Source organism: Leptosomus discolor, chromosome 5, assembly GCF_034619465.1.
Source record: "Leptosomus discolor isolate bLepDis1 chromosome 5, bLepDis1.hap2, whole genome shotgun sequence".
Classification (NCBI taxonomy): domain Eukaryota; kingdom Metazoa; phylum Chordata; class Aves; order Leptosomiformes; family Leptosomidae; genus Leptosomus; species Leptosomus discolor.
The window spans coordinates 23,814,627-23,958,805 of NC_141395.1; the positions used below are offsets into that span (position 1 = coordinate 23,814,627).

Here is a 144,179-nt window from a genome sequence, read left to right on the forward strand (position 1 = left end):
AAAGGAACTAATGTTTTCTTTTCAGTTCAAACCAACTCCCTGTCAATGTTGGCCAAACTTTTCGTTATTCCAGTGGCTGCCTTTACTTTCCAAGAAAGGTAAACATACTAAATAGTCAGATACTAATTAGTTTTAATAAAGAAAAAAGCATATGATGCTTTAAACCAGCTGTTGACTGTTCTGTGTTGTCTTCCTTTGGTGGTCCTCAGACATGGAATTGGGCCTGCCTCTCCCCAGACTCCCGACGACCGAGCAACCTATTGGAAAAAAATTACGAGGAAATGAAGGGACTGTTGCTTCAGTGGAGCTCGCAGCAGTGCGGATTAGAAAACACAAATGGGCGCAGCAACAATAAATTCAGCACAGCTTTAAAACAAAGAAAACAGTGTTAAGCCATATTACATTTTAGAGAAAAAATGTGCCAAAATTAGAACGACAAATTAAGTCTATTGGACCACAAAATGTAATATAGGAAGGAGTATGAGATATATATATATATATATATATATATATATATATAATTAAAAGTATGTAATGAAATGGTAACTGAGCAGAGTATTAGTGAGTGGATTACAGCTGAGTATAATTATCGGCTAAAAATTGTGGTGCCAGTAAAAGATAAGAAAACCATTCTTGGAAAACAATCGAGAAATTTATTTCTTGTTAATATTTTGCCATTTCATTGCTATCTCATTGTTAATTATATTGACATTTTTTTAGAAGTTATAAATGCTTTTATACTGCACACATGCCTGATCAAAAGACAGTGTACAAGATGCAGCCTGCCAGTTCTGAAAACTATTATGCACAAAGCATGTATTTGATCCACATGTGATACAGCCTCTGCACACAAGCCTCCTCTGCCACAAGAATGCATGTATTTTATTCTAGTCTGTATTTAATAATTCTATGCTTAATAATGTCATAATTAATAATTAATATTTTAAATAATATTTATACTTATATGTTAAATATACAATATAGACACTTTCACAAATTCCTTATTTTTCTCTCCAATACAAAAAACAGATGAGAAAACAACAGCAGAGAAAAAGAGCAGTTATGTGGGTCTGAGAGATGTACGAGGGTTCGTACAGTCTCTATCTTCATTCCCCACGGAAATCAAGAACTAGCCGTTACCCACAGCACACCAAAGACTGGGCTGCTGAAGCAAACAGGAATCACAGCCCTGCTTGTGCGGGCATGGGGCTGCACGTCCATCAGGTTGGTGTTTGTGGGTGCACACTCACCGTGTCATTACAGCAGGAAAGGCAGGACTGCCTTTGAGCCAGATCCAAAGGCAACTCCTTAGATTTTCCACTTGCCGTCTCTCAGAAAGACTAAATGCAGCTTGTTTTGGCTCGCAGTACCACGCAAGTTCTCTTTTAGTCACAAAACCAACCCTGCTAGTTCTGTTTTGGGGCGTAACTGCAGAGGTGTGTGATTGCAGCACATCTGGACATACCTGCATGAATTTCAGTCTGGACAGCGCAAGCAAAAATAATGATGCAGAGAGGGTTTTCAGGCGAGCCACGCGTGCACCTCTTCCACGTCACAAACCTGACGGTGCAAATGGCATAAAATGAATGCTACCATACTGTTACTGCTTCTATTGCTCAAACTGGATAGATTAACACTAGCGTACGCTAGCGCTATGTCTTCTACGGCAATGTGTGTTCAACCCTCCGTCCTAGCAGATCCCAGGCGTGACCCACACTATGCTTTCTGGCCAATTTTTAAGCTAGAAACAGAGGCAAGCCGTATTAGCCAGAGAAGCAGAACTGCTTCAGGGAAACCCCAGTACTAAGCCTGAGCTGAACTCTGAGCCAGCAGGAGCTGAAGGAGAATTGAAAAACACGGAGCAGGTGTCCACCTCCAAATTGTCCGTGTCTAGAGTTTCACATACATTTTAACCTGACACAAACCTTCACTGCTGCTAAAAAAGCACTTCCACACTCTGTTCCCTCTCAGCTGCTCATACCAGCCCTTGCTCCTCTCCCGTCTTTGCACTGACACGAGCCTTTGTGCAATTGCCCGATGACCTGCATTCAGACCTGGGTGAAAACTGATTGGTTTTCCCTGCAGTAGCTTCACCTCTACAGCCCAGTTCACTGCACAGCCACGCAAAAACTGTGCTGGCAGAAGGTGAGGTGGGCAGCACAGCGGCAGGAACGGGGCTTGCCAGGCAGGGGAGGGGTGTGACTGCTGCTTTTGGCACGCAGAATTATTTAAACCACCTGGACATACACATGAAACTATATTTTCCATGTTGAAAGGCGGTGAGACGTCATTGCACACCCAGTGTGGCAATGAGATGTAAAGAGACAATTCACACGAATCCTTTCAACTCTAAAATTGAGTTAAAAGTTGCTAGAGCTGCCTTTATCCTTTGCCAATTGTTGTGGCTTTAAAATAACTTTTGTTAGCTTTTAAATATTTTTTTTTTCTGCCTGTTCCATATAAACTGAAGAAGCCTGAGATTAGGATCGAGTTCTCCAGAGCTAACTTAGATTTTCTCACTTTGAATTTGCTGCCTCAAAAAGTGAGGGAAAACCATACCGCCATGTGTTGGCTCATTGTTTTATATGGTATTATGACCACCCAAGAAACTCCGATGACTCCAGTATTTGATATTTTCTAGCTAATTTTTTAGTTTTCACAATAATGGAAAAAAACTTGAAAATACCTGAAGACTCATTCGCCAGACAGCAGAAAGAATACCCCCCCCCCCCCCAAAATTGCACACTTAACACCTTGTTGTCATAATTCCAGCTTCGCGATCATCCCGCTGGGGTTGGACAGTCCTTGGGCAGGCTCCTTTGCTTTCGCTCTCTTGTCCTCTAATACACCAAGCACGATTACGTGTTTTAAACAGTGGCATGTTAACAGTGCCTGATGCAGACTCTGCACTCCTACTCCTGGAGTAGGAAATATTAACCACCCCCTCGTTTCTCATGCGCTACTGGAATAGTTTATTTCTTTCTGCATCCAGGGACTAAAGTCAGACATGATAAATCCCAGCTCTGCAGATACACAGCCCTGGACAAAATGCCTGGACAAAGTGTCCTAGGCCAGAGACATCTGAATGCAAGTGTTCTGCTCTCTGAAGCAAATGCCTATGAATTGAGTGATTTAACATTTAAATAGATTTTTAAATCATTTGACTAATTGGCAATTGCCTCAGACAGGAAGGATAAACATGTTAGTCACAGCATTTAAGAGACTTAAGTATGTGCCACCTCTCCTCCTCCAGAGCATGAGCTTCATGTGATTTGCATTTGATATTTGTGCTTTCTTTTAAAATGCGGCACCTTTGATTGACTTTGTCTGGAGACTTCTCCAGGCTCACCAGCAGATCAGTTCATAATAAAGCACAAGCGCTCTCAGATCAGACAGAAAGTGCCTGAAAGTGCTGTATCCCAGGGAAGCCAGAGCACGCCGACCTCCTCCACTGCTTGTCTGGGCAATACTGAACCTGCCAGGTGGGTGGAAGGGGGTCACCAGCATCTGCTTTTTGACTTTCTTAGCATCTTCATGTACTTGCTGCACGGAGCGCTTAAGATCTTGCTGCTTTACTTCAGTTAGTTATTATGGCTCAGTGAAATACTATGTCTTATTTTATGCCTAGAAATGCATACTTGTGCTCCACTGTTTTAACTGTTTTTACCCTCCCTCATGCCAAAATAACACACCTTGGGGAAAAGCCTCTGATGTTCGTGAAACAATTGTATTTGATTCATCAGTAAAGTGTTCTTCCATGATTCACCTCGATACCATACATCTTTGTGATGTACAATTAAGGTATATGATTCAGTGTGATGCTGCACACCTCTTTGTGATTCATTGTGCTACTCAGCTGATTTTTATATGGCAGATGTACACATATATATAACAATAGTCAAATATGAGAGATAACGAGGAGCCAAGATTCTCCAGTGAATGCAACACCACAGTATGCAGACACCAGCAGACAAGCCAGGGAGCGCAGTGTAAATCAGTGACAGGCACTGAATCTTGCACGATACTGATACAAAAAAATGTACTGTCACAGCCACATGATGTGTTTGCCTCAGCAGAAAAATTGTTTGCCCCTGAGTCTTTGGAGTCACTTCCTTTAAGCGTGACAGCTTATTTTCAATTTGCAAAAAGTTTTCCACAACAGCCATGAAATCGTGTGGATAAGGAAGCGTCCGTGTGGCTTCAGAGGGTGGAGCTGGGTTGTCTCGCTGTTTTCTTCCTGACCTGGGGTGACTGCCCTGAGGGCAGCCGGGGAATATGGGCAGGTGATGTGGGGGTTGCACTTGCCAGTCAGGTCCTCCTCTTCTTCCACATTCCTAAAAGGACTGGCATTTGTGGCACAACCTTCTCCATTCTTACTCCTGGGGACCTCCAGACCCTCTCACCAACCCACACCCACAGCAGCTTGGCAATCCCAGGTGACACTCAGCACTCAAAAGATGCTGCTGCTTGTGGTAACATCATCCCAGCTCTGGTGGCACAAGAACAATGAAGCAGAGTGTTTAAAAATTACCATCACCTGGGCATTTTGGTAATTTAGATACATGTAGCTATATTGCCTGTCGCTGAATCACAGCATGGCAGGGGTTGGAAGGGACCCCTGGAGATCATCTGGTCCAACCCCCCTCCTAAAGCAGGTTCACCTACAGCAGGTTGCACAGGATCGCATCCAGGTGGGTTTTGATTATCTCCGGGGAAGGAGACTCCACAACCTCCCTGGGCAGCCTGTTCCAGTGCTCTGCCACCCTCAGAGTACAGAAGATTTTCCTCATGTTCAGGAAGGAAGGAGCTTGTGCTTCCAAAGCTGTGCCTGAGGCAGCACAGCAGCGTGCCAGGATCCCCTCCATTTCCAACGGCAGGGCCACGCTTGCGAACAGAAACCACCTAAGCTGACAGGCCCTGCTCGGTTCAGAAGGCTCTTCCTAAATTTGGCACAGTTAACCCACAAGCAGACACCCTGCCTCAGCCCAAGGCCACTCTCTCTGGTCAGCCCAAGCCGTCCACGGAGCCAACACTCCATCCAGCTCGCCTCCCGCCAGCCCCGCTGCGGCGGCCGAGGCTGTGGGCGAGGGGTGCGCAGGCCGCGAGGGCCAGTCGCCCCGCTACTCGCCAAGGCGTCAGGGACGAGGGCGCTGGGCACGCAGCCCTCCTCACCCGCCCCCTCAGCCTGAGCAGAGTCTCTGGCGTGGGACGCGGGCCCGCCCGCCCGTCCGCAGGCCTGGAGCCTCGCCGCCCGCCTAGCCCCGGTACCTCGCCCCCTATAGGCGGGGCGGCCGCCCTACCCGCTGCCCTCAGGCGGCGGCGGTGGCCGTCTCGCCTCCCCCGCGGGGCTCGGCGCAGAGCGCGGGGTGGCGCCGCTGCGAGGCGGCGCGGGGGCGGCGGCGCCGGCTCCGGCTCCCCGGCACCAACCGGAAGCGCGGGGGACGAAGCGGGAGACGCGGTCGCTCCGGTTCCAGCCTCCCTCGGCGGCTCCGGGATCGGCGCCACTCGGGTCCCGCCAACCAGAAGTCCCTCGGGGAAGGTGAGGAGGGCGAGGCGCCCCCCGCCACGCCCGGGCGGGGGGCAGCGCTGGGGGGTGGCGGAGCGGTCGGTGCGTGTTTCGCTGGGCGGAGGGAGGCGGCGGGCGGGCGGGCGGCGGGGCGCAGCGCAGCGGGGCCGGGCCCGGCCGGGCCGGGTCGTGGGTGTCCCCGCCGCGTTTGACGTTTCCCACCCGCTGAAGCAACTTTGAGAGTCCTTGGAGGGGAGGCGCTCGGCCTGCCCGGTGCACGGCCTGACCTTGCGTCGACCCGGGGAGCAGCCGCCGGCCGGCCCCGCGGCGCCGGCCAACCCCCCCACCCCCCCGCTCCCACCGGAGGCAGCGGCGCCCACGCCGTGGGGCGGGGGTCCAGCGGGCGCCGCTGGGGTCCGGGAGACGGGCCGTGCCTCGCTGGGCAGGGCACGGCGGTGCCCGCCGAGGGGCACCCGGCGGGCGGGGAGCGGCCCCGCGCGGGAACGGTGCTGCCGGCTGTTGTCCCCCGTGGGGTGGCCGCGAGACGTGGACAGCCGGCGTCCGGCCGTGGCCGCTACCCTCGCCCGCCCCTCCGCTCCTCAGAGGGTGCTTCAAAGATGTTCGTTTTATGTGCACCTGCTGCATTTTTCTGTGGTTTGGGCATAAAATCCCTCAGGTTCGGCTTTGAGGTGTGACTTTCCTTCCCCTCCGTTTTTTCGTTTCCCCCCTCATTTTTTAAGTAAACTGTCTTTTTTTTTTTTTTTTTTTTTGTTGTTGTTGTTGTTGTTGTGTTTGCTCTATTTAGTTCCTTTCCACCAGTATGCCCGTTTTTGGTTTTTTGGTTCTGTTTTTTGGTTTTTTTTTTTTGTTTTTTTTTTAGCACGTGTGTGTGTGAGCCGTCTATTACCCCTCTATCCAGCTTGCTTTGCTGTGAGTTTTAGCGACAGAGCCATCGGGAAAGCCATGGATCATTACTTTTTCTAAATTCCAGAAGCAGAAATAATTTGAAAGCACTGGATTAACTGGGTCACTGCCTGAAAACATCATAGCTTTCCTCTGGAGGCATGCGGTTAGATGTTTTCAGGACTTTGCCCTGAAATTGTAAGTCCTCAGAAGCCTACTTGTTTTATCTATCAGTAATGTACTTTGCATACCGGTGGCATTGTGTGAATAATGGTAACCCTGGAGAGCCCGGCTCACTGACGGAGAAGGCAGAAACACTGACAAAACCAAGGCCCGGATCCTGCAATCAGTTGTGCCTGTGCAAGGACCGAGCAGCTCTGTGGGCCAGGGTGCAGGTTTATCTGCCTTCTCTTTCTTGTGACTTGTGTGTGTATTACTGGCAGACATCACTGGTGAGGTGTAATGTAAGCAAAGTGAGCAGTTTAGGGTTTCTCCGAGATAAAATGCTTTCTATTTAAAGTGGAGCCTTTAAACCCTTCAGTCTCTGCCATTCACGCAGCTCAGGTTGAAAATAGTTCTTTTCCTGAAGTACTCAAACTGTTTAGGCTGAGTTGAGCTCTTTTCCCGTAGCATTGATGGTTATATAAATTCATATAAAATTAGGAATGTTGTTAATGGAAATTATGCAGAATTCTTAGGTTCTGACAAAGGACAGGCTCAAATGTTGTTGCTTCTGTAACTAAGGTAGGCAGAGCCATGCCTCCGGTCTCACCATTTGCAGGGCTGCTGCTCAGTCTGATTAAGAAAGTTTAAGAATTGTAGGGGTTGTTGACTTTATTTTAACTTATTGGGAGATTAGAAGATTAGGATATATTTAATTTGGAGTTGTGCTTGGAGTTTGTTTGCGTCTTATCCATTAGCAGTTCATGATACAATTAAAACATCTTTTATTTATAAAAACTTCTTTCTGCATTATCTCTTGTAGCTTGATTTCACTGTAACTCTTTCTGTTTTCTGTTTAGACAAGACAGCAGTTAACCGTGTTTTAGTGTTTGAGGGGGTTTTTTATTGGGCTTTTTTTTTTTTTTTTTAAAGGCTACTGAATATGCTGCTGCAAAAGTCCAGGTCGATATGCTCAAGGACTGTAGGCCGTGTTGGATACAAAGGATGATTTCGGTCTAAAAATGGATGGTCAAAGATCCTGAAAGCAAATGGTCTGTTTTGCCAAATAAGGAAACTTGGCACATTCTCCTGTGTATTTTAAGATAGCACAAGTGTAGTGTGCTACTACTTTATTGGCAATATGTTGGCAGCGTGCCTTCCTGAAAGAAGCACTGAATCCTGCTTTGTGGAACCACACAGTGAAGTGAGGGCAGTGAGTTGCATGGTTGTTCCCTTTAATAAATTACAAAGGATTTTCCTGAAGTAATTGAATGTTTAAGCAGTGTCAGGGGCACATGCAAGGTTAGGGATACAATTTTCAATGTTGCAGCCGCGCACTAAGCAAAATATGAGTTACAGTTACTGTGCAATTTGTGCTAAATTCTTTCCTGTCTCCTGTCTCTAACTTGTAAGTCCCTCAGTGGAAGCTCTCAATGCTCCAGGAGCAGTAGCTGAATGACAAATAGTAGTGTCTTCTGGCTTGTACATGGAATAAAGCAGAGAGTTGGGCAGGGCAGCACTTCTTCTACAGTGCAGGCTGGTTTTGGAGAGCTGGGAGGTACAAGTGAACGTGTTGGGTTTTTCCAGTGTTGCTGTGCTAGGATGCAAGGCAGCCTGAAGCAGGGTTGGTTTGCAACCCATCTGCCTGGGTGCTTGGGCGTTGCCTCACCTTTGGGGGGGTCTGGGGGGAGCAGCAGGTGTGGGACCTCAGCAGGGTCCTGGGAAGGGACCCCCGTGCAGGTTACACCCCTAAAGTGCTGTAATCTCAACGAGCTGGTGATGGCGGATGGTTTCCTACACTGAGAGCTTAATTACTGTACTGAACTGAGTTTGTTGTGGTTTCATAGCTTGCTGCAAAGTGATTCTGCATAACAGAGCCCTGACATGTTAAATACTCATGTTAAAGAATGTTAAATAATAACTTGACATGTTAAATACTGCTAAACACAGTTCAGATCTGTTTCTATTTGGTGTGAAATGAGCAGCTTCTGACAACATGTTCAAATAAGTTACTATGAGAGGAAAAAAAAGGACACAGAAGATGGAGATGTTGTGGCAAGATTACAAGCTCATGTTAACCATTAGAGATGAAATAGAAAAAGGAGAAAGTTCTACACACCCCCCCCCCCCCCCCAATCCTACAGGAATAATTGAAATAACCAGCAGTTTAATTATTTCCCAAAATACCTGTCATTCACTGTTTCTGAAATGTCACATTTTCATTTTTTTGACAACAAGCAACAAAGTCAGTCACATAGCATTCCCCCCTGCTACATAACCATACTCGTGAAACACTGGGAACTGTGTCAGCGAGGAAGGATGGTGCTGACACCGAACCTTCATTACACTGCGTGCTTGCGCATGGGGAAATTACCATAATGCCCCTGGCCCCAAGCCTGGAGACCCTGTTGCAGAGAACTGCTCTCCTGACTGCAGAAGTGTAAGGTGCAAAGAAGTGCCGCAGGTTGTTGGAATGATGCACTTGTTTCGGATGCAAATGTAAGACTATGGAGTTTAATGAAATACCTGATTTTTTTTTTTTTTCTTAACCAATGGTGTAAACTCAGATTGTTAAGCATCTTTTAAAACAGGGTGACAAGTTAATAACTGTGTGTGGATTTGTCGCACGCAGTTGTTACTCTAAACAGTTGTTTTCTCAAACATAACAAAGAGATTGATCTGTCTAATTGAGGATTAACTACCTTGCATCTGAAAACATGGAGTAATACTTAAACAGGTCTGTTCTTTCATCTAGAAGGAGAAAAACGTATACCCAACTTATGCTGTCATTAATTACAGATCTCTAAATAAAGTGTCCCATGTAAATCTCCTCTACTTTCTCTGGAAAAAAGCATCTGAAGAACCTGATAAAAAACAATGAATCATTCTTTAAATTATATTTCTTTATTGTGTGCTGGTGCCAATAGCATCTGTAGCTGATGGACTGCTGTAGATAAATATGAAATCAGGAAGGCGTTAAAAGAATGAACAGTAGCTTCTGCAAACGCTTATGTGCTGGGCACTGCCATTGCCATTGTGTAAATGTTTAGGTAAAGTTTTAAGCAACAAGGAGAACCCATCAGAAGTACTCGCTTGTAGTTATCAAGTGTCTGGTGTGCGTGTTGTACCATCTCGAGGTCTGTTTTCTATGAAATCTTGGAATAACATCTTGTTCTATGCTAGTGTAACTTTCAGAAGTCAAATAATTTACTTGTTTATACAGATGATTTGGTTCTCCTGGGTGAGCAACAGTTTAAATTAATTTGACAGCTCTTCAGAACTATTGAATTCAGATAGTGAAGGCCAGAAATGTTTGTCTCCTGTGATGTATTTTTCTTTTCACTTGGTTTTCTGTTCCTTCTGCCATCCCAAATGCAAGCATCTGTTATCAGCTGTTCACACTTCCGTGTTAAATTTATGGTCCAGTCGGTGCGTGTGCTTTTGTCTGAGTAACATTACTCTTCTGAATAATTGTTGTCAGTAAGGAGATTATTCACTGGAGCATAGTTATCCACGTGCATAAATGTGTGCAGGGCTGCGGCCTTCAATTATGAGGTCTCTGGGTTGGGAAGCTGACCTGTTTTATTTGTCTATGAAGTGTCACATATGCTTGAGACACCACGTATACAACCTTAACTTGGAGCAACTGCTGGAGTACATGAGGCAAATGAGATTTTGTTTCTGAAGACCTGCTAATTAAGCAGCACTGGCAAAGAAGCAAAAAGTTAAAATTGGCTTTGGTCCCCTCCTGATTTTCAGGAGTGACCAATTTCCTTTCCCTTGAGCTTTCTCTAAAGAAAATGTGTGCAGGGTGGTGCAGAAGATGACTCTGGGATGGCAGGAAATCTAACAGCAGCAGCAACAAGGTTAAAACAAGAACAAAAGGTCAGCAAAAGAGTTCAGGCACTTGGATTGGGGAAGGAGCCAGCAGGGTACTGGAAGAATGGACTTTATTTTGCATCCCATGGGCAACCCCCCCTCTGACTCACAGAGCTGGGGAAAGAGTGTTTTGTGTTCCCTCACAGAGAGCTTTGCAGGCTCGCTGTCAGCAAAAGGTGTGCTTGCTGCTGCCTCCTAAATGTAATGTCTTCTGTGACTATACTGAAGTTGTCGTGGTCTGGTCTGCACTTGCCTTTGCCCTTATGAGTGGTGAAGAGATGTAAAACGAAGCAGGCAGTTTCAGAAAACTATGTTATCTTATGCAATATCTAGAAAAATGTTGGTATCTTCATCTCACATTTGGAGAACAGCTGCAACCAAATAGTGCCAGAAATTTCTGGTCAAATGATATCTCAAAATTTAATCAGATTAGCTGCACAATCAAGAGAGCTGGGGGGAAATTTATGTCTGTCTTTGTTACAGAAGGGACTAGGATGAAGGGGTTTTGGCAGTCAGCAGTGCTAGGTGTATTACAGATGCATTTCTGAGCCCCCGGCAACACATAATGTATGGCTTCCATCTCATAAAGCCCTATGGATTGGAAGCTCCCAGAAGACCTGGTGTGTTTGGTACTATAGTTAGACAAGTATTATTGGACATGTAACTGTCACCAGCAACCCAAAATCTCTGTCCTTTTTTTGGCTTGTTTTAGTCAAACCCGTCTCTTTCATTTTATGCTGGTAAGTTTACTTTGATTAATTGCAAGTATAGTAACGTCTGCTAGTAATTAAAGCTGGCTAAACTGGTGCATCTGAAATGATCACGCAGCAGGCTAGCAGATCATTCTGGAGGATGCAGTGTCCTGCAGTCCCACGAAGGACCTGAGACTTCCTGATCTTACACCATTAAAAAAAGAAACCTAAAATTAGTCATTGTTCATGCCTTTAGGTAGGTGATAACGTTTCTTGAAATTCGCTATGGACATAAGCTTTATCGCTGTGAAATCTCTGAGAAGGACGTTCTGTTCCCCTGGCAGCAGACATGGGATCATCTCTTGAAACTGCCGACACCAACCTTGGCACGGGCTGCAGAATTTCACATACTGTAACCCAGATGAATTACCGTGTGCTTGAGCTTTGTTATAACATGGGAACAGAACTGAGTCACTTGGGAAGAGACGTTTGCCATGGCCAGGTTTTTCCACATCCTTGCGCGAAGCACTCCTACCTCTCCCTGAGCACCAGCAGCACGCGTGGTGTGTGCCGAGGTGTGGGTGGCTGCCTGCCGGCAGGCTGCCTGCCCAGCCAGGTCGGCGTGCACCTCGTGCATGGCCATTGCGGCGAGAGCGCCAGCGTGCCTGGCATGCCTGAACTCCTAGGCAAGCTCCGCGCGGAGAGCACGCGTCTCGTCCGTCGGTGCGCTTCGCTCGTGTTGGGGAAGGCAGCGACACGCCTGCTTTTCAGCAAGCCGCTTCCAAGGTGTTCGGGAAACGTCAGTATCACTCCGAGGAATATTCTTAGTCGTTTCTGACTCCCAGCTGCTCCTAATAGCTCCTGCAAGTTATGCAAACATTTGCACAGCAAGTTCGCAGGCTCTTTTCCTCCTGTGCCCCTTGGATTGTACTGTAGCATGTTTATGGCAACTGGTTCTGGTTTTGAGGTGTCTGAGCATAGGTAATTAAGTCCATAAATCCGTGGAGCATATGTGTTAATGGTGTTAATGAAAGCTTTTCTCTTCACAGGTTTTGCTGTGGTATATTTTGTCATTATGAGATGTCGTCTACCAGTGCTTCATTTGTGCAAATTAGATTTGATGACTTGCAGTTTTTTGAGAACTGCGGTGGAGGGAGTTTCGGGAGCGTCTACCGAGCCCGATGGATTTCTCAGGACAAGGAGGTGGCTGTAAAGAAGCTGCTCAAAATAGAAAAAGAGGTAAGAGTTCACTTTTCTTTCACTTTGTCTGCTAGGGAAACAAGAACAGAAATTCTTTTTCTAGTGTCTTCCATCCTCTAGCTAATTGAGGCAAACTAACTTGGGCTTTTTGTTTGTTTAATTACAAACCCCCATAACTGGATAATGTTACAACAAAGGCGTACTGAGGGGGCCCCAGCCGAGGGTGTCTCTGATTTAAAGCGTTGCTGTTTTACTGTTTACTGTCTTCCCCCACTTTTCTTGTTTAGCAGCTCCTCTCTGCCCTGGCACTGAGGAGGAGGAGAGCTAGCTGCACCTGTGGAGTTAGTAGTTTCCCTTTGAAACCACTGGGCATGTTGCTAGATAGGAAGAGGTAGTGCTCACTGTCTTCACCTACTTCTGTTTTCTCTTTACATCTAGTCTTCTGCTTGCTGTGGTTCACATCTGTATGTTCACTATAGGCTTAGAATGTATTGCTCGGTGTTGTCTTTTCCCTGCCTGCTTGCAGGTTTTGATCTGGGGCTCCACTAGCTCTGAGTTAGTCATAGCTGCACTTTGGCTTGGTCTCATCTTGCAGTGAGGTTTAAACCTAACTGTTCTACCAGTCACCTTTCCTCACGGCGTCCTGTGCACCTGGACAGGCAGACAGGTACTTGGCAACCCTGTGGGAAGAGGCAGAATTAACTTACTGCACCTTTGCCAGCTAAGGTTGGTTTGAGGTTTCATTTTTTAAAAAAGATTTTTAGGTTTACCTAAAAATCCTCTTGACCCTCAGGTTTGTTGGGGCTGTACAGAGACACTGTGTATGTGATCCTCACAGCGCTCCAGTCTGCCTGCTGGTCAGCACCGCTGATGCAGCCGTGAGGACACACCAGTGTAGTGATGGACAGCGCAGTTATGGACCGCTGTTCCAGCATGACTATATCTCACTTGTATACAATATCCTCAGAGTATTTTAGGAAGGCAGTTATAAGCTGGAGGACAGCAGAGCAGTGCTAAGGATAATAGGCTTAGTAAATAATCAGACACCAAAGTTCATTCACTGCTGCAGCAACCGAGTTAAGTGAGATTATGTCATGGTTAGTGATGTGATAAGCATGTTTGATTGTGATTAAGCAGGTTGCTGTCTAAAATAATGTGGAAGGATCTCATGATTTTTCCAGGATGGTGGGAGATGTACATCTTCTGTCCAATATCAGTTTGTACTGTTCTCTTTATTTTTACTATTTGTTAATATCAGGAGATACACAAAAACAAGTAAAATGAGTGCTATGCGGTATCAGTAATGCACTCCTTAAATCTCAGTAGTGGTCAGTGAAGTATCTGTATTGAATAAGTGTGTTTCTGGTGGGATTACACAGGCGTCTGTGCTAGACCTGTTGCTAGGTAATTAAAGCATTTTTGAAAGAAAATTTAAAACCACTATTACTACATTCTTGTGATGGCGCAAACCTTAGTGGAATGGGAAGTGATGGAGTTAAGTGGGACAGTTATATGTGTTGCTTGACACAGTTGGACCATTCAGCAAAAATACCTTTTGAAAACATCCAGATATATTCAAATACATACAGGTTGCATACTAGGAAAAGGAAACCATATGCTGGAATGAATTTAGTATAATTTAAGAGTTCATTTAGGGATTAATGAAGACTTGAGACTCGTTAAGAGCTCATATCATGGTACTGTTAGGCAAATTAGGTTAATGCCCTTGCATATCCAAATGAGGATCAAGTAATTTGTAAGAACTGGGTGTCCTTTGTCTTGGTATGTGACACTGGGAAAATGGGTGTTAGGCACTAGGTGCAGACCCAGTTCTGTTGTGTTTAAAAGAATGTAAATGAACTGGAGGGGCAGCCCAGGGGGATTGCAAAACACACCCAAAGAGTGGAAAGTAGAGCGGCTGTGTGTTTCAGAAAGTGGTGAGGGACATCATCCACCAGGATGAGTTGACAGAAGCGAAGCAAGTACTTTCCAGCAGAAAAATTTTATTTTCCTTCAGATTGGTCATCATTTGCAGCTTAAACTAACAAGATGGTTATAGTTTGGAGCAGCTTAGCATGGGCACCTTCTCTTGAAGGTTTTCTGGGGAGGCAGCAGAGAGGCAAGTGGTGATGCTTTAAATAAGTCTAGCAAGTTTTGCCAGAACTCGTCTGTCAAAAACCCTAGAAAATTAAAAAATAAAGAGCCTGTTTACAAAAACTGCATTTTCATATGGAGAAAATGCTGGGCTCGTTTAGTCTAGTGCAAAAAGTTACTACAAGAACTAATGGTTGGGATCTGAAGCCAGACAAATTAGGATGGGAAATAAAGCACAAATTAAAAGGAGTGAGGATGAGTAATGCTTGGAGCAGACTACAGACGGAAGGAGCGAAGATGGAGAATCCTTTCCATCTCTTCATGTCTTCATGTTGAGATGTCTTTTTGGACAATAGTTTTTGTCAAGTTGTTGAGCTCAACACAAGAGCAGCTTGCTGAAGTTCAGTTGCCCATGATGTACTGGAGACCAACCATGGTGGCCTAAAATCTCTTCTGACCCTAATAGCTGTCAGTCTGTTTACATATGCAGTGTGTTTATCTGTAGTGATGACGATAATGAACATTTGTGACTGAACTGTGCTGAAAGTCATGGTGAGTCAATAGCTTTTCTGATAGCAATAGAAGAATAACTTGCCATAACTGTATGCATCTGTGTGTAGTAGATATTTGGATGGATTGTATTTAGTCCAGGAAACTAATTATTACTCTTTCTGGTTTATTTGAAAGGAAATGTCCTTTTAACTCCATGACTGATTGTCTTGCATTTCTGTTAACTGCTGCCAATAATCCCTAACAACTGATTAAAGGGAAAACAGAGGAGAGTTGGGAAAAGCTTGCTCAGAGGAATTTCATGCTAGCCGTGTCCAAGGGCACAAGCCAAGTCAATAGAACTGTGGTATCATTCTGCAAATATGTTGTATCTGTGTTTCATTTTATTAAACAAGCCAATCAAAACCAGCAAAGATGTTGAAGGCTTTCTATTAGCCAAGTGGCTAACAAGTTGAAACGTGAAACAAGGCAATTTTTGTTCCAGTGTATAGCAGCATATCATACTAAAATATGTGCGCAGAAAAAATTGTAAATACTTGGAAGAGTGTTGCTCAGACAGATTTCTTCAAAACTTCAAAAATCTGAGAAATGGGAAGACCTCTGCAAGGCATTAAGTTTTTATAGACAGGCAGTAAAATGTGACTGTATGGGAAGAGTTTATGTGAATAAAATACAGCTAAATACAGCCAAATAGGTGTGCTGAGAAAAATAATTGTGCTGCAAGGCCTTGATTAGAGTATCACATCTGAAACTCTGGACAAGGCTTCTGCCGATTAAGTAAACCATAGGAGTGTTTATGAGTGATTAAATAACAGCAAAAACAAAGTTGAATTGCTCTTTTACTATCTAGTCCAAGCACTTTAGCAGTCTTAGGTTTTAAGCAAGGAACAGGAGTTCCTTGTGAATTGTTTTATGGAGAATCAAAGTATCGGCATGATGTTTGTGATGCATGTGGGGGGAGTAGAAATGCCTTCTGTAGTAGAATGTGCAATTGCTCCTTTTGCCCTAAGTAGTAATTATGTGCAGTCATTGAAGAAAATCACACACCTACTACTCAGGAAGTTATTTAGTGTTTTTGTGAACAATTTATATGAATTATTGAATAAGCCCATAATTTGGCTCCCACTGAAATGAATGGGAGAGATTTGGCCCAAAGGCCTTATTCTGCAAATTGCTAGCAGTTTTCTTTTGACTCCATTATCTTGAGTAGATAACCGCTGGAGTGAAATGTTACAAATGTTGTTTTATGCCTTGCCATGTTAGCTTTTCACTGAATAGCACTCACCTCCTTTGATTTTCTGTATGTCTCTGAAGTTCACCTGTTATTTGTCACTGCTTTTGAAGGCTGTACTTTTGGTGGCTGATTTTTGGCAGCTGACATCTGATCTGGAGTGTGGTTCTTCACCGGGAGATTTATTACTGCTGGAATTTTATTTGAAATTTGAATTTAATTTCAATGTCACTGCTCCTTGGAAGTACTCTGTGATCCATGAACTGTCTCCATGCTATTGATGGACAGCAGTATTGCATCTGATTTGCTTGCTTCAGCTGTTACAACTGTGGTACTTAGGTACAAGATTGTTTGGTTTCATGCAGTACAGCTGTTCCTGGATTCCTTCAAAATGCTGGTGGTGGTCTGTGCAAACTGCAGGAGAGTGGTGGAAAAAATACCAGTAAAATGTAACTGTAATCTTTTGGGAAGTACTTCTGGTAAACTAACAGAACTAACCTGTAGATAAAAGATATTAAATTGAGTAGGCTTAACTGTGCGTGCTTTGTTCAGTCATGTCTGTGCAATGCATTTGAGTTTTATGAGACTCAAAAATAAAAACATGTTTTTACTAGTTTTGATGGTGTATCGCTAGAAGTCTGACTGCCATGGAAATTAATTTTATATTGTCAGGTTTTTCTTGTATTTAATACATGTGCAGTAAGCCTTAGGGCATCTTTTAATGCTTCATAAAACTTTTCATATGGAATATAATGCAGCTTATTCACTTTTTTCATTTTGTGATCCACTTCTGGAAGGGACTGTCCAGAAAACATGGATTGTGCCTGTACCATCCGAAGGGGATGGGTTAACTATAACCACATGCATGTCGCTGGACTTACCTCATTCATGTTTGTAGTCTTAAAAGAGAGCATGTGGTAATATTAATGTGGGTCATGAGAGTAAGGACTGGGAATGACTTTCAAGAGTAACAAGAGGAAAAACAGCAGAGTAAAATAGAGCAAAACAAACCAAACCAAACTGAAGTTGATACTTATCCCTGACAGGACTAAAAATAGTAGATGTTGGTTTTGCTTGTGATTTATAGCTGGTATGGGTGCTTGGGTGCCAGCCTTGAATGACTCTTCGCACTGGGACCTGGCTGTAACAAAAGGCAATCTTCATGCTTTTTTATTATTTTATTAGCGCTCTCTAGGAGCTCCTACTCCCTTACCTCTCTCGTGTCTGAGTCAGCAAGTATTGCAAGTGATTCGAGATAGTATCTGCCAGGAAATGTCTGAATTTACCTGGTTCCTACTCAGAGTGGGGGAATGACAAATGCTGTGTTTGCAACCCATAGTCCTTTGGTGCAGGTGCTATGCTAATGAATGGTGAGAGGGGTCTTAAACTGTGTGCTATGTAAACGTACATAAGGTGTAGTAGTCAAATATAAGAACTTTCTAGAGATATCTGGGCCTATATTGGAAAATTACAGAGTTCACAAAAAAAAGAAAGTTTGTATATCCATAGAGTAAATGATTGCATGGGAACACTTCCAGCCCCGTATTCATTTAAAGAAATGCTGCTGTATCTTGTTAACAGCTAAAAAGAAATAAAACTGTATTTTTTTATATCAGAGGGGCATCTTAAAATGTCTTTGTTTCTGTTTTACAGAGTGGTTATTTTGCAGGTTTTTCTGTTTCTTTTTTGGTAAAGGAGATGGCTTAGAGCACTCCTCTCGGTGCTGACTAGGGTATTCCCAAAAGGTATCAAGAGGATACTTAGTACCCTTTATAGACTGTGGAAGTTGTCAAAATGGGGTCAGATGCTCCAGCTGTTGTATATTCTGTGTTTTGCAGAATAAATTGTTTTGGGTAGGACTGCCTTCTGCAATAAATCTCTTGACTGTTTTTGAGTTTGCCATACTCTTGGCTTTCATTCAAGGGATATTTTCTGGAGGACTGTATTTTGTAGGTGAATATCATGTTTTCAGATGTCAAGAAAGTCACTGCATTAGATTTTCTTAGTGGTTGCTTTGGATAAAACTGTATCATTAGTGTCAAGTGGCATATGTGTTGCAACCAAAATGAAATCAAAACCCCGTTGGTATTTGGGAGATACCAATATAATGAAAGATGATGTAGCGTTGCCAGAATACAATTATTCTTGGGAAGAAAAGGCTTTATTTCATTTTGCCTGTTTTAAGAAGAAACTTCATTCCTCTGTGTGTCTGCTCTCCAAAACAATCTCAGGAACATAGCAGTCCAGGCACAGAAACGTATTTGTCTGGTTTTTGCTACATTTTATTGTAATAGACTTTTTTACCTGTGTATTTAAACATTTTTATACCAAATTTTTCATTAGATGAGTAATGTCTTACAGCGTTGCTTCATGTAAATGATGAGTATTTGTAGTATGAGTTGTGTGGCTTACTGAGATTTTTTTGACCAGCTTAATTTGAGATTCCTACTTACACAAGCTTGTGTATACCAATTCGTTTAATCAAGCCAGTTTTGGCTTAATTTGATTTAGACATCAGCTTCAATGACACTAACATGTCAGGGCCCAGACTGGCAATCTGTGGCTTCAAAAGTTATTTTGGGTCAGTTGGGACGTAGTGACTGTCAGCTGACATCTTAGCTTGCAATAAATGAAAAGCAATTTCACAAGTGCTGGGAATGTCACTGTAGCCATATTTAAGAAGTTACTCTATCCTTTTGTCGGCTAAACCACCAGATTTTGTACTGAAATTGTAAAGGGTTAAGTGTACGTGTCCTGCTATTGACTGGTGGGTATCTTTGAACAGTTGCTACATAAACAAACTTGATGAACAGGTAAATTAATGAGCTAAAATGCACCAGATCTGCCTGTTGCTTCCATTTGCTTGACTCTTGAATTGCCCTAAACTTTGTCAGCATGAAGCAAAATTACCTTATGTGTGCTGCTGGTCAAGAATACATGTGCAGTTGCCATTGCTTAGTTGAGGCACAGGAAGTTGCTGTGCCTGATCCCTGGGCTAGGAATGTCTCAGTAATGCTTAGACCCTCTTACCTCACTTATCTTTAATTTTGGTTTTTTCAGAAGGTGCAACATCTGCAGGTGAACAAGCTTTTATGCCACTTTCCTACAAATTACAAATAAATGTTTAGAATAGGGAGAAAGTCTGTGTTTAGAAAGCACTCTTTTCTTGTCTTTTTTGCCCTATACAGTATGCAGCCTGTTAGGATACTATTAAATATTCTTTAGTTTCATAATTAGTTTAATTACATTGTATATTGTCTTAAAAATTATTCTGTCAATATGCTACAAATATTTGCTTGACAGTGGGTTGCTCAAGTTACCAGTAAATACTTAGTCACAGTTAAGTGTGGGGTTTGGGTTTTTTTTTTGTTTTTTTTGGTTTTTTTTGTTTGTTTACTTTGGTCTAGATATGTTTGTCCACATTTAGCCCATATGCATGGCTAAACTATTAACAGTTGCTGTGTCACCTAACAACCCCTCACCAGCCAGGAAGGGGAATCAGGGAAAAGGAGAGGAAATCCATGGGTAGAAATGAAAACAGATTTAATGAAACAGCACCAATACCAACAAAAGTACACAAAATTATACTCAGCCAAATGAACATGCAGCAGTCATGCGCAACAGGAGAGCAGTCCTCAGGAGCAGGAAGAAACCAGAGGAGGAGCAGGAGGAATCCCGCAGGAGCTCCCCTTTCTCAGCCCACCTTCCCCCTTTATAATGACCATGACACAATGGGATGGGCTACACCTGCAGCTGACTCAGGGCAGCTGCCCTGGCTGACTTGAAACTGCTAACGGCCTGCCTAGCATGGCTGGGCTGGGATTCTGTCCCAGTCAAACCAGGACAGTGTTTCTCCCTTTTCTGTTCCCTTTTTGCATGGGCTCAGTTGTTATTTATCATTTGGAGGAGAGATTGTGTTGCTTATTTCTCCATGCTAGCAACCCTTGACATCAAATGGCCGTTCTTTTGTTTCCCCTCCCACGACATTGTCTGACCCTGAGCTTCTGTTGAAGTGATCAACTGCAAAATGGTATTTTTGGATGTTTAAGCTGTCCTGAATCTTTGCCATAGAAATCTCATGGATATGAAAGAAATCCTTTTCTCTCAAAGTGGTGTTTTAGGCCGTTGCAGGCTCAAGTGATTGAGGGTTGGTTCAAGTTAGTCTTGTCTCTACGTTTATCTAGCTGTATAGTTTCCTTAGAACAAGGTTACGTACAAATCACATGGCAGATGAGAGCTAGTGGTAACTTTAGAGTATGGTAAGTGATTGCATGTTTGAGTCTCAAGTGCTTTGAGGGACAGCTGACAATTTAAATGTCCATGACCCACATTGAAATCTGTTGGTGTTGCAGTCTCTGGGAACTCTAAATAATTTACACTTACTGCAGCATACAGAATGACAAAGTATTGTTTCTGATCATACCAAAGTTGCTGTTGAGGGGTATGGAAGTATTGTTTGACTCTAACACAGTTTCTGGCTTGTTGCACACCTGTGTGATGGTTCAAATGAAGACAGGGATCTGTGATGGGGTTGACGTGATCTGAGTCTGAGACCATCGGTCTCCTGAAGGCTATTTTTCACAGGTGTACCCAAAGCTGAGCACGGGGGCCACAATCTTTGGTTGGGGACCCAAAACTATTCACCATGCACATGGTAGCAATGGAATTGTGAACTACGTGTTTTGTCCTCTTAAGAGGGCAGTAAAACACTTAATAGGAGGACTAGACATGCCCTCTTTTTTTTTTCCTTAATTTTTGACTGGCTGCACATGAATTGTATAAGAGTCTGGGACACAAGATTTCACTGAAAACAAAGTTGAGGAAAAATACATAAAAATATATATCCTAACTTTAAGGGAAGCATGAAAATCAATCTTTTTAATTGTAGCGGTGCAACTAAGACTGTAAAAGTTATTTCACATTTACCTATTGCTGGTGCTGATAGAGAAAGTTTCCTTTTTTAAGGGGACAATATAAACAAGTCACAAGGAAACATTCAGACCTGTTTATGTTAGCCGGAGTCTGCAGAGAAGCCCAGAGAACAACTACAGCATTAACTCTCTCTCGTATTCAGTTGAGCTAACCGACTGGGGAGACGAGGCCAGTAAGGGCAAATACAGAGCTGCTTTTCTGATCCAGCTGCCTCCAGACTTCCCTGTTTGTCTTTTTAAATGTATTTAATCTGTTACAGGTTATCTGCTGGAGAGGATTCCTGTTTGCAAATACATATTAATTTATTAGATTAATGTTTAGTAAACCTACATTCTACATAATTTCTATTTAAGAAAGCCAGCTCCACTGGGCAACTGGGTGGCTCAAGTAATAGTGACCATTTCTGTGTCTCCTTGGTCCCCTCTGCAGCTTGGCTGCCCGATGCCCAGACAGCGGGGCACCCTCTTGCACGCTGGAGGGGCCCCTCTACGGCCGTAGCTCCTTGGTGAAGTAGTGCCTGGCCCCTGGATGTCACTGAAAGGGGATCGTGCCACACACCTTTTCCTTTTCTTCTTCTGCCTCTGGTTGAGCGTTTATTTTACTCTAAAACTTCTGAAAATTTAGGTTCCTTATGACTAAATGTTGTAAGCAGGGGAGAGGAAAAATCATGTCGTGATACACACCTGACCAAATAGCTGTGGGTTTTGTGTATCAGGCATGTGAGTTTCCATACCATACAGTGTACATACCATAAACATGGTTTGTAAAAATGCTCAAGCTGCTGTAGGAGAAGTGAGGAAGCTGTTGGTAGACACGAGACAACATGCAGTTGCTTTGTACGAAGCTCGTCTTTGGAAGGTGGAAAAACCAAAAGGCAGGAATGCAGGCTGGGTGTGTGCCTGCTTTTCAATGAAAGCTCAGGCTCTCTGCAAAATTTTATCTGGCAGAGGCTGAATAGGAGAGGTGAGTAGGTTGTTGTTGTGGAAACTTGTTAAAGCAATCAAGTTGCTGCACCCTTGAGTGAGTGAGTGACATTTTCCAAGACATTTTCCATCTTTTCCTCTTCCTTGGAAGAATCGCAGAGCAGAGAAAACGTAGTGCGTGCCTTTGTGTAGTTAGAGGGGGAAAAGCACAGAAATCACTGTTTGTCTAATCATAAGCTTAATTTTAGAAATGTTGGATGCATTTGAGGCAATCCTATCACAGATGATGGCTTATAAGTAGTGATTGGTGGTTTTCCTTTTTGGTGAGCTATGTAAATCTCTTAAACCAGGGAAAAGGCTTTTTACTTTGCCTCTTTGTGATGTGTCTGTGTATGCTGAGGTGCTGCGTGTGATGTAAGTATGTAACAACAAAGGAATAAAATTCAGAGCTGTTAAATTGCTCTTCCTTTTGCATGTCCCCCTGCTACTACCCCCTGTAAGAGTTTGTGAGGGCCCTAAAGGCAAGCACAAGATCCAGAACCTCGCTCATTAGGACCACACATTTTGCTCTTAACTTTTGCTTTTTCAGTTGTTTATGTACAAGTCTTTATTGTAAAGTCTTCTCTTCAAGCCAGTGTCTCATCTGTCCTGTGCAGAAGTTGTCAGGAATGTGATTTCTCGCACTGTGTCCCAAGTGGTTTACTCTGTTCCCATTGCAAACTGCTTCCCTGTTAGCGCTACAATTCTGGAAGGAGTCCAGCAGTTTTTCACTGACCAGGAATAAAGCTCGGTCCTCCTGGGGTAAACAAGCATACTGCTGTTACTTAATAAATTTCGAATCTGCAGTATGAAACCTTCTGCTTTTTCATGACTGTGTTTCTGTGCTATGCTTTGAGAAGGGAGAAGACTCCCTGCCCGTTACAGCTGTTACCGAGATGAACGTGGAGTAACAGCACTAATGGGGTGCCTGGCTCAAGAAATTCAGGGCAAGTGACACTTGATTCTGTAACGACGCTGGCATCGTCTGTTAGCTCTAGTGACATGATCGTTGCCTTGAAACTGTGACCCAAGTTCCCTTTTTGGGAAAGAAGAAACCCACAGTCCCATTTCAAAGACCAGGGCAGCTGCTTTGTTTGTCTTTTAAAATGTGTATTTCTGCCTTTTTGCTTGGTCAATGTTTAGAACCATTAAAAAAATAAAGCTGACATGGGGACTGAGATCCTGCAGCTCGAGCTTCTTTATAATTACATATTCAGCCACAACCGTACAAAGGAAAATGAGAGTCCCTTTTCCTTTATGTACCGTATTTCAGTTTTCCCTTAGGTTTAAATTGGCATTTTGGACTATGTTCGCTGGAGCCACTGAAGAGCTTATCAGAAAAGGAAGGAAACAGAGGGAGGGAAAGAAAGATAGATTTCAAAATGGCAACCTTTTGAATAGTCTAAGTTCAATCCCTAAAACAAAAAGTGGAATCTTTTTTTTTTTCTAAATAATGTGCTCTACAGTCTCACCTCTCATCTTGAGAAACATGAAAGAGCAAGTAAAAGAGATGACCCAAATCACAGAGTTCCTTTGAAAGAAGAAATTCAGCTGTTTTGAACACTTACAATCAAAGGAAGTGGTTTCCCTAATTACATGAACTATGTGAAAGCTCTCAGAATAGCTCTTCCACCCCAGGATTCCTTGCACTTTAGAAGTTTGCATAAAAGCTCACATGGAGAATCAGATGCAAAGTGTTTGATTCAAATTTTATTAGGCAGAAGTGAGCATACATTCATATCTCCGGGTTTGACAGCTGGTTGGGTTTGGACCACAGTCCTGGGTTTGATGGATTTCAGTCCTATACTTTAAAATCTCACTCTTCAGGTTCTCCGGTGAGAAACCGCTTTCAAGAGAAAAGTGGAAATGAAAAAATGGAGAAGGGATAGAGGAGTCCCTTTGTGAGCTTTCAGTTGAGGATTCTTCACTCCGATTAGGCTGTTCATCATTGTGAAAATCCATCCCTGTACACAGCTTTTAAAAGAATGAGGAATTTCACTTCCTCTCATTTTACAGAAGCTCTGTATCTTAAAACAATGTATTTGGAAGAATTGGGATCTGAATTCTACAACTTCAGTGTTATTCTAGCACCACCATTTACTTCAACTCGTCAAATTCTGAATTCAATAGGGAGACTTTGAACAACAAAAGCAGTATTTTTCAGAAGGCTGTTACACTTTGTGCTTTCTTTTTGTACATACACAATAATAAAGGTATGTTAGTCTAAACTAAACAGTGAAGACATATGAAAAGATGCAGGACACTTTTAAAGGCTTAAGATCTGTGTTCCTCAAGATTTCTTTTTTTAAAAAAAAAGAGTTTTGCCTTTTTTTTGGTATTTTGGTAGTAATGGGAGCAAGCAATGGAGAACTTGAAGCAGTATGAAGATCATTTTTGATTGTAGGCACCTAAAGTTAGATGCATCATTGACCCAATTTAAATGCTCAGTTTTCTCCAAATGTTGGCAGAGTAGAATTTTACTTTTGCTCTGTAGGAAATGTCTTTATTTCTCCAACAGTTTATTAGCTAAAAACATAGTCAGGTTTTTAGCAAGATTTATGAGTATTCATCACTAACTTGTCCTGAAAATGCTAAAGATAGGAATGTAATCTTTACCTAGCTAAAACTAAAAATAATTCTTCCTTTCCAAACCATCTCTGGAACTAACAGTAAGGTGCTGTCCTGGAGGAAACAATATGGAATAATTAATGGTTGAAATATTAATAAATCATATTTGCAAGGTTTGCAATAATATGCAAGACCATCATGCTTGCTCTGTGCAACGGTAATCTCCAAATGGTCTTACATTCTCCAGCCAGAGCCAACTACGGCAGTTAATATCCAGATTTGATAAAGACAGAGATAATTGAGAAAATTGACCTTGAGGAGAAACTCGAAGCCCTCCAAACTGCAACAATTCAAACTCAAGAAGGAAAAAACGTGGAAGGGTTATGACTGCCTTCTGGATATATAGGATCAGCCAAACCCTCTTTATAGGAACACTGAACACTAATAACAAGATTCCACTAACTCTTCTTGAACAGAAGAAGAAATGTTTCTCTGGGTGCTTTTTTCCTGCCAATACTGCATCTTTCTTGTAAGAGTTAGCCTTCCTAAGCTCCATTTCTTCTTTTTTTTTTTCCAGGCAGAAGGAAGGACTTTTCCTGGAATCAGGGAATTGTCTGCTAAAAGTGAGCACCCTCAGCACACCAATGGTGCAAGTAAAGTGCACAGCACGGTAGCAGCACATGTGGAAAGGGAGGTGAAATGTCATGTAGCCATACAGCACTCTGACAGGGTGGAAAAGAGTTCTGGCTGTGCCTGCTGGAGAGATGTGTCTTGGGCAGCATTACTTTGTGATCAGTATGGCTACAGGGTGATTTTGCTTGGATGACACAGAATGCTTAAAGTCATCCCAACCTTGGTTGACCTGAAGGTGGCATGGAAAATTACATTTGCTCCTGTCTGATTATTGATGGGAGTTGATTTCTCCCTATAGGTAAATTAAAATAGTCCTCAGATGAGTTTTTGCATGCCTCTGGTGTTGGAAAACGGGAAGCTGTGGTATACGTGATGCTGTTATTCTTCCACACCAAAGGAGATGTTGCAGGTTTGAATGTGCTCTGTGGCACCGAAACAGCACGGAGCTCCTTGGCCCTGTATCCAGCTCGTGAGCTTAGTTCATTTTAGTGAACTTCACCAATACGTTCCTTGTCGTACTCAGAGCAGAAATCAAACCGTTAATAATCACACGAGGACTACAGGCATTGCTAGAATAGGAGAAGAAATGCCAGTTCTTTTTGCTGCGCTCAGATTCAGACTGGACTTGTCATTAGCTGCAGCATGTTGCCTCCTCTTTGGCTTTTCAGGTACAGTCCATGGGAAGGGGATTTCATTGGTATGCTGCACAACGTGATCCCAGACCTGAAGTTCCTGTGGGCTCATGTAATGCAGCGTTCACTCTTCCTCTTTGCTGTTTCATTTATTACAGGTCCTCGGGAAGCACAGTGCAGGGCGGTGGAGGAAGTAGCAGAAGTCAGTTGTTTTGTAATCACAAAATAGATGATGTCCATTTTCTAACTGGCCTTTTAAATGTTCTTAATCCCCAACAGGAGTATGTGTGTGGTATTCCTCATGTATTTTTCTCACGTGTCTGGGATCTTTCTAATAAAATGATGAAACAGAAAATTCAAATAAAGTCTGAAGGTGCAGATTACTGGTGTTGAAGTAGAAACAAATGGAGAAATGCCAAAGCTGAACGTGGTTGCAAGATGTTCTTTTCCTTTACGTGTTTACCCTAAAATGTACTGTGGTTAGTTACATTGTGGAGTATTATTGCAGTACTGTTATTTTTGCACTCAACTGTCTTCTGTTTTCAACTTTTTCCTGCATCTGTATTCTTTTAGAAATTTTGATCTGTTCATGTGTGAGTTTGAGCAGTTCTTAGAAACATTTTGTATATTTTGGAGAATGAGAATTAATAGCATGTGTGATGCTGTGATTTTTCCATAATTCCAACTCTCCTTAGAGTATATGCTCCTTGCTTGCAGGTGCTTTCTTCCACCAAACCATCACAAAGGAGTTGGAGTGGACCTTAGGCTTCATGTTCTTTAGTTTTGCTCATTATTCAGTTTTGCTCTTTCTGGAGCAGTTTCGAACCACAGAGCCAAGGCTGTGGTTACGGTACCTCTGGTCGTTCTGTCGTAACTTTGGGGAAGGAACTGGCTCGGGATATTGATGTTTGGTTAGAGAACGATGAGGAAGTCAGACTTTTGGTTTAATTTGGTATCCTGTAGTGGTACAAAAACTGTGCAAGTTCGCTGCTTCCTGATGGTCTGCTGTTCATGAAACTCAAAGCCACTGCTTTCATAGGATACCGTGTCACTCTGTAATTAGTCTCTATCATTGTTCTAGAGAGATTCTTCCAGATTTCCAGTTTCTACAGAGTTCAGAAATACTGGTATTTTAGTTATTGCCTTTTTAAACAGTTTATTTTGAGGCTGACCACTTGTATTCTTATATAGATATGATGTCAACATAATTTTGAAAAGAGGGTTTGCTTTTCTGAAAACAATTTTTTTTTACAAGGATTAGAAATGTAATGTTATTGACATATCCGTGTAAGCAGATAGCTATAAAGAAATCTAGATAAGATAAGGAGTTCTGTGTACAAGAAATTAATCAAAGGGAAGTGGGGGAAAAGCTGAATTTACGTGTGAGAAATACGTAGTACAGTAATACTAATAAATGTGGTTTTATGACACTAAAACCAATTTTTAAATATTGCTAGTTTTCTTCTATGGGTTTTATCTTGGACATTGTTTTATATGAATTTTTTTTGTCTTAATGGAAAAGGGTTGAGATATGGTGAAGGTAGCCTGAAGAATCCCAAGAAAAAAATAAACAGCAGATCTACTTTGCAAAAAGGTAAAAGTTTGAAATTTCAGGAATTTTGTCTAGTTTCATTTTTTGACCATCACTACCCAGTAGGGGTAGCATTTGAGCCAAGTTTCTAAGTAAAATACAATTTTCAGTCTTAGACAAAGAAGAATAACTTTTCTGAAAAGCAGGTAAGTAATTTATGTCCTGAAACTTCAGTTCTGTTGGGAATGGAGACTCTGATCCATAGTGGTCTAGGTGGTAGTGTGGTCACAGCCAGAGAGCTGCTGCGAAGTCTGTTGTTCTGGCTATTGCTTGATGGCATGGTCTTGGCTGAAGGACAGTCATAGTTGGGGAAGGTATGAGTCAAATTTTGGTGGAGTTTGGAGTCCTGTGTTCCCGGAGGCTTTTCTTGCTTATGTTGTTGCCAGTCTCAGCAAGGTGAAAGGGAGATCTGACTGTAACCTGAGGAAGGATGCCTCCTGCTTGAGTCATGATAAAAAGAAGACTTGGTAAGTCACAGAGACAGATTGCTACTCTGGATTCAGGAAGGAAGGTGATCTGTTGCGAATACATGCTAAAACCAAAACTGGAAGCAGATGCATGGTGAAGACTTCACCATGATTAATGGTGGATTATTTGGATAGTTGCACATAAAACCATGATGTGCATCATTCAGATAATGCACAACAGTCAGAGATTCAGATGGTGGTGACAACTCCTTTTCTTGAAAACCCTGGATTTTGTGAACTTGTGCTATGGCACAGGTAAATGTGGCATGAAAAATGCGTCATGTCCTTGGAAGACTCTCAAATACTTCATTTGAAGAATGCCTGTAGTTGGCAACTACTTCCTGTACTTTCTTTTATGCCAGCTGGTCACAGCCAGAATTTCTGTGCTGAAAGTTTTGTGTCTTTTTAAAGTAAGTGGTCTCTGGCTAGAGAGCTATTCTTTGCTTTTCTGCAGGGGCATGTCATTTTTGATTGATAATTGAGGAGAGCCTTCTACAGAGCTCCAATAGCCTGTGGAAAGCAAAACCCTACATTGTTCCCCAGCAGTTGCTGTTAAAATACAACAGGAAATTAATGCATCTTGGGACGTGCTGTTTTCATGAGGGTGGGCTCAGCCTGTCTGGTTGAAGAACATTTTCTGGAATTATAACAAGCACTGGGATTCCAGTAAGAGGGTTCCCTGTCAAGTGCTGTCCTTATCATTAGCTACAGTAGGTTGGGTTTACCTACTCTTAGACAGGCTTAAAGTGAGTGCTTATCAAGAATATGATTTTTTTTTTTTCCCCTTCATTAAAGTACGATTTTCATGATCAAGTTTGAGAAAATACTTCAGTGGAAAGCTCATTGCTACTTTAGAGGAGTGGCTCAGGATCCTTGAATATAGCTGCTGCTGTCTCTGTTGGAGTCTGTGCTAATTGTTCAGCAAAAGCCACTGGATAATGAGTTTGGACTTGTTCTTCTCAGTTATCTTATCCAGATTCCTTACTAATACTGTTCAGACCTCAGAAAAAATCACTGCTCTAGCTGGATATGTATAGACATGGCATTTCTCCAGATACAGTTTCTTTGACATTGTTTTCTCTTCTGTTACTCCTAACCACTGCAAGAGACCCCTTCAGAGGGGATTGGTTTTGCCATTACTGTCATACCAGAATGTCTTTCCAACAAGGCACTCATGAGACTTACAGGAACTTTGAATTCAGAAATACTTTCCTTGGATATTTTTCCATTTGTTGGGTCTGGAAAAATTCAGGTGTTGCATATTAGCCATGATACCTGCTCACCTGTGGAGCGAGTAGGGAGTCAGAAAGTTTCATGTTTTGTTACTCCCTTGTATTTTAGAGATGTCATGGGTTTTGTTGCTGTACTCTATAGTCAAAGCAGGTTTGCGTTTAAAATGATTGTGAGTAAATGGGAACATTTACCAACATTGAGAAGAGAAATGATGATTGCTGGAAATAAACTGCTCTGTGGGAGCTCAGATATTTCAAACCTGCTGTTTAGTTCACCTATTGTTTCTGTTCAATTGCTGGTATTGCTTTGCAGCTGGAGGCAGCTTCTTACTCTAAATCTGCCTGAATGAAATATTTATAATATTGCAGGACATTATTCATTTCTAAACTCTTACACCATTGCAAATATGTAGTTTATGTGTGTTTTGAAGGGTTTTACTAACTATGACTAACACTAGTGAAATCCAAACTACTCTTTTTATTTTTGGCAGATAGATCTCCCTTTATCAGGTACCTTAATATTAAATGCTGGTACAATCTCAAGCTGTACGCTCCTGTGGGATATATTTGGCCGTTGTGGATTTCTAGTTGAAATCTATGTGAAAATCAGTTATTTGTCCACGATCTTTGTGCCTTTAAACATTCCGTAAGGATTTTCTGCAGGAAGTGCCCTTGCTTAGTTTTATCCTAAATGTTGCAGCTTCTGTTAACAGCCTCTTCTCTCATTGATACAGTAAGTTTTTAACCCCCATCAAAGAAGACCGACACCATGATCCTGCAATTGCGCAGTTACTGCTGGGTGGGCTCCATGTGGTTATTGTACTCATCTGATGTATGTCAGTGGCAGGATTGAGCCAGTTGGCTTCATCTAAATCCCTCTCTCTCCATAAGGCAGGAGGTCTGCTGCCTCATCACAAGGACAGCTCTCCCAGTGATTTTTGGAGGGACCAACCTGCTTTCCATGAGCTTGAGCAAGCCTTTGCAGTGTTTTGACAGGGATGTTCTGAATTCACTAGATAGTACTCCTAGTCCTATAGACTTCAAATTATTCTTAAAACTTCCAAGTTACACGCAAAGGTTGCTATAAAAAGTTACAGGAGATAGTAAAACTCCGTTTTCTTTTCAGATGGTCGGTATCCAATATATTTTACCACTAACATGCCCTACAGTGTTCCTTACCTCCAAAAATACTCATACACGTTTGCTACTGCATGGTGCAAATGAAACACTTTGAAGTAAATTACTTAAGATGGGGTGAACCTGTAACAGCACATAATAAATTTATCTCCATTTTCCTTCAGCACAGTATGTTATGACAGTTTAACAGAACTGAGGTATCTTGGTGATGTGGTTTTCTTTTTTCTTTCAAGATTTCAACCTAAAAGTCAATACAAGGTATTCAAAGTGTGTGTTTCTACCACAGTATTTCCAAAAATGAGAATTGTGTTGTGATACAAAACAATGGGTTTAAAATAATAAGATAATTATATAGCAATGAGAATTTATTCGTTTCCTTTCCACTTTTAGTCTCTGGGACTTGTAACAGCATAGGACGTAATTTTGGATGCAAATTTGATGCTTTGAAACATTTGCTAGATCAAAATGCTCTTAAATACGTGTTTTGTACATCATTGTAGATGTACTTATGAGAATTTAATTCTGTTGTTGACAGAAGTGCTGATGGCATCAATTTGAGAATGTAATTTAACCCTTCTTTTCTGTGTGGTTTGTGAAATAGTATCCCTGTGACTCCAAATATATAGCTGTCTTCTAAGACATAGCATATGCTGGCAGAGTTTTAACTTGTTAATGGGCTATAGGAAATAGCCTGTATTTTGGGTAAGTGACTGTCTAAATGAATACTAAAACCGAACCCCAAACTCAGACAGCTTTAAGTGATACACAGCCACAGTTTTAAGAACCGTGACTGCCTTTTGAAAGGGCTGGTAATGCATTTGTGCTGAGAGGGTACCTACAGCACATCTAAGCATGTGTTAACTCTGCTTATTTGCTGTTAAAAAATCTCACTGAGGATTCTTTGGCTTTGCCATGTTCATGGGGTTTTCCTCTTGCTTTGTTAGTATCAAAGACAGTTTGATAGCTTTAATAAACATTCTCTGAACTGGATAATCAATGTGCTTTGCTTATTAATAGCGTTGTTCTTAAGGACCTCAAAGCACAAAACCTTCATATATTGTTTTCCTTACAAAATAAAAACTTAGGACTTTGCCTCCTGTTTTGTCTGTTCTCATAATTTTTTGTATCTTCTTGATTTTCTTTTTAATGTTAAAAACTGTAATAATTGCATAACATCCCTGCTGTAAAATTCTTCTTACAAGTTTTTATGTTTCTAAAATTCTTTATATATCCCTTTATTTGTTGCATATTGACAGGAACATTTGTTAGCAATGAACAGAACATTAGTTGTCTAAGACATGGCATGATAATAATCCAGAAAGAGCTAAATTACATAAACTGTTTCTGTATCCTGCTCGTTAAGAATTGTATTCAGTTTAACTTTCGAAAGGATAGAAACAATGAAGTAGTAAAAAATATCTGCTGTGGGTAATTTTTGGCTTCTATCAAAACCTTAATGTGATTTAAAAAGAATCATCAGGCTGTACAATATTTATGTTAAAGCATGTAAAACATAAATATATTTGAAAAAGTATGCATTTTTTTTTACTTAATGATTTGTCAGGATTACATTAAAAAAATCATAAACCTGTAGGATTCTAAGATGCATATTTTTCTAGTGTTTTGTAGCTGAACTGTAGCTTTAGATGCTGATTGTCTTCATGTTATGTCTGTAAAATGATGGTTTGGGCTCATTTACCTAGAGAAACTAGTGTATTATAAGAGACATCATCCCTTATGAGACGTCAGTGAATTCACAGGAGAGCGTTCTTGAGACATGGACACAGACTGAATGTATTTTTGAGCAGGAATCTGGAAATAAAGGTTTGGGATTGATTTGTGTTAGCTTTTTATATCTTTTTGTATGTGGTTGTCAGTAAATAGAATGATTTTAATAAAACATCAGCTGGCCTCTTTCAGCTCCTCTTTTATTAGACTGTAAAACCCCCTGAGAGTAGCTAAGTTGCAACTCTCCCAGGAACATAACAGAGGTCAAAGTGTTTAAAATGCTACAAGACTTAAGAAAAAATATCTTTTCTAAGCTGCCTTACGTGTGTATAAATATCTCCTTAATGAACATGGCAAACATTTCTTTGGAAAAGTAAATAACCAAACTATTGCACAATGTAATATAAATATTAGAAGGCAGTTAAGGAAGTTGTATTAATCCGATTCCATAAGCAGCTAACCATGTCTAACCCTGTAATTTTGCATGGAGTGAAGGTGCCTCTTGCTGTGCAGTGAACTGATTTATTAACAGACGAGTTGATTGGCTGCTGGCTGACCCGATGGTCTGACAAGGGGCTGCAGCTATTTCCTGTGTTAATCGTAAACCATCATGCTCGGACCAAGGTGGAAGGGTGGCTGTACTTTGTCCTTTCCAGCCAGTGGCTCCAAAGGGACCTGCAAGAAATGGTGATTAAGTTGCTGTGGGCCCAGTTTGCCTGGACCCAAGCAAAAAAGTCTTTGGATACTGAAAAAACTCTGTGGACAGATGTTCTTTTGCATGTCCATCTGTGCTGCTGGAATAGGCTGCTAGCCCAAACCCTTGGTCACTTCTTTTGACTACAAGTGCCAGTGTAACAACTTTCTAACATATTTCGAAGGAGGACCAGAGTGACTAAAATATGCTGAGTTGTTTGGTCTTTGCTAACTTTAGCTGCCTTGGGACAGGGAGCTCTAACGAGAGCAGCTGCGGCTGGTATGAGTAGCTGGCAGGCAATAACACAGCTGTAAGAAAAGTGCCTCCGTCCACATCCTTAGTGTCTTTGTGGCTGCAATTAAAGATCTGATGATGTGGCCTTGTTGGCGTTCCCAAGTAATGCCAGCTCAGCATCAGGTGGCCATTGCCCACATCTGCAGTCGGTGCTGTCCTTGAAGATCTGTCAGAGCTAAGCTGTGATTGCTGCTCTTGCTGCACTGGTGCTGGACAGAGCTAAAGCAAGCTAGGACTTGTGTCATCCCGGTGAGCTGAGGCTTGTGCTGCTTGTAATGGCACCACGCTGTCCAGGTAGCTTGCTTTGTCCCCTCATCTGCTGCTGGCCACACTCGAAATCGATGTGGTGGTTTCTGTTCAGTAATTGCTGAACACAGACAAAGCCCTAGAGGAGGACCGTGTTTTTAGCTGCTGAAAATACTGAGAATATGGGTATTCATGCATAGTTGTTTGTACTAGAAGGTTAAGAGCAGTGCTAGCAGGTCTATAGGCAGCTGTAGGGTGATGTCAGTCATAGGTGACTGATAATTTCACATATGTCAATAAGCAGAGATTAAACAGGCATAAAAATAAATTAGCTGTTAAGCACTGTGATCCATACCATGGTTCATAGGACACAATTAGTTTGTGCACTGCAGGATTACCTGAGTTCCTAAGTCTTATACTGTAGTTGTCTTATGAATTGGGTTTGATTTACAGTAACGCCACAGGAGCCAGTAAGTGAGAATTAAATTAAAATGTTTTTAGAGTAATTTGCTGTGACCTTGGATTTCATGGTAGTGGTTGAATTATGTAAAGAGTGGATTAGGTTTGTTTAGACTTCTGAATCTCTTTGACTTCAAGAAACAGCATCTAGTCTGTAATTCCCTTCATCAGGACTCAAGAGAGGGACATAATTTCACCCATACTTGTGGTGTAAGTACAGGCTGAATGGTTTTAGCGTGGTTTGATGATCACTACCAGGCTGTGACTAAGCTTATCATGGGACTAAGCATAATATTCAGCTCAACTGTAGTCGTCTTGTGTGTCTGTGTCTCTGTTATGTCCAAGGAGTTTGTATTTACTTGTTTGTATTGTACCTTTCCTTCAACTGAGCTCCTTCTAGTTCTGCTTTGATCCAACGTTTTAAAAAAAATAATCTGTCTTTCACACAAAACAGTAATATAATGAAATAACTGAAGAATTCTTAGTTGTCATCACCATGGCTTTAGGAAGGAAGTAGATGCTTAAGACAGATAACAGCTTTACCAAGGGAAGTGAGTGTATCATGCCCAAGCCAGTGAGGGCTCGCTTCTTCAGTAGCCTTTAGGCAGACAGATGCGTGGAAGGATTTTCTTCCAAGTATTTAGGCATTTTGGATTTAAGTATGAGTTTGATACTTAAATGTGATTCTAAATATTATTGTAAGTGCCTAAGAGACCATTGAAATACCAGACTTTAACCTCCACTCTGTAATTTGCTATCTGAAAGTCAGTCTTTCATTGAAATATGGCACCTTCTTGTCAAAAAAAGCTTCAGAGATGTGGATTGACTTGCATCTGGTTCTCACTGTAAGGAATAAGCATCTTTAAATTGGCTAATAGAGTTCACAGATGATCTGTAGCAACTGAAAAGACCAAAACATGAAAGGAATAGTCTAGAATCACTAGTGCTAACAACAGCAGAGTGATTAAAAGTGTTTAGAAAGAATTTCTTTCAGAAGTAATGGTCCTTAGAAAGAATTGGCAATTTTTTCTCCCCAGTTCTTATTTTGGATATCTGTGGGCAATTAGGTGCCTTTCCTTATTCTTAGATGGAAGCCTGCTTTGGTTCTGTTAAATCTCAATTTAGAGTATGAACAGCAATGTGAAGATGATGTTATTAGCCACGGTCGACACAGCATTTCTTCATACTCCTGGAATGTGATCTTAGTGTGTAATATTCTGTAAATAAGATAATCTTAGAAAATAATTTTTGACTCTCCAAATAATAAAAGCACTGTGTGTCAGTATGCCTGCAGCAGTGAAGGACTCATCTTCTTGGCCCAGTGCTTCTATCTTGCTTGTGTCCATTTCATGGTAGCACTGGGTGATTGGTAGGCCTGGATTTTGCTGGTGGTGTGGCTGCAGTGCAGTCCCTCCTGTTGTCCAGTGACTCTGGGTGGGCTTTTACTGGATCCAGCAGCATCTTATGTGAGATGGAGGACAGTCACTGGGTTCTGCACGTTGCTGCAGTGGAATAGGGAGATATGGCACTTGTGTATGTTCATCATGTGGCATATTTAATCATTCCCTAGAAAGATTCATCTAGTCTTGCTTCTGTAGCCAGGACCTAAATACATTATGCCACAGGAAAGTTAAATGTGAGACCAGTCAATTTAATTCTAATGACCTGTAAGGTACGTGCATTGTAAACATGTAAACATGAACTTGTGGGTGAGTCAGTCTGCAGTATGATTTGCTGAAAACAGTGTACATTTAAAAACTGCTTTTGTGGTATGGTGAAAAAAGATGACTCACTTCACAGTAACACTGTTTCCCTTGCTAAGCAGGCTAAGCAGCATGAAGAACTAGTGCAATCCAAGCTAAGTTCAAAGCTTTAGTTCATTATGTGTAAATGTTGGTGCATTAGCTAAAGGTCTTAATTCAAAACTGTGTTGAAGTTGCTCAGAAAAGGCTTTAAACAGCAACAACAGCAAAAAATTGAGCCATCTGATGCCTTTATCTGTAATGACACACGTATTATGGTACCAGTATAAAACACAGGCCAAAAAAAATATTGTATTGCTGTGTCTATACATTTACTACAGTAACACTAGCTGATGTACAATCGTTTTCTGCATCAAAGCTGCTATAGCCTTCCTGTCTTCAGTGAATCTATAAGGCCACAAAATAATTTAATTGGCAACTATCTAAGCAAATGTGGGAAGACTTGCAGGTAAACAGCAACACTTCTACAGCAGGTCAACAGATCTGAGAAGGGATCTGTCAGGTCAGATACTTTTGATTAAGTTTAGAGGAATTAATAGTGATTTTGTTCTTGTTAGATGGTCTTGAATGGTATGGAGTTAACATAATCTCAGTGTCTTAAAGTAATGCATTGCTGTATAGAAAAATATATAATAGTATATATCTGTATTTGCATAATACATAAATATGTGTAAAAACATATATGTAAAATCTTTTGAGTATTTAATGTACTACAGAGGGGAACCTGTTGAGAGACCTTGAAGGAGATACCTGACCTTCTTTTCGCTCTAAAAACACAGGGCCTATGTGTCTTACTGTCTGTGGATATGCTCTCGTTCTTTTACAGTCCATTTCTCAAATGTAGAAGCATTGTTCAAGTGGAATTTGAAGGTTTTGTGTATTTATTCAGAATTTCCAAACATCTGCAGTCTGCTCTGAGGAGCAGTTGCAGCTGCACTGCTGGCTATTTGGCAGTCTCAAGCATGCTTGCTGTGACTATTCAGTCAGACTCTACAGCGCATGTCTGGAAACTCCACGTTTCCAGTAAATATTGGATGGAGCTGTGTGTGCATGGTATGCTCTTAACAGCCTGAAGCGCTGGACTCTCTGAACCCATAGTACTTTGTGCATAAACACAAATTCTGGATAGGACTGCTGCAACTCTGCCAAACATCCCAGAACTTTCTTTGAACAAAGTTTTCCAAGTCCTTCAGTTTTTCCAAAGGCATAGCTTCTACATCTGTGCCTTGGCCATGAAAGAATAGTCTGAAATTTAAATTTTTTTTTTCCCAAACATACGAAGCATTCATCTGCCAAACTCTCTCATGAGGTTTTCAAATGCCAAGCATTTGTGAATAGTCTTTCCTAGATACGTCTGTGTGTGTGGTTATACGTATGTGTATATCTGCTTGGGTATAAAATAAAGTATCATAGTAAATGCACCGTTCTTAATTGACTAATTTACTTGTTTGTTTGCAACAGGCAGAAATACTCAGTGTGCTCAGTCACAAAAACATCATTCAGTTCTATGGAGCTGTCATTGAACCTCCAAATTATGGCATAGTTACAGGTAAGGATTTTTGACCTTTGTCTCAATTCTGTAAAACTCCAATGTTACAAGGTATTAGCTTTACCCAGTTTCAGTGTTTTGGTAATTGTTTTGGCCTTCTTTGAATGTTAGGGTGCTCAGTACCACCTGCCTCAGTGTAAATGGGAGTGCTGGAGGTGGGAACCAGGCTGGGAGCGTGGCTGGTAGCAGCAGAGGCAGCTGGAGCCTAGGGTGTTCTTAATGCACAAACTCAGCACTCCTTTAAATAGAAGCTTTCACTGTGTTCTCTTACTGTGTTCTGTGAATTGCTTTTCTGTTTTAACTGATGTGTGACAGAAGTCAAGGTTTTCATGATATGAAGTTCTGGCAAGTTCTGTGAGAAGGGAAGGCTGAGAGTCTGCTCAAAGCAAAGCTGCACTGTGAATTCTGCCTGCACTCAAAATAGGAGAATCTGCTTTGGGAACTTCCCAGCTATGGGAAGAGCTTGAAATGGAGTCAAGGATTTATTAGACACCATAAGACAACTCAATTCATTCACTGGAAACTAGGTTTCGTTTGTTCTGGCATTCCTAGAATTATGTGGAGGTTGGATTTTGTGGTTTTGTTCGTGGCTTGGTTTGTTGTTTTTTGGTTTTTTTCTTTCCACCACTTCAGGCTTCCTTCCCTTATCTTGGGAGTTGGTCCAGATATAAAATTACATTGCAGAATGTAATTTCTCCCTTTCCTGTATGGGAGAAACTAGGTAAGATAGTAGTAGAAAACAAACCGAAAGCAAAGAAATCTCCCATCTGCTGAAACAAATGTTTGGAGAGGTGAAAACCATGAAAGCATGGATTAGGAGGTACGTTTTGGCATGTCTGTAACACTTCAAAGAGTTTGATGTCAAGAGTAGTCTTTGCATGTGGCGCAGCCTGATATCAGTTTGAAACACTGCCATTCAGGTTTTTATTGGTTCTTAGATGGTGGACAGGACCTGTGAAAATTCAGTTATTTCTACCTGTCTCTTAGACATCCGATTATCACAGTAGATGGCAGTGTAATCCGGTGGGAGCGCATGTGAGATACAGCACTGTTCAGGGCATGGGGAGCTTTACTCACAGGAGTATGAGTCTACTGGAGGTCATGGTGTTGCAACCAGTACTCCAGAGGTGCATGAAGGTGACCCCAGTCCAAACCACTCAGAGAATGTGCTGGTGATAGCATATAGACAGGAACTTGAATACCTTCTTGAAGCATTAAAAATAACAGAAAGTAATAAATCAAGTAATGTAATTTTACTATAATTTATAACAGAAGCGTAACAAGTGTAAACTAGCAAGCGGAGTAACAAATGAGATGTGTAATCAACAACTCAGAATGATGTCTGGATCAGAAAGTCCTCAGTTTGATCTCAGAAAAGGTCAGTGTTCAGAGGACATTTGACCTGCTTGCCAGTCACAGGACAGACAGCAGCTGAAGTAGTTCATTATGTCATTGGGAATGGGGATTCTTTAACTGTCTGTGAGAAAGAGACTACACTGTGTAGTCCAACCACTTTGTTATTTGGGGAGCTCTGATTCCACCCTGGCTAAAGAAAAAGGCTTTTTTTGACAAACTGCATTGGTTCTCCCTACAACTTCCAAGGAGACTGGAGTCCTGTGGGTTGGAAGGGAAGCAAGTCTCCATTTCCCCACACCAGTTTCAAATGAGAGAATGGCTACTGAGAAAAGAAATGTTAATTGTGCTTGAAATATCTTTTAGAGGGATTTTCACTCCGTGATCTTCTGGATGGCCTTCAGTGTTGCAGACTTAATCCTGTGTTTAGTTAGAGATCCATTTCTTATGAGGGAAGATCCCAAACAAGAAGAAATCCTGAGAAACTAATGTTTCTTCAGAGTGATGGAGATGAGGGCATTTAGCCCAGCATTGGCATGTACCGAGCATTAGCTGCACATAACTTCTTATGTCAGAGTTCTCTGAGAAACACCATATCTGCAGTCAAAACACCTTTCCCTGCTGGGCTGTATATCAGTGTTGTAAGCGATCATCTCGCCTGGCAAGCTGCTACCATGTATCACATCATTCTAGATGTGGCTGACTGTCTCTGTCAACAGCGGTTTCAATGAGTAGCTTTCAGATCTGTTTTTTGGCTGCAGCTGCTTCCTCCCAAAAGGTTCTCGGAGGTTGTGCCCCCTGTCTGCACAGAAACTTAATGCGTATCCTACAGCCCATCACAGGGTGGGCCCAGTCAGGCATTCTGTCTAAAGCAAGTATCTCTCTCCCATTATTGTCAGAAAATTATCCTCACGATGTGATTTCTAAATCCATAAGCTCCTAATAAAAACCTGTGGCACAATAAATATGTAGAAGAAATACTAAAGGATCGAGCTTTGTGGTTTGAAGCTTGCCTGCCTCTGTTCACACGGAGTGGCAGAGGGCTTAGGGAGCAGAGTTGTCCCTGACCCTGGTGGATCAAATTATGCATTGTGAAGGCATGCAAAGCATGCAGCCACCCTGTTCCTGAAGAATCCATTTATAAGATGGATATGACATCATGGGTAAAAAAAGCTTATGTTTTAATTGAGGAACTGTGCAAGTCAGCAGCTTACTCCTCTTTTGGTGACATCAGAACAACACTTCTGTCTCCTGCAGAGGCTCCCTTCAGCTGGAGGTCCTGCAGTGATGATCCAAAACCAACTTGCCACTTCAGTGTTTACTTTCAAGAGACTTCCTGTTTTCTCCCTCTTTCCGTTCATTTAGCGCTGGAATCTTCTCCTATGGCCTACCATGTTCTAGGCTGCAGATTCAGTCTTGTCCCAGAGTTTCCTTCCCCACGCAGTAATCTCACAGTGCTTTTGACTTCCTTGATGAGGAGCAATGTTTTATTTTTTTATGTGTTTAGCCTATTATGCATCATTCCTTGATTAATATTATTATTAACAACAATTTGAATATATTTGATGTAGTCTTAGAGGGAATGATTTTATGGCTACTTTGAAATGGCTGAACTTAAGCATTTCAGTTGTTTGCCAGCTGGTTTGCCACATTAGGTATGAAGATTTTGGGAGTATTTTAAGTAGGTTTTAAATTCTGCCTGTGAAGCACACTGAATAGCCTTGGGAGAGGCAGGTGAAAGGCTTGAAGTTGCTTCTTGCATCCCCCTGGTCTTTGTGCTGCTTGGGCTACACTGGGTAGTATGTGCCCACTCTGTCTTGGCAACCAGATAGAAGAAAATGTGTCGGCTGCTTCAACTCGTGAACCTTGTGTTTTCAGTGAAAAATGAATGAACACATATAAGCATAAAACTTATTTAATAAATACCAAGCAGAGGAGCCAAAGCCTTTAGACTGCTGAACATGACCTGCAGCATGTGGAAATCTGCCCTGCTTACCTCTGGGTTAGACCTCCAGTTTCATCCTTTTTTATCATGAGCAAATTATTTGATCTGCTACTCTCTTCCTCCGTGGGGAACAGGAAAAGAAAATTTTAGTTTCTTTTTCTACTTTCAAACCCTTTCCTCCTAATAGAACGTTACATATTTAACATCTGGGTTTACCTTTTTTTTTTAAAAAAAAAAAAAAATTGTTTGTTATGGGACATCATTTCTATGTAGTGCTTCTCACCAGTGGGGAATATCCTCTGTCTTTGGAAACAATAAAAAGGATCTGATATCACCAAACTCATCCATTAACCACTTTTCTGATCAGGAGTGGCAGATTTACTGTTTAAATAGGTAGGAATTTCAAGTGACGCTATGGAGGTTTCTGTTGTCTCCAGTTTCACACCTAAATGTGCATAGGTGTAACTAGCTTGTTATTCTAGCTATCAGCCCCATGAGCTCTGGCAGTCGGACTGGATTCCATCTACCACGCTTGCAAACACCAATGGGCCAAAAAACCTCTTGTTTGTACCCCTATAATCCTGCTGTGGGTTTCTGTAGGTATAGTTGAGAGAAGTTAAGAAAAAGGTCTGTTGATCCTGAACAAGGAGCATCCAGAACCTTTTACTCTGGAGTTCGAATTGCTTTGCCTGAGCTTTCACGATGCCAGACCTTTCTAATGCCTTTTCATTTTAATGCCGGTTGTTATATACGATTTTACCTTTTTTTTTTTTTTTTTTTTTTAAACTCTTAGCAGTAGGTTATGTCTGTGTTGGGATATCAGAACAAACTATTACTCTCTTACTGCACTACTAAAAATACTAGCCACTGAAACCAAATTCTTTGTCATTAAGCCAGAGGTTGACTGCTTTCTGGAACTGGTGGAGTTTCCATTAGATGCAATGTTTAGATGCAATGTTTTAAAATGTCATGTGAGTTTGTTGGGTTTTTTTAACAGAATATGCTTCTGCTGGCTCACTGTTTGATTACATTAATAGCAACAAAAGTGAAGAGATGGATATGGATCATATCATGACCTGGGCAACTGACATAGCTAAAGGTAAGCAAGACGAATGGTGCATTACTATCTCACACAGCCAGCAAAGTGTACAGCTGGAGATGCTTTCCCTATGAAGTCAGGAAAGCCTTACTATACTTCCTTATTCAGATTGTAAAAAAACCAACCAACCAACCAAACAAAAACAAACCACAACAAAAAACCCCAAACAAACAAACATTAAAAAAAGCAAACTCCATTCACTGTGCTTTTTAATATGTTCCTTGGTTATTAGGAATACAAAATAATTTCTGGAGTGAAAATCGCTTCTATGAGCCATTTTTACTTCTAGTTTGCCCCTAAGTCCCAAGCGGATAATTTTGCTGATGTAGAGTGATTATGAGGTAAAGTGCATAATTATCCTTACATATGTTTTGAATTGGGATGTTTAAGGAAGCTAAGGGCTTATTCTCAGCAAGCATACTGAAATTCTTCATCTAATAATACAGAACAAGCTGTTCCATCCTGTTTCATCCTTTGTGTTCTCTGTGACCACACAAAAACTATTATAAACTAATGAACGAACCAGTAAATTCATATCTTGGCTTCCCTGTGAAGACACCACCTTAGAGAAAATAAGTAAATACGACATTAAAAAGCATTGACATACCCATATAGATGCTCTGAGAGATATATGAGCTTTGCTTAGTGTTTTTCACTAAAAGTAGATTATGGGACGCTTTGCTGCTCCTGCAGAATATCGATACGGTCTACAGGTATGCCAGCTTGTAATAAGTACAATTAATGGGAACCAGAAGACATGACTGCTGACGCGTGATGGCCACGCTCAGCCTGCCTAACTAGATTGTCCCCTTGTTTTGTTTAGGAATGCACTATTTACACATGGAAGCTCCAGTCAAAGTAATCCACAGGGATCTGAAATCAAGGAATGGTAAAGTAGCGAAACACTGAAATGCTCTGCATTTACTGTTACCTGTTAATGTAGCGTTTAAATCTATACCTGAGCTTTGTGAACATGTAGAACTAACTAATGCCTTGGCCGTCATCCAGCTGCACTTGTTGAGGCACAGAAGATCTTGTTCCTTCCTCCCCAATCTGAGCCTCTCTGGCCTTCATTACAGTCCCTAGCATCATTTAGAGCACTGTGGAGATCTCTTTCAAGCTGTGTCTTGCTGACCATGATTGCACCCATCTTATCAGCTGTCACACGTTGCCTGGACACTCTTCACTTCCTTTTTCTATTTGGAAAGGTTGAGAACCAGGAAAGGCTGGCCGACACCAGACACAATAGACTGGATAAGACCTATTATTTCTTCTCTGAAAAATCATCTTTACTGTGGCCTGTTTTGAGGTTTGACAGATACTCATGCTTTTGAGTTATATGCACTTAGTGTGGAGCTGTGCTGGTTAGTCTGTACTTAGTAGTTAACAACTATTTATGAAATTTGCTGAACATTGCCTTTTAACTGAAACTTTCACTACTAGTAGTGGGATAGGAGGGACACATTTTAATAATGCACATAGGGAAATAATAGTCAAGAAAAGTCTAGATCTCAGCTCAGTTGTAAGTTTTCTCCTTTTGTTAATGCGTCTTTCAGAGAGCTTCTTGTTAAAGCTAACTACATTGGGGAGAATGGAGTTTATCTGTATTTTAGCTGTAGTTGTGTTGCTATCTTTAAGCTCAGTAAGGCCTGAAATGTTTTGCATTTGTTCAAAGGCTTTCAGGTATTCAGCAGATGTTCTCTAAAGCTTCTCAGAGAAACCAGGACAATTATGCCTGTGTGCATGTTCAGGTGCTGGCTCACTGTAGGGTCATTTTTCTTGATAAAATGCAAAGTCTTTTACTGTGAAAATGTGTTGTGTTTATTTTTAGTACTGTTCTTGTAACCTATATTTTTTTCATTTTCAGTTGTTATAGCTGCTGATGGCGTGTTAAAGGTATGAACACTTTAATTATTTGTAGAGAGATGTTGCTGCCTGGCTCAATGTTTTGATACCTAATGATTTAGGTTGATTAATCTTTATTTTTTTATTTATTTTTGCCAGATCTGTGATTTTGGTGCCTCAAGGTTCCACTCTCATACAACACACATGTCATTAGTGGGCACTTTTCCGTGGATGGCCCCAGAAGTTATCCAGAGTCTCCCAGTGTCTGAAACATGTGACACATACTCGTACGGAGTGGTGAGTGCCTCTCATTTCCCTGTGTGTAGAAGCAGATCTCTAGTGTGACAGAATTAGTGTTATACAAGAACAACAATTCTAAGTAAGGGCAACAAAAAATACCACATTTTTTTGAAGACTGACCCATAATTTATAATTACATGCTTGGAAATGATAGGAAGAACAGTGTCTTGTGTGTTTACTAAGTTCCTTATCTGATTAGATTAGCAGCATGCCAGTGTGGGAAGCGCATGATTTACCACAACTGTTCAGCCTATGTCTGAAGGCTTGCAGGAGCCACTAAACAATCTACGGCATGAATCTCTTGCTTGAGTTTTTTAGTGGAACAGAAGAGAAGGTTGTGTTGCAATAGGTGTGTAACAGGATGAACTGATTAGGATTCCACTTTCCGTAGAATGGAGTGTCACTGATTTTATGTTAAAAAGTAAGCCACTTCTCCATGCTTAATTGTTTAAAAGACCCTGCTATCATTAGCTGTGAGAATAGAGACTATACCTCTTGTGGAGGCCCCAGCTAAAAATATAGAGAAGTCGGGCATGACTTTGCAGTTTTTCTAAAGGGGGAACAATCAGTTATAGTTTATCAGTGTGTCAGATTTGCAGGTACGGGAATGCAAATTATTTCACTCTGTCCACAGTTAAACTCTAGTTTGGTTTTGCTCTGCAATACGAAACAGGCTGGAAATAGCCCTGCTGGTCAGACCAACTGCCTGCCTAGCCCCATAGGCTTTCTCTGACAGAGAACTGTAATGAATACTTTGGGGGGAAAAGGAAAGGAGGTGGGGTTGTAGTTTCCATGCATATCTGTGTATTAACCATTTTTGATTTTAGATTCAGTGGTGGGTGACAGAATGAGATATTCTTTCAGTATCTGTCAAGTATTGCCTCTTTCTCTTTGAGGGATGGCAGGAGATAGATGTGAGGGGGGCACTATGGTTTTAAGCTAGCACCTCTGGCTATACATAGCTAAGCTGATGTCCCAATGGAAGAGGACTTAAAACTTTTTGCCAACAGTTGTTTATAGTGAAAAAAATATGAGAAATGATGTGGTGTCACTTACAAATGAAAAGTTGAAGGTGCAAGGAGGGAGAAAAGCCTATATTGGCAGATTGAAAATCCTTGCTTGCTTAACTGAATTAGGTCACAAACAGTAAGAGAACATAAGCCAACAAATGTTAATGTAAACTATTACTGGAAGCAATCACATATTATCCACCAAAGGGAAACATTCCAGTTTCAAAGCAAAGCAAAGTTGTTAGAGAAGAAATTCTGAACATGGTCTTATAGCTCAAACTGCTCACATAGTCATCTTGATGTGAATTGACTTTAAGTAACATTTTAGAAGTGGGAGAAGGTAAGAAACTGCTTAATATCTTATCATGTCAAGTATTACCAGAGCCTTGGGAACAGTATGTTGCACATAGTTTATTTTTTCTTGTCCAAAAAGTAAAGCTTCTTTGACAGTTCTGTGCTTGGAGGTAAAACTCAATTACCCTCTGTATGAAAACAGTTCAGTGTTACTTTAGAATATTTTAATGTGGTTATGAGTGTATAGTGCTACTTTAGTATGCGTAATAATATTTGACTCTCTTTTTTTAATATATTGTTTTTGAGCTAATGTGTTTTACTTTGGGTAGAAGCTTATGAATTCATAAGCACTTAGGAATGAATTCATCTTTTTATAACTCCAGTCTTGGAACACCATCATTTTCAGAGGAGATACGGAGGTAAAAACGAAGAATGGCAGTGGCCCAAGTTCTCTGTTGATGAAATTACTGACATAATGGGGTTATACCGGCAAGAAATATGTCCGAATATAACACTGAAAGTTGGAATCTCCCTATAATAAGTGTTAGACTATGAGAGAATTAGCTAGGAGACTGAAAACAAAAAATCTTAGAAACGGTATTTTTGTCTCTTCAAATGATTATCATCTATAAAAACAAAATTTTAAAGAATCTTTTCAAAGTGTAACACTTGCCAGCAGCTTTTGTGTTAGAGAGACAAATCTGCTTTTCTTCAGTTAAAGTCCTGTTAACAAAGAACAGAATCCTTTCAAATGTAAACTAGTAAGATGCTAGGAATAGATATTCTGTTTGCAATATTTGTCGCCTTCCCCATGGTTTTCTTTAATTTCTTTTCTGCTATTTTTTTTTCCTGAATGGCTTTTGTTTCTGTGAACCAGTCTGTGATTTTAAATATTCTGCTTAAGGTATGCAAGAGCTTTTATTTCCATGAAGTGTCAAAGTCTTTCTGCAGCCTTACACATCTGAGTTGCTCCCCAGCTGAAATGAAATTTCCTTTTTTGTGAACAGTTGTGTACATGTTTATAGCTAATATTCAGATTAGTTTGTCCTGCTCTTCATGGATGGTTAAACAGGTCCATGTATTCTTTTTGAGATATATAGTAAATAATTTATAATACTGCCATGGAATGCTAAAGCTAAATGTTCCAGGAGATTTATTACAACACAAAGACAGATGTTGTACTTTCCTTCAGCCATGATGTGATTCTTTTTCTACTCCATTTCCAAATCCATACTCCAAATAGATACCAAGTGATTGACTTGCATGTGTGTGTTGCTCAAAAATGATTCTGTGCTTCTCTTCCAGATGTGAAAATGTATGTGAAATTGCAATGTTTACTCTAAAAACTGTTTTGAAATCATGAAGATACATCTCAGAATATGTTATCCTGGCAAAATTGTTTGTAGTGCACTGCAGTGTGTGTTTGTGTATCAGTATAAATGTGTTTGATCATAGGAAACTTATGCGATGTAGCTGAATTATTTTAACACTTACAAGAACAAAACCATTAATTGGCTATTGGTAGCATGGAGACTGCCATTAAATGTAGCAGCTGTTAGGCTCCTAGCAATAGTTCATACATTGCTTTAGCTATGATGACATACGTTATTTATAGAGGGAATGTTAGCCAGCTTCAGGGGTTATCCCTTACTCTTTTTGGAAAGAATTATGAGATCTTTAACTTCCACTTGGATCAATGCAGAGAAGACTGACCTAAGGACCCTACCTCTAAGAATGCAACCTTCTGCTCATGCTGTACTTCTGCTAATTGTGGCTCCTGACCCTCATCTGTGGACACTTTCCTACCAAGAGAAAACATTTCTTTTTTTTTTTTTCAGTGTTTGCTTTTTTTCAAATTACTCATTTGGATGTTCCCTAACCTATATGGCACTTTCCATCTTTGTTGGCTTTGCACTGGGGTGGGGGTGTGGGTTTTTTTTGTTTTGGTTTGGGTTTTTTTTACCCCTTTTGGTTGTTTTCACATAGTTGAAAGGGTAAGAATTGAAATACATAGCTGAGCTGGCAGAAGTAAGTGTGTGAGCTTTTTCTGAAGACCGTGTAATTCTTATTCTCAGCTTCATGTATGGGATGAACATTCATACATTTGTCTCTCCTTTCTGTTTCTCTGTATGCAAAGAAAAGCCCGTCATCTTCAGAGGCCACAGATTACAAACCACTACATTAAATGATCTTGCTTTGTTTCCCATCATTGTGTCTACCTTGACTGTTTCTCTGTGAGCGCCTGCTGTCCGTCATCACAGAGATGTGATGTGACCAGGAAAGCAGGTGATCCTCACCATCAAAGATAGGAAGGGAAGTGAACCATGTCAGTCTTAATTAAATTACACCAGAAGTAGAAGGTAGATTGATTTCCATATGAGCTGAGCTGGAGAGCCAGTTCTAAAATGAGCAAAGTGTGTCTTGCAGTAAAGAAGCCAGGGTAGGTCAGGTGGAGGTGCTTTTTCTGCTGCTGAATGACTCTGAGGACAGGAAGAGACAAATGGGAATGCAGAAGATACCCATTTGCTGCTTTTTAAAAGACTGATAATGCAATCATTCACCTTAGCTGATGATTCAGGGTAGCTAGTTCATGAGATGGGGTTGAAGCTCCTATAAACCTGAAGATAGAGGCATGTCACCATTAGAAGGAAAGGCTTTGTCTACGCCATGGGCCTGAACATGAAATGTTCGTTGTTGTTAGAACGTTTTCTAAACCTGTGTAAATAAATACAAGGATTTCTGACATGCCACTTTTGTATCTTTTACTTTCTTCAACAATTAGTATAAAATAAGACATTGTGTCAGATTTGCTGGTTTTTCTCTTGAACTATGTGCAGTCAAGTGTTCTAAGCTAGCACTGTTGGTTTAGGAAGGCAGTGATCTGTACAGGCAGTGGAAATAAACGCTAAAGGTGTCACGATAAAGGAATTCAGTGGAAAATGTTCTGCACAAACTTATGTGCATGAATGAAATGAGACAACTCTTACAATTTACAGCCTTCTGACAGTAGAGTTTTCCTGATCAAGGCTTTTGGAGACATTTGACATGTATTGCATTGTGTTCTTTACTTGGACGATGTATTTGGATACTGCTTTTACCTGATGTGCTAACTAGAATTTCTTTTCTGTGGTTTCCTGGTATAATCATATAGACGAGGTGGTTCTGTAAGGCTGCTCAGCTGCATGTTTGATTTGGTCGAGGGGCTTTTGTTTTAAGCTGGCTGATTTGTACACTGCTTTTTTTTTGTCTGAAGTATATGGGACTGCTAAATTATTTCCTTCTCTCACAGTTAAATTTCCTTCCCTACAAGTAGAGAAATGATAATTGGAATTACAAATTGAGGTGCCTTTTTTTTCTCCTAAAAGGAATGAATTAAGGCAAAGAGCTTTCCCCATATATTTCTTATTCTCAGGAAAACTGTCCTTTTACTTACTTTTCCAAGATACCCATACCTTCACTAATCAGTCTTCTGACTCAAGCAGAATTATTCAAATAGGTTTATTGATGGAGTACCTTGTTCACTTGATTAAAGGCCCAACTCTGCTTAAATGCATTTTTTCTGCTTGAGCAGCATCTGCCAATATTCTCACATTTTCTTTCTAATTGCCTTCATAGCTGGCCAGAATCCATTCAAAATGAGGTAGCTGGAATAAGCCTGGGTACTAACCCAAATAGTGAGGATATAGAGACTTGCATAAGGATCTTAATGTGTTTGGTCAGATCCTACACAAATGATGCCTTTTTTTGTTGGTGTGCTAGGTATATGAGCAGAAGAAAAACTTTGTATGTAGATCTTTGTAACAAGAGATGTATATGAAGGTTCTGATTTAAGAAAAAAAAAAAAAAAGGAGAAAAAAAAAAAATAAAGACATACACAAGTGAAGGTACGAAGTGCCTGTTAATTTGGTTGAACTCCAGTATGTAGTCCCAATGGCAGAAAAGCAAGTTGGATTCATTGACTAGAAGCCTTTTTGGTGATGCCAAACTCTTTTTCTACAGAGTAGCTTAAATTCTTGGGTACCGTGCTACCAAAATGCTAAAAGCATGCGAAATTAGGAGATCTTTCTATATCTTAGGACAGTGGATCTATAAGATATTGAGGAGAACAGGGTAATTTTCTATATGCTGTATATTGTTTAGTTTAATATAATCACATACTTGGAGATAAACAATTACAGTCTTGCTTGCAAAATTATATTTAGTATTTTCATAGGCATATCATAGGAGCAAAATGCCTTTTGGATCATATTCTGACTACTGAGAAGCACTAGTTGCAATCATAGAAATATTTTTAAATGCAAAATGACTACAAAGCAAAGAAGTGTCTAGTTGGGGCTGAGAAGGAGAGGAGGAGTTCATTGTCTTCCCAGGTCTCAACTGCCAAATGTGAACTTTATAGTGTACAAAGAAAGTAAAAAGCATTTTCCGTGGCTCTCATAAAATTGCAGGCTTTAGACCCCACACAACCCAGTTTTTCATCTGGGCTTTTCTGTAGAGAAAAACCCAGAAACATTCAAATTAATTTAGTGAGAGGATCTTGCACACAAACACTGGTCCAAGTTCCTGCAAATGGAAACTGGTTGTCTGATAATTGGATACAGAATAGAGCTGTATCAAGGTTTAATAATGTATTTAAAATACAAAGTACAGAAATAAAAATTCTTTTCTTTTTTTCTGTTCCAGGTTCTCTGGGAGATGCTAACAAGGGAGGTCCCCTTTAAAGGCTTGGAAGGATTACAAGTAGCTTGGCTTGTAGTGGAAAAAAACGAGGTAAGACTACGTTTCTACATTCAGGTACATAGATCAGAAAACAGTATTGGGGTTTTGCAAAAGACTTTTTCATCTTCTTCAAATTGAAAGTAAGTTCACGCGTATGGAAAGATTAGCAGTAGGAGCTAACACAAAGGGTCAAAGTGATGTTATTCCTCATGAATGGACCCTTTACATCTAATTGTTGCAGCTTCACGTCGTGATGCTGTAGATCAAAAATTGTACAAGTACTGTACTAGTTTCTCAGTCTCAATTGTAAAACCTAGGGGTTTGTTCTTAGTGATGAAAGAAGCCATTGCGTCCAAGGTAGGGGAACAGTTTAACTCCATCTCCTGCGTTTAGGACATCTTTTTACTGGCCGGGAGTTGATATATCTGTAAGAGACCTTCAGCTACTTCAACTTAACTCTCCCAGCAGGAGTCACTATAGTACAAGAAACTGCCGCTTAGATGAAAATTTCAAAAATAAAAGAAGAAAAAATAGTTTTAAAAAAAGAGAGAAATTACAGTTTTGCCACCTACGTTCAACACTACATTGAAGATGAGCTCCTCACTGGTATCGGCAAGGCTGTGGCATAGCTGCAAGCCTCCTCATGCAGAGTCTTTCCATTTCAAAAGCACTTCAGTGGTGTAAACACCGTTTGTACAGTGTCCCCAGCCTCGCTTTTCTTCTTCTCACAAATTGAGGCTTTCAGTTAGTTGGACATGTGAGCATATATTTGAACACATAGTCCCTTGATATCAAAGACAGTAACTACATTTAAAAAACATTTAAAGTTGTGACTGTACCACACACAGACAAGCATGGAAATCCTCCACAAAGATGAAACCTCCTCTATCTAGACACAGCGGAAGCTTGGGAAACATTACAATGGCGAGGCAGTGGCTGTACAATACAGATTCCTATTATTCTACATAAACTGTTTCTCAAAATGCTTCAGAGTTAAACAGAGGGTTAGGTTTCCTCCTCTTAGTTTAGTATTTTTTGTTGGTGGGTTTTTTTCCCCTCTCTTTTTTTTTCTTCTTGTTTGAGGACTGGATTAATTCCAGTGAGTCACACTGTGATACACCGATTAGTTGGAAATGCTACACTAATAGTGTGAAGATTAAGACTGTGGTCTTCTACAGTGTTTGTCAGAGCAGGAGGCACAATGAGACTCTCCTAGTTTAGGAAAAGCCTCATACATTGGTTTGAAGGAGGAACCGTTAAGCCTTCAGTATTTCTTTCCTTTGCCTACCATGTGTAGTTTTATGTAAGGGGTAGGGAGTGGCATTGGGAATGTTGTAAAGAGATGTAGTTGTAGACCAAAAGATGTCAGAGGGTACAATACACATTTCTCTATAGTTTTCCAGAGCAAGGAACTGTGTAAAATACAGTATGAACAAAATGTAGACATGACAACTGTTTTACTCATGGCTGAAGAAACCTAAGGGGTGACATTTTCAGAGCCAGCTGTGTGTCTGCCAGGTACCACTAACCTGTTGCTACCATCTTCTTTGGAAGGGTGCTAGCGAGCTTAGAGGGCATTAACACTTGGTTACATAGTTTTTATTTTTTCTGGCCGTGACTTAGGGAACGTGCCCAGCATAAGCCTTGTAAAAGTCGGGTCGTGCTACTTTTCTTCATAGTCCCAAAGCAAGTGTGAGGGTCAGGTTCTGCTCTCAGTTCAATCTGTTGACATCAATGGGGTTGCATGATTCTGGTTCATGACAAAGTTGAATCGCTGTTGAGCCAGTCCCTCATTTTTTGCAATGCGAGTCTCTTGTTAAAATCAGCATGGGACTGAGGCCAAAGCATAATTGCGTAGGGTGAAAATTTCCCCTCTGCAAAGCCTGAGCCCAACAAATGACGTGGGTTTTAATGATTCTGTGTGGGTGTTTTTCAACTTTGCGTAATTTCACAGTGTTATTTTTATTCTGGTAGAGTTTCTATAAAATTACGTATGCTCTTAATCCAGAAAAGAAAAACATGAGAGTTCAGATTATGCTAGGCATGATCTTATAATAAATTACCACTGAGAAACGTCATCTTTATTATCACGTGACACTTTTGGAACCTGCTACCTCTATAATACATGACCGATAAAATTCTGCACAAGTGAGACCCATTTAAGTGGTGATTGCAACTGATTTTCTACCTCCTGGAACAGTGAGGGTTACAGACAAATACTGTAGCAAGACTAGCCGGTATATTTTTAGGCTAATGACTCAACCAGAGATCAAGCACCAGTACAATTTATTTATACATTGTACAAAGTTCTGTGTACTTCTTGCACAGAAAGCTTCGCACCTTAAGGTATTACATTATTTTAATAATCATACTGCTGCAGTGCCCTAGCTCTGTATCTCATGTTTCCAGTTTTCATGGTGTTCAAATGCTTGCGCAGCAGAATCTGTTAACTCTTACTTTGGCTGCTGTGGCTTGTAAGGTTTTGCAGGTCACGTTGCAGTAATATATGTAATGGTACAATTTGACACCACTTGCTCTGCTTTGCTTCTGAAATGCCAAGAGTAGGACAGATTAAAGGGTCTTCCTGGCAGGTTGGTCTGAACAGGACTGTAATACCTGGTTCAAACCCTTTAGAGGACAGGGAACCCCTTTTTCCAGCTTGATTCTGCTTATATTTGGACCCATTTTCACGGAGGAACTGTTTTGGGTTTTTTTTGTCTACATATTTTTTAATTCAGTATGAAAGATCTGAAGTCAGGTAACTGCCTTAGCGAGAGCAGTGGGATCTCCTTATATGTGTAATGTTGTTGGGATGCACATTTAATCTCAACTGGAGAGGTATCTGGGTGTGTGTATATGAGAATGCATTTGCTTTTAGACTTTACAGTGTGGAAGGCAGAGTCTTTAAACTAAAAGTCCTCTAAGACTGACTGAGGGAATCTTTTAATGGTTTAAAACTCTCAGCAAAGGAAACCAAATAAGCCTCAGACTAATTCTTTGTAGTGAATGGTCCTGGCTATAACCAGCAACTCCTTGTCTTCAGTCATCAGGAAATATTTATGAATTCACTGTGCTCTGTGAGTGCTCTCTCAGATCTGCATGTCCTCATTAATCCTTCTGACCACAGGCTCATGAAATGTCTCTTGTGTCATGTAGAGCTTCACTTAACTCTTTTTAACTCACTTAATGCAATCTATATTTCAGTCATTTGTTCTATTAGAAGTGATTATAATATTGTACAGCTGGATCATCTGTGTGGGAGAAAGGATTTAAGGCAGGCTGTATGTTATGCCTCTCTTGACAAGCATCTTAGAATACCGTGCAGTAACCTCCACAAACTATTATGTTTTAATATTAAAAGTTGTTTGCCTTGTTTTCACTTCCTTGTCTCTGAGCTTTCTTAAGCAACTTAATTTGTGCATTTGTTCCAGTCCTTCTTTATAGATCTCTTAATTACTTTGTAAGTCTTGCTAGTGTTAGTAATTTTGATTTTTTTTTTTTTAATATGTCAATCCTCAGTTTTTATATTGCATTTAAAAGAATAAAAAATGTGTTTTACTTCTTTTAATTGCATTGCTTTTATAGGAAATCTGTTAGTAGAAGCTTAAAGAGGAATGCTTCAAATAACTGGTACATTCTCTTTCCTTTAGAGATTAACCATTCCAAGCAGTTGTCCCACAAGTTTTGCAGAACTGATGCACCAATGTTGGGATGCTGATTCAAAGGTAATTTGTGTTTGATTCTACTTTGCTAAGTGTGTTAGTGTTTCCTTGGGGGTCAAGTCCCAGTTAACACCATTGCTGCATGCTAGTGGACACATTTCTTCACAAAATAGCTGAGGCATCTTTTTTTAATGTGTTTACATATTTATACCTAAATGTCTCTCTTTCCCCTTTAATCAAGAGTTATTATGCTACTAACTTACCTGACTACTCAAGTCAATGCCTGTAAATAGGGTGAGATGGCAAGAATGTAGCCATTTTGGAGCAAGTGAAAAATTGTTCTTTTCTATTTTCTTTCAGAAGTTAATAGTTAATGATGTATGTGAGCATCATGTATGAAATACCTATTTCAGGGTCCAACTTTGATGCCTTCTGTGTGTTGAAAACATGTAAATAATAAGTTAATCCATAAAATACGGGTAGGAACAGCAGCAACACATTGTAAATTAACGTTAAACTTTTCCTAATCTTTTTCCTTAAGACTTTGAATGATGAGCTTTATAATGATTATACTGTAATTATATAATAATAGAAGTAATACTGTTTAACCCTGAAAAAAGAGCAAAAATACAAGCTAAAGAGCCAAACCATTGTCAATATTAATCTTAGCCCCTGTGATAATAAACTAAAAGGGAAATTAAAGAGAGTGTTTACTCAGTAAAAGCTTTTGTAGATATGGGAGTTAGATTCTTTAAATTGACTGTACATAAAACTGGCTGGAAAGAGCCTGTGGGCATACTAGCTCTGTTACCAAGTATTAACATCCATTTCCTTTGCCTGTGAAGATATTTGGGAGAGGAAAGGATAGGTAAGGAAAGGAAATTATGCTCTCAAGTCAAGACACGAGCAAGATCTTTGTTCCTTTAAACTCAGAAGAAAGTTAGCTACTACTTCAGAGAGACTAAGATTAATCCCAAGGCAAATTATAGCATTTAGGTGCTCTAAAGCTAGAACTTGTTATCACCAGAGAGTAACCATAGAAAAAGAATGTGAGAAAGGAGATTTCCCTTCTTGGCTTTTTTTTTTAAGCAAGGAGTTACTTTCCTACAGAATGGATCTAGAAGCCTGAGATGCATCATTAGTGTGTGGTTTCCACATGAACACCCCTTTTGAATGCCATTGCCCTAAGATCTCCCTCTTTATCCTCTCCACAGAAGGGAGGGAAGAAAAATGCTTTGTCTTTGAATCTATAAGTAGACTGTTAAGTTCTAGGTCAATAATTACTGAAGAGCACTTTCCAGTGGTAACTACATATCTTTAATAACTACTCCCAAGCAGCAGCATTGCTACCAAATGCCACAGAATAAGAATTACTGGAGCTTTGTTTTTGTAATTGCAGGGTGTACTAGATCAGCTCACTCTCTGGCTTGCTTTAGCCACATGTAAGTGTTCAGAAGGCTGTTGCTGTTTTTCAAGGAGAGGGAGGGATCTGCAAGTTGTAAAAGAAGGATACCCAACCATCAGGCTGAGTTCTGTCTGCCCGAGTAATTCACCTGGGCTTGTTCCTGGGAACGTTATTCCCAGAGGCATCTCTGATGTGTGCAAAGAGTGATTCTCATGTTAGATGAGTTTTTCTGACAGTCTGCTCTTTGCTACTTTTTTCATGCGGCTTCTCTTCTATTAGGCAATTATACATGCTTTGTTCACATGACTGAAATGGAGTAATCTCTGGTCACAGTTTGGGCACGTGACCGACTTATTCAGTCACGTGTTGGGAAAGAATCGCTCCTTCAATTCTCAAAATGCCTTGATAAAAGGCTGTGTGGCCTGCATGAGCCAAAAGATGGAGCACATTCCTCTAAAATACTGCTCTGTGTATTGTTCCCTTTTCACCAGGATTAGCTTTAGAAAATCAGATGGTGGATGCATGAGCAGGTTACTGAAGGTCAAGAAGGGGTGAGCTTGAGGATGTCAGCGGCTCAAAAGCAATTGCTAACGTGCATACTTCTAGCCTGCAGAAAGCATGAGGTATCTTTAGGTGGCTTACCCCTAAGAAAGAGGAGTGTGCATTTACTGCGAGGCTAAGGAGTACACTTGGAGAGCTGCTGCAGAGCAGCTGGAGTGTCAGAGGCTGCTTACACCGTAACTTCTTCATGGGGATGGACAGAGTTATTAACTTAGCTTTGAATTCTTAAGAATTTCTTAATACATGGAGAAAAATGTCTGTAGTGCATTGCTCCACATGATATTTGTAATGGCAGTCTTTAGAGAATTTAAGCTGTGCTTGTTGAAACAAACAGTCCCTAGTGGATTCAAAGCATTTTACTAAAATGTTAATTACTAATTATTTTAAGTCGGTAATTTTCATGGAAATCAGAAATATGGGAACAGAGAAGCAGCAAGAAAGGAAAGCCATGTGGATTAAATATCCTGGTTTTATGCAGACCTGTTTAGTAAGAAATACTGAGTAGAAGGAAACAGTGAAAACGTTAGCCTGAATTATTTCTAGAGGGGCATATATTTTAAAGGTTTTTGTATGAGACATCACAGATATAAAGGGAAACAATTTTCAAAGGCAACTCATGCCTTGTTATTTTAAGAATATCTTAGAAGGAATGACTTGAGATGCCTGACTTTCTAAAAAGTGCTAAGCAGACATCCACTGAAAATAAGACTTTTTTTAAAAAAAGGATCTGAGCTTGGGCTCCAAGTTTCAACAGTCACTTCTTGCCAGTTTTAACCAAGATATCAGTGTGCACTTAGAGTGCATTTGTTAAATCTGAAACTGTCCTTGCCTAGGGGGAAGAAACCAAGGAAACCCACATGTCAGTGTAGGCTTGTGTCTTCCTGTCAGCTTCGCCTCCAGGGGAAGCTGGTATCTGTAAATCTGGCAGCTACAAAGCTGGCAGGGTAGCTGGTGGCTGTTACTGAAATTGCACAGCCAGAGGTGCACAAGCTTTGTCAGTACTGTGTGACTGCATTTGTTCCAGCTTTAGCTGCGCAACTCAACAGCTCCTTTGCCTGCAGTGTAGGTCCCAAAGTGTGTTGCTGCTTCTCCCAAATCAGTTGGTGCTTTTGCCAGCCCGTTGTAAAAGCCCTGTTCTCTGTCATTATCTCCACACCAGTTACTCCAGGCAGGCCTGATAGTAGTGTTGACTGTGCTCACTTAGCATCAGTCCTGTCCCGTACTTCCCAGTATACTGCTGAGAAAGAAGAAGCAAGCAAAACTCATGGAAGTGTTTTGTAAAAGAATCCTAAATAAGCCATGTAATATTGTAATTAGTGCAGCATGGGGATGTTTGCCCTTCATCTCTTCCTGAAAATAGAATTTTAGTAGAGGCACACTATGCATCTGCCAGTCCATTGGACAGTATGTAGCAGTAGCAGTATCCCAGTGTATTGGTGGGGAGCCAATCGATCTGTCTGGCAGCTTCCTCGCCATTTGAATTGCCTCAACAGTTCATACTCACTGGGGTGATTACAAGAGATGCAGCTGTAGCAACAGGAAGGATGTGAGGGCTGTTGGAAAGTTCCTCTGCCCCCAAACTGCACCAGAGTTGTCCGTCCTGCTTGGTGCTAGGGATGAATTTTGTGCTCTGGACCCCCGGTGCGGCACGTTCCCTGACTGGGGAGGTTTGCGCTCTTCCAGGATGTGTTCAGAGGGTCTGCTCAGCCATGGCAGGTCCAGCAGCATCATGCATGTAGGGGGAGGACTGCTGCCTCCCCCAGCCCCCCCATAAATGCAAGGTTTGGGTTTCCACAGTGGGACTAGATCAACAAGTGCAAGCAATGTGCTGCTGCATAGGCTCCTGCTGCCATGCTGCTTGGCATGCCCAGGTTGCCACTTCGTGGACGCTGGGCTGGGGGCCAAATTGCATAAGCCTATGGTGGCTGGGGCAAGCACCGTCTGTTACATAGAAACTCTGTGTGGCTCATCCAACTGCCCATTGCCTGAAAACATGGAGATGGACCAAAAAATGACAGACAAAGCCTCCTGTTACAGCTGAATAGTGCAGCATTACAGTATAAGAGAGCTTGTCTTTTTTTTTGTTACACATTTGACACTTTTTCATGCTGTTTGACATTTAAAATAAAGAAATTGTCTTTCTTTTATAATGTGGAAATCACTTGGATCTTCCTGGGAGAGACACCTCAGCATTGTTCCTAATTGTTTTTGTGCTCTCAAATTAAAATGCACGTTTTAATTGCGGCATCTGTAATTTTAGCAGAAATGGTATAATTACAGGCGTGATAGAGAGAGAATGTGCATCATCCCCTTATTATGTATCTACATTTTGTTTCAGCCTTTTGTCTCAACCTTGTCTGGGGTCTGTCAAACAGACTAACAGAGTCAGAGCTCTTTCAAGAAACACATTTAACTGTTGCTTTTTCAGTTATTATCGTACTTCACAGCTTCCTTTTGGGACTGAGGGGAAAGTAGAAAATACAGAGAAGTTTTAACTGCTCTCTGTGGCTGTTGAGCACAATGGGTGCTGGATGGAGAGCCCTGCAACAGAAAGTTCAGTAAATGAGCCCAGGACAGAAGAGCACAGACACCACTGACATGAGCTCAGCTGCCAGGAGAGACATCCTCATCCAGCCTCAGTCTTCACTTCTTCCCTGGCTGCTCCTGAGGCAGCTAAGTGGGAGGTTTCTCTGGAAAGTCTGTCCTTCTTTGCAAGAGGAGAACTGCAGCCAGAAACCCACTTTTGATGGGCAGCTAAATAGCTTGTTCAAACATTAAATATTTTGGGTTACTGCCTGTAAAAGGCCATCTGTCTAATGACCCGGTTACTAATGGGTCCAGCCTTCTCTCTTTAGCAGTATTTTCCTTCTTAGCTTGAGGAAATCTTTAGTCTTTAGAATTAAGAATGTTGATGTTTGTTGATGCTACTCAGGTTTAATGCTGTTACTGAATACCAAAAGGTCTTACTGGTAGGTGTGGGAGACTAACCTAAGACTTGAGTTCTATGAGCTTATGTGATTCATCCCAAACTGACCTTTTCTTCAATGGGAAGAACAAAGAAAACCCATTTACAAATTTACAGTCCTCTTGTAGGATGCAGTGTTTGGAAAGCAGTATCCTGATTTCTGTTGCTTGCAGTCTTTCAATTGAAAAATTCCTGCAAATAATTTTACACAGTAGTAGTCGTATATGAATGCAAATGCTGCATTTTGTTTTGTTTTTTTTTTTTAATCTTCAGAAAAGGCCGTCTTTCAAGCAGATCATTTCAATCCTGGAATCTATGTCAAATGACAGCAACCTTCCAGACCAGTGTAACTCATTCCTGCATAACAAGGCGGAGTGGAGGTAAGTTTCCTTCCTCCCAAGATGAAATGATGTGGTTTTCCTTTGAAATGGCGTGAGTCCATATGCTTTTCAGAAAGACATCAGACTCCTATGATGTATTGGTAGAAGATATCAGTGCTTGAGGTATTTTTAGAACATAATTTACCTTGTTTTTCAAGAGTGCCCAGAATGTTGTGAAACTTGTATTAGGAGCCAATACACTTAGCTGTACCCTGTATTTATTATTATAGTGGTTTAGGTATCATGATATTTATGGTTTTGTTATTCACATCTTAAAATCAGTTACACATTTTCAGTCAACAATGTGAGGGCAAAACAACTGAAGTACACGTATGTTTGATGCAGTTTTCATAGAAAGTGTATAGACATATATTTATTTAAAAAAAAAAAAAAAAGATAAAGGGCATAAAAAAAAAAATTTCAAATCAAGCCTTGGTTTGTCTTCACTTGTATGTGTTCTGCCATTTTCCAGACCTTTTATCGCTCTTTACAACTACCTGAAAGAAGGTTGTAGTGAGGTCAGGGTCGGTCTCTTCTCCGAGGTAACAAGCAATAGGACAAGATGAAATGGCCTCAGATTGCACCAGGGGAGGTTTAGATTGGACATTAGGAAAAACTTCTTCACTGAAAGGGTTGTCAAGCCTTGGAACAGGCTGCTTAGGGAAGTGGTGGAGTCACTGTCCCTGCAGGTATTTAAAAGACATGTAGATGTGGCACTTAGGGACATGGTTTGATGGTGCACTTGGCAGTGCTACGTTTGCAGTTGGACTCAATGGTCTTAAAAGTCTTTTCCAACCTAAACGATTTTATGATTCTGCTATTATTTGTGCATTCTCTGCTTTGTGTCCATGCACTCAGCATATGCCCAGGCCAGCCCTATTTTTGCATAGTGCACTAGGATTGCTTGAGCATATGATTTTACTTATTGCTGACTGTAATTCTGTTCGTGTTTATAAATGGGGTAGAAGCTTCAGCCTATACAGTAAAAGTTTCAGCCTATTTTCTATACATGCCAAAACTTCAAAAACCTGTCCCTGAAGCTTATTTGTCACTTAGAAAGCTTGCTGTCACATAGTACATCCTTCTGTTTGGGAAAGAAAATTGAAAACAGATCTGCATAGGCAGAAGATTTTTACCAGACGATCGTGCCTCGGTCTATATTAAGAAGGTTGGCCCTGCTCCAGGTAAGCTGGGAGCAGAAATATTGAGAGATTCCCGGCCTGCAGTCAGCGCAGGAATCACAGAAACCTGGAGCAGGGGTGGGCAGAGGCTGGGGAAGAGCCCGTGGAAACGGGGCTCGTATCAAAGCCAGCATCCCACACTTCCTCCGCAGACTTCCAGGGAAAAGCAAGGCGTACGGTTTTCACCGGGCGAGTGGAAAAAGTGAGCTGGCGGTGGGCCGCTCCCGCGGTCACATGTGGGAGTATAAATAGCCCGGGCCGGGGCCGGGGCCGGGGCCGCTCCCGCTCCCGCCCTGACTCAGCAGCGCGCCGGCAGCAGCCCCGCGGCCTCGGGCACCGGCGGCCCCGGCGCGCCACCTCCTGGCGGCAGCGCCGACCTGCGCCTCCCCGCCGCCGCCACGGGGACGAGCCCGGGGCCCGGGGCCCGGGGCCCGGCCCACGCTCTGCCCCGCCGCCTCGCTCCCCTGCGGACGGCGCTGCGGGACTCCCCACCTCCCCCCCCCCCGGAGGGGCCCGCTACGCTCTGTTCAGTGGTCCCTGTTGCCATTACCCGGCTGTCAGGTTTTGTCAGTGGTTTTATCCGTGACGTTGCTTTTACAATATGTCGGTATGCTCTCTCGGCCCCCAAATCCGTATTCTGAGGCTTGGGACACATAAAGTACAAAACCGTGTTTCTGGGACACCATTATTTATGCAGACCCTGGACATCATATTGTGGTTTTGGTAGCAGACGGGATAGAAGGAGGGTTGGAAGAAAAATATCCCCCTCAGTGAGGGGTTTCTTATACCTTTTCTATATACTAAAAATATTTATTTAAAAGATGAGCAAGTATTCAAATTCCTTTAGGAAAAACAAGGAACTACTTAAATCTTGCCAATAGAGCAGAATAAAAGCTGTGCTAGTTGACATTTGGTAACATTAAGTTTCTGTTCTTTTACTAAATGGATTCATTTCTTGGAGTGTGACTCAGGCCAAGTATTTCTTGCAAATTTTACTTTAATGCACCTAAATTGCTCAGATGAGGAATGGCTAACAAGGTGATAACAAAAAGCCATGTAGAAACAAAAAGTTCTTTGGCACTGTCAAGTCATGGAAAAACTTTCCATGGAGACTCGTGTTAAAGGTAAATTTGGCAATTTTTTGGGAAGAATAAATAACTTGGAGACAAGGAAATATGAGAGAAAAAATACAGATTCATGATGGGGCATGATTTGCCTGAAAGCAAAGATGATTTCTGAATTAAGCTGAAATGAAAACATGAAGTGCGAAAGGAGCACAAGTTGTGTGGGAACTTGCTCAGAAGCTGGGTAAGAGGGGTGCATTCACCTCAATTCTGGTAATGGCTGTCTTCCTTTGGTGCGAAAGCTGTAGGAAGGTTAAGTGAAATTAACAGAAAGTATGCAAAAAATGTACAAGTTAAAGTAGATGAAAGATTTGTAAGGATAAAGTGGTCCAAGGGATACACTAAGGCAGACTGAGACCATTACTGAGAACAGTTGCACAGAAGTTTAGTGTGTTTTAACTTCTGCATTGAAAATTCTTCGCTTTTACTCATTGCTTTATTTTTTTATATATTTTTTTATCCCATAGTGATTTGCAAAGAGATAGTTGTGCCAGCACTAAGGAAAGAATGAGATGTGCTACCAAGAAATAGGGAATTTTAATGAATCTTGGCTATCAGAGCCCTGGAGAAGGGTGGGCTTGGGAAAAGCAAAGGTTACACTTGTTCTTTTGAAGGACCTCCAAATTAGTGATCCAGATACTGCACTTTCACAGGGATACTGCACTTATCAAAGCAAATCAAAGCTCAGACAAGGTGGATTACATTTTTTCCCACTCTTAAAAAAAAAGCCAAAGTGAGGTTCTTTTTGTATAGAGTCATGCAAAAGAATGCATCTGTAACAGCCAGTAACCAGAGTCCTCAACGTCTCTGACTGGCTGGCGTGAAAAGTGAGTGTGGGCTGAGTCTATATGTGACTGACTGAGGCGATAAGATAAATGACCTATCTTTAATGTGATCTTATTTGCAACATTTACTGGTTTTGGTGTTTATGTTAATAATACATTTTAATCTGCCTGTTCTGTGATTTCCTTAAAATAATTCAGTATCTTATTTCCGAACTGTTCTACCCTTCACATATTTATTGTTTAATTTAATAGGGGCACTGTCTTAACGACCAAGTTGCACAGGTCTGCCTTATGTTTAAGTTCATATTCTGTGATCTTTTCGGAGCTCTTTCTCAAGTCATTTTTATTACAGTAGGAAAAAATTACTACTGAAGTAATGATGTTCCAATTCAGTGAGAGATCACATTTGTCCACATTTAGTCATATATACCAACTACATTTCTCCTTCTATCCTCTCCCCGTGAGCAGCTGTTTTAATGATTAAAGCAGTCTATTAGCAATACTTATATTAGTGTATCAGTAGCAGTTCAAGACATACAAACAAATGCCAGTCATTGTTTTTAATCTGTGACTGTTTATCACTGTAGTTTCTAATAATACAGTATATGTTTTTCAGTGTCACAGAATGAGAGTGTTCTAGAAAAGCCGGTAAGCTCAGACTGCAGAACTACAGCAGCAAACAAATTCACATGCCCTACCATGTATAATGTTTCAAGCTGCTTCATTTATGAAGTAAGACTCATTAACTGGGCAATGTACGGTAGCTTTCTCTTTAATTACACAGTTTTATTATACAGTGGCATTATTTTTCAGAATGCAACTGTTTTCGCAGACTGACCTTTTATTATAAGAGAAGTTTCTGTCTAATGAAGAGAGGTAATTACAGCATGAAATAGACTTTTGACATATAGAAAGCTATTGTTACCAGGACTTTCCTAGTGCAGAATGTTATTTAAAAGAGAACTTAATTTACGTATTTAAAAAATTACAGAATTGCGTATAAGTAGCGGTGATGTTGAGAGACAAACTAGGAAAAGCAGCGTTTGCAACAATCCTCAAATTGCTCTGTAGTTCGTACAGTAGATTGCATAGTATATGTTGCACCTGACAGAAAGGGTTTATGATAGGGAAATTAATGTTTGGAGAGGAGTCACTTTTTGACCTTCTGTCCAATGCTTTTTAGTTTCATTCCTTTTTTGTCTCTTTATTAGGATGTGTGAGCACTTTCTGCCCAGTACAGAGATCAGCCTTGACCTTTGCATGCCTAAATACAAGAGAAAATTTTGCTTGAAATCTGAAGCATAATAATTGTGAGGGACGTTTGTTCTGACCACCACATAGAACAGCTCACTCAGCAGGATTTAAGTGTGATAAATGCCCTTGCCCCAGGTGGCTGATTTTTGCAGTAGAATTAAGCATGGTGGTAGAGTTTGCAGTAGAGTTTGCTAGTTATTCCAGCTCTTAATCCTTTCACTGTACTTTGTAAGCATTACTGTCTGACAGAGATATCTTATTAAAAGAACCAAATTATAAGATTTGGAATATTTAAATTATTTCATTTCCTTAAACAGGTTATTTGGGTATGCATTTCCCCACATTGAGAGCCTAAACTCCTTTAGATTGATACTGGAGAAGAGCTTAATCATAACATGCTAGGACAGGAGATTTACAGGAAGAAATAATTCTCTCTTTTCTTTTGTCTTCTTTTTTCCCCGGATAAAAATGACAACTAACTCTGTTAGTCCTTTTATTTTCGTTTTGAAAACATCAGAAGGAGCAGGTTTTGTTTGCAGTGTGTTTACGAAGGGAAAATGTTGTGAAAGTTTGAGCAGAAGATTGACATTGCACAGTCCCAATAGCTATCTTCAGAGACCTCTTTAGGATCTCTGTCTTCCTTAGAAGCTTGCTCTCTCTAGGGGGAAAATGAAATGCTGTGATTGTTCCCACAACGTGAATAGGAAACAGTCGAAGTAATAGTCAGGACACAGGTGGCAGGCAGTGCACAGTCTCCCAAACAGTCACAGAAACCGTTTGTTAAATGCATATACAACCTCTCATACCAGTTGGAGGTTTTTCTTTGGTTATCCCAGAAGCAAAAAATGTGGCTGAATTTAGAGACAGAATTATTTTTCTGTATCTTCCGGTACAAACCCATGCATTTGTGGTGCAAAACTTGTTAAATGCTTTTCCAAAAGCAGTTCATCTCATGTTTAAAAGATACTATCCATCAGAAAGCATGTCAAAGGAAGCCACTTTTTTAAGGGATGAGGTACACATAGTGCACCCCAACAAAGATGGAATCTGGAGCTTCTTAGAGTACTGCCTTTGCTTCCTGCCTTTCTTATTTTTCACAGCTTTGAATGTATGGTGGGAAACAGAGAAAAGTAAACAAAATCCTTCTAGTAACTGTCTCTAAATTGAGAAGCTTGTATTTATAACCATCTGCAGGGCTGGGTCGTATCATGGTTTATATTCTTGCTTTTATATCTTCACCTAGAAAAATAGGAAGGTAAGTGGGGAAGAACACCCCAGTCCTGCTTCTGAGTGTAAGTCCAAATAATGTTTATAGCACAGTTAAAAACCCAGGCAAATGGGCTTCTTAGACTGCCTGTATGATGTTGCTAATGATTGTCCCGTTACCAGTTCTTAATGCGGTTTCTTCATGGATAAGATCATGTTTCATCATGTTGAGAGAAGAGATGGCGTTTTAGTTTTTAAAACGTTGTTGTTATATGGCATTTTACACTTATAAGTGTTGTATTTCTTCAACTGAAGGTATTGTGGTTATTCTTAAGTATAAACATTGCAGTGTTCTTAAAGCTCTGAAAGGCTTTGCATTTGGTAATTAAATGAACTGCTTGAGTTAGTATTGTACTTCTCAGCCTTTCACATTTAATTAACATTCAAGTGGGAATTATGAACAATTTATATCTGTCAGGAAAAGACAAGACGTAACAAATTGTCTCCGTGCAGATGTGAAATTGAGGCAACCTTAGAGAGACTAAAGAAACTGGAGCGTGATCTGAGCTTTAAAGAGCAGGAGCTAAAGGAACGGGAGCGACGTTTGAGGATGTGGGAGCAGAAGTTAACCGAACAGTCCAATACTCCTGTAAGTAGAAAATAATTCAGCCTTTCATCTTACTTCAGAAAGTACTTGGAGCTTTGTCTATGTAAATCTAAAGACACACCAAGGAAATAGTGCCCCTGTTTTCTCTAGTTGTTCCTTTGGGCCAATGGAAGTCTATTTTATTACATCACTGCAAATAACTATACTATTTCATCTACTTTCATCTCATACATTAGATATCACGTATTGCTGATAGTTCATATTGTGTCATGGGCACTTAAGTAGTTTCCCATTGATTTAATTGCAGTTCTCAGCTTTAAAAGTTGATTGACAATAAATTAATTTTTCAACTAGGAAGTTGTTGACCTTTAATGGATGCGGGATTTGGTCTTAGATGTAAGAGTGATTTGTTACTTGCAGAAAAAGACTTGAGAAACCCATGCAGATTTGTTTTTATTCTGTTCTTTTTTCCTTGAGAAGCATCAAGTTTCCATTCTGTAAAAAAGGGAGTCAAAATTTGAAGTGTTAAATTAGGGCTTTGTTCGTAATTATAGTTAACATACTTGTACTGGCCAGTTATTAGCTGTTAGGATTGCCACGTTTCTATTAATAAATAGAACAAAAAATCTTCCTTGGATTATTTTGAAATTTTTAATGAAATATGATGCTTTTGACTACTGATTGACAGAGGGAGGACTACAGGGTTAGCATATTACAGCAGAACTGTTGTTAAGACAAATACTGCATTACTTACTTGTTTTTAAAGCACTAGCCAAAACAAATACCAAATCGAAATTGCAATAGCATATGATTTTTTTTTTATGCACAATTTTATCCTGCTTAGAACCTTGATTCCAGCCAGATCCATTTACATACAACTTGTTTTTAAGGCCTAGCTTATTGCTACTGTTTGAATGAAGTTGCATTCATGTTCCAGCTGTGAACATGCAGTAATGAAATCATGAAGAGTGAGTGTTTTCCTATGTGCAGATACTGTATGTTCTCAGTAGTTGTCTGTATGCCTGCTTTAACGCTTGCAAACTACCAGTAACTGAGCTGTGGGCCATCATCTATCCTGAGCACAGCATGAGACACAGCCTTAATGAGCAAATCTTTTCACAAGCAAGGCCCTAGGGTTTTTTATGCTGTACTTGCTTATGACTTCTACTTTTCACTTAGAGCTGGCCTTGCTGAAAGAATAAAGCATTGTGCTAAGGCCTATTGTGCTAAGCATGAACTATCTTTCTGCATATCATTAGCCCAACTCTCCTATTGCATTTAAATGCAATTTCTTCTAATAGGGAAATATATGTTTGTTTTTTCCATAGATCTCTAGTGAACTGTTACATGGAACGGCTTTTAAAAAAGCCTTTTTGGCTTTTGTTGGAAAAAAATTGGCATACTGGCAAAAATTGACTCGTTCAAGTAGGATTGTTTTTTTCATAGCAAATGAACTTCCACAAGGCTCTGGTTAAAATACAACTATGTTTTAAATTCATAGCTTAAATACTTTGCAAAATATTGCTGGGCATTCTGTTTGCAAGCTGTAATCCTTGGAGTCAAGTATCTCCCTCCTTGTCTTGGTTCAGGGTATCAAACTCGTGCACTGCTCGATTTTTAAGCTACCTTGGCTGTAAAAACAGTAGTGAAAATATGATAACCAGAGCTAGTAACACAGCTTAGGGTGCCTACTAGGCTTATACCTGGTTCTTAACCAACACTAGGCCTTGTTGTGTCTTAGCTGGTACTGTCATTACTGCTCTGTGCTCTGCAGTCTCTTCTTCGTTTTGCTCTGCAGCAAAGACCAGAGGCCAGCAGATACTATTAAAGTGGTATGTAGGAGGAGAAACACAAACCAAACAAAAGGAGAACAGGGAAGCTGTCTCTGCTACTTGGTTCCCCTGTGTTTTCGGGTTGGTAGAAGCTTCATCTTGCATGCTAGATAGCTATGAGTGGCAGGCTGCTCCTACTCGAGAGAATAAAGTATAGCTTTACACATCAGCATGAGAGAAGGATGAAGCCAATCTTTAGAAACACTTCTGTGAAAGTAGTTTCTCCCTGCTTTTGTTTTGACCCTGTTTCTGCAGTGCCTTAAAATAACAGATACCTTTGAGTCTGATCTCTGCACGTTCCCTTTGTGCAGATCTCCAAGAGCCTCTCACACAAGGGAATCTGGAGCCTTTTGGAGGAGTGAAATATATCCACAGCTGTAGGGAAATGGGAGACTTCTTTTGAAAGAGAACCTGACTTTAAGACGAGAGTGTATGTAGCTAAGTGAAGCTTGTATTTAGAGGAAGACAGTGAGCAAGACATGAAATCCAGATATTCACCTGTGGTGCTGTGCACCTGCAGGTGGTCATTTAAGAAGAACAGTGACTTGTGCAGAGATTGGGGATCCCAGACGTCTATAAAAATCTCTTTGTGATAGTTATCATATGTAGTGTAACACCGAAGACAGGTCCTGTCATAAAGAGCTCCTGAGTTCTCCAGATAACAAGATGTCAAAATATGGAGGAAGTAAGGTGATTATAACTCACAAAATGAGCCACGGTTATGGCCTGTTTGCAGCTTACCCACTGCCAGGCATTTCACAAACACTGACCCAGAAACATGTTTTAGAGGAAAGCTGTTCTGCAGTTTTGTTGATTTTTATAGGGAATTATTCCCATATATCAGGGGATGCTTTTCCATGGATCTGAAGTGACTAAAACTTCCAATAGCTGATGAAAGAACTACCTGGCACTGAGTCATGTGTGTTGGGTATCTCATTTCTGTGGCTAGAACTTGTTTTTAAAATATTCCTTCTCTTTATCAGTAGAAGCTTTTGGTGTCTTTGGTCCAAGTAGCACTCTGGTGATGGTGTAATTGTTTTTCCCCCCGTACAGCCAGGTGTACAGAATCTTAGCTGCAGGTTCTTTTGTCACTTAGTCATAGGACACATGAAGAGAATTTAGGGCACCCCGTCTCCCCAACTTCTTAATTTTGTTTTCATTTCTTAAACCATGACCACTAACTTTTGTTACCCACAATGTAAATAGAAAGCTTATGTAAGTGGGAAAAACTTGATAGGAACAAAAGACAGATATTGTCCTTTTTAACGATAGGCAATTTGTCAATGTAAGTGGTTTTGCCAAGAAACGGGTACTCTTTGAGCAGCCTGGCCATGCAGCCTCCTGTGTTACAGACCAGGGCATCACCTTAAGCACCCCCATAACCCGTTGTGACCAATTGCTGTTGACTCTTCAGTCAGTTTTCTGATTAGGTTAAAAAAGATGTGGAGAACCGTGAATTTTGGGCAAGTAGTTTTGCAAACAGCTTTGGAATGAAAGGCCAGTTCAGGTGTTCACACACAGCTCCTTTGCTGCTGCTTTAGTAGGTAGTTTAATTTGGGATGAAACTCTTGAGTTTTTACTCCCTGTGGACAACAGGCAAGCGTGTCACAGAGGTTACTAGCCCGGCCACTGTGAAGAGGCATTAATCATTATTTAGCTGGAGAGGGCACGTTTCATTTGTTACTACAAACAGACTGGGTCAGGAAAGCACCATTATCTGTAGGTGAAGATTAAATCAGTAGAGATTTAATGTGATGTACAACCAAATGGCAGATATCTATTGATGCAACTAACAAAAGAAAAAAAAAAAAAAGGCAACCAAGCTGAAGAAGCTGACCAAGCAGACCCTCTTCCCCTGCCTGCTCTTCCCTGGGACAGCTTCCAGAAGCAAGGTGCTGGTTAAGGCTGGATGCCAGTTCTGGTGTCCTTTGCATTGGTGAGAGGCTCATTTCTGATTGCAGCCGTCGCAGGGTGACCCCTTCCTCTCTGTTTGAGCGTACGCTCAAAACCAGTCTTTGCACAAATAATACTGCTGCTGTTATTTCTGATATTTAGAGGGCTGCTACCTCTGCACCAAGCTTTGGGAGCTTCTTTGGGTTCTCTGATCTTAACGTGATTTATTCTTCAATCCTGAAAGGTTCAGTTAAGCAACTCATTCTGACTTCTGTTGTACCTGCATTGTCTTGGGAACCAGTCCACCAGGCTGGGAAATGTCACATTCTGTTTTACACTGTACGAAATGAGGGTTTGAAGAGTTTGAACCTTCTTTTGTCATGAAAGTGCTGCTACCTGTGGTTCTTGTGACTCAGTGATTTTGTACTTCTGGTTAAGAACAATGACCCCAGAATGAAGCTGTCTGGTTTAATGAATTCTTACTTGATCTCCATGTTTAGATTCACTAATCGTTGTGCTTTCTGTTGATTACCAACTAATCTGGTGGTGTCTTTTTTCCCCTCGATTTTTAAATTGGTTCTAACTTTCACTTTTGCTCTGTCCTTTCCTCCTTTAAATAGTTTTTCTTACCTCTTGCTGCAAGAATGTCTGAGGAGTCTTACTTTGAATCTAAAACAGAGGAGTCAAACAGTGCAGAGATGTCATGTCAGATCACAGCAACAAGTAACGGGGAGGTAGCTGGCATGAACCAAAGTCTGAAGGCCTTGATGATGACGGGCTTTGGGGATATCTTCTCTCTGAATCAAGCAGGATCTGTCCTGCATTCTGGAATGCAGATAAACATGCAAGCCAAAAAGAATTCTTCTAAAACCACCTCTATGAGAAAAGGAAAGAAAATCAACATGGCCTTGGGTTTCAGTGAATTCGACTGGTCAGATGATGATGATGACGATGATGATGATTATTTTGATGACACAGATGATAGCAGCGAATGAAATCAGTTATAGAATTAACCCTGAAATCGGTTTTAGCAAAGCAAAACAATAAAGTTACAGAACAAGAGTCCTGTCAGTTTGGTCTGTTTAAATCCTGTAAAAGAAAAAAAAAAAAAGTGAGACGTTTTCCAGGCTGAGCATGTTTGTGTGTAGAAAGACATGTTGTTTCTGTTTAAATTGTGCTGATTTGTTTCTGCTTTGATGAAATTTGGAACTAAACTTTCCCAACTAATTAAGATTATTATTAATTTAAGAACTGTGATTATATCTATAATTCTTGATGCCTGATTACAGAAGCTATGGCTTGATAAACTTAAGATCTGAAAACATTGAGGGAAACTACAATGCCTTTAATGCCATTAATGTACTTCAAATTTTTCTTTTGTGTTTTGTCATTTCCCTTACCCCTTTAATTGTCAATCATCTGAATATACTTGTACTTCCAGATTTGCTATTCTCTACAATCCATTCTCTCTTACTGTTGCAGTGAAGGGGTTTGCTGTGTTTCTAATTTAAAGACTTTTTTTGAGGCAGCATTGTGGGAAGTCACAAATACGTTTCTAGGAAGAGAGAAGCTTGGTTGAGGGGAAGAAAGGAGTTAAATACACAGTTTAAAAACTGAATAGCAGCAGAATCTGGATAATCCCTATTAGTAGATGATATGTATAAATGTTCTTTTTTTGCTTCATGTGTATAATTCACTGTAGCAAAGTGAAGTGCAATCAGACCTCTGCATCTATTACCAGATATTGTGATCTAGAAGCTAATTTTCAGTTATGTTGATATAAATCCAGGAAGCCCCATTAACTTTGATGGACTTATTCTTGTACCCAAGAGTAAAAATCGATATTGGTAAATTTTTATTCTGTTGCATCTCCTAAGCCATGTGTGCTACCCCTATGAAAAGACAAAGAGAAGACACAATGACATTTCAGCTTGGGCCCTGCTACTGTGGCTTATGTGAAATTCTCCATGATGGCAGTAATGTGAGGAATATTTACTAGTCTCTGTGAACCTGTTTTTTTTTGCAGCTAAATCACTTTTAAAGTATTGCCACTGCTGTTATGACTTACTGTAAAACTCGGTGTGTAACAATCTGCTGCAATAATTGCCTGGCAGGCACTTACGTTGAGAGCAGCGAGTACTTTTCTCCTGATGACACCTTTAGTGGTGATGCAGAAGGAGGGAGGGAAACCAGTGCGAACACAAGTGCAAGTTAGAAAGGAAGATGTTGTAAAATATTTGTCCAAGGAAGAAGGGCAGCATTTCAAAAGAAAAACGTTACTGTCTAGTTCAGCTGTAGTGGGAATAAGCCATCAAAATTCCATTCTCAATTACTGGAGGGGTTTCTTTTATGAAAACTTATGTTTTTGAGTGGCTTCTTTAATTATAGGCTTGTCTGTTACACAGCTCTAACCTACATATTATGGTGAGTGGTTTTGTAGATAGCTTAGAGAAAAATGGATACATTAGATAACAGCAGGCCTGAAATCATTACATGCTCACTCAATAAAAGAGAAAGTTCTTTGAAGCTTTGAAGGAGTTTTTCTGGAGTGATGAGTGGGCACCTCTTTGAGTTGTGAGAATTGTTTTATCCTTAAGCATCAGCACTGGTCTGGTAACCTGCAAGGCAGTGAGTGCTGGACTTTGAGCTAGGCTGCTCCACTCATTTTGTACAGGATTAGACTCTCCAAGATGCTTAATTTCTGTAGGATGTCATTCCACATTCCACCTTTTTCCTAACAGTTGCAAATCCATTGGCTTGAGGTTAACCCTCTTGTACTGGGAATCTCTTCTCATAACAGAATTGTAATTTAAACAATGTAATAAGTTTACAGAGTATTCCGAGGAGAAACTTGCTCCTTTGGTGCAGGTAGGGATAGCTTCTTAGGTTCATCAAAGCAACCTGATTTTAGGGAGAAAAAGGGACACTGAAGAGCGAATAGTTAAATGAAATAAGAACCAATAGGCTGTTGCCAGTGCAGATTTGTACTATTTTGGTAAGTCTACGTCTGCTAACACCCACAGCAGTGATACTATTTTTGTAACTGCCACTTTGCACCCAGCAAAATTTGATGGATTTGTATAATCTAATATGTGCACTATAGTTCTTAAGATGTGTATCATTGTGCATAAATTACTGTACCACATAAGCTGTGTAGGGTTGTATAGCTTTTACTGAAAATGAAATTTGGTTCAGTACACGTAGTATTAAAAAAAAAAAAAATTTAAATTGCCCCTATTGATGTTTTGCACTTTTTTAGCATCTGACAATCTAGACACTCAGAGCACTTCATGCACATTTATATTTGCTTGAGTTTTAACTGAATTTGTAACCTTAATCTTTACAGAAGTAAAAATAGCCCTTATGTAGTACCACACAGTGTCTCATAGTTGCAGAATCACAAGATTTAAGTCTGTCTTCAAGGTGTTGTGCTTACTCAGCTGTGTAATTTACTTCAGTAAAATATCATCAGAATTTGGTAGCATGCTCATGGGAATTTCTGCTATCTACTTAGTTCCAGTATTTTTTAATTAAACTAAGGTGGACTTTTTTTCCCCTTCCCCTTTCTTTCCCCATACGTTATGTGTCAAAGCAAATTAAGCTATGTTAAAGAAAAATTTAAGCTCTTGTAAAACTTACGTGTGTGATCAAAATAGCAAAAGTGGTCTCTGAATTGTAGAGAAGGTGATAACATATGACAAACTTTTCTGATGCAGTTCCCTTGAGATAGTGTTATACTTAGGATATTGGCTATGCTTATTAAAAAAATAATGGTATTGATTGCATCTTTACTTTCCTGTGATGACTTTCATACCAGATGTCTCCAGTTTACAAGCCAAAAATCATATGTGAGAATCGAGCTGTGTTGTTTCTGCCTCTGATACGCTTCTTACTAGATAAAGGTTTTGAAAGTGGCTCTGGTGGGCAGGTATGTTGGTTGGAGGAGGTCGGATATTTCATCTGCCACACCTGATTTTGCTCTGCAGTGCAACCCAGTCTGTCTTCTACCTGTATCATTACCAGGGCATATAGATCTCCACAACAGTCCATGTCCACATAGTGTGTCAGCTTATGAAAGCATTAACCAAACCCAGAAGGTGTTTCTCTGGCTGCTCTGGGCTGTGAGCAAAGGCGCCAAAAGCCTTCCTATGCCTGGTACACCTCTCAGCTCACTAGTCACCACCAGGCCTTTTGGGATCCCAGTTTCCCCTGCCTTCCATAAAGCCCAGGAGGTACCTGCAGTAAAATAGTATTGCTGCATTTGATGAAGGGGAAAGGTAAGAACCAGGCCTAAACTCATTTCTACCAGGCTGTTGTGTTGCCAACATTGAATTAAGTGGGCAAGTGGCCCGAGAGAAGAATGGTGAGGATTGGATTTTGGCTTGCTTAAAGATCCAGAGTGAGCTGGGACCAAGACAGGATGTCCAACTTCCATTCTTCCCTTTAGCAGTAGGGAAAAAATGGAAGGGGCAATTAATGGAGGAGAGCTTTTGATCTAGTCGTTTTTGTGATGATTGCACTAGTAATTCCTTGGGAGTAGCAAGCATCCTAAGGTACAGTGTGTAGGTGTGCTGCGGCCCCAGCCAGCTGTGTGCTGCCTGAAGTGGAGCTTGTCCCCTCTAGATGGGAAGGCTTCCAGGAGGTGAGGTCTGGCACATCTCCTTGTCATGTTCTTGACTTGACATTTGTTCATCGTTCCAGCGGTTTTGTTAGATTCCCTTTCCTTCTGGGTTTTTAAGTGGTTATTCAGAGCTAGATATTTGATGCGATAATGGTTCATATTGCTATCAGCAGTAGCAGTAAATCCATAGTGTGCATATAGCTGTTAAGTATTCAGCAGTGTTACTGTGTGTCTTTAGTACTGTAGTTCCTTTTTCTGTAATCAGGCAGCTTTTACAGGTTTTTAATAAGACCTCTAACTTGACAGAGCTTTTAACTACAGTCCTAGGTAGAACATTCAGGTAGAAAAATAAGTTCATTTAGTAATTTTCACAGCCCTTAAAATGCATTGGTAGGAATCTGGAGGAGAGACCTTTCCCTTTTCCCCCAGACTCCAACTTAGTGTACACTGTAAAACTTGCACAGAGATTTCTGATGTGTGAAGATTTAATTTTAAAACTGTAGAACCAACAACCTTCTTTAAACATTTTATATTGTGTGCTAAATATTCATATGCCTTTTAAAGTCAGATATAGTCCACTGCATTTCTTGCTTTTGCACTACTGAAGTTTTGTACTGAATACTAGGAGTCAATGCTACTTACACTTCAAGTGTGAACTGATGAAATTTGAATAGAAAATATTTTCACAGAGTTAGAAAACTTCATTTTCCCTTCTGAAATAACAAAGCTGAGCGCAACGCCTGTGCCAAAACTCTTGTGCTGTAAACTGAATATATAATTTGTGTGGAACATGCAATGTTACACTTCTGTGTGGTAAAACCTTGCAGCGTCAGTTATTCTCTTTATTGCACTTGACGTATGATGTCTTGATGTATTCACACTGTGGATTTGACTTTTCCAGTGTAAAACCAAAGCAAACAAACAAAAAGAAATCATGCGATGTATTCAATTTCCTCAATTGGTGTCATAAACTTTCTTTTGATGTGAACTTTTTCCTTTGCTTCTCTTTGTTCCAAACTTCTATTTTGCAATAAACATTTTGACAGTAACCTTTATGCATCTGTGTCCCTGTGTAAAATGCCGGTGTTTCAGGAAGTTCCTTATTGTCTGCTGGTTTAAGTCACTTTTTGTATTACTCATTGTGTGACATTTCTCTTTTATTCTTCCTTTTTTTTTAAATAAATAATACAGAACATATTCTGCCACTGGTTATATTTAAACATGGGGAAAAGCTGAAAAAATCCATTGTGCAACTGAAAATGCAATATTTGACTTCTGCAGTAAATTATTCAGTTGTACAAATTGTTGTACCAGGCTCCTCCCGCAGCACCAGACGGTTTGACTCTGAGTACCTACAAAAGACTCGACCCACTGCCTTCCTCAGGATGTTTACAATTACCACTTGCCTTCCCGTGTGCTCAGGTGTTTCCCCCAGCACTACTTTTGCCCCACAGCTGCGAGTAGCTGTTAGCATAGGGAATACCTGACTAACAGCAGGTAGGTTAAGAAGGCTGGCTGGAAGTATGGTGTAGTAGAGGAAGGAAGGTCTCTCTCTTCCCCCCCCCTCCCCCCCCCCGGCAGAGACATCTTCCCTTCTGCTGCTTCACCCTGATGCTTTTGGCTCTGTTCCGTTTGGGAAGCAGTGGGCGAAGGGATGGGTTTGAGGGTCCGCTAGGACCTCCTGGCAGGAGTGGCTTCAGCTGGTCTTACGGATGGTTTTTGCGCAGCAAGGTTTGGTGGAGGAGGAGGAAGAAGATCTGAAGAGTCCTCAAAGTGGGGTAGGCAGCAAAAAGTCATAGATACAGAGGCAGAAGTCAAGGGGTGTTGGGCAGTCACAAGTCCTCCAATGGGATTTTCATGTGGATGCTGCAAAGGGTGTTTCACAGCAATGGCTGAAAGTTGTGGGTGGATTACAGTAGAGCCTGGTCTTGTGCCTAGAGAGCCAGGGAAGCGCTCAGGCACTGGCCTGTGGGTGGGGGCTGGAGAGCATGGGTTGCAGGGCTCTCCGGAGGAGGTAACAAAGCCTTGGAGCTGTTGGGTAACTGAGCTGAGTCTCTCATAACTCTCATAAGCAACTACATCATAGTGTTGAGCCTTTGGTTGACACTGACAGTGCAAATACATACATGCCAATTAATGTTAACCCTTCAGCCAGATAAAAATGCCAAGAGGGTGAGGCTCGGGATACCATATGCTTCAGTGAGTAAAATGGCAATCAGTAGTACAGTGACATCTTCTCCTGTGCCAGTTTTCAAATCATCCCAGAATCCCAGAATTTCACTTAGCGCAGACATTCTCCTGTGCATCCTCCATGGCTTCCTTGTGCTTCAAGAGCTAACACCATCCTGCATACAACAGTGTGCTCCGCTTGGGCTGCAGCACTGGAGGAAGCTGGGAAGTGCTGCACTCCCCCAGCCTCAGGGGAGCAGTTACAAAGCATTGGCAGAAACCAAGAGAGACTTGTCTGTACAGGAAGACTAGCCAACGTGGCCCGATTCCAAATTCTGCTTTCGGTGCTGTCTAGTGACAGTTTTCCTTCCTTTTGCAGAAAATACCCACCATTCAGGAGAGAGTCGTAATCACAGCGTTATTTTCATTGCAGAAATCAAGTGGTACCAAAGCCATGGCCAAAGCCTTCCCATAGTGTCAGAGTCAAGGGCAGAGGCAGCTAGAGAGTCCCTTGCCATTGGACGGTTTACGTACAACGAATAAGTTTGCAACTACATCGTGGTATTGAGCCTTTGGGCTTAAAAAATGTTTCTATTGGAGATCCGCTGATAATTTTTTCTACATAAAGGGTTAGGATCAATTTAGTGCTGCCACTGTGCCGTTGCAGCCAGCCCGTGGTCAGTGTGAATCCAAGGGTTTAGTGTGTCAGTTGCAGCCTAAAGTCCTGCCCTTTGCAGGGGAAAAGAAACTGAATAAAATCGGCCACCGGAGTGTAATTTGGGTGGAGGGGAGAAAAATGGTCAGACGGGTTTTTTTTTCAATTCGTATCTCTCACACAGTTGCTGCCCTCCTTTGATATTTGTGCATGGACTGAAGAAGATGTGGTGAGTATTTTGTGTTAATGGGTCCAGCGTTGCGCTGCTGGAGCTCTCTGGCAAATTACAGTGGGTACAGAGGGAGGGAAAGCTGGATCAGAACATCTAAGTGGGATTTTACTGCTATTCGTTTGGTGAGACTTGTGTCCCAGAAAGGCTTTAAAATGACCAATGGGTAAATTATGGACTTGAGCGACCTTCATAAAACAGCCATATTCTTCAATGTTCAGAAAATAATTTGTGCTGGGAGCTGTCAGCAGCCAGAAGGGCATTCCTGAGTGATCCTTCAAGGAACGTGGAAGTGCCCCAAGATCTGTCCTGGACAGGACAAAATGGATTCGAAGGTTTTATACCACTGTGTGCAACCAGGATGGCAATGAAAGAAACTTAAGAGTTTTTAAAGGGGTGTGGAATCTCTCTTTCATATAAAAAAAAAATGGCATTGAGTCTTTTTTACCTTTTTATTCACTTAAAAGGCTAAACAAATTATTTGTCTCTAGCATAGTGATGTGCCAGTGATTTTAATGTCCCGTCTGACACTCTCCTTGTGTGTTGTGCATCATGGGGTTGTTAGCTAATGTTTGCTGAAGGACTGTCTGGACTGCCAATGTAAAAGCCGTGGTAGCCCTGGATCCTCAGCTTCAGCCCTTTGAGCATGTGACAGATAGCTAAGCTTCTGCTTCCATCATTTCTGTTCTTCATAATGATAAACTGAGGAAGGTGGCTGCAAAATAGAAGGCCATTTTAAAAAGCTAAATAAAAGTCATCACTTGCATTGGTGAATCTTGAGTCCTTTAACCCAAAGTTAGAAATATTTTTAAATTCTGTTTTAAAAAAGAATGATTACTTGCGAATTCCAAATAGCTGTCATATAAAGTTTTGATAATGTGAACTTCAAGACTGATTCCTCTTTTTTGCAGTTTTTCTGGATGCAACAACTTACTAGAAAAGGTAAAAGCTATTCATATGTACCTCCATATTCACATTTATGAATATATATATATTTGCTCATCTTTTTCTCCCTCCAATAAAGCACCCTATGGATTTCTGAATAACCTCTCTTATCTTAAGGCGATGCTTCTGGTGAAATGAGTATATATGCTAGCTTGTTTAAGGAACATCATATCACTGGGAAACGATTGCTTCTTCTAGAAGAAGAGGATTTAAAGGACATGGGAATTGTTTCCAGAGGACACATCATCCATTTAAAGGTATTTTAACAGCATATGTTGAATGTTGCAATAGATTATAGTGTGAATATTAAGAAGGAAGTCTATGGATTTTCAGTGGTATTAACAACAACAACAAAAAATTACAAAGCTAAATGGAGAACATATTTGGTATAAAAACCCCAGAGTTACAGGTTAGTATGGATCTAGAAACCAAAGCAACCTGAGCATTTTGAGGCACAAAAATGTACTGCGGTCTTTATGCTCCTCTGCAGCTCTTGGTTTTCTTGTGGGCTGGACTGTCAGTACTGTTGAAGGTTTGCCTAGGAGGGCCATTCTCCTAGCAGAAAGTTTTGGATATCTTCAGAGAGAGTTCTACCCAAAGATTTCTCTTTAGCTGAGGGAGGAGCAGGCATGAAAACAGTTATTTGGACTGAAATCTCTGAAGTTCCTAACTTTCACACCTCATCTATAGCTTAAAAGATACTTTGACTAGCAAAACTCTGTTAGACAGCTTCAAAGCTGTTTAACAGCTAGGTTGCTTTGCTCTTAAATCTTTGTTTCACGGTGTTTTAAATATCTAATGTTTGTAATGGGTTAAGAAAATCATGGTCTGGAAAACATGATCACAACAGCAGTAATAGTATTAATACTGTAGCCCCAGGAGAGAGTTCAGTTTCCTGGTGGTCAGCTTTGGAAAATGATTTCTTTGAAAGCAGCAACTGTAATTCTGTTGGGTCTCGATGATCTTATACCACAATTTACTACTAAAGAGATACTTGTATTCTAACTGCTAGTCCTGCAAATTTAGCTTTGCAAGTCACACAGATTTATTCCCCTTTTGCTCATCAGCCGTTTTTTCCATGCCGCACACCATTACTGATATATTTAATTTACATTTCCTACGGGGAAAATTATTGAAACTTAATACAGTCAATAATGCCCAAAATGAAAGATTTCAGCTTCCTGGGTTGACTGAGCATAAATAAAAACAACAAAAACAACCCCTTGAACATCTCTTTCTCTGATTAAGCAGATCTGATTCTGAATGTGAAGTGGGGCTGATCTACCACAACAGGTTCCAGAACAGGGCTGTATTTTAAACTCTTCTCACATGCCCTAATGTATCCGCAGTGGAAAACACAGTGCACATGGCGCTGTGCTGTTTTTCATGCTGGTATTTGCAGTGTGAGATACTGAATAAGTCTAATCTGATTTTATTGATTTTTTTTTTTTCCTAGACGGCTATTGAGAAGTTAACCCATGACTACCTAAATCTGTTTCATTTTCCACCATTAATTAAGGTAATTCTCATTGTTTATGTAAGAAGCGCTTCTTGTGTTGGTATGAATATTTTACTGTTCTCGTGTCTCAACTTTCCTGTCGCTCACGGGAGGGTGAAGCAGCAGTTCCTGCAGAGGGCTGTGACGATGCGGAGGGTCAACAGCAGTGATGGGTCTCATCAGAACAAGTAATAGGATAATAAAAGTTGTTTTCAAGGAGGCTCTAAGATTTTATCGTGGAACTGGTAGTATTAAATTAAAAAACTACTGGTTGCGATTCCTTTGCTGTCGTTAATCAGAAATTACTCCTAAGAGCCACTTCTCCGAACTGGTGCCACCGACTGCTCACCACCGAAGAATGGCAGACCCCTGGCCCGGAATGAGCTTGTCATTCCTCAGTTTGTTAACGTTACAGGAGAGAAGGATGATTTATAATGTGTGGTCACCCTTGTGTTAACCTGGTAGTTTCCTGGTATCGGTAACAAGAGCTGTGCAAAAGGGAGAGAGTGTTTGGGAACCTCAGGGTTGCCAGAGCAGATATTTGCCTGATTTAGTTCAGTGAGCTAATCAAGCAATTCTAGACCCCAAAACCTGAAGTATGTTTTTTAGTCATAATTTATTACACAGCTATAGAGTGAAATCCACTTAAAGTGAATTTACATACGGTGAAACTCTGTTCCCTGAAGGGGAAGATGAAAGCCGCTGTGCTGTGCTGGCTGCAATTCCAATGGCAGTGGCTGCCATGATGCCCACAGCAGCACCGTGCCGTGCCGTAGTGGCTTGGCCAGGAGCAGAAATCACACAGCATCTCCCAGGTGCCATCCACTGCTTGTCCTAAACCCACGCAGAAGCCCTGGCCCCTCTTGGAACAGTGTGATCGGGATACAGTGATGGCTCCTTCCTGCTGCCTGCCAGACTTGTAGCATCTGAAAGGCAAATCCTTTCTCCTACCAAAGGCCTTGCTCCTGTCTCCCAAGGGGTTGTGGTAGATGTGAAATCTCACCTCACCTTTTTTTTTGGCAGGATTCTGCAGGTGGAGCTGAAGAAAACATAGAGAAAGTAGTGAATCTTGAACTTGTTTTTGGTTATCACTTGAAGCCAGGAAATGGTCCAAAGGTAAGCTGGGAGCGCTAGATCGGTCCATTTGGTTAACAGTCACTGCCCAGAGGGTCCAGTGTCTTCTGGACACAAAAAGATAATTTGCTGTGAGAATCCTCTTGTTTTGGAAATGCTGACCAAATGTCGAGGTGGCAAATGGAGCTGCATCGGTGATGGGGAACCGCACCCCAGGGAAGGCGAGGAAGAAAAGAGTGGCACAGAAAGCTTTGACTGAAAGCTTTTGTTTCCTCATGAACAATTTTTTTAACCATAATTTTTTTAATTTGGGTTTTCACTTTGTTCCTTTATCACAACGGGTGTGAAATAACAATCCATTTATGCAAAATAACCCATTCACAGTTGAGCAGTACCATACGCCTGATGTTAGTGGATGGACTATTGCTTTTGTCTCCAGAAAGGTCGTGTCTTTTGATGCAACCAAGAGGAGTTGGAAAATACGTGGTATGCATGGCTGCTGGCTGTGGAGGACGGGACTGGTCCTGGTGGTGACTGTGTTCACTCACGGTACTGGGGAAGGAGGAAGGGGTAGGTGCAGCACATTGCAGATGCAAAACTACTGTGCAGTGACTGGTAAAAGGCACGCACCAGCATGCCACATCCTAATCAAACCTCAGCTCCAAGCTGAGCTGGTTCAAGGATCTCTCGTTATGCCCTGTGTAACAGGAGCATGGATGACTCCAGATGTTCCAGCAAAGCATTTCCACCACGTTGTCTTTTCTCGAGAGTGAGGTTTGTCCCATGCTTTTTGTTTTCTTTTATCCAGCCTGCCATGCACTTGGAGTTCAAGGGTTTTAGAATTAATCATCTATGTGGAAATGGTGTGCAAAGCATTTCTGAGTTAGAGTCAGGGGTTGTGACAGCAGGATTTGTTTCCTTTTGTATTTGACAAATCTGCATTGTGTGTCCACCCTGAACTTGTGGGTGGCTGACTTTCATCTTGTGTTATCTGGCTGTTTTACTTTCAAGGCATATTGTTTGCAGAAGTCTCTTGATTTCTGTACTTGGTGGTGCTTGCAGAGAAAGCACTTAGGTTTGTACTTAGTAGGAACTTGGACTCGTACTGAAATCATTTCATCAATTTGAAAAAGCTTTTTGCTTTTTGTCTGGAGATTTCCCTTTTTTGTTTCTTTTATCCTAAGCAGTTTTTTTTTCTATGAAAACCTTCTTTATCACTATGTGAATTACTTGGACTGTCTCAGTGTTCTTGAATGCATGTAGCTTATGATGCTTTACAGCTGTTTTTTTGTAGGTGTGCATCTTTCTCTCCCACGTGCAACTCCACAACGAACTAAAATTCCACAAAATAGCTCATATCTCCCTTCGATTTCCAATATGGGTTGTGAGCTGTAGTGCAGGGAGGTGGGCAACCTGCCCCAGGAAAGAGCAAGAGAACTCAGAGGAGTGTAAGAGAGAAATTCAGGTTGCACTAATGCCTACTAAGTTTGAGGACAAGAAGATATTTTAGCCATGATAGCAAAATTTGTAAATGAGACAGTGTGCCAAAGTCTACGGGACAGAAGCTGAATTGTTGTGAGAGGACAGGGCTAGTTCAATGGGCCTCCGTAGTGCCGACATAACTTTTGCAGGTTTCTGACATGCCAGCTGAGAACCCTTTTTTTTTTTTTTTTTTTTTTGCTCCTGCCTTCCCCGTGACCTAACTGATCCTGTCTGCTCTGTGTGCTGTCAGGCCCCTTCCTAAGGAAGCTGTTCCCTCCGCAGCTGTGGGCGCGTGCCCAGCATGCCTTCCCTGGCATCTGCCCTGCCGTAGCACCCACATCCCTGATGCCTTCCAGGGAATGTGTAATTTGTCACCTGAATTTGTCTGGGCTGGAAATTTCTGTCCCAGATCTGCTTATTAACTCATACCTGCCTTTAAAGATGTTGCAGCTAAACCAGTTTTAGAAAGTGGACTGGAAGGAGTAGATCGACTGAGCTCTCGGGCCAATGTAAGCCAGGTAATTTGCATTAAACATAACACTAACAGAGACTGATGTGGTACATTCAATATAGAAAATTTGGCTAGCTTGCTTCTTTGAAAATCCCTGGATACAATATTCTAGCTCCCCTAGAGGCAGCTTTAAGCCAACTACTGCTGCCATCCAGCTTTGTTCCAAAACGAATTGGAAATACTGGGTGAACCAGGATCGAAGGGTTTAAACTTCTTTTACTATCCCTTTTTTGTAAAAGAGTAATGGCTGATGCTGTAAAACTGGGTCAGCAGAAGCACTTGGGATCATACCTTCCACCATCTTTATAGCTAAAAAGCTGGCCTACATCAGTTTAAAAATAAATTTCTCAAAGGATCTTTACCCTAATCAGTCCCTGTAACCAGCTGCCTAGCTAAGAAGCATTTCTCCTGTTTTAGCCATGAGGAAAAAGAGGGAATAAGCTCAAATCTGGGTTATGAGTTGAGAACGTATGTTCCCTGGGTGATGTGTAGACTGCTAGACCTGTGCACATCAAGGGAGGTTATTAGGCTCAGCTGGGAGCAGGTGCAGTGCAGCAGGAAGGGCTCTGTACAGAGGAACTGGTCATGCTGGGAGGTTTTACCCCAGGCTGGCTCTGCGCTGGTCTGCTGGGCTGAGTTCATGTTAGTTATTGTAGTACATCTTCTGGTGTAGTTGCACCTGGAAGCAAGCCTGTCCATGTGCTCGGAGGTGGCTGCACCAAAGCATGGGACAGGACAGACACATGGGACGAAAGCATGCTCCTGATATGAGCTAAAGTTCTGGTGTGGGCACAGCCTTGGCGCGCAGCCTGACATACCGCAATGCCACAGGGCATAAAAGTGCTGGATGAGCTGATCCAGGACCCAGAAACCATTTGAGGGGTGCAGGTTAATTCAGATGCGTTTGTCTGGTCGCAGCACAGCACCGTCTTAGGTGTGAAGATGGTTCCTTGAGGCACAGGTGTCCTCTCCCTGGCAATGCACTGAGCCCCATCGGCACAGCCAGTGCACCTTTTCCATAAGCAGGCAGAAACTTAAGGGCCTTAGGAATGGCAGTACCTTTTAGCAAGGATCCTGATAAATATACTTCAGGATGGCATTTGAATGTTCAGCCTTGTCTTTCCACCAAATGAAACATTGACTTCCCAGTATGCAACCTTGCCAGTCTCGGATTTGTTATCTAATTTAAACTGCATCTTCTAGTGGGATTATGTTGGTTTCCACCAGCTGACAGATGCAGTCATTTCATTACAGTTTCCTTCCCTTTTTAGCTGCATCTTTGGAGGTGATGAAAGCTCAGTTGACCTTTGTGCTCTCTGAATGCATCAGGAGTGAGCACTGCAGAGCTAACCTGGTTTTTAGAGGTTTCTTATCCAACTCTTGTAGTTTGAGTTATGTGGTTACTTCCATTTGCTTCCTTTTAATGACCTTTCTGTACACAATTCCCACTGAGCTAAAAGGTGATAGATTTAGACATTTTATATGAATTATTTCCACAAATTAAAAAAAAAAAAAAAGAGGGACACACCAATTAACTCCAAGATACCAAAGAGGGTAAAAAAACAAACCCTGGCAATTGTGGCTTGAGCTGGTTCACAGAACTGCAGAGGGAATTTTCAATGGCTTTCACATCCTAGGTGGCTCATTAAAATTTCCCAATCAGGGAAAGGTGTCTGAGCTGTGTCGGCTCCGCAGTGATGAATCACCCAACCCCTTAAGAAGGATGGTTCACAGTCTTTTTGTCTCCTGTTGCTGCATTCTTTAGTTTTGGTCCTCAGAAGGGCAGATTTCACCAAGCCTTTGAATGTTTTCATTTTTTACTGAGTGTGGCACAATCTGACCTATATCCAAACACAAAGCCTTGAAGTTGGCTCACCATTTTGCCTTATTTTTCCCCAGTTACCTCTCCCTCCGTTTGACAAGGTAAGGAGCAGAGCCTCTTCAAAACCGTCTACTAACTTTGTGAACTATTTTCTAGCTTTGAATATCCAAACTGTGATATATTTTAATGCTATTATTTAAATGTGCACTGTGAAAGTGAATATAATATTAAGGCTACTTTAGAGAGACATTGTCACCGACTCTTCATGTGGAGAAACCTGGGCTGGCAAAATGCAGGCAGTACCAGAAAAAACAGTACTGAAACAGTTCTTGTAACTGGAATGCAGTTTCACAAATGCTTGAGACTGCTTCTGCTGCTTCTTCCTCTCCACCCTCCCACTACATCAACACTCATAAAACCTTTCTTTGCTTTCTTAAAAATAATTCCTTGTTCAGACAGATGTGATATAATATCACCAGTTTCATTTGCTGTGTAAGGTACTCCTCGCGTTACAAATGTGGCAAAAAATAAAGCAAGGGCCAAGGTCTAGAATTTAAAATTCCAGTTTTGTAGTCTTTCAGTCATATATATTCCTCATGCTCTGTTAGTATTTTAACCCACTGCATTAAGTAAAGCTGGCAGAGGAATTGTTTTTATGTGATGCTTCCTTTGCAAGATACTTGCAAGTACCTTGACTTTCTAATGTGGGGTTATTTAGCCTTGTCTCTAAACCTCATCTTTTAAAGCCACTCTCTTTAATTACATTTCAAAGCACAATGCTTTCATTACTAAAGGCTAACAGTTAATGCAAGAATCAGAGTAGCTATGTTTGTATGCCATTTTCATAGATTTGCTCCTATTCCAATAAGTAATCAGTAAAGGAGTAAATACTTTGTGAAGGAAAAAAAAATTACCTAAGCTGTAAAATAAAACCACAGCCACATTTAAATAAGAACAGGTTAATGTAGTTCGCCGAGGAGGTGGATCAGTGGTAGTGTGTTAGAAGTTTAGTGCATGTGATCTGAGCTCCTTGTATTTTCTTTCAAAGAGGATTTTCTGGACTATGTGTTGTTTTTACACAAGATGGAGCTGGTATAACTCCATAACCTCACTGGGATTGCTCCAGCTGTAGCATCCACGTGTAATTAAGGTCAAACTCAAGCCAACACCTTTTAAAATCCTTGGGTAGGCAGTGCTGAGCCAGGGATTCTGTAATCCTGAAGAGGCATATAGATATGCTCCCTTGACTTTCTAATCTCAAGCTTTATTTTTATCCCTTGGCCACTCTAAATTAACTTGCTGTCTTCCACATGTTCTCTTACATGTACAGCCACGGTCATGGATGTGTCTGCAGAATCAGGTTCCCCGTGGTCTGTAGGCTTGGCACATCCTCTCCAGACAAGAGACTGGAAGAGGAGCTTCTGTCCCCAGCATGCGTAGGACGTGTTCAGTGGCCTTGCCATGCCTTTCCTGAGCTCCTGTGCACCTTTGTCCCCACGTCCGACGTCCTGCAGGGCTGTAAGTCCCATATGTGAGCTGTAGCCTCCATGCACCACCCCACCTTTGGTGGGGACATGGCGCCTGCGCAGCTCCGGTGCATTGTTCCCATGAGCGGTCCGTGGGAAATGCCGTGGGAGGACAGGGCTGGCTCAGACAGCACGTGAGGGAAAGGACTCATGTTTTTCATGCTTCCACCTCTACAATCCCTCTGTTGCAAGCAGGCTGTTCATGTGGATGATGATGCCTGTGACCGCAGCAATCTCTGTTTGCCTCTGATCACATGGCAAGGGCAGCTTTTGGTAAACACAAGGCTCAGGACCACTGTTATCACGGAGTTCTCTGTCTCGGTTGCTGCAGCCTGCTCTTCTTGGGGCACCAGCCCCCAGCACATAGCGGCACCTGGTATTTACCACTATGTTCCCCTCCGTGGCGGCACAGAGCTTCACAGTGCTGGATGTTAAAGAAAGGTGCTGTCAGGAGACAGATATTTTTGGTACCGCCGGCTGGTCTGCGTAGGTGTTAAAAAGGCCTCATGCTTCTCCAAGCTAAGCTCCAGCCAGCCAGTGCCTGTTGCCTTGCGGAGGAGTAAGGGCTCTGGCTTTCGGAGGAGGCACACAGGCAACTGATAACATAAATATATCTTTCGCTTGCTTTGTTTCTGTATGTTTTAAGACCATCTCTCTCGGAAGGCCTTCCCTCCGCCCCTGTTTTTTTCTGCCTGCACAGCTGAAACAAAACCGGCGGTGGAGCCACCTTCTCTCACTGGAGCCTGGCTGGCAACAGCCTGCCCTGACCTGAGACACCAGCCATTGTTAAGGGTATAACACATTTACATATTTTGCAATAAAACATCAGTTATTTGCATTACTGTGTCAAGTTTTATTTGATTCTTTCACCTAAAAATGACTCATTTTCCTTTCTTGTATTTTAAAAACCAACTACTCTAAGCTTGTTTGAGAATAATCAAAAATTGCCCATTTAGCTAGAAGTCATTTTCTTTTCAAAAGGCAAATGTTATTTAATCTTTCAGCTGTTCATTGTGCCATCATAAATACTTTCTTTTCAGCACAGTTGTGGGGACTGAAATGAGCCCACTAATTGCCTCCCATTTCGACTGACATGTGGTGGTTTAGTGGAAAGAGAACACAGCGGGGAGAAGGAAATAGGAGGCTGAGAAAATGAGAGCTAATTATTTTCACTGCCTCATGTCAGGCTCTGTGTCAGCCTTGTTTTTACAAACTGGAAGGTTTAGCACTAAATAAAACAAACTGGCGTCATGTTTTTATATACTGGCAGTGTCATGGAAGCAGCTGCACATCTCAAAGACAATATAATGCCTGCATTCGCATGGACACCATCTGACAGCCACTGTGAGCCACTGCTAATGAGGATATCACAGTGGTGCCAAGTGAAAGGTGCTGAATTATGTATGATTCTTCATCAGTGCAGCAATAGTCCTGTACATCATTATGAGACATTGTTTTGCTGAAGAGATTAAAACATTCTTAGTTCCAGACCCTGCAACCTATACACGCTACAAGAGGTTATTAATGGAATTTTTAGGGAGAGTTTCTTGTGGATTTCTTTTTGGTTAAAAATATCTCATGGGACAAAGCCATGGTGGGTCATGACACTATATATATAAAGAAGAGAAGCAAATTAACCATAATTGTGTTATCTTCCTTTAAATCTAGAATAATAAAATATAGTGTAGCAGGGTGATACATAATGATAAATAACCCAAGTGCTGTCAGTAGATGTTCAACTGTAATGCCTTTAAAACAGCAGGTTTCAGCAGCTGAGATAGATAATAGCTAAGAATGTAAAGGAGCTTCTGAGGACCTAAATCATCAACATGCTACTACTTTTAGTACCAGCGTGACCAACATTTTTTTTCATATTTGTTTCATCTTGCATTACATCTTACTGTTCTTCTGATATCCAGCTGCCTGCTACAATGCTGTTTCCATTTTTTCTCCAAGCTTAAAAAAAAAAAAAAGTTTATTGCAGCCACTGATTTTAAAATTAATCTCGGATTTGGGCCTCCTTGGAAAATGATGTGTCTCCCCAGCAAGAGTTTTAACCTGTTGTTGCAGGAGACATGTATGTTGTTTAAAGTCTATGCCTGCTCTTTTTCATTTCGCTTTCGGGTTTTGTTGCAGACATGGGGGTTAGAGGAGTACTGTCACTACAGTAAGCTGGAGACTTAATTTTTAAAGTGTTCTTATTTTCTGTTTTGAAGCTGAGGCGAAGTGGCTCAAAATACACATGTGATTTACTTTTCTACAGTCATTTGCAGAGGTTGCTCTTTTGGCTTTGTCAAAGTGTAATTCGGAAATGTTTTTCACACAAAGTTTTGCTGGTTGTGCCTCTCAGTTCTGAAACTATAATTTTTAAAAAACCCCAAAATTTAAATCAAAATGGAGCAGGTAAATATTGGGAGGCATTTTAATGCTTGAATTACAAGATGTCCAGGGAAATCACTTTGAAGGACTTGTGTATTTATCATCCAGACATTCTGAACAAGACATTTCCAAATTATTTTCCCACATACATCTGGCACTAAATGTAGTCTCGATCCAAGAAATCTTACGGCTCCAGTTCATCAAATAATTGAAATACATATACTTGGTTATTCTAGCCAAATTCTTACTTAAGTGGCTGAGCAACTCTCTCCTATTCATTGCTAAATAAGAACCTAGAACTTGATTGGAAAACAGGGAATATGTCCCTTTCTGCAGCACACAAATCTCACATTATTTACTGTGTCGTTGAACAAAATGGTAACCAAGTTTGTAAGACAAGTAGCCACCTAATTATCTTAAATATTTCCCAAGTGCCTTGATTCAAAAGTCACCTGGCTGCTATCTTTTCTTCTTCCTTTCTATCTTTTCTCTTTTTCTCCCAGCCCCTCCTTCCCTTTCTTTGCTCCCTTCATTTCCCTCTCTTTCTCTCTCTCTCTTTCTGCTGGTGATTTTACATAACACAAAATGAAAACCTTTCCAAATAAAACAAGACACGTGTTTTTGAGTGACCAGAGAGGGTATCCTTAGTGCAGTAATTTGCTCTTTTGGTATTTGCGCAGTGTGACTGGAGAGGACTCCAAGGAAGAACGAAGGTTTGGGGGCTGGATTTGAAGGACGGGAGAGTGTATTTCTTTCTCTGAAGCTGCTGTTTGGAGCTGGGGAAGGCGGTGTTTGTGCAGGGCTCGTGCATCCACAGCTGCGTGGGGCAGCCTGATTCGTTACCGCACGGAGAGGGCTCCTGCATGCATGGTGGATCCAGCGAGGGGCCGGGCGCCGGCAAGTGCCCAGAGCCTGCCAGACTCTGGATTTAAGCAGCTTGTCAGCCCTTTCTTTAGAGAGCGTAGTTTGATTTATATTGTTTATTAAAATAAGCCCACGTTTGTCAGATCTGGTCTATAGGGAGATGTGAGTGAACAGCACAAAATCCTGAGTCATGAAGGCACAGGAGCCCTGGCATAAGGTGCAGCTCTGGCTCTTGGGTGCTTGGCACTGGTCTCACGACAGGAGATGCGCTGATTTAACTGGATGGCAGTATGTTATGTTATTGGTTTGTTCTTTCCTCGGCTCAGGTGTTTTTGTGAAATTTATAAATGCCATCAAGCAATTTGTCTCTAACCTGGGATTCAATCTGCAATAGGGAATCCAGATAGCATGAATTTAGGAAGTCCTGCAAAAAAGTCTGGCAACAAGGATGGTGTGGGCAGGGAGAGGAGCACAGTTTGAGAGGCAAGGAGGAGTCACAACTCACTTCACTGTTGCTGTTCAGTTACATAGTACATATGGTCCCCAGCCAACAACAGGGCCGGTGCGTCGTGCTGTGCCTACCTGGGAAGAGATGGGCATAACCCTGGGTTAGCTCATGACCCAAAAAAGCAGGACAGAAAAAGGACATGCAAAGAGATACAGTCCATGATTAGGAAACGGAGGCACAGGGTAACTTTGGTGCCTTATCGGGTTGTGCAGGAAGCCGATGGCAGAACTGGAAGCTAAACTCAGCACCTCCAGGTCTCGGTCCAGTGCCCTGACTGCTGGACCGCAGTTCCCATCGCTCAAAGTTGCACCGGGGTGATGCAAAAACCGACTCACACGTCCACTCTGCTCATAAAACACGGAAGCTTTCAATGGGGACAGATGGACATACAGGGCCAAATGCTTTATAAGCATAATTTATTGTTGCAGTTCAGAAATGATTATACTCCAGTTTTCTTTTATCTTGGAATTGCCAATTCAATGCCTGATTGAAAGCTTTGAGACTTCTGAGGGCTGAGCTCCTACGTTACATTTATGAGAGATGCACGTGCACACACTAGCAGATAATCGCATGTGCGAACGGATACTTTTTAGGCTGCCGTACGTTTGTGTGTGCAAATAACTGCTTACGCAAGCCCTCGGCCCTAAGCGGCCATCTGTGTCCCCATTGAAAGTTTTTGCATTTTCTGAGCAGGACTGAGGAGAAGACTGCCTCCTGCAAAGAGGGAGACCGCACCTGCCCAGCCGGTGGCATGCGCTGAATACAGACCCTCCTGGACCCCTAGCGTGTCTGGAGGAGCTCCTGTCTCTGTGAAGGGCAGATCCCCTCCTACCTGCACGGAGATGGAGACACTCTGCTTCACTGCAGCCCTGTTGTCCCTCAGGGGAGTGATTTTTGGAGGGGCTCAGTGCACTGGACAGTATCTAATCCCCAGAGCACCTGCTGGGCACACCAGCAAATGTTGACTGGTTTGCACCATGGACAGACAGTCTCCAGTCCCCAGTGGGAGCCTCCCTGGCCACAGGCACGAACCCTGGACCCAGCACTCATCCTACAGGATGCTGCCAGAGCCATCAGCTTCTGCAGGCTTACACCTATGCGAAGTATTGGATGTTGTCCCCACGTTCAGCTCATGGGATTATTTAAGGATACCTTTAATTGCTTTCGTTTATTAGACTCACTATGATTATTTTCTAAGCTGAGCTTGCTTATAATTAATAATGCAATTGGAGGTGAGCGGAAGTTGGGCATGCTCAGTGCCTCGCTGGGCACTCAGTATCTGAAATAATTGAGCTGTAATAACCAGCTCATCCTCTTGCTCATTATTTGAGTGACTTTCTTAACGGTGTTTCACAGACCCTCTGGTCATTTGTTTCTGGGTTCACTGGGAGGATATCCTTGGGGCTGGCTGCCAGCACCGGCTGTGACCCCGAGTGATGGCTCCCACCACTGCCCTGTGCTTCCATTGCCATGCGGGTGTGCAGAGCTCCTGCACCACCTGCTCGAATGGGCTGTCCGTCCAGGTGGGTGAAGCCACTGTCCTCCTGGGCCCTTCAGGGGATCCACACCTCTGAAGACATCCAGACCTGTCAAATGTGGTGACTGTCTCTCAGGGTGAACTAAGAGGAGAGAGAACAAGAGAACCTGAGGGTTTTCCATTATCAACACTTTTACTGGAAAACGTGCATATGCTAAAATACGTATTCTGTTCCTTATCTTTCTTGTTGGGTTATTTCCCCCCCATATATTGAGGATTAGGTTTTGGGTTGTTCTGGCTTTCAGTTTTGTTTCATTTTGTTGAGTTTTTTTTTATTTGTATTCTAACAATTCAGCATTCTTTTTTTATTATTCATAGGATTGTAAATGGAAAATGTACATGGAGATGGACGGGGATGAAATTGCAATAACCTACATAAAAGATGTGACATTCAACACTAACCTACCTGATGTAGAGATTTTAAAGATGACAAAGGTATTTACAGCCTTAAAGCTTTCACAAATTCACAGATCTCAAACAAAGACATAAAAATACCACAGCAGTCGACTTTTGTGCTTGCGGAAGCTCAATCTCTTGACAGCTTTTAAATAAAATGCACATTTTAAACAGATTTGTATCATAATAGGAGTTAGGTATTTTGGTTCTCTTTTAAGCTGACAATAATGTTAACAATAGAAAAATAAGAGAAGGAACTAATTTGTATTTTCTTGTTTTAATTCCATGTTATATCCTCCGAATTTATTACCCCTTTTAAAGAAAAGAATGTTTGAAAAATTACTTTCCTTTTCAAGAGGAGAAAGTGATTTAAATGTTCCGGTTTGAAACTTCATGTGATTTGTCTGGGTTTTTTTTTTCTTTTTCTTTCTCTTTTTTTTTTTTTTTTTTTTTTTGTTTGACATGGTTTTAGAACTTTACATGGTTCTGAACCTCCTTCTTTCATGCAATGAAGGGTTGCAAAGACTGAAACAGAGAATACAGCACTGAACATCTGCAATTCAGTGTCACTGGGCATTTTACCTTATTTCAGAACCTGCCTGGAAACATTTACCAGCCAGCATTTAGACTGCTTTTACCATAAGAAACAGAAGCTTTGTTAATGCAGAGGGCATTCTGTTTGCTGTTATTTAATTGTTTGTTTTTATTAATATGCTTCACTTGATAATAGCTAACAAAATAAATTTCTAAATGAAAAAATATACAGCTTGATTACCAATTAGAATTCTGCTCTAATGTGCACTGATAAAAACCACCAAACTGCTGAATGCTTTTAACTGTGATTTTTTTAGGCAAAATTTTGAGGGAACCTTTGTTTATTTTTTCTAAAGGAAAAACTGAAAATCAGATTCTCAACAGTCAGAATTTTAAGGAAAATGTGAAAATATGAGTATTTGACAAAAAGGGTTCTCATGTTTAATTCACACTAATACTATTTTTATAGTTAGTAATTTCTAGAACAACACTTGTGATTTTTTAAATTATTATTATTTTGTTGCAAAATAGTTTTCTGTTCAATTTTCATCTTGGACATTTTAATTTTTTCCTTTAAGTAAAAGGCTTGAAGTTAAATAATCTAATAACTGGATAGAATAACATTAACTTTTCACATACTTCAACATTTTTATCTCTCTCAGGGAATATCTCTGAGAATCTCTAGATATTTGTTCTTGCTGGCCTCTGTAAGTCTAGCAGAAAAAAAACTGTATGTGCACAAAAATGAAAAAGGTTTATGCCCTCATGACAACATTCCATGTTGTCTTACCTACTGTCTGTTGTTTAGAGAAATCTCTTCTCAGATTCCTTTTGGAATAAAAAATTCCAAAAGATATTGCTTTGTCTCATAAGATTTTAAGCAAAGTATTTGTGTTAGCAATATGGAAACAGATGGAAAAAGGCAAATGTTGAAAATATCTTTGGGGTGTTTCAGAAACAGTAGGAGATTGAAAAAGAGCAGTGTATAAAACTCCCACCATGTTTTTTTCAGCCACCATTTGTAATGGAGAAATGGATTGTGGGGATAGAAGAACACCAGTCTGTAGAATGTGTTGTTACGTATGAGGTAAGCTCTAAGAAACAAATAAAAAAATTGTTTATCCAAGATAAAACCCACATAGGAGGTGTGGAAATAGCATCCTCTGGCTTTGTTATATCCTATAATCAAGTCTCAGCAGCCTGTAATTAATTGTAAAATCTAAAGTTCAAAGCAAAAGCTGAACGAGGTTTACAGAGACAATGTCCTCGAACTGCTGCCTGGGACAGCTCTTTTTCTCAAGGACGAAAACTCCTTTTGCTTGAAGTGTAATGGTCAGCATTGTTTGCATTACTTGAAGAGACTTTTTTACCTTTTCAATGAAGTGCTAATTAGGAGAACAGAGAAGCAACAGGAGAAGAAAACAAATGAGAAGTCAAGAGAAAAATAAGATAAAATAAAACTCGGAAGACAATTTAATGTGATAGAAATTAGTCTTTGTAAAAAGAGTTTGCAGTTACTTACAAAAGTGTTTTTATAAAGACCAATGCTGTGCATCACAAGGAGGCTCCTAATTGAGATTCCAGCTCTGTCCTGAGCAAGAATTGAAGCAGTGATGGAAAGACAGGGAAATCCTGGACCTTGCTTGCCTGTCTTGGAAGTGAAGAACAGTAGATTTTTCATCCTGAAGCTTCTCACAGGAGTCATAGGTCCCTAACAGCAGATTGAAGAACTTGATACTCCAGGGGAGTTTTGTGGAGGGTCCCCTGCAAAAATACCTCCTTAGTCCTACCTCTTTTAGCACAAAGCACTGCCCATTTGACACACACATTAATCTAACTAGTAAAATATATTTGTGTGTTTGTAGATCTTTCCTCCACATGGCACATGAATTGAAACAGTTATTCACTACCACATTTTTAGCATAATCACAAAATACCAGCCAAAATTATCTAGAGTCTAAAAATACTTGAGAACTGGCTAAGTGGTTTTGCAAAACAGATTCTATATTGAAAATGCTGCCGCCACCCAGGCACTAGTGGAAGTTCCCTCATAGGAGAGCTTGGTGGGTTGTGTGTTGTTTTGTCCTCATATGTGGTATGTCCTCATGTGTGTTGTGTCCTTCCTGAGCAGAGTGATGTTAGAGCTCCCAAAACCACCAGGCACATCCAAGCTATCTGCTGGAGCAAGGTGAAAGCACAGGACGAGGTTGAGACAGTACAGCTCATGATACAGACCTCGCTCCCGAACTCAGAGGGGAATTCACGGAGCAGATCTGACTCAAGTAAGTCAGTACACACAAACTTTATTGCTGACATGGGCAAGGCGTATATGGGGAGAACAGCAAAAAGTCAATACCACTATTCTGTTCCAACAACACAGCACATCTTGCAGCGTCAGCTGGCATTGTGGTCCCTGTGATGTCTTTGTAAATGCATGCAGGAGCACCCTGGCATGTCTGACTTAGCTTAAAGGCTAAACCTTGGGTAGTAACATGTTCTATATCACAATGTGATTTAAGGGGGATGACCTCTATGCTCCTATAGGAAGCATGCTGGAAGCAGTCTGTGGTGATTAGCTACAAACCTTTCGTCTACTGTAGTAATTTGTAGTTGCATATCAACAGCAGACATAGAGCTCAGATCCTTCTGCTCCAAAACCTCGAGTGCTTCACATCTTCCAGTATTAAGCATCCTTAAATCCTGACACTTTTTCAACCGCTTCCTTGGGTCAGCTTTGGGTCAACCTTTCAATCCCCTCTAGTGTAGAAGGTCATTGGGAGAGGCGTCTCTGCCTGTGATCCAGGCTTCTTCCCCTCTCTGTTGGCATATGTGGACATATTCGTGGTAGCTTTTAGTGATGTAGCACTTGTAGACATGGTTAGGTGGGCATGGTGGTATTAGGTTAATGGTTGGACTTGATGATCTTAGAGGTCTATTCCAACCTAATGATTCTATGGTTCTATGATGGCAGGCCTGCTCTTCTCCAAAGTCTGCTTGTGGACACTGGCTTGAAGGATCAGCTGGCAAATCTGCCCTTCTCCAAATCCACCTCTTCACCAAGACAAGAGAGTGCCCAGCTTTGTGGAGCCAACTATAGTAGCATAGCAAGAGGATTTGGACTGAATTATAGTGCCCACACAAAGTGTGCAGGGCCTGGGGTGAAGATGTGTTTCTCAACCAGGATGTCAGGAAAGCATCTGCTGGGAAAGAAGACAGTCTTACACATCTCTACCCTCCATCTCTTGGGAATAATGGAGTTTTCCACAGCTGTTTTGAGGATTTGGGGAGCCAGTGCTTTCAGTAGCTTTTATCCTGGCTTTCTCTCCCTGCAACCCCAACTCAGCAGGAGTGCTTCAGCCAGCCCTTTCCTCCTGCTCTTGGCCATCCAGCACACAGGCAGCTTTGCACAGATGTTGTGCTTGGATACAGGGCACCCACTGGAAGAGATGTGTGGATGAGATGCTCTCGCCAGCACTTTTGCAGGGGGACACACATACCAAGGCTGTAGCCTTGGAAGATGCATGTGGGGTGGCAAAAAGTCCCCTATGGGCGATACACTGTTTTCACAAGTACATGCTGCCAGCCTGGCAGAGCCCATAGGTGCTCCTGATGTCCCGCTCTGCCATGAGGAAGAGTGGAAGTCTTCCCACTGCACTCTTCTTCACAGCTGAGCCTGGCCATTTGAGCCAGCCCTGGCTCATCATTATCTGACTTCTGGAATAGTGTTTGTTGTGGCTTCTGGGGCTTGGCTTGTTCAGTGAGATACATTTAATAATACAGGGGGCTCTACACTGCAGTCTTCATTTCCTAACTAAAGTGTGCTGCTGACAGAGTCAAACTAAGTTTGGTTGACTCTAGCACAGTTCTGCCTTTAAGATCTGCAGTTCTTCTTGTAAAGGTGTTTGTTAGCCAAAGCTGTTCTGATTGAGTTCACAGTAGGGCTGCAGAAATGTTTGGGTAAGGGCAGCTGAGGGGCAGCACAGGAGCTGGAACAAGATACCAGTCAGCAAAGGGTGAACTTCTCAGATTTTGTACACTATTGCCAAATGCAGAAGAATGGCCTTGTGAATTGTGAGGTGCAGGGTTTAGACTACAGACACATCTAAAATGGGTGCTCTTACTCCTAAGTAATTGTGATCCATTTGTAACACAACTGTGTTTTGTAATGCAGATAGGACCTAGAGCATGTCCTAAAAGATACACCTTCACTACACATTAGCTCTGGTGATGGAGGTTACCCTGGTTTTGGGGTGATGAGCCATACAGCCATACCAAAGTGTGGTGTTGTATCTTCACAGGTTGGCTCTGCCACAGTAAGCCGAGCTCTTTTAATTTCTTTGTGGTGAGTGGTGGGAGAGCTTATCTGTCTGTCCTTTTGGCACATGGAGGAGTTACACGAAGACACTAATGTATTGTCAGCACCCACGTGAATAGACACAATTCAGAGGAGGTGGGTTGCCAGTCAGCGTGAGAGCTGTGCCTTAGCTCTAGCAAACCTTCTGGCCTGTCTTCTTTACCAGACCGTCTACCCCAGGTTTAAACCACCACCAAATCCAAGCACAAAGGTAAGGGTAATACCTGTCTAAGAGGCTAAAATAACTGGCAGTGAAGGTACTACCTCTGTGGGCTGCCACATGGAGCATTTAATTCAGCGTACAGAGTTGGTGGCTCAGAGACTATATGAGGGAGAAGCCCTCCAGCCCACACGAGGTGAGAAGCATCCCCATAGGGCACACTAGGAGGTCCCTGCTGGGCAGCTGGTCCCTGGGCTGGTGGCTGCAGCTGGCTGTAAGGAGCAGGGACTGAACAGCCTGCAGTTGCTGAAGGGAGCCCCGTGTTCAGGACAGCATCAGCACTGGTGTCACAGGGCATGCGGTGGCCACCTGAGAGCTGATAACAAATGAAGACCCAAACTCAAGTCCTGAGCTTTCTGCTTCCACATTTATGAGGTCTGTGTTTTACATCCACAGCCTTGGTAGGAGGGCACAGGGGAATGGCAGAGGAGGTGGTGTCTAGCAAGTATATTTCAGCATGCATGTTTCTTTTGAAACTGTGAATTTCAAGGAGGTTAAGAAGTAGAGAAGGCAATTCCCATCTGTCTTTCTGTGAAAGGAGGTTCATCTCTCAGTGCAGCCAGAGCTATCTGCTGTGGCGGTGTCGCACTTTGACAGGAAAGACAGTTTTCTTTTGACATATTTGACATTAAATTGAAGTGATTTAAATCCTTTGGGATTCAAGCAAAGTCTGGGGAAAGGAGCAATGGAAGAGACCATCCATTACATCTTAACAGGAGCAATCCTAACAAGAACAGAGCCACTACCCAGCTCCCACAAAACTCCCCGTGGCTGATACAGCATTGCAGCGAGAGGCAGAGGGCCCACTGCATAGGGAGTCTTTCCCTGGAAAACCAGCAAAAGGGGAGAGAGGATCTGCGGTCCTCTGTTTCTGTTTAAGATAATAACATTTCAGTCATGCTTATGCTGCTTCAAGCTGGCAGGGTTATGCTTTCCTGTTGGAATTATGTTAGCAATCTTTAAGGATAAATCATTCGAATCTCTCTAAAGCAAAATTATTTAAGCTGCTCCCCATGGATTTTTGTCTAGAGCTTTGGCCTCGGATAAGAGGAGTTCTTGGTCTGTACTCTACCCATAAAGCAGCAAACCAGGCAGCCCTCACAGTTCAAATGGAAAATTTACAACTATTGTATTTGCTATAGGCTTTCATGCAAACCACAGGACTGACTTTCAGAAGTGCTTCAGTCTGATTTCTGGGAGCTACAACTTTTGTTACGACCCTGGGGCTGTGACAGTAGGTGTAATACCCTGAGTTGCTCACAGTTAAGCACTGTCTGAGCTATCCTGGACAAAGCCTGGTGCCTCACTGGCTTTTCCACATACGGAGTTGATCTTCTGTGTGAAGCTGGACCAAGTGCTGTAGCTGGGGCTTAGACTGAGTATCTGGAGCATGCAAAGTGGATTGACTTCTGAATTTGTAGTAATAATAACAACTGAAGTGGCTCTAGTTGTGGTGTGTAGCAGTTTAAAGAGAAAATGGAGTGAGAGGAGGTGAGCCTGGCTGCCGCAGCAGGGATTTGCACTGGGGTCTGCACCACCTCTGTCTCTGTGCTTGGCTGTGAATGGCATGACCATGCTGGCTGAGGCGCAGGTGGAGGGCGATGCTGCAGTGATGCTGGCACCTTGGGGTGCCTGCTCCATGCCTGCTCTGGAGGTCTTCAGGCTCTTTTGCAATGAAAGCCGTGGAGAAATCTGCCAAGGCCACCAAGAGCATCACAGGAAATGTCTGGTGTTAACCAGATTGGGTTAAAAACACGGGGAGGCACTTGTGAGTGGGAACCCACCTGAACAGCCAAATGGGTGGTTCAGTAAGTGTCTTCTAGTCTAAGCTCCAAAGCCTGCACTGGCATCAGAAATATTTGCATCGCTTGCTATTTTAGAAGTCCAACATTGTGTTCAACCACAACACTGAACATACTCAAACCTAGGACTATTTGCTGCAAGGCTGGGAGGGAAAGGGTGGTTTGGGATATGGTGAGTTTCCTCTGAGAGAAACCTTGGTACCAACCTCACACCTTCAGTAAACCAGAGAGTGGTTTTCCATCAGTTCACAGAAAGCTGACTCTGTTTCCATTTCCCTGCCAGGTGTTGACAGCCAGTGGATGCAGACACTGCGGATGCATCAAATTGCGAAAGCCATTTCTCTCCAGCACGGCCACCCCCACAGCCCAACCACGGTCACCCACTACCTGCCCTACCTTCACAGCCAGGGCTCCTATGCCGCTGCCGTGAGGAGGACGCGCGGTCCCGTCAGTTACCAGTTCACATCCATCAGCCACTCCAGAAACTCCTCTCCCCTCTCGCACGGTTTGGTGAGAAACCTCTCGAATCTGCACCTGAACTCGAAAGGCAGCAGCACCTCCAGCACGGCCTCCGACACCCCTTCGGAGAGGGACAGGTCTGCTGGCAAAGGCAGAAATGCCTCGCACAGCGCTAACTCCCGCAGCTCCTCGGATGGGCAGCGCAGCGGGACCAGTTCCCCAGTGCCCCCCCGGCACTCAGGAAGAGCCTGCAGAACTTCCCCACCAGTGGCCCCCCCTGCCTCCCAGCACCGCACGTACCCCCGCCGCCTTCCCCAGCTCACGGCCATCCCGGGCATGCCCCCGCAGGGTGAGAGTGAGCCCAGGAGGGGTGAAGGGGAGAGCAGAGTCAGCGAGGGGGGGTGGATAAGGGTGCAGCATGTGAAGAAGCCCCACAGGCAGACCGCAGGCAAGCCAGGAAAGGAAAGGCCCAGGGGGAGCTGGCGAGGCCGGAGGACGTTCTGATGGAGGAACTTGCCCGTTTATTTAAGTGAATGTTCAACCTTGAGAAGATACACTTGCTCCTATTTAATTTGCCACACTGAAGCCAGGACGCCATCTCCCTTGCTGGCCAGCGTGGCCCAGGGCCTGACAGTGGAAGGGGAGCACTGCCCACCTCTCCTGTCACGGGCAGCGCCGAGGGATTTAATTTGATTTTCTCCCCTCCGTTTTGCTGCTGTTCTCAGCTGACTGGATATCCACTGATTTGCTTAATATTTCAACAATAAAATCAGTAAGGCACAGCTGGGTGCCACAACGAAAGGCTCTCCGTTTCATCCTTAGGGAAAGAGTTGTGCTGTTACATCTCCCTTTGCCTCACTTACGCCTCCAGACACGAAGTCCGGCTCTGAGTGGGGCCTGCTCACCCCTTGTTCAGTCTGCTTCTGGCAGAGCTATAGGAAGAGGCAGTATTTTTATCAGACGAGCATAATCTGAAAAAAACAGGAACACAGGAAGATTTTTCTTCAGGTCCACTCCAGTAGCCTCACTTCTCCACTTCCAGCTTGCCATCCCCTCTCAGGAATTTCTCATGTCACTCTTTATTAAAAGCCCTGAACACCAGCTACTTGACACCACCAAGCACACTCTGTCACATACACAGTTGTTATAATCTGGAGAAACAAAAACTAGGCTTTATTCTTTTGGGGGAAAAAATAAAAATAGAGGGAGGAAAAGGCATTGCTTTTATCATAGTTGCATCTAACCCCACTGAGGGCTATGATAATCTTTATCCCTGGGCAGCAGGCATTTTTTAATTGAATTTTTAAATGTGGCCAGACTGTGTCGCTTTTGTCTTTCAGTCTTTGGGTAGTAAAGACAAGGTCAGCAAAGTTTCTGATTAATGTGGTCTTTAGCTCCACTGAGAACAAAGACACAGCTGTAGACTCACTTGTCGTCAGAAAGTTTCTTCTTGGCCTTTCACTCCAAGTTGATTTCACACAATTAAAAAGGAAAAAAAAAGAAAAAAGTTAGGGTTTCCCAAGATGCAAGAGGAGAAAAAAAAAGGAAGAAACAGATAAAGGAAGCTGAACCCAAAGCAACACATGGTACCCTCTGAAAGCCAAGAAACTGTAAATTAGAAATGCCTTGGAACAAGGTGCTACATACCATCCACGGTAAGTGGTGCTTGCTGGCACAGAGTTGTGAGAGATGCTGGAAGAGCTGCTGGTGTATCACACCCTTGATAACCCCCATCACCATAGCCCAGTCGCTGGATGTTCAAAAGGACATGTAAACTTCCTGCTCCACACAAAGCCACTTCTGGGGGTACATGCAGCTCTCCTCCCTCTGATACCCACCAGCCTCATTGAGGGCTGTGCCCCATCGTGGGTTTCCCAATACCTACCAGAGTGAACTGGGACTCACATTTCATTAATTCAGGACAGGGTCCACTAAACCAATGGCACAGGACACAACTGATACCAGGTGTCAGGAATTGGATCTCTGTCATTTAAGCAGCTTTTCCTCTGACAACAGTTAAGAGCAGAAAAAACAGTAGGAAGCTTTACCTGGAAGTGAATGAGGCTGCACATGAAGCTCTGTGATAACAAAGCTTGCCGCTTTCTTGTGGCTGCAAACTGGTTGAAAGCTAATTAGTAAGCCAGCTTCTGGCCCTGGTTTACTGAACATGACAACTAATTTGGGGGACATGGACAATCCACCGCTGGATGTTTCTCTGCCACAACTTACCAGGAGACTGGGATTTTGTCTAGGTTGGGGATCCTTCTCTAACATTTCTTACCATGACCAAAATGGGCTGGAGGATACCAGCTGATAGTAACCGCAGCTGAAAGCACTTGCTAGAAATGTGCTTGTGTTATTTAAATTGGGATATGCATCTCAGGAAGCGAGATCTTGTTTCACAGTTAGGCCTGCACAAATCATAGAAAGAAATTGCAAGAGTTTGGAAGGGTACATTTCTCTTCCAGGGTAATGAGGATGGTGGTGTAGTTGTACAAGCCTGAAAACAAGGCCCTACCCAGCAGACGCTGTGGGCTGGTGGTGGCAATTCAGCTGCCTGTCGTTGATTGTCAAGATGTCCAGCAGGATTCCTCTGCTGTTTGTAAGCAATTTAATGCTGGCCTAATTTTAATCGGCAATGTACTGTCTGTCCACATCTGTTATATTAAAGTGCTCATTAGCATTTAAAGGAGGAGCGGATGGTATTGATCACGCCTATTAAAATAAATAATCATGCAATAGTGACTGATTAGAAATCCTCTTGCTGCACCAGCATTGCTGGTTTCAAAGCAACAGTGAGTGAACTTGTCCAAAAAAGAAAAGTCTCAGCACGATCTAGTTTTTCCAGCTCATTGTTATCACTCTTAATGTGGCTACTGCCTATCTTGGTAATAATTCATTATAAGTCAAAATGAGCTTACATTTTCACCCCCCAGTACTTTACAAAGCCGAGCAATTTATTTCTGTGTTTTACCAACATGCAGCTAGAAGACCGTGCACAGCAATGTGGAAAATCAGACTGTTTTGGGCAACTACACCTCAGCGAATGTTGGCTCTTTGGAAAGCAGACCTGCTGCGTTTTCTTAGGGTTTTCTTACAAGTCTGTTAGAGCTAATCATATTTAAGTACCAGTATGTGTAGATTTGCACATTAAGAGCTGGACACGCTGCCCTCCATCCATACACATACCTTTGGCAGGGCTACACCCTCCCTCCACAGCTGTCTTTGCAAGTGGCACAAAATAGCCCTGCTATAGAGCTGCCCCTTGTTTTCCTGGCTCTCCTTTCTCTTGGTTTTCATATCTCCATGCACTGATGTTGCTGTTTTCTTAATTGCCAAAAGGTACCTGCATTTTCCTTTTCCACAGTTTAAAATGCTCTGAATTATAAGAAGCCAACTCTGGGATAGCTGCTGGAAGGGATGATGAAAAATAGTGGAGAACTCATGAAGGCAAATTCAGAACTGGACATCTAAAGTGAGTGAGTATTTGTGTCCAATGGGGAGAATGTTTACAAAATCAGAGGCAAATTTTCTTTCTCTTTCTTTTTTTTCTTTTTTTTTTTTTTTTTTTTTAAATAAGGTCTGAGACTGACTGTCAGAGCTTCCACAGAACCTGTTTGTTCGTTTGGCCACATTTTACTCTGGATCTTGTGGGAATCACAAGAGTTGCCCAGCTCCCTCTGGATGCCAGACATCAGAAGAAAGGTTTCAGGGTAAACAGCAGCATCTCTCTCCAGCCACTAGTTCTTAACCCTGCTGATAGGCTGAGAGGGAGGAAGTGGTGCTCAGCTCAGACAGGAAGAGCAGGTTAACCTCAGCATTACGGTCCTTGGTTTTCTGAAACGTTACAGGCTTTCCCTCTGCTGCTGATGTCCTCATACCATGAGCAAAAATGATGCTGAGACTTCTTTCTTTTTCTGCCTACAAAATGTATGGTTCAATTTTTTTAAGTGTGGGATTTTTTATTGTTGTTTTTTTTTGTGTTTTTTTTTTTTTTTGTCTTTCCCATATGCTTAAGGATGTCTTTAAAAAAAAAAAAAAAGGGAGGATGGAGAGCAGACAGTTAACACTGAGCAATCATTCTTCTTTAGTTCGGCAAGTGTCCCAGAGTTGGGTCTGACCATTGTGGATATTGGATTCATAAGTACACAAATTTCCCCAGCAGCGCTGGGGTACCTGCTGCTACTGTCAGAGGGACTGGTCATAAGAGGTGAGTGTCCTGGGGACCCACTCTGCCAAGGGACTGACAGCCAGCCCAGCAGCCTGGCAGGGTGCTGCATGGGGAAGGGGCCAAGCTCTCGAGGCACGTGTTCCCCATGTCCCGTAGGTCAGAGGCATGTATGCTGCTGTGCTGCAAACCAGCTGGCAGTATCAGCACCTGTGAAACGCTGCTCCTAAGTATAGTGGGCAGCACGTGAATGTGAGACTCAGACTGCTTTTGTTCATATGCAGCCAGGGCTCAAGGGGGCTGCCCAAGTGCAGCTTGCTTGACAGAGCCAAAGGCATTTCTGAAAGAGGGAGAGATGCTCAGAGGGCTTTTGTAGCTGCTCCTCCGCCTGGGTGGGGAGAGGATGAGACAGCAGAGTAACCCATCTCCCAGCTCAACCCCTCACAAGCCTTTCCTTTTCCCATGAAGCCTTTGCAAATTCACAGAAGGATGATTGTCACAGAGGTGACAGCCCACTGAACAGTCCAAGGGGCCCCAAAATCATAAACAACCCCAGGCTGTTCTCACCCTAACCCCCTGTGACATGAATAGACCATCAATCCATCCCGGGGCAGCGGAGCTGCAGAGGTTGCTTTTTATGACCTGGGCAGGAATTTCACCAAGCTCAGTGTTTGATTTGGGCAGCACTGTGATTTCTCTCTCTTGCAACATTTCTCCTTGTTGCTTTGGCCTTGCATTGATTTCAAAGCACATACTGAGATGTTATACCTGTGCTGCGCTCGTCGGGAAGATAAATGGAAGTAATGATCAGAGAGGGGAGATGGGGCGGCCACCTGACACCTTTTTGCTGGGAAACACGGCTGGCAGGGTTTCAGCCTGTCTGACGGCTGCCACAGTGTGCTGTACCTCTGTGCTGGAGGGGAATCTGGTCGTACTAACCGAGTGGGATGGGATGACTGTGGGACCTGGTCATCCTGCGCTGATGCTGCTGAGACCTACCTGCAGCAGGGGGGATGCCAGTGGCCACTCTGTCTCCCCATCTACAGCCAGACAGCAGTGATGCTATGCCAGTGGATAAAACACCACCATGATCCCAAGAATGGTGGTTTTCAGGGCTGGGCTTCATGGGTGTCATTGCTGCTGGCTGATTATTTCTATGAAATGCTAGAGAAAGCAAACCCCGTTCCTGTTCAGCTGAGAGAAGAGAGGGCCCATTCATGCCCGCCCGCCCACCCCCCACCCCCGGCACTGCCACAGCTGAGCTAACTCCCCATGAGAACCTGCTTTCTTGCTGGCATTGGTGTGAAACAGAGATGGGTAGTTTTGGACATTGCTTACTTCTTAAAGAAAATATTTGCAACTGCAGTTTTGCTCTTTCTGATGTGCTCCCACGGATTATTTTCTAGCAGTTGACTGTGTCTAACAGCAACACCACCCTCCCAGGGCACACGCTGAGACCCCATATGCTGACCATGATCTGGCGATTTGCTGAGCTGATTTAAGGGGCAGAAGTTGCCCAAAACCTCTGCATCCCGCCTCCCTTCTCACTCAGAGCAACAGCCCCTGGCTGGGGCACCCCTTGCCACTGTCCTCTCCAGCTCAGCCGATACTGCTGAGGATCAAGTATTTTAAGACTTTATATAAACTTGCTGCCAAGAATACTGGACTGTGTGTCAAAGATAAGCACTTGATTTTTTTTATTGTGCTGAAGAATGCACTTTGACCTAATTATTATTATTATTATTATTACTTTAGGCTGCGAAAGACGGGCAGTTGCTTTTGTAATTGTGGAAAAACCCCAAACCGAGAGACCTCCTGACATCTCACGTCACTAAAATGGAACCAAATAGCTGTGCTACCTCTGAAAATTACATCTGACAGAATTATTTTCTGCGTATGTGTCCACCATAGAAGGGTTTTTACATAATTTTCTTATCTAATGAAGTGCCAAAGCTTAGCAGTTCAAGCCAGTTTGTTGCAAAAAGTTAGAGGTTATGGAGGAGAACTCTATTATGGCAATAACACTAATAAGGGTCTGCCAAGATCATGTTTGAGTACGTGTAAATACAGGGCATTTGAGATTAACATCTCAGAGGACAGAGGAATGGCGCTGGGAGGCAGCGGCAGCCCAGGGCAGCTGAGAGCTGCGGGTAAAGTGTGTAGCCCCTCTCTGCAGCTCCCACTCCAGCACCACCTATGCTCCCCACCGCCGCATCCCACCGCTCCCACCCCAGATGCCCGCCTGCCCCAGGGTCGGTGCTGGCAGACTGCAGAGACGAACATTGTGCTATGTAATATGAAGTGCCTTGACATACCTGGGGCTCAATGTACACATTTATTTTCCTGCCTTAGCAAGAAAGGTGAGGGCTCCCTGCAGCAGAGAGAGGGCATTTCCCTTGTGCTGTGAAAAAAACCACAAGGAGGGCCTGGAACCTTGAGGTGTGCCCTGGGGACCAACCCCCCATTCCACCCCACCCCCCCCCGGCAGGCAGTAGCAAGCCCCGAGGGAGGATTTCTACCTGTCCCCCCCACCTCTTCCTCCCTTCTGAGGGACCTGCCAGGAGAGAGGTCCCTGGGGAGAAGGCTAAGCCACTGCCTGTCCCCACACTCCCATCCGCTCCCAGCAACTGCATTTTGCTGAAGGCTAGTGGAGGCTAGTGGAGCAAAACAATATTCACAAAAAGGCACTGGCAAAGCTTATATAAAAGGGAAAAAAAACCCACACTGCAGTAAGCATTTTTGATTATTTTCTGATAGCCTCCTGTTTCCCACAGCTATGCTTTTGCAGAACATTTTGTAAGCAATTTCTTTATGATGTGACTTAATCTATTTTGTGTTTTCAAAGGGAAATACAAATCAAAGACCAAGAGTGAAAGGGCTGGGATCTTGAGCTTTTAAAAGTGGCTACTGCATATCAGCAACAGCTACTTTTGATTAACATTTTTTGCTATGTGTTTTGTGGAATGGCTACAGGATACTCAAATGAGCATTATAATTACACTCTTATAACGTGTATCACAATGCTCTGGGCTCTGAACGATCTGCTACAACGTATACTTGAAATAATCATTAAGATCTCTATCAAAACTGACAACAGTTCAGCCATTCTGTTAGTGTGCTGATGAATGTAGGTTCCTAGAGGCATTTATCAACTGCACTTTTTCTCTCCCTGGGCTGTATTTATTCCTTTGGTTTTGCTTCTCTTATTCTTCCCATTTTTATGGTCTCACCAGTTTGTGTCAAAACACACGGTCTCAAACAGGATCAGGCATGACCACCTTCAATTCAACATGCAGGATGCATTTGCACCAAGCCTCTACTAATAAGGAACTTACAGCATAGCACAAGGAGATACAAAGCTGTTAAATTAAAAGGGGAAAAACTATTTTTCCTTGGAGAGAGAAAAAAGGAAAAATATACTAATTGCGTTGTGGAGGTATTTTGTGGAGCTGGTACAGTTGGTCTTGGCTATAAACTGATTATACATGCTAAATATTTAAATTTGCATTTATTTTACAAATTCTGGTTCTACCTATCAGAGCACAATGTCAAAGTATTTACAGTAAAAAACCTACTTCATAAAAAATCATGTCCAGCAAACATATAAAAGTCTAACTATAATTAAATCTCCAAAAGTGGCCATCCTCCTGCTTCTGTATAAGAACAAGTGTCCTTTCTGGGCTGCAATCAATAGCAGGTTACTTGATTATACACCTTATTATGTCTTGTATAGTAGTGTTAGCCACTGGAGGGTGACAGGTGAACAAATACATATGCTGGATCAGACCTTTTACAGAAACGTACCTTTGAAGAAAAACAATTAGTGTGTGTTATAGGTTACCGATTTACAATTTGCATCATAAATCAATGTCTGATTATTTTAATGCAAAATGTTTTTAGCTTCATTTTATTGCACTAACGGTTTCAATAACACACTATAATTTGCTCAGATGAAGAGGTGATTGGACAGCTCTTACAGAAATTTTTAATTACTGTCATCAGTGGCTGCAATCTTAGTCTTTTCTATAGGGCTAAGATATGTGTTGTTGCATTGTGCTACAGGTATTCTGCGGTCATGAGGATCCAGGCTCTCCACTGAAATACTTGCATCTATGAATCTGTGACCATGCAACCAAGTCCCATCGCAATAATTACTAGCATCACATAAACATTAATTAATGTATCCATGTGCTATTTTAGGCAGGTAGGAATGTATTGCCCCAGTTGGGGAAAAAAGAAAAAAAAAGGAAACTGGAGCATAAAGTGTTTTGTCCATAGTTAAGATAGGAAGTGTGTAGGAGAGCCAGGGATGGGGCAGCAGGAGTCCTGCCTCCAGTGAGAAAACCTGTGTTGCTGCAATGCCGACAGCTGAAATGTGCGGGGTGACATGGAGGACAGCACTTGTGCTTTGTCCTGGCAGACCAATGGTCACATTCACTGTTTCTGACAATGGAGCTATTGTTGTTGGAGGTCCATGCTCTTGCTACTGCTTGAAACTCCTAATATGTAAACAACTTTGATAACCCCAGATGGATGCAGAAAATGCTGCGCGCTCAATCTACTGCACGTCCCTCTGTAACGTCGGCTGATTCCCTCAGCAGGTCTTCCAAGGGCTGCTACTGTGTACTGACAACTCATTTCAACGACAGACGAGAATTTCAGAGACTATTTTCTTGGAAACACCTGATAAAATACTCCAGATAATCTTTGCTGACACATGAGCCCCGAGGGGTGAGCTCATCCCGCAGCTGGGCAGCAAGGGAGATGGAGAGGCCAGTAGCACTGGACAGGCCAGTCCAGGCTGGAGGACTGAATGGGCAGGCATGTTTTCTTGCGCTCCCATTAGCCTAATTTGAGTTAAGTATGGCTGAAAATGCAATGCTTACCTGGGTTCAGCTCTGCGTGTCCTCAGCTGTTGTAAATAGCTAGATGTAGGCCAGTGGTGCTGCAAAACATTAAGAAACTTTTTCCACCATCTCAGCAAAACCATTAAGAAACTTTTTCCACCATGGAACAGCCAGTAGGTAAGTTTGTCCACTGAGGGCATCTGGGCCCTGCAGGGTAGAACAGGGGTGCAAAGGGCATGAAGATGAAAAATGGGGAAATGACAGTACAGCAGGTCACAACAGCCATCCCCTGAGTTTTCTGGTACCGTAGGAAGGGAAGCCCCTGCCCTTCACATGCTTCCCATTTCTCCTCTCCCTTTCCTGCCCCCTTCTCCCCCCCCACAATTTTCAATAAATTAATTATTTTTCACATATTAAAAAAGTATGCTGAAAATACAGTTCACAAAATGGCCTGTCTGGTTTTCCCACAAAGTCCCTGCTCTGGCCTATTAATTTTGGAGCCATTTGACTACATATGTTGTTTGAAGAATGCTGTTTCCATTAAGCATTAAATGGAAAATTAACTGCAGTCTGAAGTGTGGATTCAGCTAGCCCCATTGGTACCCCGTAACATTTCATATGATGCTCTTAAAAGCTGTGAAAATTGGCTACTTTGGTAGTAATATCCTGATAATCACAATTTAAGATGTTGAGAGCTGTTACTGTTGAGAAACTGGATCTCTCCTTCCATGTAAGTAAACTATTATTTGAAGATTTTTTTTCTGAAAGAAGTAAAAAAGTACATCAAAATTCAAGAAACACCCCCCCTTCGCAACTGAGCTGTTGGTTGGAGGCTGTCCTGGTGGTGATCCTCCACAAATGTGGATTTAGAGGAATCGCGTGTGGTCCAGCCTCTGGAGAACCGGTTTTAGTTCATCTGCTTTTGTGGGCCAGTGGTGCAGGTAAGGATGTAATTACGGGCTTATTTAAAACGGCGATTCTTTCACAGGACAGATTGCAGCATGCACAGGAAGAACAATGCCCACGGGAAACAGAAAACCTGTGCGAGAGCTCTTGTAATCCATTGTGCCATACCTTATTTCCAGGCTTTGGCTTAGGGATGATTTGCGGTTTGCTTTACAGGGGCGCGGGCCTGTGTGCGGGCTGCACGTGCCGGGGCCTCCTTCCCGCCCGCCAACTGCGACAGGGACTGGCCGTCTGTCGGGAGGGCACCTGGGAGCGCCGAGCAGCTACGTGGCACCGACCCCTGCTTAGACCGCAGGATAAACGCGGGGTGAGAGCCAACACCGGGGCACAAATCCCGCACAGCTTCCTCGGGGCTTCTCCTGCTACCATTGCTGCCGAATGCTGGCTGCGCAGCGGTTGTTCTGCTGCCTTTAGCGTCTGATGTAACGCGCTATTACAAGCGTTACATAAAACGGTTTCTAGCAGACGACGATCTACTTTCACCCGGCCTCTCTCCAGATAGTGTGTTGTTCGCAAAGAGCAACGCAGCCCATGAAAACCGGCAGGTTTGGGGGTTTATTTCAGAGTGGCGGGAACAGACCCAGGTTTGGCACACAAAATTAAAAATTTTTAGAGAGAGTCGGTGACAGACTACGTGGGCTTTCCCAGCGGGGGCGCCCCGGCCCCTCGACCCTCATCCCTACGGCACGGCACGGCACGGCACGGCACGGGGCGGCCCCGACCCCGCGCCCCTCCCCTCCGCCACGCGAGTCCCGCGGCGTTCCGCCCAGGAGCTTTTCGCGCCACAGGGCCAGGCCCTTGCAGATCCACAAACTCCGCAGCGCGAATACAAAAAGAAACAACGGGGCCCCCGCACTAGGCCGTCCGGGGGCGCCCCGGGAGAGCCACAGAGCTCCTCCGCAGGGATGAGCGGGCGGGCGCGGGGCGGACACGCCGGGTGCCCGATCCCGAGGGGGTGTCGGCTGCATCTGCCAGGACGCGGGCGCCAACGCGGGAAAGGCGCCGCCGGGCCCCGCCCTCCGCGGTCCCCGCCCTCCGCGGTCCCGGCCGCTTTGGCGCGAACCTTCAGTTCCCTGGTGCCGGCCCCGCCCCCCGCGGTCCCAGCCTCTTTGGCGCGAACCTTCAGTTCGCCGGTGCTCGCCCCGCCGCCGCCAGCATGGGACTGCCGCGCCCGCAGGTGAGCGCTGCCTGCGGCGAAGGGCTGCCCCCCGGGCTCGGGGCACGGCTGCGGGTCGCTGCCGCTGGCGGCGTGGGGGGGGGCTGTGGTGCTTGCAGCCGCGCTCTCGCGGGGCCCTGCGGGGTCTCACGGCCGGGGCAAGCCGGGCTGCGGGCAGACTCGCGGGGTCGGGCGGGGCGAGTCTTTGGGCTGGGGCTCGCCGGGCACCCTAGGGCGAGCGACGTGGGGACAGCCCCGCCAGGCGGACCGGCAGCCCAGGGTCCCCTGCCCCGCCGCGGTGCTAGGGCTCCCCGTGCCCCGCGCACGGCGGTGCCCTCACCCGCCTGGCTGGGACAGGGGGCCCGTCCTCGGAGCCGCGCGCGGCGGTGCTAGGCGGCTGTGGCGGGGGGGAGCAGCCGGCCCCGCGCCTGTCTCCCGGCGCTCCCGCCTTTTGCCTCGCGCCTCGCAGCTGCCCCAACCGCTGCTCCGGCGCGAGGGCGGCCGTTGGGCGGCGGCGGGCGGAGGGGAGGAAGGTACCTCACGGCAAGGGGGAGGCGGCCCCGCTGTGCGGGCCTGGGTCTTTGGGGAGCGGGGCGGAGGGGATCGCTGTGGGGCGCGGAGGCGGGCGGGCCCGCGGCTGTGTGTAGGGGTGGCACCATCTTCGCGGGAGGCGGGGAGAGCTGCCGGCGTGCGGGGCCGTGGCAGCGGCTGCCGCCGAGGCGGGGGAGGTGTACCTGGGTGCCGGTGGCGATCCCGGGTCTGCTGGCCCGGGCTTCACCGTGCTGGCCGGCCCTGTGCGGCAGGCGCTCCCTCAGGCGCGGCAGGCGGCGCCAGGAGCGGCGCCTTGTGCCTGGGGCTGCGGGGGCCGGGCCGGGGGTGCTGCGGCGCGGCTCCAGCGAAAAGCGGCGGGCCGAACGGTGCTAGGGAGAGGACGGAGCTCTTTCAAGTGGCCTGGCTAGTTACGCTGTAAACCGTATTTATAAAATACCTGGCCCAGTCAGCTGGGCCTGCGAGCTGGTAACGGTTAGAGCAGTCGATTCAGGCAGCATGGAAGTGTGGGTGCGGCACGCTTGGCCTTCGGCTCGCTGCCGCTCAGGGGGAGGTAAGATGGGTCGTTGCCAGCAGGAGCATTCCCTAGGAAATGAAAACCGGAAGCCCATCAAAAAAGGTAGTTAAACTTCGTAATAAGATCAGCAAAACAGGGAGCTGTTGTGTCTGGGACAGTTGTTTCAAAGCTGATGATAGGACTTTCGTGTCTATTTCCGTTTGCATAAAAGAAGTATTTCTAAATACTGAACAAAACTCATTTATAACAACGATCAGAAATTTATCAGAGCAGAAGCTATTCCCATTTCTAGCTTTAGGAATTATTTCAAAGCTGATGATAATTCTGCTGACTTGTGTTCAAGACTGTTAAACATCCTAAAATGTTCAAACTTCCTAAACTTCAATTTAAGGATGTTCACGAGTGTGCTACAGTAGGTCTCTTATTAATGGTGTTGTCCTTTTTGCAGCGCCGAGGTTGTTCAGGAAGGAGAAACTTCACATCATTCCGAAATACGAAACTGATTCCTATGGAAACATCCTCATCCTCCGATGACAGTTGTGACAGTTTTGGTTCTGATAGTTTTGCAAACACGGTAAGTACAGTAAAAGAACAAATAAAACTGAATTTGCAGTGCTAGTAAGGCTTGCAAAAATGTGAAGCTGGTAAAGCTAGGAAATGCTTTGTGCATGATTAAAACTGCTTGCTCTGCTTATGTTTTTGTATAGTAGTTATAAATCTATGCTGTAAGCTGTAATTTCATTTCACTCTTCACTTGTGCTTCTAGGTGGTAATTGTTGGAAACAGATTAGCTATTTATTCTAGCCTTTGAAATGTCACCTAACCTAACATGCCTGATAATTTGCAACTGCAGTTCTGAAACCCCTTGTTAAATGCCTTAACTTTTTTTTCCTTTATTAAAAAAGCTATTTGATATACTGCACTTGTAAAAGTGAATAATTTTCTGTACAACTTCAGTTAAATGATATTTTATTCTTCATAGAAACGCAAGTTTAGGTCGGATATTGGAGAAGAACTGGCAAAAATTTTTCATGAAGCCTCTGATGATGAATCCTTCTGTGGCTTTTCAGAAAATGAGATTCAAGATGCATTGGTAAGACTGTTGATTTTAGTTTGGAATATAATACCTCTTAAAACCGTCCTTGCTGGATGTTACTCTGTTAGACCCTAACATTTCTGGTTTCCTCGGTATGAAATGTTACGCTAGCCTATGGACTCCAGCAAACCTGCGAAAAATCTCTGTGTACATGCAGTCAGATCTGCACTCTGACTGTGTGACAGGAAATGCTGTACTACTTTAGCAGTAAAGAAATAGTGATAGGTGGTGAAATACCCCTTCCTGCTTTTCCTTGACGTCAGTGCAAGAGCAGTTTTATTGCTTAAAAAGACCAACAGTTGGTATGTAGTAGAGAAGACAGAAGTTGTACCATGTTTGGCATTAAATAGGTTTGTCGTAACTTAAGAGCATGCTGAGGGATGCCTAGAAACGAATAATGTCTGATTGGAACAGGATGTGTCTGAGTTAAATAATACACAGCAGTAAAGAGAATAAGTAGGAGACAAAGCTGGAATAGATACTTAAGAAAAAGGAATCGATGCCTGCGCATAATGGGCAATCAGAAACACATACCTGATTTACGAAAAACCCTGTGCAAATAAGGATTGCCATTTAAGACTGATGGTCTATGAATATGAAGCAGGAAGCCTGTTGTTACCTGTGACCACAGTAAGACTATCTTACTGAGTCTAAACCTAAAAGTCAAAGCCTATTGAAAAATGGGCTTTTAACTAAAGAAATTAATTTCTGTCCTCACTGAAATTAATGGTTCTTGCAAAAGTTGTAAGCAGAATTCAAAGATAAGAAAATACTGGGGTTTTATTCATAATTATTTCATTAACTAGGTCTAGAAGGAAGTTTTCACTTGATATTGTTGATACTGTGAGATTACAGTTCTTGACAGCTTACAAACTTGGGTTTGACCCTCTGCTGAGAACTTTGTAGTGGCTCTTTTTACAGCCAAATACAATAAGTTGTAAAATCGAGCCCTGGAAAGGCAATTCCCTTTCTCACACTCGCACACAAACTGTCTTTGCTATTAGACCTGCAAGTGACAGCTAAGGCTGTTGCAACTGAAACCAAGCTCCTTTCTCTGATGTGTTGAGGCAGTACCTTCTGGCTCTCCCTGAGAGTTTTTTTTTATACCCATGCCCCTCTCTTCTCCTGCCCCCTCCCTCCTTAAAATATGCTAGTACCAGAGATTTAAATGTCCAGATTTTGGTCAGATAGCCTCTTTAACCACATCCAAACAAAATATTGTTGAACTATATTTAATTACAGAGCAACTCACTTGCATTTAATGGGCTTCCATTTTGGTTTGTTAACAGAAATTGGAATCGGATTCAGAGAAGAATGAGGTAGCTCAGAGAAGGCAGAAATGCCCTGTTCCTCTAAGAGTAGCCATGAAGTTTCCACCTCGAAGATCAGAGAGGAGGAAGGGTGAGATGGAACCTCTTCCTGAACAGCTGATGCCTGCTCCAGATTCAGACTCTGACTCTGAAGAAAAGGGTGCCGTGTTTTTAGAAAAAAGGGCTTTAAACATAAAGGAAAACAAAGCAATGGCAAGTACTCACTGTCTCCCTTGGCGCCCCTGTCCACCCCTACACCCACTTGGACTGTTTAAGTGACCTCTTTGGTTGTTCAAATTAACTCCAATGGGAATTATGTGAATGCATTAAGAGGAATTTACATTCCTAGTTCTTAAATCTGATACTTTAGGTCTGCTGGCATGTGAAAATCCATAGGCTATGAGCCTAAAGAATAGGGCTTCAACACAGTAAGTTCTAGCATTTTCAAATTACTTGCAGTCACTAGAACATAAATAAGACTTAAAAGTAGGAAGTTGAAGAGTGACTACATTTCCTCTAAGTAATTATACTTCTAGCCAATTGCCCTGATCTAATAGTCTGTAATAGCACATAAACACCCTTTTAAGGCTCTGCTTCCTTTTTCTTTCCTTTGTTAGCTTGCAAAACTCATGTCTGAGTTGCAAAACGTTTCTGGTATCTTTGATGGAAGAAAATCATTGCCAACTATCAGTCATGTAAGTATAAACTTACTATACTTGCCTTCAGATTTCTGAGAGTCAAATTCAGACATCAAAAAACAGGACTCTCACTTAAAAAGCTTAATAAACCATGTAAATCAAAGTCCAGTTCAGAATTTTATTACTTCCTAAAACAGGTATCCTTGTTGTGCAATTCTCTTTTGATTTGCCACTGTATAAAGCAGAATGAATAAATTCATAAAGATTAGTTGTCTTCACAGGCCAATAAAACTGAACAAGGTGCTGGGTAAATATGTGTTTGTACAAAAGCTGGAGATAAGGGGGGCAGCTCAGACTTTGAAGCTTGAGCCTGAATGTTCTATGAGTTTGAAGCCTTGAAAAAAACCTGATGTTTGGAACTAGGTCCTTAAAGAAGGTTGGGCTGTGAATCAGCAGCGTAATGAATTTTGGTGCTAATTTACCTGTAAGTTGTGTGAAGATGGGAGCAATGTTAAAAATCGCAACCCCTCATAGACAGGGGTTCTGCTATTGTCGGGGTGGGGGGATTATTATATCTTATACCTGCACGGACACAAACTTGCTTTTGACTATCTCTGTGCAGCTAGCAGAATGCCCAAGATGAATTTACCTGGGATATTTTTAACTTGTGTTTTCTGATTTGGGACTGGGGGCAGGCTTAATCTTTGGGAAAGATAGAAGGAAGGCATGTCTTTTGGGGGAGGAATTCATCAGCAGGGACAGGATCTGTCTGGAGTTTCGCCTGTTTCATTAGGAGCTTTTAAACTTTACCAGGGACCAAAGCGACCAAGGCGTTCATTGCCCAGAAGTGCTTTGAGGAGGAATCCAGACCGAAGTTCGCGGCCTCACACAAGATCCAGGTCCCTGATTGAAGGTCCTCCTAGTCCTTTACCAGAAGAGGAAGATGATGACCGGTACATCTTGGTGAGAAGAAGAAAGATGTCTGATGAATACCTGGAGGTATGTTGAGGTTCCGTTCTTCCTGTTGCAGGTTGATCACGAACATGGTTTTGTATCCCTTCAAGAAAATAACAATTCATACAGAGTTGATCAATATTTTGAGTATGCCATGGCATGCGAAGAAGTAGAGAAAATAGCATGTTGTATGTGTTCTCCATTTCCCCCTGCTTTATCCTTGAAAAATCACTTCCTCTTGCACTCCAGCAGGAATTAAGCAAGATACAGTAGCATTTCTGCACCCTGAAGGTGACAGATCAAGTGAACATGCTAAAGCTGCATCCATATCGTATGCCTTTGCAAAGAGCTATATCTCTTGTTTAAATATATGATGGGTATTTGAGACTTGGCACTGCTTTGAAGATCCCTGCCTTGTTTATGTAGAGCTTTTGCCGAAACTAATACTAAAAGTATTGTCTTCACTATTTAGCATGAAGCCCGAACTCCCAGGAGGGGTCACCGTGGTGCCATGGCTTTTCCACATGTTGTGCGCCCAGTTGAGGAGATAACAGCAGAAGAGCTGAATAATATTTGTGGATCTGCAAGAGAGAAAGTGTATAACAGAGCCATGGTAAGTATATTCCAACTTTGTGAAATGCGTGCTTTGTGAAGTAGTTCTCTTGTTATTCCCTGCTTGTGGTTTAGCATCAAATAGAGCAAACTTCCTCTCACTGAGAGGAAGGATGTGATTTTTGGGAGAAGTATGCCTGAGATCTTGAAATGTCATCTCTTACCTTATCTTTCCCTGAATTTACCTGCCATTACCAAGCCAGTTAGCTTGTTTTTGCCCTGGAACAACTGTAGTACCTAGACGGTACCAGCTGAGGAAAGTGATTAAAGTGACACTGAAGATGCAATGTTAAAACAGTCTTGGTTCAAGCTTGCAAGGTGGCTTTCTGTTTCAGGATAAGCGCTGCTAGCTGCTAAAAAGATTGCTTGTTAAATGCTCTATTACCCTAACTAAAGAGCCATGTTTTGTGTCTTGTGACCTGAACTACTTTTCCTGTGTTCTAGGGATCCACTTGTCATCAGTGTCGCCAAAAAACTATGGACACCAAGACAAATTGTCGTAACCCTGATTGTGTGGGAGTACGGGGCCAATTCTGTGGGCCATGCCTCCGCAATAGGTATGGGGAAGATGTCAGAACAGCGTTGCTGGATCCGGTAAGACAATTTTTAATACTGGCTTTATTGTGCTTAACTTGAGCAGAGAGGTGCATTGGTTACTCTGAGCAAAGCGTTTTAGCAGGGGAACTCCTTACAGTGCTGTAATACATAATGCAGTCCTGGTTTGATTCAAACTCAATCACAGAACCTTGTGTTGTGTAGAACTGGTAGTTACTGCTTCTATAGCTTTATTTGCAGGAGTAAGCTACGAGAGCAGAGCAGCTGCCAAAATATTCTTGTATTTGAGCATCAGAATAGTGTTCTCTTTCGCCCTGCATTAGTGCTTAGTGCCCTATGGAAAGGATCTGTATTGTGGACAAAGGAACTGTTGTTGTGGGCTGTGGAAGTGGTGCACGAGTTCCGGAGTGGAAGCTTCCGGTGGTTATGTGCAAGGCAGGCAAAGGAGAGTTTAATCCCTTACAAACTGAAGAGTTTGTACTCTTGCACTGGTTTAGACAGCTTCTGCAGCGCTGATGTTCAATGCAGAGCTCTATGCGGAGCAGGGCCCTCTTTAAATTGCGGGTGTGAATCATGTCTGGCATTCCAGTTAAGTTAAAAAGGCTTGTTGTCTGTCTCTTATCTAGACCTGGATGTGCCCACCATGTCGTGGAATCTGCAATTGTAGCTTCTGCAGACAGCGAGATGGCCGATGTGCTACAGGTGTCCTGGTCTATCTGGCCAAGTACCATGGCTATGACAATGTCCATGCCTACTTGAAAAGGTCAGTATGCCATTGTGTCAGTGGTATGGCTCTACTCTAAGTGGGATGAGCAGCTCAAAACTGGGAGAGGAGAGCTCTCCATGTCCCAGTTTGTGATGTAAATCTCAAGATCAGTCCATGTTGCCTTTTAGAATCTGAGATTTTGCCATATGATTTTTCTGACATGTTGCTGCTTACCCAAAACAAGTGGTATATCCACTCTATCTTTTGGCTCAACTTCAGCTGTGTTTATTGTCAGAGCTTCCACTAATTTGCCTAAAGAGTTTCCAAACAGTCTTTTGCTACAAGATAACTCTTGTTTCTACTTGTCTTTCAGTCTGAAACAAGAACTTGGAATGGAAGACTGAAGCTGTGACTGCCTTTAAATTACGTCCTCTTTCACCAATGTTGTATTATTGCCTACACTGAATTGTTTAATCAAATGAGATTACAAAGCCAGTGCCTGCCTTCCCTCCCCTTTTGGGTAAAAAAGGATAAAGAACTGTCACTTATCTCGGTGCAAGTCATACTTGGAAAAACCGTTTAATGAAGGTCTTTGCCTGCAGGCCGTTGTTTTCTTTTTAAAAAACTTTGCAAATCAGATAGCATCAGTCCTTGCTTTCATAACAATAACTTCTTGTTTTTACTGAAGGGACATGGGGCTTTAAGCCATTAGGGTTTTATTTGTGCAGTGATCTGTGCTGCAGGTTTATTTATGCTTTGAAGTTGATCACAAAAAGATACACGTGTTCTGAAAATTCAGGGTACTGTTCCCCACAGAACCGAGCAGGGAAAGGTATTTGCTTAACTCCAGGGCAACTTCTGCTGCAATACAGACTCTTACTGAACATAAATGATCAAATAGAAGCTAAGAATTCCCTAAAGCAATGACACATTCTTAAATTTGTAAAGGAAGCCCTAAAAGTTGCAGCTGAGCAGTCTCCAAGCACTAATATTTGGTTTCATAGAGTACTCCAAGTGCACATTGGCCATTTTAAGGGAGATTCTCAGAGTGGCTTAAAAAATGCAGCAGAAGCAGTTGGGGGTGGCACTTTGTATTTTTGCTCAGATGAGGAGGCCACTGCTGAAAGCTTCCACAGCACCAGCACTAGCATTGCCTAGCAATGACAGTGATGTGAACGTAGTGGAATACATTGTGGAGTGACCACTATCTAAAACAGGATGTACCCGTTGTTAAATTACTGGTTTTGTGGGTTCTCTTCTCTTTGCTCTTGCCGCAACTACAGAACTTCTTTGTAGAATCAGCACTGGTCCTGGGCAAGAGGGATGCCTCCAGACCAGGGCTTGGTTAAATAGAGGGATAGTGGTTCATGTTGCTGTTGGCCCACTACAAGTGGATGAGAGAAGGTAAATTGTTGAATTTGGTTGTCAGAAAAAGGGACTATCGCTGGAATTAGAAGCCTGAATTTTTTTACCTCTGAAAAAAATTAAAAAGCAAGGACTTTCTAAGCTACAGTCCAGCTTAAAGTGAGTTATTCTTCCAGTTGCATAGAGCAGCGTAAACAAAAGATAATATTCTCAAGAGACACCCCGGTTGTTGTAACAGATGAGGTAGAATGATTGCCTCATCAAAAAGGCTTTTAAAAATAAATAAAAAGGGAGATGTAATGAGTTGCATAGTTTGTGAGCACTTACAAATATTAGTGCTATGGTCTCCTTAACAGTTCAGCCGTATTTCTCTATCTGGCTCCACTGATCGTAGAAGGATATTTTGTGTGATGTTGTTAATGACGCATGAGTACAGCAAAAACGGAGCTGAAGGATTCTAATGTGCTGTGTGGATGGGGTTTGTGTACTCAGTGCTGTAGAAAAGGTGCTGTGAAAATTGCATCTGGAGAACCACGAAGTGTATAAATGCGCTTACTTTGGTTATGGAAACTACTGTATAAGCTTTGTATAAGGTTTAGAATGCAATGTAACATAACGTACGGTTGAGTAGTAGAAGAATCAACTTGCTTTTACTGAGCACTAGAAGAAAACATGGGTTTAGACTTCTCAGCTTGCACAGTATTTGCACTGTGTGTATACATAATGATCCACAGTTTATACCTTTCTGGGAATTACATCAATGTGTGTGGGAGGGGAGGAGAGAGGAATTTAGAAACAAAAGATGTTTATGCCTCAGACTTGCAGTTCTGTTTCATAAATCATCTGTCCTACTGAAAATCTCCTGTCCTCTCTTTGTCTGTTTTTATAGTGTGAATAGCTGTGCAATCTGAGGTGGAGAGTGCTCTACACTCTAGGTACATTTTGTGAAGAAGGAACTCTAGAAATCCATGTTCTGACAGATAAGAGCAATTTTAAAAAAAAATTTTTTTTTCTTTATTGCTGGGCTTACCTTCTGATTGCCAGAGAGTGAAAGGACTGTGCTAAAAGCAAACCCTTGCATTGTATGACAAAGACTGCTGCATTTAGATTTACTTAGATCTACAATGTTCTGTACAAATTTTTTTATCTTGAAAATAAAAATTTTCTGGGTTAGAATTTCTGCCTCTTAAGTGTTTTTAAAAAGCCAATTTGAGCTGTACTTAGATTTTATCACCTTTCAGGTAAGCTTTTGTTGTGAAGTAACAGAGTCGGTTGTTTCCATCATACCTGGGGGAGCAGTGGGATTAGGTCATCTTTCTCTCCCCAGCCATGTGTCCCTGAACCAGGCTTGCTCTGATATTTGTGCTGCTTGGATTGAATTGTTCGGTAACTGATGACTAACTTGTGATGGTAGAAATACATAGGAGCTGAGTTCAGGCCAGATACAGACTTGAAGCACATGCACTATGTGCTTACCCTTCTGCTTTTTATTTCTATGTTTCTTTAAACTAGATATCTACATCCTGAGCTGAGAAGGACAAGAGGATATTATTTTGCATGGAAGTCAAAGTCAGGTGCCTGCAAAAAATACCTTTACATATTTTTTTTAAAATTTTTTCTTTTAATTTTTTTCCAAACAAACTTATATAACTTCTCTCAGGAGCTCTGTGCTGGAGTGGAGAGTTACCTGGAGGGGCCTTGACTGCAGGCTGACAGTTGCTGAAGACTGGTTTTGATACTTGCGCTGCTTGTTTTTGCATCAGCGTAGCTAGGTCTAGAGAGAGGAGTTACATGACTGTGGCAGAAGGTTACACAAAGCCTACCTGTAATGTAGTGAGAGAGGAAACAGGAAAAAAATGATCAAGCAGAGTGTGTGAGCTGTCCCCAGATACTCTCTAGTGGTAAAATCCTCATGTCATTACTGTTGCCTAAAAGCTTTGTTTAGATGCGTTACCACTCAGCACACTGCTGGTGATGTGAGAATAAATGTGTATGTAGTTGTGTAGTATGTTAGTTTATGGTTTACACAGTGATTTTTGAGGTGTCTCAATACACCTTTTTCCCGAAGTCTCTGTACTGCTGTCACTTGAGTATTGTTGATAGTACCTTGACAAATAGTTCAAGAGGTCATGGTTTCTATCGGCAGCAGTTTAAGAAACTTCATGAGGAAAAGATCCTAGTTCTGTCAGCTTTAAAAACAAAGGTGCATGGAAATAGAGTATCACTGTTAAAGGAAGAAGAACAAAGCTCATGTGTGAGGCAGAATGACGGCTAATTTATTATTGAAAAAGACTGAGTTCATATTCCCTCACTACTCTCATCTTTATGGCCAGATGATCTTGTGCCTAGGTCTGATATAACTTCCAATTTTTTTTTTTTAACCTGGTATAATAATTTATAACTGTTAGAAAGGGAATACTGAAAAGACTAATAGTCAAATTACACTCTTAAATTCCTTCTAACTTTGTTCCCTGTGATGGGAGGTGGATGGGAATGGCACTTAGTGCTATGTAATAGTCTGAGAGAAGTAACTGCCAGAAGGGTGAGTGGTAGCTGCTTTTCTTTTGGTTGTTTTTAAAGTTGAATATGTAAATAAACCCCCAAGCTTACTTGAGAGTAAACTTTTCATTACAGTGATACAGTATCTACTGACAGAATTGACCAAAACTCCTTAATATCAGAAATTTATCTTAGACTAGTATATATTAATGTTATTAATATGTTATTTGCTTCTTCCTTGTCTCACTTGCTTTTTAATTAAGCCAAACGTTGAAGCATTATGTCTTCAAATCTTGAGAGAAGAATTTTTATCTTCCTTACTATTGAGCAAACTTTTTATTCTCGTTGTAAGTTACAAAAATAGCATTGAAGTGTTGCTTCGCAGACTGATGAAGTAGCATACACTGTACATTCCAGAGCAATATGCTCAGCTGCTTAACCAGTTACGTTAATGTAGGGAGCTGCAATGGAAATTTTAAAAATAGGCATTAGCTTTGGAAACTACCCCCTCTCCCTTCCTAGCCTCATGAGCTAATCTGCCTTAATTTTGTCTGCCAGAAACCTAAAAACACTTTGAAGAGAAAAGCAAGGAGATAGTAGCATAACAAAGCAGCATCATCATTTGCTTGGGTTGGCTAATGGGATCAAAAAGGGCAAAATGGTTGCAGCTAGTCAAAGACTGGCTTCCAGCGTTCCAGGGTGAGGGAACATAGCTGACTTTGAAACCTCATCTGTAATACACAATGTGCATCTGAAACGTTTGGCAAGAGAGTCACCCACTGACCTCTGCTGGCATAAACCAGTTTGTTCTCTTACAGCTTTTTGCTAGTGCAGCTCTCGCATGGTTAATGGCATAAGCTAGTGTGGAGACTTTGGAAATACTGCCTGCTGTTCTTTAATGTTCTTGGCCTCACAACTAAAGCGGAGTAAAAAGATACGGCTTTCTCTGTCAAGTATAGGCTGGCCAGTCTGTGGAGTCCTAAATGCCGGCACCCAGGTAATTGCTGGGCTGTGCTATAGATGGATATGAGTGTAAGTGCTCCAAATGTTCAGAGAGGACAGCATTACACTTTCATGCTTGAGTGTCACCCTTCTCCCAAATAAGTCTGGGGCTCCTAGATAGGAGAAAAGAAATTAACTGGAAGTAACGGTATGGTTCAGAATGGGGTAAGAAGGCATCATATCTGTCTCTTATTAGTGGTGTTTTAGTAGTATTTGTGCTGATCACTTGAACAGGAAAAAAAAAAAACAACAGTTGAGCTGTAGATCCTGCTGTGTTGAGTCCTACTCATATGACCTTTCGCCTGGAATATATCTACAGGTAAAACATACATCTACTCCTGAAAATGGAAACAAAACGTTACTGAAATTACAGATTTGTGTTTGAACTCAAGTTAGCTTTATGTTCTTACCTGTCTGTTAATATCATTGCAGGCAGGGAGAATGAAATTGTGTGCTAGGTTGTATCAAGAGGTGTGGGTAACAAGCCTATGGCAAGCATCCTCTTTTTCTTTTAATCAGGTGCACAATAACAAAGGAATCCTGCCAGCACTCCTTTTGGCCTTGCTTTACCTCCTTTTAGCTTGAATGCCCATGTAAAAGTGGTATGTTTGTGAATTGCTATATAACTGGGCATTCACAATTGACTGCCATCAGGGCTGAGGGTGAGAGGGCTCCCACAAATACAAAAATTTGTAGTGCTCGTGTTTTCAGAGAATTAGTACTTGTGTCTCCTCCCTGAATATCCAAACAAACTCCTGTTTGAAAAGAAAATTACTGGAAAGACTATATTGAAAATTTAAACATTTTAGGCTTTGGAGATATTTAGATTTTTTTTTTATTATATAGCTGGAGTAAAATAAGTTAATCAGTGTCAACCATTTTGTTTAATACCTTGGATATTCACCATCTTTAGATGTGCTCTAAAGTTTCAGGTCTAGAGGCTTAGCTAATGTGAATGAACATAGGCACTCCTATCTTACACGATTCTCTTCTTATATAGCTTATTAGCAGAATTTAGCAGTAGGAAATATCCTATTTCTTAGTGCTTTTGTGCTATGGGGTTTTTGTTGTTGGGTGTAGGGGGGAGTTGGTTTCGTTTTTGGGTATTTCTTTTTGAGGCTGGTTGTAATGTGAATACAAGTGATAACAGTGAATCATCAGGAAAAAAACCTTTGGAAATAAGCCAGAGTCAAATTCTTTTCTCGTGCTCCGTTCAATCTGCTTCCTCTTTAAAAGAAAACTTTCACATTAGCAGAAAAATAAATGCTTAGCCAGAGTTCTTTTTGTGTCCCTTTCAGCAGGGAGAAGGGGATGAGTGTGCCGAGCTCAATGCCCCTGCTGGTTTCCTACTGCCGTGGAGAGTTAACACTCTAAAAGCTTTTTCTTCCCCCTTTATTTCTGTTTCCATTTAATTCTTATGAAAAAGTTGTGATGTTACAATTTTGGTATTGGAAACCAGCACAGAGTTTTGTTGCGAGGAACTGAACTGCTTTGATATAATCCCAGTTTTCTCTGGGAGAAGTAACTTCTAGTTTTTAAATCATTGCTGTGGCTAGAAAACAGCATCTACACTACAAAACTCTGAAGAATACTTCCAGTAAATAAAAATATACCAGTATATATGGTATCTATGTGCCCATTACAGCATACAGATTCAGTGTTCTGTCAAAGCCTCCTGGTGTGATCTTAAACAAGTCAGTTTTTCTGCAGCTGTAAGACCAAAATCCCGTTTACCCACATAGCTAAAGCCTGCTTTAGGAAAAATTAACAATTGAACGTTCTCAAGATGATTATGACTACGTTTCATCAAGACATACAGACTTACCCATAGCAAAGAATAATGCTTTTTTTTTATTATTCCTGTGTACCTTCTAAGCACAGACTGGAGATACACACCCTTTCTCTTTGCAAGCAGAGTTAGTCTATTCCTTAGACGTACTTGCTATTAAGTATATTATTCATGATAGCTGCCACAAGGGAGTTAAGAGTATTGAAATCTATTAGGTACTATTTTATTTTTTCCTACCTATTTTCCTGGTTTCCAAAAGCTGAAGTCTAGCATCTGATTTTTATTTTTTTTTCAGTTCTAAGGAAAAGTTATGGATGAGAGGAACAGTTTAGCTGATATTAGGCTTAACTAAGTTGCTAATTAAGCCTGGGTGCTGAAATCTACCTTCTGTTTTTCCCTGTATAGATATCACACTATACTTTTAAAATGTTGTGGTCCACAAGGTGTGATTTGTGCCAGATCTTACAGTTCCCTGCTATCTAGAGAAGCAGCCAGCCTCACTGGAGTGTCCTTGCTCCTCCCAGTACACCACAACTTGCTGTACAATATGCAAGTAGACATGGATTTTGTAAAAGGTATTCTCAGAAGTCCGTATGACAAATGGCTTAGTTTGTACAAAAGACTTAACTCCTCCCCACAGTTTAAAATACCTAAACCTCTTTCTGCCTCAGTTTCTGAGCAATGTTTTCTTGGTGTTTGCCTGGCACCTAAACCATGTTGACCTTATCCCTCAGAAAATAAAATCACTGTAGTAGAAGAAAGGTACAGGAGGTGTCAGACCACCAGTGCAGGGCACTGTTACTATTACTTTTACCTGTAGTTGTACTGAGCTCTGCAGTGCTGTGGTTCTTCCACATCTATCACAATAAAAACATGAGTACTAAAGGAACTTTATGAAAGCAAATGCTAAGTGTCATGAAATACAGATGCTGTGGAGTGAAGCAGCAACTAAGGTGGATATAGTCCTAAGGTCTTATGTAGAGCTAATCGCCTACAGTGCACTTGGAGGTAATGTGTAAGGGGGAAAGTGGCATGTTGGTGAAAGTCAGAGAGGCTGTGCGGATGACATAGTTACAAATCGGTAACTGCACTGTACTCATCTCAGTGAAATTTGGTGGAGGCCAGATCACAGTTCAGCCACAGCAAGGAGACTGAGTGGGAGATATTGAGCTAACAATCTCAAGACTCCCAAGGTTTCCTTAAACAAAACAACCCAGGAAGAAAATGCAGCTCATTCAAAAATGTCCATTAAATAGGAAAAAATCCTTTCATGTATATGAATTGCCCTCTGACCCAGGGTTTACCCACACACCTTTTGCTCTTGCCCTAAATGAAAGACTTGTTTAAACAAAAAAACTGGTGGCACAGGCCAGCAGCGCTATTTGTTGATGTAGATAAATTTACTTTAAAATTATTTAAGTAGTATATTGACTTAGGGAATTAGGTCTATGTGATATGGTACCATATAGCTGGAGGTGCAGAAAACATTTTTAGAAGACAGACATTTCAAGAGTTTTCTCCTGACGCTGAACTCCTCTGATGTATATCCTAAGACATTGCCAATGCATTCCTTTTGCTACAGTTCAAAGAGGTTCATATGCTAAATTCTGCAATTGCTCAAAAAGGTGTAAATGATGCTGGAAAGTAAATACAATTTGAAGCCTTGGTTTGAAGTATAGGTTCATGTTTGGCATATTACATATTTCTGTATTTTTCTTAAACCTGTTATGAAAATGTTTCATTTGATCAGTTGATCTAAAAGTGAGTGAAACACAAGGCACAGTTTTTTGCTTACATGTTAGTTCTGTGAGATAAAATGCTTTGTTGAATCCTGCTAATACATCTTAATTTTTTTTTGTATCACTGACTTACAAATCAGAGATGCCCAACTAAAGCAGGCTGCTTTCTTGAAGGCTAGAGACTCACATTGAAGCACTCCTCCTTGACCTCCAGACAAACCCTTTATCTTCATTAATGTGCATTATTTTACTTTTTGCAACAGATGCCCCAATTTCTGTTTTGCCATCTGCTCTGCGGCAATTGACACTTCAGAGGGCTGGCTATTTATTACTTACTAGCCATGGATAGGAATACAGTAAATTCTTTACAAAATAAAAATCAATACTCGCTGACATACTGCGTATTGAAGAAAATAATTGTTTATGGCACTCAGCTTAAGCTGTTCTGGTAATCACGTTGAAAAATACAATATTTATTCATTAGATCAAATTTAATGAGGCCTCCTGGCAGTAATTATAAAAATTACTGTAGCAGTAAATTACTAATGAGTTGTGATGTGCTTCCTACCTGTGAGGAAGGACTGGGGGTTGAAAAACCTGATATCCAGACAACACTAGGGAGGGTGAGATCTTGAGGCTAGGAGTCAAGCTCACAGCAGCACGGAAGTTGTTCACTGCACCTGAATGGTAAAAAAAAAAAAGAAAAAATAAGAAGAAAAAAAAAGGGAAAAAAAAAGTAGCAGAGAGACTTATAATTGGCAGTTTCACTTTAAATAGACAGTAACTCTAGGTTCGTTTCCAAACCGACATGTACAGGCAAGGGAACAATGTTATCAATGGGAGGAAGGGATGACTTTGCTGACTTTGCCGTGTGTGCATCATCTTGTCTACAAAAGCAGCTGAAGTGACCTAATTTACTGTAGTAGATCTTAGGTTAGGAATGAGTTCTTGCTTTCTAGTTGTTATAAAGTTTCATGCAAAACACAGCAAAGATGACAATGTTTTCTTAGTGCCCTTAAATCTTCAGAACAGTCACCTAAGACGTGGAGCTAAGACAAAGGTTGAAATCCCCTACCAGCTTGCTTTGATGCAGGAGTTTGACCCGGATTTCTTTCTTCTTCTGAGACAAAGCTTGAAGGAATGCAAAGGCTTTTGGTAGCAAATGATACACAGTATGAATAACACCAAGGCATAAAGGTGTAAAAATGGTGCTACTTCTATCAAAAGTCCAGGTTTCTGCTGAGTACAGGGTGTTGCCGCAGTAGCAGTGGCTGGCTAAAGAAAAGGGTTCTTGCTGCACACTAAAATTAGTGCACAAGTGAATTGACATATAATTATGTTTCTTTCTGTAGCTTGCAAAGGTGCCATAGATTTGACAGGTGGCCTTTGGTATTGTAAAATAGTGAATAAGCTAGCTTTTAGCAAATATTTGCTGAAAAAGATTGATCTGGGATTCAAACATCTACTGAAAATCAAATAGAAAATGTCTGTGAATTTTAATCTCTTAACAGCACAGAACTGCTCTTAAATATACTGTTGAGGCTTGAAAAGGAGTGGGGAAGTCTAGCACAATTTATCTCCTCAGTATGCTGATACGTTGCACTAAAAGGGACCACTGGGCATGGATACTTCCACACATTCATATTGTTGTGAAGTCAAGGGGTCAAGAAATATGTCCGTCTACCCTTGAGTTATCTTCCAAACCCCTTGAAAGAAGCAGAAATATAGGTCCCTTGCACACAACCTACTTCCGTGCAGAGATCTGTGCAGAGATGCTGGCTTTTGTGGAGCTATGGGTTTCTTAAGCTGAAATGGACCCTAAGAGTCAAGCATTGCAGTACTGAGCCCAAGACCCTTTGTGGCTTCAGCCTCACACTTAAATAAATATACACACCAAAAAATACTGTAATGGGTCTGCCTGAGATGCAGCCCTCACCGTGCTGTGCAGTGGTAGCTAGATAACACACCAGTGTTTCGACTACTGCTGAGCCGGGCTCACACAGCACCGAGGCTGTTTCCCCAACATTTCCCCAGTAGCCTGGGGGTGGGTAAAAACTTGGGAGGGGATATAGCCAGGACAGCTGACCCAGACTGACCAAAGGGATATTCTATACCACATGACGTCTGTTCAGCAATATAAGCTGGGGAAAACAGGAAGAAGGCGGGGGGGGGAGGGCATTCATTTCACGTTTGTCGTCTGGAGCAACTGCTACGCGTACCGGAGCCCTGCTTCCCAGGAAGTGGCTGGACATCGCCTGCTGATGGGAAGTAGAGAATCAGATCTCTTGTTCTGCTTTTGCTTCCATGCGCGGCTTTTGCTTCATTAAACTGTCTTTATCTGACCCACGTGCCTGTTGTTATATTTTCTCTCCCTTGTCCAGCTGAGGGGGTGAGAGTGATAGAGTGGCTTTGGTGGGCATCTGGCCAGGGCCAAACTGCCACAAATATATACAGTTGTGTCTTACAAAACCTTGGGCGAGCTAGTAAATGAACAGCAACAGGTCAGCATACAGCAGGACTATCTTGCAGTTTCCATACTTCCAAGAAAAAAGAGTACACCTTTGATATCCCTTCTAAAAAGCAGTGGTTTGCAGTGATTTAGCTAATTCACATTACCTAGCTTCTTGTTACTGAAATAAGGCAAGAACAGCTTTTGCCATGATGCAATTATAAAAAGGCAACATCGGTCTGCCAACCAGAAATTAACCTTATCTAACTTCATTGCCACAAAATCCGCAGAGCCTGCTCTGTCTGTGCTGTTATGTCACCGTGATAGAGCTGATGCAGTCATGCTGCAGAGAAAAAACATCCATTTTTGGCTGTGAAGATGGTATCTCAGCTGCTTAGTGCAGAGTTCTTTCCCTAGCGCTCCCATGTATTTCCTCAGTGACCTTAGGAAATTCAGTCTCTCCTGGTTTCCCTTTTTGAAGCATGGAATTCCTCTCCAGGCTTTCCCTTGCAGTCGTGTCCTGTCTGGAAGAGAAAATAAAGTGTGGTTTTTTATTATTAGCTAAACTGAATTTGGCAATGGACAGATGTTCACTTTGCATACAGCTGTGCTGGCTGAAGATGCATTTTTCTGTCTTTCTGGAGCTGTTGTGAAGACAAATTAACACTGATAGAAAATTCTGTGGTCTTCAGATAGAAAACACTTTAGAAATAGGAGTTATTGTGGGTTGGATTTTCAGAACTGCCGTCCGCCACAGCTGAAATCGGTGGAAGCGGTGGGCTGAAAAAGCCGGAGCCCTGAACTACAATAGTTTACATGAATGTAGAAGTAGTTCATGGGGCACAGGAATTCAGATCAACCTACATTAAAAGCTCTCAGGTAGATACAAAAGGTAGACTTGGTGGAATGATCCTGTTTTTTTGCTTGGTTTTTGTTTTTGTTTTTGTTTTTGTTTTTAAACTGCAGCATGCAGGTCCGAGGACTTATGCCCAGAAGGCTACAAGCTCTCACCACAGGCTGGCTGACTATTGTCTCATGATGCAAAATAGGTTTTCAGTTACTGTGAATTCTTACAGAATCTTACGGTGGCAAAATGGAAGCAATTTACCTAATGTTTTTTCTTTTACACCTATGAAATTAATTTAATGCGTGCGGAGGGGGGGATATTGTGGAACTAAACCTAAAAACTAAATAATAATGATGAAGCTTTTAAGAGAGAATGTCTCACAATCTGACATAAGTAGTAAGATTGTTGCTGTGCACTATTACTATAATTAAATTACATTATGCTATTGCATTAAACTAATCCGTCAGTAATACTGTACTTAGCAGTAAGATTTTGTCACATAAACATTATGAGCCTTTAAACTTCTGCATTTTGTCTTGCAAAATGCAGGGAAAATACAGAAATTGGAACAGCAGAATATAACATGAAAAGCTATAGCAGTGGAAAAAGGCCAGCTGGTTCAACATGCCAGTCCTTTTAAAGCAGGTAAGTTAAGAGTGTTAGAATACATTTACCAAAAGGGTGGAACATGAGATGTATGCGTGAGGTTCCTGCTATTACTTTGAAAATATTACGTACTGATCTAAAAATTATGGTTTTAGTATTTTCTTGAACTTCAGAACACGTAAGATTAAATCAGAAGCTGCTGAGACTAAACTGCTAAGAAAAACATGCAAATAATAACCAAAATGAAGCTGCAACCTTTTCTCTGAATAGAGGCAGAAAACGAAGGAGGCTACAGATCACTTAGACTGTGATCAGTGAAACAGGGCAGCTGATCAGAGGGATGCAGCCTTTAGAACAATGTTAGCTCTTGCAGACCCAGGAAGCAGAATAATATTTTTCAAACCAAAGACTTCACTCCTATCATAACAGATCAAACCATCATTCAGACCAGCAAATGCCTAGTAAGCTGTTGTACATTTATTCTGGTGCTAGATCTTTTCCAAATGGGTTAGTGGAGCTTTCAGCCACATCCCGTCGGCAGCTATCCCTTTCTCACCTTTGCAAAATACAGACCGTTTTAATTGCTCCTTTTTGTTATCATGCACAAATACCTGGATTTTAGCAAAAATTATCAAGGAAAATAACAAGCAGATTTCTGTCCCTTTGCTTACCTCTTCCATAGGTAGCATACAAACACACACTGTAAACTTACTGTGTGCCACACTGCTGTGACTGGAACTACGGCATTTGCTGTACTTCCTATATTTACCTCTGCCTTTAAGATTTCACTGAACCTTCTTGGTCTGCGGTGCTTGTGATCTAACTGTGCACGCAATATGCCAGGACGGCCATGCTATTCATTAAGGATTCAGAATGTATTCAGGGGTCCTCTTCTAGCTCCTGGGGATAGGAATAGGATGAAAACATTATGAGACTTTATTAAGTCTTACAAGACCACCACCCCTTGCCTCTGGCAGCCTCAGGAGTGGGAATTAGCTTTTACAGGGAGATTGTCATCCATAATACATATTTATGCTGTGTCCATCGTGTATAAGAATGCTCTCAGTAAAACTTAGGCTAGGCTATAATAATACTTTGCACTTCTTTGTTGCCTTTCATCTGAGGATTTCATTGTGCCTTTAAAAGCTTTCATTAATGAAAATTCACAACCCTGTTGTGCAGTAACTGTGCATTAACACCTCTACCATATGCAAAATACGATTCAGAGAAGCAAGGGCTGGTGTAAGTCATTTAAAAAGCTGGAAAGAATGGGGGGAAAAGTTCCCCCTGGAACTGATTATTCCCACATCTATGTGGTAGCTCTATGTTTCCTATCTAAAATATCTTAGGCTTGGATTGATGCTCTGACTGCACTTTGCTGCATTTTTAAATGCTGATGTGTGTCAGATTTAGCATTGTTTCAAAATTCTCAAGACATTCATTTCCAGGTTCATTTATTATCTGCTGGAAATCTGTCCTTTGATAACTGGATGCAGGTGTAGCAATGACAGTGACATAATTGCCTGTGGAGCTAGGTATGCATTTTCACTATTGTTAAGCTACAGGGTCTAGTTTCCCCAGGATGTGTATGACTCTTGTGAATGCCGGTTACCTACGTTCCTGAGAAGAGAATATGCCCCTAAAGCTACAATGTCCTTCGTGCATAGCCTCCGATCCTCTACAAAGCTTACATTTCAGAGGATTCAACAGTATTGGTTCTTTTGGGATCAATGAGAAACTCACCACCCATCTCCAGTATCTCTGAATTACAGAGCAGAACCAGATCAAACACAGAAGAGTTCCCTCATTTATCCTGCCTCTGTAATACATCAGAGTGTGTGCTGCATTCATTTTGCGTAGGCGGGCTGGTGTCTAATGTACTCTGTGAACATATTTATAAAGGATTAACCTGTGCCTGATATTCCTAAAAACTGGTTTAGTTAAAATATGTATTTTATTCTACTTGTCTCAACCATACAAATCATTCCTGTTTAGCTTTGATATTAGTAATTTTTGCTGGAGTGCAATACACTGCACTTTATCGGTAGTCTTGCTATGTATGGCAGGCTTTTTTTTTTCCCCAGCCAATGCTTCTCAGCGCGTTGAATGATCTGTGTCTAAGAATTTTAACCTGCAGTGAAAGCGTTCACTAATAGAATGTACTGCTTAGCAAACGCTGAAACACTGAGGATTTGAACAGGGTGCTCCTGCTTTAAAAGTGTTTAGAAGCAAACTGGGAGTAGAAGGTCAGGAATCACAGGCTCTGGGAAGGCGCACTGTATACCTGGCATGCTCTGTGTGAGAGCACACACTCTGACCTGACACCTGCCACGCTAGGAAGGATCCAGTAATGTGAAGCTCCTGGACTGCAAACAATTGCAGCCCGCCCCTCACACCAGCCCCAAGTTAAGTATATATGTTTTAAAATATTTACACAGGCAATATTTAGATTTTTTTTTTTGCGTAGCAGAAGGATTAAAAGGAAATACAAACGAATAGCTTAGCAATGGGGAATTCTGACCTTCATCTGCAATATGTGAAGAAAGCTCCAAAATGTTAATGGCAATTTGAGAAGCTGCTGACTAGGAACTTAGGATAAAACTGAAGAAGGGCAGACTTCTGATGAAGGATTAGAGGTAATTTACCAAAGATCACATCCACAGGGAAAATGACCAAAGCAAACCCTGGAAAACCTATTACTTTAGATGTGTGACAGCCAGACTTAAGGTTTCTTCTCGGCTTGATCTCCTGGGATTCAGGGCGTGGTTTGATTTTGGTGGTTTGGTTTGGTTTGTGGGTTTTCTGGTTTTTTTTTTTTGTGTGTGTGTTGTTTTTTTTTTACTTTGTATTAGCCTATACTGGGATAGCAACTGTGTGAAAAAGCTTGTAGAGTTTTATATAACATATATCTTACATATTCTGGTAGCAATGAATGGTGGTAGTTGATTATTTTTTGCCACTTATCTGATTGCCTTTGAATTCAAGGAGTTCAGCCCAGTTTTAATTCTGTTCTTGATACCATGTTTTTTGTGTAACTTGTGTGTCTGATGTTATTTGTTGTACCACCAGTCCATTTTATCTGGGTGTAAGAAAACACAAAAATCAGTGTTTGTATGTGGGCAGGAAGATTCTTCTCAGCAGCCCATCAAGCAGTTTTTCTAGTTCATTTTCTTCCCCATTGTTTGAATACCAACTCAGAAGCTTGCAAATGTTTCTTTTTCTTGCCAAGAGAGTGGTACTTTGCCCTGGCACACATTAGTGTTTTTTTCCCCTTTTCTTGTGTTTTGAGTGCAGCTGAACAACAAATTCCTCTCTGTTTAACAAGCAACTTCCTCATATTAAGTTTTTTCCATACCAAAGTATCTTTTTTGATTGCAGCACAGATCTGCATTTGTATTTGTTAATTAAGTACTGACAAGCAAATAGGAGCAAGTGCAGCAATATTGTGCACTTGTGGGCTTTCAGAACAGCCACTCTGGAACCTGAGCCCGTCTGTCTCAAGGAGCCACGGCAGCAGCCACTCATCGAGAGGTAGCCAGTAAGACAGAAAGTTGGTATTCAGGAAATGGGAGTGGCTCCTTCAAAAGAAATCTAACCTCTTTTCTGCTATTCTATGTGCATTAGACTTAACAGTGCTCTCAGAAATTTTCATGCATGTTACACCCATTTCACACTCCTCCCTGAAACCTGCATCATTTCAAGTTTTATAGCAGCAAAACAATTTGCTGCCTGTTTTCTCAACAATGTAAGAGGCTTTCTTTAAGTGGAAGTTGGCTCATCGGAGGCCATAGGAGGACATGGACAGATGGATGCATGCATCTGGAGTTCTTTTGTTCTCTCCCAGTTACCTTTCATTGTTAAAACAACCATTTCAGTAATTTATTGGCTGGTTCTGCAGTGAAAAAAATCTTGGTCTTTGCTGCTCCTGGAAGAGAGGTTGTCGTAATGTTGCTCCCCCACTTGACTGACAGGCACCTTTGCGAACACACAGCATGTTTCATCTCAGAGCACTCGATGAATATCCTTACCTCCCCCTCTGGACCAGCCCACTTCTACTTGCAACGCTCCTTGCTTTTTCTCGCAGGATTGCAATCCCTGCCTTTTGTTCCTCCTTCTCAGGAGTTAATACCTCCCCACCTTACAAGTCAGCAGTGGATTCTGTCACTTAAAAACCCCAAATAACAAACCCTCCTACCCTGAAGGCCTTTTCCTTTCAAGCGTGTATTTTTCTAGCCTGCAAAGGAGTCAGTGCCATAACCCTGAGCTTTCATGGAATAGTTTCCAAGCCTGTATCTGTGTATTATGAATATCTTCCAAAGGGGGAATGAACATCCCCTCTTCTGGCAGCTCCTATGTTTTGTGACTTCCTGCCCCCCACGCTGCCCTCTGCTCCTTACAAGCCCCTGCACTTCATCTCCTCTGCATGTAATGTCTCCTTTCAAATCCTCCCGCACTGCTGCTGTCACCTCAGTCTGCTCCAGCCATTGCCTGCCAATGCAGTCGCAGCCCAGAACCCAAACATATTTGCCTCTGTTAAGATGTCCTACTGTTGGTCTTTTGCAGAGTTCCAGAAAGCTGGATGACCTGTGACACAAACTTCCAATCTTTCTCTTCCATCCACACTCTTTTTCCCTATCTGTTGGATTTTTCTCTGAATTTCTGTGGCCTGAAAAAGAAAGCATCAGCTTGTTTTTTTCCTTTTACCCCATTTAACATCACTGGCGTCACATCCCCACCTTTCTAGCTGAGGTCTTCTTTTTTTGGTGCTATTCAGTGTTGCTTCTTCCTTCCTAACAAGCTGCTATTAAAAAATGCTAGACACATCTTCTGCCCTGGGGATAGTTGACTGTCTCTAACCCACAGACAGGAGACTGCTGGCTCAGGGGCAAGAGGCGACTCCTACACAGAAATGCGAAACACTAGGTGACATATAGGGCCAGCTTATAAAGGGAAGCATTAACAGAATTCATGTTCATTTCAGAGACATAGGAAAGGATCCTGAAGACAAAGAGAAGATCTGAGATTATTAGGTGATCTGACATCGTCTCCTTCATTTAATTACTTGCATTTGCTGTTTATGAGTCATTTGCTGAGCCCACGATGCTTAAACTGTGTCTGTATTCAGATTTTTTCCCTTCACCTCCTCACCCCATCTCACCTTACTTTGAAATGGCATCTGCTTAGAAATCAAAGGTTTTTATCTGATGTCTCAGATGGTGGTACATCAGGTAGGTACGTAAGAGACAGAGGGATTTAAAAAACAGGGAGGATAGAACTATCAGGACAACTGAGGCCTTCTCATGCTTTGCAGTGTGCATAACAGGGTGGTATAGAGAGGACATCCTTCCCTGTAGGAAGCTCACAGCTCCTGCTACTGACACCAATTACTATGGGCTTTTTAGATGTGACAGTAATTCAAGTTTTTTTCAGTCTCTGTTGGTTTTTTTTCGTCTCCCCAGACCCAAGGGACTGATGACCAAGCAGAACTGGTCACTCCACTAGTCATGTCCATGAGTAACCTCTCTGGTGCTAGTGAGAGACCTCCCTTTCACCTGCACCCCAGTCCCTCCCCATCCATGCTCTGTTCCAGCAGGGAGGATGTCTTGGAGCCCAGCTGTATAACACAGCACCTCCTGACAATGTTTTTGCTTCCTAGTGACTCACTGCATTTTGCACCTGGTGGCAAAAGATAATCTGTCACCTCAAATCCTACTGTTTCTACAAGACAGTTTTTATATAATCAGTGAGTACTTTTACCCTCTTTTCTCCAAACATGAGTATATGGTCCAGCTTGACTCCCCCGTACATTTTTTTAAAGAAGGCAGCTGTGTTGTCCTTCAGGAAAACAGCTTGTAACTTAGCATTACTGCATTATATCCCCTAGGCAACGCTTTCTGTCTTCAGGACATATATTTATCACAGACATCACAGTATCGCTATAATGCTTCAGTTATCCATCAAGGGAAGCTAAAAGAGCATTTAATTCCATAAAGCTCTGGTTGATCTTCACCGCAATGTACCTCTGGTGCTTCTCTCAATGTCTCCTCTGCTGAACAAGATTTCTTCTTCCTCTCTTGATCACTCAGAAGTCTGAACTGATCTGAGAAATGTGGGCTTGCTTTGCTTTCTAGCACTACCTGTCTTCGTGCTAGGCAGAGCTTTCCTGTCCTTTGGTCAGGTCTCCAGTCCTCATCAGCCAGTGGCTCTTTGCCTTACACAGGAGGCTCCAAGGAGAGTTTAATGTCTGTCAGCAGATAAATAATTTTCCAGTCCTGGATGGCTTTTCACTTTTTGTTCACAGTTTCACTTTTGGTATTACAGGACTGTCATGGGGAGTAGGTAGATGGACACATCTTAAAATGAGTTCAATTAAGATGGACAGAAACATGATGGCCCCACTACTTGCTCTGAAACTTTTCTCTTAATGCAAGCTGCTTTGTTAATTGCTGCTCCTTCTGGTCACCGTTTCACCCTTGAGATCAGAGCAGTACTCTTCTATTGTTACAAATTCTGATACCAAAAGACACAAGAAACCAAGCTTAGTCTTCTGAGTAGGAGATACTATGTTCTACAGCACTTGCCAAACCTATTTGATCAGCATGCACAGCTGGAGAATAAAGCAAGCAAGCAAGGAAGAATTGGGAATGCAAATTTTAGAGAAATCTTCCAAAGTCTGCAGTAATTGGCAAGGTAAATGCAAGGCTCTTTCTGCTTTCCATAACACTGGTAGTATCAGTTTATGATAAAAAAGCTATTCTGAGCTACACAAGAAGGTAAGATATGTGCAAAAAATTTTCTTTAGTTTCTCTTCTATTTTTTATGATGAACAAGAAGCACCATCCATACTGATTGACTGTTGGCATGCGACTTACCACTGAGAAACTGTGTGTTGATGGATAAGCCAGTCTCATCCAAGTGTCAGGAAGATTATAAAAAAAAAAAAAAGAGCTGTCTGTAGTTGCTCCATCTCTGAGGAGATTGCCAACTCACCCTAACAAAAGAAAACGTTAGTGTGCTATTTGCGTCTCACAAAGAGACTGTGATAAGATGACATGATAAATGATAGAGGGTTTTTTTTTCCCAGTAAAAACACATAAGGTAGCTAAATCGTCAAGTGTAAAGAATATCTTGGCTCTTGCAACTGGGATGAGTCATTTATTTTTTAAAACGGGGAAATGGTCAGAAAAACAAGAGTATAGGTTCTGGGTTTTCTATTTCTTAAATTCACTTTAATTGCATTAAGTAATTATACGATATAGTAGTTCATATACACACACAGAAGCACCCACCTACACACATGTACAGGGAGAAAATGATAAAGGGCCAAATTACTAACTTGCTTTCAGATATCCCACAGAAAATTGTACACGCAATCAAGTTACCATTCTGCTGGCTTGCTTGCACTAATGGCTATTTGAGTGCCCATGTTTTGTTACTCTGAATTAAAGATCGAAAGGAAGGTAATTCTAGGTGGTAAAAAAGGAGGTCCCTTTAAAAAACTAGCCCTATGGATTAGATTTTCAGTACTTAGTCTTGGTACCATTAACTAGAGCTGTGCATGCATGGGCTATGATTGTCTGTGTAAATTGCTAGCGATGCCTAAGAAGCTACTTGGTTGCCCAATTCGGTGATTTGAATGTATACTAAATGTTAGTGCAGCAGATACACCGCTGTTTGAGATTGCTGGATATGATGAAAATTTGGCCCTGCATGGTTAAGAACATTATATGTTGCTATTCAGCACTTTGTCAGCATTGAAAAACATTATTACAAAAAAATGCCAGATGTGTGGTAAGTTACTCATGTTCCAGCTTCACTGCGCTTACTAGACACACTGTGAGAGCAGGACTTGGGTGTTACTGTTACTGCACCTTTACTCACAGTTAATGGCCATGTCCTTATGATGGCCAAATGCCACATACTGATGTCTTTGAACATATTGATCATTTAACATGATCTGAACCATATGCCGTATCCAGCAGGGATCTATATGAAGTAGAGTTTGTTTTTGGCATCAGAGGGTCTCTGAGGTATCGAACAGCTGCCTCCCTTATCTCCTATGGATCGCCTAAAGCTGTAACTAGCAACCAGCTAATCTGCTAGCTGTTTCTGCTAGCTGTAATCTGCTAGCTGTTACAACAGAGGAGCCAAATTTCTGCAATGGCAGAAGTGAAGAATGTCTCTATCTTACCTCGGGGTCTGCACTGAAGTGGGAGTCAGACCATAATCAGAGGCCTTGCATTTTGCTTCCTAGTACCTAGAGAGCGAGCGAGCAGTTTCAGAACAATTTTTTTTACGCCATTTAAAACAAATCCTTTGCTGTACAGAGACGAGTTACATGTTTGGAGTAGGCAGTTTATGAAAGCACAATTTTTTAATCAATGAAATCAGAAAAAAGCTCCCAACTCACAACTGCCTGTTACTGGCATCTGCACTGATGCTATGTTTAAACCCATGCATCCCCTGAGATTAGAGAAGCAAAGCACACATATCTTCAGACCTAAATTAAGTTCTTCAAGAGAATGCCTTACCTCATTTATCAGCAGATCCAGTCTCTCATATTCTGGAAAACAAATCATTTTATGTGAGGAGCATTCTGCTGGTGTTTGGATGAAATATCTGATCTTCTGAAAGTTTTTCTATGTCATCTAGCTCTGCCTTCACCTCCAAGAGATACCATGTTGTCACGAGGCAAGGGTCTTGTGCACCTACTTCTGTGATAATGTAAAGGAAATTATAAACTTTGTGTATCTTAGCTTTATGCAATGAAAGTGTGAAGGATATATGGAGGATTTATGCTGTGAAATGGAGAAGGAGTGGAAGACCTGTGCGGCAACATTTCATGCTGTTAGGAAGAAAAGCAACTTCTACCTTGTAGTTTGCAAATAACGGCATTTTGCAACCTGACAAAGGATCCTAAATGGCCCAACCCTATTAATATATTGTAACACTCCAGCAAGATCTTTTTTCCGTGTGGTGCAAAATAATGCATATGTTTATGTCTCACGTATTCTGGAGATCCTTCATTACAAATTTCAGATTGAAACTGTGTAAAAAACAGGTATGAACATATTGAATTCTATTGAAATTGGTGGCCACAGGAGAAAAAAAAAACCCAAACCAGAGAGATCACATCATCTCATGATAAATTTGCAGCCTGCTCTATGTTTTGACTGACCTTATCTTCCACAGCTTGGGAGACTCCTTCCCCAGTGACTGAGTATTTGAATTGCAGCTCTAATAGAATATGGAGTGTGTTGCCGGCAGTTAACTATTACAAAGGCAATCTCCACATTGGGGTGAGGGCCATAAAAGGTGGGGCTTTGGGGAGGTAGCATTTCATCCATATTTTTATGATAACCTTCATAATCCAGGTTTGAAGAGACTGCAAACTCAGAAGCAAGCACCGACTTCCTATCAAACTGTCAAAGACATAACAAAAACCCTGTCACCAAGACACTGGTGGCAGTCCTCGCTAGACAGAATAAGTAACCTGCTTAGGCATAAATGAAATTGTTCTGTTAAGGAGTCATTGTTGAGAACAAGACCTTTATAACACTTTTATGTCCGTGGAAGTTAATCTAATTTGTTCCCCATTTTAATTAGCCTCTTTAGGTCACATCCAAGTTCTGATGCTTGCAAGAAAAAAAAAGAATTTTCTAATAATCAGATTATTCTTCAGTTAGAATACAGCAGAGAGGTAATTTTCATTTAAAAATAAAGAGACAGAAATATTTTAAAAGAAAAATGTTATTTCTTCCAAATTAGAAAGTGCTGCTCTCTGGTGTAACATTATTATTCTGTGTAGCAACTTATTAAATGAAGCAATTTATGGTAGCATCGCTGAAAAATGCCATCTTTTATTGAAATGAAAGCGAGTAATAGCATAAGGACTGTAAAATAAAAAGGCAGAATATCTTCTTTTAGGCCATTACAAAAATACATGCATTGTCTATTTGACAATCAATACGCTACCATAAAATAAAATGGAGCTGTGGTATCATCATCATAATTTCTATTTCAAATGGTTTGCTGAGAGCCAAATTGTGTCTTTTATGGAAAAGAATGGCAAATGGTTTAATTCGATATCACATGCGTGTGTCTATATGAGCTGAAATTCTGTGGCAACTCAAAGCTGTTAGGCAAATATTTTAGTATCATTGCAAGTTTAAAAACAACAGACATGTGGGAGTACATCCGTTTATTTACACTTGTACTGACTTAAAATTCAAAATGTTATTTGATGCTTTTAAAGTGCTGCTGTGGGATGTTAAATTACTGCTCAATTCTTACTGTTCTGAGATACCTTTCAACCTGCCAAGATGCATGATGATGATGATGATAATAATAATAACAGCGGTAGTGCAGGGATCTTTAAAATAATGCGAGGCTCATTCCTGTAAGATAAATACCATTTTCACTAACCCCTGTTTTATGATTCAGCATTTCTGATGCAACAAAGTGAAATTATGAAAGTAAAATAACAACAGGTTTGTGTGGGATGGGAAAGGGAAAATGAGCATGTGCATTGTCAGAATTTCTGCAGAAATTGTAGGGAAAAAAGCTCCTATAAATGGCACTTCCCTCTCCTCCCTGTCCCCCCCCCCCCCCCCCCCCCCCGAAAATTCCTCCTCTTGTTTTTACTATTCACTACATTTTCTTCTTTTGTTCCTTTTTCTGTTCTCGTCCTTTTGTTCCCCTTCCCTCCTCAGATGCTTCTTCCTCCTCGCAGCGGGAGGCTCCCGGCAGCTGGGGAGGGAGAGCCACGGCCGCGGGATGGCGTGGGGCTTGCCGGCAGGTGAGCTGCTGCCGCCCGAGGAGAAGGAAGACGGGAGCCCAGGGTTTGCTGCCATGTACGTACAGGGCCTGTTTCCCTCCTGCCTTCCTCTTTGACGTGCCTCTTCCCAGGGACAGGGTGGGTACGAATGTGATGCTGGGCACTCTCTACACCTGCCTTGCTCAGGAGAAATAGGAGGTGGGATGTGCTCTGGGTGGTTCCTAGGTGAGGATGGGGGCTATGAGCCACCCCTCTCAGCCATGCTTAGTGTGGGAAGCGGAGATGCAGGTGCTGCCTGCTGCCTGCCTCACACCTCCGTCCCACAAACTGCTGCCTGCAGTGAGGGCCACTCCGGCCACTGCTGCAGGCAGCGGTAACCACAGGCTGCCCGTGGAGGTGGAAGGGAGAGGGCTTTCTTGTCTCCCCCTTACCAAAACAGTTTTATCACCCACGGACACTTTGTAAGTGTTGCTGCTTGGCCGCAGCCTTGCTGGCATGGCATTACGAGAAATCTGCTTTGATAAGGGATCAGAGGTCACCACTGCAGCAGGTCAGGGGCTGATTTATTAAACATCTACCTCTGTTTAAGATGTTGTTCCTCAAAAAGAGTAGTGTGCTTGCGGCCGTTTAGATGAGCAAGAGAGGATGCCAGTTAATGCCCGTGTTTACTTTCCGCAGGCACAGAACCCCCGCTCAGCGGGTGGACGCAGGTGGTTGCAGTTGGCCGAGTTGCCTCCAGCCCCGCAGGTCTCTTGCTTCTCCGTGACTGGTTTCTACTCTTGTCGCACCCTGTCACCCGAATGGAAACTACTGAAGAAAGTGCCTTATGCGCCTTAATTTTGCTAACATTGCTCCAACAGCACTTGATGGCTTATGTATTGGTAACAAGAGGGTTGGCGTCGGAGCCGGAGGCTCTGGGGTGGGGGTGGGCGGGTTAGAAAGTTTCCCCGCAGGCATCTGGGGGTTTGGCAGTGGGGGTGCCGGGGGGCGACCCAGCATGGGGAGTCGCGGACGCCCCATCTCCAGCGTTAGCACAGCCGTAAGCGAGAGAGAAACCTCCCTAAGCCATCGGCCGGCAGCCCAGCCCCGCAGCTCCGGCCAGGGTCAAAACCAGGGAGTACACGCCTCTCGCCCGGGGCCTCCCCCTCGCCCGGGGCAGCCCCGCGGCAGCCCCGCGGCTCCGAGCATTCCGCTCGCAGCCCCGCGGCAGCCCCGCGGCTCCGAGCATTCCGCTCGCAGCGGCAGCCAAGCCACCTCCAGCCGTGCGGCCGCAGGCCCGTCGGGGCGGGCTGCAGGGGCCGAACAGACCCCCCCCCCCCCTCAACCCGACCCCGCTCCTCGGCGCCCGCAACGGGCGGCGGCCGCCCGCGCCTCCCAGGGCGGCGGTGGGGGGCGGCTGCCGGCAGGGGGCGCTCTGGCTCCGGGAACGCGCCGCCGCCACCGCCGCTCCGGCCGCGTCCCGCTTGCCGACCCCCCCTCCCCCGCCAGCGTGGCACGGCGCGGCCCGCGGCCGTCGCCCCACGGGGACGGGGACGGGCTGCTGCCTCGGGCGCCCGGCAGGTACCGGCGGGTTCGCAGCGCAGCGCGGTCTGCCGCGGGGCAGCGAAGAGGTTACGACCTCGAGGGCAGAGCCTGGCCGCCGGCCTGAGGGGCCCGGCCCGTGGCGGCGCCCGCAGCCGCCCGGCAGGTGCGGCCCGGCCCGGCCCGGCCTGGCCCGCCCCGGCAGGCCGCGACACCCCGAGCGCACCTGCCACGGGCGGGGCCGGGACGCGCAGGCACGCCGCGGGGCGGAGGAGCTGCCGGCCCCGGCCCCGGCCTCGGCCCGCTGGGGCGGGCGGGCGGGCGGAGCGGGGAGCGGGCCCGGCGGAGCGAGCCGCCGGCAGAAGTTGGTGACAAACGTGTTTTGCTCGTGCCTGCAGCCGGCGGCTTTCTTTGTGCGTCTGTCAGCACTTTGGGTGACATTCCTTCCTCTGCGCGGTTGGCTGGCAAATTTTCCCTTTTTTTATTGCAGGAAGAGATTATTCTAAACAAGAGGAAAAGAAGAAAAGCCTTTGTAATTTTTACAAAGGTCTTTTAGAACATACTGTTTAAATGACAGTCGAAAAACAGTTTTTCTTTTCCTTTTTTTTTTTTTTTTTTTTGGTAATTGGTGAGTTTCTTAGTATTCAGGTTGATGCTCTTTCTATAGTACAGATATGTATTCCAAAGAAGTACTTGGTTTCTTTGACCATATCTTTGATCATAGCTTATAATTACTACCTATATGCACCTACATTTGTGTGTATCTTTTGAGAGTCAGTAACAAAACCAGTTTCTATTAAAAGCTTTCAGAAACAAAGATTAAAAAGGACAGAGGAAAATATGGTAAACCTGGCAGCCAAAGCACTCTTTCCTCCTATGTATGATCGAAACGTTTTGGACCAAACCCTTAGCAATATAAATTGGCATAGTCAACCTCGCTGATTTACCTCAGCTGAAGACCTAATTCCAGTGCCTGACATACTCAGAATATGTAAAAGATATTCCAGAGACACAAAAAATCATGGTCTTGCATTTCAAGAAAAATCAACCTAAGGTAGACTGAACCAAAATAAATTCTTATTCTGTACTACAATAATTATCTGTAGTGACTGCAAATTCTTTGTTTCCCGTGCACACAGGCATGCTTTTAACCACAAGCTGTATGTGATGTTTTAAAACGAAAAGAAGTAATTTATTTCTTTTTTTTTGGTGATAGATATGCGGTTATTTCACTTTAGGATATGTGAACAAATCTTTAAGAAATGAAATGCATTCTGCTTTATTATTGCATATCCTGTAAAGACTTTTAGTGGCTTCACCATTTCAAGTGGCTTTAAAATGAGAAGTTTAATAGTCTCATTTTTAGAAGTTTTATTTCTGTGGTGCTTTACTTGCCTGCTCAAATTTATCCAGTGCAGCGTGGTGATCAGGCAGCATTTCTGGTAGTGACTTATCAGCTATTTTAATAGGAGGTTTCCCAAACCCCCCCTGGAATGAGATGTTTAGGAGAAGGAGCAGGTTCCTCACACTCAAAACTGATCTCCCTGCTGATTTCCTTCCCTGGGTTTCTTCAGCAATTTCTCTAATGTGTCAAGCCACTTTGCTACAAAATAAATATTCAGAGATGGGGAGAGGTGGGGGGGGAGAAGGGACGAAAAAATAGGCCTCCCAGTGAGCTATTGATTTGAAATATGAAACATTTTATTGATACAAGAAAAACCCAGACATCAGGAAGCAGTTTGATATTGAACAATATTTGAAAAAAATCATGTGCATCTGTTTAGCACAATATGCTGCGTAATGACAGCAATCTTCCCTGTTTGTATCTATTCATCTGATTATACAGCGTAACAATTCTTTTTGCTACACATTTATTTACTAAAGGATTTTTTTTAATGGGTAATAAATTAGTAAATCAGATATCATGTGCTTGGGAAAATATGTTAGCTGACTCCCTACACACAAGACAGTTGCAATTCATATTTTATGTGATATTCAGTGATACTTCCATATACAGATGAAGTTATGTGCTTCCCTTGTGGTGAAGACAAAGGAAGTTTTAAATCACTATTTAGTACTCTTTCATCTATGCACATGTTATTTTGAAGAGCTTCAGTTTTTAACACTGCAATGCAGCACTGATGTAATGAAGAGCTTTGACTTACTTGAAGTATAACCCAGTGGCCCTCTTTTGATGTTTTTTCCATAGCTATTTCTGCTACAGCTTCCTGTCCTTGACCCAATGATACATTGTGAAGTTCTCCTGAGTCAATGGTAAATTCAAGCTTGTTCCCTAAACAGAACAATATACTGTAGTACTTCGAGCCAAATAATGAAGTGTTCAAACAATCATGTGTTCTACACACAGGGTTTAAAAGGCACCACGTCGCATGAGTCACCAAAGTAAAAAAACCAGCCCTCAAAAATATAGTTTCAATAAATCAGCTGAGCTAGGATATTGTATTGCTTTCTGGCTAGGTATTCTATATTAGCAAAATACTACTGTTTCTGAAAAGCAACCCAGAAGTGGAACAATTGATTCCTGCTAATGGATTCCCTACCTACTGCCTAAATAAATATTTCAGTGCACACAGAATTGGCTATGTTAGAAATGTATGTAAATAAAAAATGAGAAATTCAATTAATGTCTCACGAAAGGTAATATTACACACAGGCAATACAAGGGGCTACACAGAAGTCCTTACGCCAGCCCTAGGAGGTAGTTTGCTTGGAGGAAGGTTAGCAAGTTTGCAGCATATCTGGGCAGTAGGGTCAAATCTGTTGCTCAATTATACTTATGCAAGGTTGTTGACCTGTGCTAGTAGAATGCAGAAGAGCAGACAGCTACCTCTTATTTCAGAAAGCAGCCAGCATTCACCCAGGCAGCTGTCTGAGTCAAGCACTGTAACTTTCATCAGATGATAGTACGTGTTCCAGATGTAATGCCGTCTGTGCGTTACCATGTGTCAGCACTTGGCAGTAATGGAAAGGCCTCATTTATTTCTCCAGTTGTGGTAGTTAAAATATCTAAGACCAGTGGTATTGCTAACTAATTTGGTAGAAATGTCTTTTATTTCATGGTAAATACTGTGTTTTCTTAGGATTATTAGTGAAGGGTCTAGTCCAAACTAATCTAATGCTTCAGAATCGATAAGGGGACCAGTCCCGGAGATAAACACTACTGGGAAACAGCACTACCTTCTTCAAAAGTTTTTGTGAACACTGGACACATTTTGTTCCAAGTTACATTCGGGCAAAGTTCCCATAAATTAAGAATTACAGTTGACAGAGCCTCAGCAAAAACAACAGTTAAGGTGTAAGACCCGTCTATGGGGCATAATATTTTATCATGACTTCTATTTGGTACAGATCCAAGTGCAACACACATTAGGGTCATTCACAGTGCAAAATCTGTCCTTTGAAGGGCTGAGGCTAGTAATGC

The 144,179-nt window shown here is 42.2% G+C and overlaps 2 protein-coding genes across 4 annotated transcripts; both read left to right on the forward strand.

Annotated features, from left to right (window-relative positions):
* The first annotated feature begins 5,469 nt into the window (after nt 1–5,469).
* MAP3K20 (mitogen-activated protein kinase kinase kinase 20) lies at nt 5,470–98,870 on the forward strand. 2 transcript variants are annotated; one of them, XM_086465110.1, is made up of 20 exons: nt 5,470–5,539; nt 12,192–12,381; nt 36,977–37,064; nt 41,360–41,461; nt 42,285–42,350; nt 43,329–43,357; nt 43,466–43,603; nt 49,594–49,680; nt 53,280–53,354; nt 58,496–58,602; nt 64,666–64,801; nt 76,114–76,158; nt 77,070–77,100; nt 77,221–77,360; nt 78,560–78,622; nt 79,625–79,717; nt 90,623–90,739; nt 92,247–92,321; nt 93,366–93,516; nt 97,894–98,870. In XM_086465110.1, exons 2-20 carry the CDS (start codon nt 12,223–12,225, stop codon nt 98,571–98,573), a joined length of 2,382 nt encoding a protein of 793 aa, XP_086321236.1. In that variant the 5' UTR covers nt 5,470–5,539; nt 12,192–12,222; the 3' UTR covers nt 98,574–98,870. The 2 variants fall into 2 exon arrangements, with proteins under 2 accessions (XP_086321236.1, XP_086321237.1); XM_086465111.1 differs by lacking the exons at nt 5,470–5,539; nt 76,114–76,158; nt 77,070–77,100; ... (5 more) ...; nt 93,366–93,516; nt 97,894–98,870 and adding an exon at nt 69,105–69,702 and having other exon boundaries at nt 12,218–12,381.
* A 10,336-nt stretch (nt 98,871–109,206) lies between these two features.
* On the forward strand, nt 109,207–116,547 carry CDCA7 (cell division cycle associated 7). 2 transcript variants are annotated; one of them, XM_086465830.1, is made up of 10 exons: nt 109,207–109,227; nt 110,721–110,846; nt 111,255–111,365; nt 112,658–112,891; nt 113,296–113,377; nt 114,113–114,315; nt 114,743–114,883; nt 115,327–115,476; nt 116,064–116,200; nt 116,517–116,547. In XM_086465830.1, the coding sequence occupies exons 1-10, from the start codon at nt 109,207–109,209 to the stop codon at nt 116,545–116,547; spliced, it is 1,236 nt and encodes a 411-aa protein (XP_086321956.1). The 2 variants fall into 2 exon arrangements, with proteins under 2 accessions (XP_086321956.1, XP_086321957.1); XM_086465831.1 differs by having other exon boundaries at nt 113,296–113,373; nt 114,130–114,315.
* Nucleotides 116,548–144,179: the final 27,632 nt, after the last annotated feature.

Bases quoted from the DNA above. Each gene is read 5' to 3' on its own strand.
- MAP3K20 (XM_086465110.1), top strand. From the start codon at position 12,223: ATGTCGTCTACCAGTGCTTCATTTGTGCAAATTAGATTTGATGACTTG. The intron at 12,382-36,976 runs GTAAGAGTTCAC...TGTTTGCAACAG, and splicing joins TGCTCAAAATAGAAAAAGAG to GCAGAAATACTCAGTGTGCT. The intron at 64,802-76,113 runs GTAAGTAGAAAA...TCTCTCACACAG, and splicing joins CCGAACAGTCCAATACTCCT to TTGCTGCCCTCCTTTGATAT.
- CDCA7 (XM_086465830.1), top strand. From the start codon at position 109,207: ATGGGACTGCCGCGCCCGCAG. The intron at 114,316-114,742 runs GTATGTTGAGGT...TTCACTATTTAG, and splicing joins TGTCTGATGAATACCTGGAG to CATGAAGCCCGAACTCCCAG. The intron at 116,201-116,516 runs GTCAGTATGCCA...CTTGTCTTTCAG, and splicing joins GTCCATGCCTACTTGAAAAG to TCTGAAACAAGAACTTGGAA.